The sequence below is a fragment of the Procambarus clarkii genome, chromosome 22 (genome assembly GCF_040958095.1).
Source record: "Procambarus clarkii isolate CNS0578487 chromosome 22, FALCON_Pclarkii_2.0, whole genome shotgun sequence".
In the NCBI taxonomy this organism is placed as follows: Eukaryota; Metazoa; Arthropoda; class Malacostraca; order Decapoda; family Cambaridae; genus Procambarus; species Procambarus clarkii.
The window spans coordinates 18,003,331-18,147,509 of NC_091171.1; the positions used below are offsets into that span (position 1 = coordinate 18,003,331).

Genomic DNA, 144,179 nt, shown 5'->3' on the forward strand with positions numbered 1-144,179 from the left:
CACTTGACCATCACGACCGGACAAAATGAGGTGATAGCCGAGGCTATTTGAACCACCCCACCGCCGGCACTCGGATAGTTATCTTGGGCATAGCATTTTACCAAATCACCTCATTCTTTGGGGCAACACGTGAGGAACACAAATGCGAACAAGCCTGAATGGTCCCCAGGACATATGCAACTGAAAACTCACACCCCAGAAGTGACTCGAACCCATACTCCCAGAAGCAACGCATCTGGTATGTACAAGACGCCTTAATCCACTTGACCATCACGACCGGACAAAATGAGGTGATAGCCGAGGCTATTTGAACCACCCCACCGCCGGCACTCGGATAGTTATCTTGGGCATAGCATTTTACCAAATCACCTCATTCTTTGGGGCAACACGTGAGGAACACAAATGCGAACAAGCCTGAATGGTCCCCAGGACATATGCAACTGAAAACTCACACCCCAGAAGTGACTCGAACCCATACTCCCAGAAGCAACGCATCTGGTATGTACAAGACGCCTTAATCCACTTGACCATCACGACCGGACAAAATGAGGTGATAGCCGAGGCTATTTGAACCACCCCACCGCCGGCACTCGGATAGTTATCTTGGGCATAGCATTTTACCAAATCACCTCATTCTTTGGGGCAACACGTGAGGAACACAAATGCGAACAAGCCTGAATGGTCCCCAGGACATATGCAACTGAAAACTCACACCCCAGAAGTGACTCGAACCCATACTCCCAGAAGCAACGCATCTGGTATGTACAAGACATCTGGTTTGCATCTGGTTTGTCCGGTCGTGATGGTCAAGTGGATTAAGGCGTCTTGTACATACCAGATGCGTTGCTTCTGGGAGTATGGGTTCGAGTCACTTCTGGGGTGTGAGTTTTCAGTTGCATATGTCCTGGGGACCATTCAGGCTTGTTCGCATATATATATATATATATATATATATATATATATATATATATATATATATATATATATATTATTAAATATGACCGAAAAAGTAAGATTAATAATTCTAACACGAATTTTCTCAATCTTTCGTACATTACGCTTCACTGTTGGAGGTAAATCAAAAATCACTTCTCCAAAATTCATTTTTATTTCTAGTCTGACGCGACACGGGCGCGTTTCGTAAAACTTATTACATTTTCAAAGACTTCACAAATACACAACTGATTAGAACGTATCTCTGATTTTATATCTACATTTGAGTGAGGTGGGAAGGGTGATGTGGCATTAACACAAGACAGAACAGGAGGGGATATTAATAGGGTATTAAAAGTATCAACACAAGACAGAACAGAAACAATGGGTATTGAATAGAAGTGTTTGTAGAAAGCCTATTGGTCCATATTTCTTGATGCTTCTATATTGGAGCGGAGTCTTGAGGTGGGTAGAATATAGTTGTGCAATAATTGGCTGTTGATTGCTGGTGTTGACTTCTTGATGTGTAGTGCCTCGCAAACGTCAAGCCGCTTGCTATCGCTGTATCTATCGATGATTTCTGTGTTGTTTACTAGGATTTCTCTGGCGATGGTTTGGTTATGGGAAGAGATTATATGTTCCTTAATGGAGCCCTGTTGCTTATGCATCGTTAAACGCCTCATATATATATATATATATATATATATATATATATATATATATATATATATATATATATATATATATATATATATATATATATATGAGGCGTTTAATATATATATATATATATATATATATATATATATATATATATATATATATATATAATGCAACATTGATGCGCCCGAGAGGAAGGGGTGGTCATGGCCAAGCCTCTGGTTATTAATAATCATTTATCAGCTATTTTGCATCTGATTTGCATATGTTGGTTCTATATTGCAGGATCAATGGGCGAGGAAGGGAAAGTCACTGTCACAGTGACAGTGGCACAGGCTACCTCCTACGATGTAGCAGTGAGAAGTTAGGCAACTGTGTAGCAGTGAGAAGTGAGAGAGAACTATAAAGTAGTGAGAGGTGAGAGAATTGCGTAGTAGTGAGGTGAGAGAGTGCTGCGCAGTAGTGAGACAACTGTGTAGTAGTGAGAGGTGAGAGACAACTGTGTAGTAGTGAGAGGTGAGAGACAACTGTGTAGTAGTGAGAGGTGAGAGACAACTGTGTAGTAGTGAGAGGTGAGAGACAACTGTGTAGTAGTGAGAGGTGAGAGACAACTGTGTAGTAGTGAGAGGTGAGAGAGCTTTGATTATGCTTGAGTGGGTTCCAGCCCCGGGTGTGGGGAACCCGGGGGGACGGGTGTGGGGAACCCTGGGGGACGGGTGTGGGGCACCCGGTGGGGGGACGGGTGTGGGGCACCCGGTGGGGGGGGCGGGTGTGGGGCACCCGGTGGGGGGTGGGCGGGTGTGGGGCACCCGGTGGGGGGTGGGCGGGTGTGGGGCATCCGGGGGGGCGGGTGTGGGGCATCCGGGGGGGCGGGTGTGGGGCACCCGGGGGGGGGGGGCTGGTGTGGGGCACCCGGGGGGGGCGGGTGTGGGGCACCCGGGGGGGGCGGGTGTGGGGCACCCGGGGGGGGGCGGGTGTGGGGCACCCGGGGGGGGGGCGGGTGTGGGGCACCCGGGGGGGGCGGGTGTGGGGCACCCGGGGGGGGGGCGGGTGTGGGGCACCCGGGGGAGGGGGGCGGGTGTGGGGCACCCGGGGGGGGGGCGGGGGGGGGGGGGGCACGCGGGTTGAACAGGTGCCAGCCAGCTGGCCAAGGTGCCGGCGCCTCACACCAGAATAGTGTAGACCATCAGTGTAGGTGGTGTGGCGGCCAGTGGTACACCCTCCACCCCACTACACCCCCAACACCCGTCTTCAGTACGCACTAACACCCCCGCCCCCCTCCCCCTAATAAGCAACACCAACAACACATAACCCTTTCTCACCCCAAAACACAACACCACTTTCTCTCCCCAGTTAAGCATCACCAACAGCACCACTGTGATTAATTCCAGGTACTCAGGTACGGTCAAAATGAGGACCTTAAACATAATACAGGGTACAAAACACAGTCAAGTGTGCCCATAGTAGAAAAACAGCGTGTCAAGGATTTGGGAATAATGATGTCTGACGATCTAACATTTAGGGAGCATACCTGGTTGATTACCTGGTTGATGGGGTTCTGGGAGTTGTTCTACTCCCCAAGCCCGGCCCGAGGCCAGGCTTGACTTGTGAGAGTTTGGTCCACTAGGCTGTTGCTTGGAGCGGCCCGCAGGCCCACATACCCACCACAGCCCGGTTGGTCCGGCACTCCTTGGAGAAATAAATCTAGTTTCCTCTTGAAAATGTCCACGGTTGTTCCGGCAATATTTCTTATGCTCGCTGGGAGGATGTTGAACAACCGGGAACCTCTGATGTTTATACAGTGTTCTCTGATTGTGCCTATGGCACCTCTGCTCTTCACTGGTTCTATTCTACATTTTCTTCCATATCGTTCACTCCAGTACGTTGTTATTTTACTGTGTAGATTTGGTACTTGGCCCTCCAGTATCTTCCAGGTGTATATTATTTGATATCTCTCTTGTCTTCTTTCTAGTGAGTACATTTGGAGGGCTTTGAGACGATCCCAATAATTTAGGTGCTTTATTGCGTCTATGCGTGCCGTATATGTTCTCTGTATTCCCTCTATTTCAGCAATCTCTCCTGCTCTGAAGGGGGAAGTGAGCACTGAGCAGTACTCAAGACGGGACAACACAAGTGACTTGAAGAGTACAACCATTGTGACGGGATCCTTGTATTTGAAAGTTCTCGTAATCCATCCGATCATTTTTCTGGCTGACGCGATATTTGCTTGGGTATGCTCGGAGCTCCTTAACGTTACAAATGAGGTGGTAGAGGTACTGGGAGCAAAAATAGAGAAAATAAATTTAGTGATTATTCTAATATACAAACCGCCAGATGCAACGGCTGAGGAATTCACAGAACTGATAAACAAAATAGAGAAGAGCCTTGATAATTTGAAGAACCCGATAGCTGATATTATCTTCCTACTTGACTTCAACTTGCCTAGTCTCAGGTGGAAAATAGCAAACAATAATATTATACCAGGAAATCTATCAGGACCTTACCAACCACAGATTAGAGAACTACTTAGATTCTGTGACAAATTTTCACTCAATCAGCAGATATCGGAGCCAACGAGAAATGAATTAAAATTATTAAAATTATTAAAATTGAATTTACTGAATAGCCCCTCTTGCTTTATCAACGTTTTAGGTCTATTCTGAGTATTGATGGTCGTTTGCACTTCAATGAGCTTGTGATCTGAGTATGTGGTATCTGATATCGTAATGTCTCTGATAATGTCTTCATTGTTCGTAAAGACCAGATCTAGAAGATTTTCATTTCTCGTTGGCTCCGATATCTGCTGATTGAGTGAAAATTTGTCACAGAATCTAAGTAGTTCTCTAATCTGTGGTTGGTTAGGTCCCGATAGATTTCCTGGTATAATATTATTGTTTGCTATTTTCCACCTGAGACTAGGCAAGTTGAAGTCACCTAGGAAGATAATATCAGCTATCGGGTTCTTCAAATTATCAAGGCTCTTCTCTATTTTGTTTATCAGTTCTGTGAATTCCTCAGCCGTTGCATCTGGCGGTTTGTATATTAGAATAATCACTAAATTTATTTTCTCTATTTTTGCTCCCAGTACCTCTACCACCTCATTTGTAACGTTAAGGAGCTCCGAGCATACCCAAGCAAATATCGCGTCAGCCAAAAACAATGATCGGATGGATTACGAGAACTTTCAAATCCAGGGATCCCATCACAATGGTTGTACTCTTCACGTCACTTGTGTTGTCCCGTCTTGAGTACTGCTCCCTTCAGAGCAGGAGAGATTGTTGAAATAGAAGGAATACAGAGAACATATACTGGCTGCCTGGTGCCTGGAGGCTGTGTGGTGCCTGGAGGCTGCGTGGTGCCTGGAGGCTGCCTGGTGCCTGGAGGCTGCCTGGTGCCTGGAGGCTGCCTGGTGTCTGGAGGCTGCCTGGTGCCTGGAGGCTGCCTGGTGCCTGGAGGCTGCCTGGTGCCTGGAGGCTGCCTGGTGCCTGGAAGCTGCCTGGTGCCTGGAGGCTGCCTGGTGCCTGGAGGCTGCCTGGTGCCTGGAGGCTGCCTGGTGCCTGGAGGCTGCCTGGTGCCTGGAGGCTGCCTGGTGCCTGGAGGCTGCCTGGTGCCTGGAGGCTGCCTAGTGCCTGGAGCCTGGAGGCTGCCTGGTGCCTGGAGGCTGCCTGGTGCCTGGAGGCTGCCTGGTGCCTGGAGGCTGCCTGGTGCTTGAAGGCTGCCTGGTGCCTGGAGGCTGCCTGGTGCTTGGAGGCTGCCTGGTGCTTGGAGGCTGCCTGGTGCCTGGAGGCTGCCTGGTGCCTGGAGGCTGCCTGGTGCCTGGAGGCTGCCTGGTGCCTGGAGGCTGCCTGGTGCCTGGAGGCTGCCTGGTGCCTGGAGGCTGCCTGGTGCCTGCTTGGTGCCTGGAGGCTGCCTGGTGCCTGGAGGCTGCCTGGTGCCTGGAGGCTGCCTGGTGCCTGGAGGCTGCTTGGTGCCTGGAAGCTGCTTGGTGCCTGGAGGCTGCTTGGTGCCTGGAGGCTGCCTGGTGCCTGGAGGCTGCCTGGTACCTTGGAGGCTGCCTGGTGCCTGGAGGCTGCCTGGTGCTTGGTGGCTGCCTGGTACCTTGGAGGCTTCCTGGTGCCTGGAGGCTGCCTGGTGCTTGGTGGCTGCCTGGTACCTTGGAGGCTGCCTGGTGCCTGGAGGCTGCCTGTAGCTTGGAGGCTTCCTGGTGCTTGGAGGCTGCCTGGTGCTTGGAGGTTGCCTGGTGCTTGGAAGTTGCCTGGTGCTTGGAAGTTGCCTGGTGCTTGGAGGTTGCCTGGTGCTTGGTGGCTGCCTGGTACCTTGGAGGCTTCCTGGTGCCTGGAGGCTGCCTGGTGCTTGGAGGTTGCCTGGTGCTTGGAGGCTGCCTGGTGCTTGGTGGCTGCCTGGTACCTTGGAGGCTTCCTGGTGCCTGGAGGCTTCCTGGTGCCTGGAGGCTGCCTGGTGCTTGGTGGCTGCCTGGTGCCTGGAGGCTGCCTGGTGCTTGGTGGCTGCCTGGTGCTTGGTGGCTGCCTGGTACCTTGGAGGCTGCCTGGTGCCTGGAGGCTGCCTGTAGCTTGGAGGCTTCCTGGTGCTTGGAGGCTGCCTGGTGCTTGGAGGTTGCCTGGTGCTTGGAAGTTGCCTGGTGCTTGGAGGCTGCCTGGTGCTTGGAGGTTGCCTGGTGCTTGGTGGCTGCCTGGTACCTTGGAGGCTGCCTGGTGCCTGGAGGCTGCCTGGTGCTTGGTGGCTGCCTGGTACCTTGGAGGCTTCCTGGTGCCTGGAGGCTGCCTGTAGCTTGGAGGCTTCCTGGTGCTTGGAGGCTGCCTGGTGCTTGGAGGTTGCCTGGTGCTTGGAGGTTGCCTGGTGCTTGGAAGTTGCCTGGTGCTTGGAGGCTGCCTGGTGCTTGGAGGCTGCCTGGTGCTTGGAGGCTGCCTGGTGCTTGGAGGCTGCCTGGTGCTTGGAGGTTGCCTGGTGCTTGGTGGCTGCCTGGTACCTTGGAGGCTTCCTGGTGCCTGGAGGCTGCCTGGTGCTTGGAGGCTTCGTGGTGCTTGGAGGCTGCCTGGTGCTTGGAGGTTGCCTAGAGCCTGAAGGCTGCCTGGTGCTTGGTGGCTGCCTGGTACCTTGGAGGCTTCCTGGTGCCTGGAGGCTGCCTGGTGCTTGGAGGCTTCCTGGTGCCTGGAGGCTGCCTGGTGCTTGGAGGCTTCCTGGTGCTTGGAGGCTACCTGGTGCCTGGAGGCAGCCTGGTGCTTGAAAGCCCGGGGGAAGCCATGAAACCTGGTGAGGATCCGGTCGACCACTGGCGGAGTTTTCCGGTGGTGGGGAAAGTGGACACGCCTTGACCACATAATTCACGTCTGGCACGCTTGTTAAACGCTTCTCAGTCTCCTTGTTCTTGTGATCATACCACCCCGGTGTTATGTGCCTCACTCCACATATCATCCCCCCCCCCCACCTCTCTCCTACCTCATACCTTATACACTTCCACATAACTACACCCATCCCAAATACTCACACTAGCTGAGTTTCTGAAATAATACTGTTTCTCAATATCTGTACCCTTGAGTACTGTATAATTTGCTGGGTCGCTTGGGTTATGAATAGTGTGTTATCTCACAGTGCTCTCTCATGATAACATTTCTCATTACAACCTGTAAGTTCGACCTCTTCTGCCACTCTTCATATTCCATGCTCCCATATTTATCTCACACTATCCTCAAGTATTTTAAGTGGAGTAAATCCTTCAGAATTTCTTCCCCTTTTATATTACCTTCAAATAATCATTTCTCCACTATATTGCTCCACAAAATTCATCCACTCTGTGACAGGGAGGTGTAACTGAGGAGAAACTAAACTTGTGGCAACGTCTGCTAAAAAAATAATGTATGAAACTACTGTTTTTCTTAACACAGTAAGGTACCTTGGCATTTATACAGCAACCCCAGACTGTGTGATGGTCAGGCATACAGGGGCATGGGGTCAGTAGCCTACACTGGCAAATTTAGGGTGTACTGTGAGGATATCCTCAAGAACACGACGGTTAACAAAGGATTAGTAAAGCTCCAGGACTATACGGCATCACAACACAAGTCTACGGTATTGGATCGCCATGTTTTAGTGTCTAACACTCGCGAGGAACAGACAAATATCTGTGGCCAAGAGGAAGTTTTCAACTCGACTCTCCATCTGAGAGTCTGCGTAGACATCTTCCATATTAAGTGGTGATGGGTAACTTGAATCGTAACTTATAAATAAATTAGGAAAAAGGCAATTAAATCAGGCCTACTACAGACCCCACAAAGTGCCCACTACAGACCCCACACAGTGCCCACTACAGACCCCACAAAGTGCCCACTACAGACCCCACACAGTGCCCACTACAGACCCCACACAGTGCCCACTACAGACCCCACAAAGTGCCCACTACAGACCCCACAAAGTGCCCACTACAGACCCCACACAGTGCCCACTACAGACCCCACACAGTGCCCACTACAGACCCCACACAGTGCCCACTACAGACCCCACACAGTGCCCACTACAGACCCCACACAGTGCCCACTACAGACCCCACACAGTGCCCACTACAGACCCCACACAGTGCCCACTACAGACCCCACACAGTGCCCACTACAGACCCCACACAGTGCCCACTACAGACCCCACACAGTGCCCACTACAGACCCCACACAGTGCCCACTACAGACCCCACACAGTGCCCACTACAGACCCCACAAAGTGCCCACTACAGACCCCACACAGTGCCCACTACAGACCCCACACAGTGCCCACTACAGACCCCACACAGTGCCCACTACAGACCCCACACAGTGCCCACTACAGACCCCACACAGTGCCCACTACAGACCCCACACAGTGCCCACTACAGACCCCACACAGTGCCCACTACAGACCCCACAAAGTGCCCACTACAGACCCCACAAAGTGCCCACTACAGACCCCACACAGTGCCCACTACAGACCCCACAAAGTGCCCACTACAGACCCCACAAAGTGCCCACTACAGACCCCACACAGTGCCCACTACAGACCCCACAAAGTGCCCACTACAGACCCCACACAGTGCCCACTACAGACCCCACACAGTGCCCACTACAGACCCCACACAGTGCCCACTACAGACCCCACACAGTGCCCACTACAGACCCCACACAGTGCCCACTACAGACCCCACAAAGTGCCCACTACAGACCCCACACAGTGCCCACTACAGACCCCACACAGTGCCCACTACAGACCCCACACAGTGCCCACTACAGACCCCACACAGTGCCCACTACAGACCCCACACAGTGCCCACTACAAAGGGTATCACGTACACTGATGAACAAAAGCTATATGGTTAAGTTGAAATAAACAACCACGGCCACAACCGTGTCTTGTACGAAATACAACAAAAGTGTAGAGAACCCAAATTACAGGTGTTGTCAAGTGTGCTACAGTGGCACACTCCATGTGTCAAGCTTCCAGCTGCTGTAACAAGGAATGCCGAGTGACTTCGATATACCGGATATACGATGAGGATAATTGCTTTCTCCTGAAGACCTGGACTGTACCTGGATGAGGTTCTGAGAGTTCTTCTACTCCCCATGCCCGGCCCGCAGCTTGGGGAGTAGGGGGACACTTGGGGAGTAGACAGCAACATTTCTGAAAAATATTGAGAAATGCAAACGAAAAGTACAGGCAACCTATAGATCAGGCTGCGAGCAGCCGCGTCCAACAGCCTGGTTGACCAGTCCAGCAACGAGGAGGCCTGGTCGAGGACCGGGCCGCGGGGACGCTGAGCCCCGAAACCATCTCAAGGTAACCTCTCAAGGTAAGACAGGTATGTGGAGAGACAGATGGGCTACAAAACGAAAATACAGTGTACTAAAATACAGTATTAGAGGGCACTAAAATACAGTATTAGAGGACATTAAAATACAGTATTAGAGGGCACTAAAATACAGTATTAGAGGGCATTAAAATACAGTATTAGAGGGCATTAAAATACAGTATTAGAGGTCACTAAAATACAGTATTAGAGGGCATTAAAATACAGTATTAGAGGGCATTAAAATACAGTATTAGAGGGCACTAAAATGCAGTATTAGAGAGCACAAAAATACAGTATTAGAGGTCACTAAAATACAGTATTAGAGGGCATTAAAATACAGTATTAGAGGTCACTAAAATACAGTGCTAGAGGGCATTAAAATACAGTATTAGAGGGCACTAAAATACAGTGTTAGAGGGCACTAAAATACAGTGTTAGAGGGCACTAAAATACAGTGTTAGAGGGCACTAAAGTTCAGTGTTAGAGGGCACTACAATACAGTGTTAGAGGGCACTACAATACAGTGTTAGAGGGCACTACAATACAGTGTTAGAGGGCACTACAATACAGTATTAGAGGGCACTACAATACAGTATTAGAGGGCACTACAATACAGTATTAGAGGGCACTACAATACAGTATTAGAGGGCACTACAATACAGTATTAGAGGGCACTACAATACAGTATTAGAGGGCACTACAATACAGTATTAGAGGGCACTACAATACAGTATTAGAGGGCACTACAATACAGTATTAGAGGGCACTACAATACAGTATTAGAGGGCACTACAATACAGTATTAGAGGGCACTACAATACAGTATTAGAGGGCACTACAATACAGTATTAGAGGGCACTACAATACAGTATTAGAGGGCACTACAATACAGTATTAGAGGGCACTACAATACAGTATTAGAGGGCACTAAAGTACAGTGTTAGAGGGCACTACAATACAGTGTTAGAGGGCACTACAATACAGTGTTAGAGGGCACTACAATACAGTATTAGAGGGCACTACAATACAGTGTTAGAGGGCACTACAATACAGTGATAGAGGGCACTACAATACAGTATTAGAGGGCACTACAATACAGTATTAGAGGGCACTAAAATACAGTATTAGAGGGCACTAAAGTACAGTATTAGAGGGCACTACAATACAGTGTTAGAGGGCACTACAATACAGTGATAGAGGGCACTACAATACAGTATTAGAGGGCACTACAATATAGTGTTAGAGGGCACTACAATACAGTGCTAGAGGGCACTACAATACAGTATTAGAGGGCACTACAATATAGTGTTAGAGGGCACTACAATACAGTGCTAGAGGGCACTACAATATAGTGTTAGAGGGCACTACAATACAGTGCTAGAGGGCACTAAAATATAGTGTTAGAGGGCACTACAATACAGTGCTAGAGGGCACTACAATACAGTGCTAGAGGGCACTACAATATAGTGTTAGAGGGCACTACAATACAGTGCTAGAGGGCACTAAAATATAGTGTTAGAGGGCACTACAATACAGTGCTAGAGGGCACTAAAATACAGTATTAGAGGGCACTACAATATAGTGTTAGAGGGCACTACAATACAGTGCTAGAGGGCACTACAATATAGTGTTAGAGGGCACTACAATACAGTGCTAGAGGGCACTAAAATACAGTATTAGAGGGCACTACAATATAGTGTTAGAGGGCACTACAATACAGTGTTAGAGGGCACTACAATACAGTGTTAGAGGGCACTACAATACAGTATTAGAGGGCACTACAATATAGTGTTAGAGGGCACTACAATACAGTGTTAGAGGGCACTACAATACAGTATTAGAGGGCACTACAATATAGTGTTAGAGGGCACTAAAATACAGTATTAGAGGGCACTACAATACAGTGTTAGAGGGCACTACAATACAGTGTTAGAGGGCACTACAATACAGTATTAGAGGGCACTACAATATAGTGTTAGAGGGCACTAAAATACAGTATTAGAGGGCACTACAATACAGTGTTAGAGGGCACTACAATACAGTGATAGAGGGCACTACAATACAGTGTTAGAGGGCACTACAATACAGTGTTAGAGGGCACTAAAATACAGTATTAGAGGGCACTACAATACAGTGCTAGAGGGCACTACAATACAGTGCTAGAGGGCACTACAATACAGTGTTAGAGGGCACTACAATACAGTGCTAGAGGGCACTACAATACAGTGTTAGAGGGCACTACAAAACAGTGCTAGAGGGCACTACAATACAGTGTTAGAGGGCACTACAATACAGTGTTAGAGGGCACTAAAATACAGTGCTAGAGGGCACTACAATACAGTGCTAGAGGGCACTACAATACAGTGCTAGAGGGCACTACAATACAGTGTTAGAGGGCACTACAATACAGTGCTAGAGGGCACTACAATACAGTGTTAGAGGGCACTACAATACAGTGTTAGAGGGCACTACAATACAGTGCTAGAGGGCACTACAATACAGTGCTAGAGGGCACTACAATACAGTGCTAGAGGGCAGTGATATACAGTATTAGAGGGCACTACAATACAGTGTTAGAGGGCACTACAATACAGTGTTAGAGGGCACTACAATACAGTGCTAGAGGGCACTAAGGAACAAAGTACAAGCACAGATCCAGACAGACAAGTAAATCCAAGACACAAGGCAGTGAGGGAGCAACAACAGGAATCTATAACATCTACAACTATCAGTAAAGACGCACCTCACAGTGACCTACAGATAAGCCACGACCATCAGAGCATGAACTTGTAACCAGCTAATACTATGCATGGGGGGGGAGGGTTAATATGGCCTATCATGGAGAAGTATTGAAACATTCAAATATATTCACCCAAGAAAATGCAGAAATATCCTAAATACCGGAACATGTCGCTCTGATAGTTGTAAATCTGTCCGCCCATAACTGTAAAAGTTCAGTAAACAAGAAGGAATGTTTTAACAGAGACTGCCCACCATTTTCATTCCTAGGAAACTTAAGTGAATAAAATTAAAAGAACGACATTAAGAACACTGCAACGCCATACATGCCAGAGAGATTTGGTTTAGCAAGGGATGAAGAGTAACGTCAAAACGTTAAAACGAGTAACGTCAAAACGTTAAAACGAGTAACGTCCAAACTCAACCATCAACTCCGTCAAGTGTTAGACACGACGCAGACACTGTGGCTCCTCCTACCACAACCACAGATATTAACAACAACTAAAATACTCACCACTTCCACAAACATGATAACATCTTTCCTATTTGTCAACATATAAGGTGTCACAACATGGCGACAGCTACTGTACAAAATACGATAGTAGCTGTCACGACTGCCAGAAAAATGACAGGTTGGATAACAAGAACCTTTCAAACAAGAGATGGCATACTAATGATGATACTTTTTCAAGACAATAGTGCACTCTAGGGTAGAATATTGTTGCACACTAACAGCCTCATTCAGAGTCGGAGAAATTGCTGAGCTGGAGAGCATGCACAAATTATTTACTGTTAGAATCAACTAACTCTATGAAACATCTAAATTATTGGGATCGATTAAATGGTCGAAATCTGAACTCCCTTGAGCGCAGGCGGGAGAGATACATAATACTTTACACGTGGACAATATTAGAGGGGCTGGTCCCAAACCTGTACACAGAAATAACACCACATGAGACCAGAAGACATGGCAGGATGTGCAGAATACCCCCGTTGAAAAGCAGAGGTGCAACAGGTACTCTGAGAGAGAACTCTATCAACATCAGAGGCCCGAGACTGTTCAACACGCTTCCACTACACATAAGGGGCATAACTGGCCGACCCCTCACAGTGTTCAAGAGAGAACTGGATAAGCACCTCCAAAGGATACCTGATCAACCAGGCTGTGATTCATACGTCATGCTGCGAGCAGCCGCGTCTAACAGCCTGGTTGACCAGACAACCAACCGGGAGGCCTGGTCGGAGACCGAACAGCAGGGACGATGAGCCCTGAAACCTCCACAAGGTAAGGTGACCCAGCTTACATGTAGACTAATACTGGAAACATAATATGCTTCCAAACCATCACACATTTTAAGATAACTCAGGAGGTGTGAGAGTACTGGTGCCTGGATGTGATCACTACCCTCAGTATGGTCGCTAACTGAGAAGTGACCACCCGATGCATCCCCGTGCGGTGGCCCGGACCACGCCGGGCGCAGTGTCCCCGGACCACGCCGGGCGCAGTGTCCCGGACCACGCCGGGCGCAGTGTCCCGGACCACGCCGGGCGCAGTGTCCCGGACCACGCCGGGCGCAGTGTCCCGGACCACGCCGGGCGCAGTGTCCCGGACCACGCCGGGCGCAGTGTCCCGGACCACGCCGGGCGCAGTGTCCCGGACCACGCCGGGCGCAGTGTCCCGGACCACGCCGGGCGCAGTGTCCCGGACCACGCCGGGCGCAGTGTCCCGGACCACGCCGGGCGCAGTGTCCCGGACCACGCCGGGCACACAGTGTCCTGGACCACGCCGGGCACACAGTGTCCTGGACCACGCCGGGCACACAGTGTCCTGGACCACGCCGGGCACACAGTGTCCTGGACCACGCCGGGCACACAGTGTCCCGGACCACGCCGGGCACACAGTGTCCCGGACCACGCCGGGCACACAGTGTCCCGGACCACGCCGGGCACACAGTGTCCTGGACCACGCCGGGCACACAGTGTCCTGGACCACGCCGGGCACACAGTGTCCTGGACCACGCCGGGCACACAGTGTCCTGGACCACGCCGGGCACACAGTGTCCTGGACCACGCCGGGCACAGTGTCCCGGACCACGCCGGGCACACAGTGTCCTGGACCACGCCGGGCACACAGTGTCCCGGACCACGCCGGGCACAGTGTCCTGGACCACGCCGGGCACACAGTGTCCTGGACCACGCCGGGCACAGTGTCCCGGACCACGCCGGGCACAGTGTCCTGGACCACGCCGGGCACAGTGTCCCGGACCACGCCGGGCACAGTGTCCCGGACCACGCCGGGCACAGTGGCCCGGACCACGCCGGGCACAGTGGCCCGGACCACGCCACTCTGCACAACCTCAATATTACCACAATAATCTCTATCTGTCACTGTCTTGTGCCTTCACTAATTGGCCATAAAAATGGCCGTTAGAATTCAACCCCAACAAATGTAGGATAATTAACATGTCAAATGGCACAAATAGAGCTGAGGAAACCTTTAACATATATGGAATGAAAATACAGGTATTGTGGAAGGTAAATAATTTAGGAGCTAACGAAATACCAGCACTTGCCTAACACTGGAGACACACTCAAACACAATATCATCAGCGGTATATGGGCAGCTGGCAAACATATGACCGGAGTATAACATACAAACAACGACACCATAAAGATGTCTTACAGTCTACCAATCCACTAGTAATAAATACACGCCATTGACTTGATTGACAGTTGAGAGGCGGGACCAAAGAGCCAGAGCTCAACCCTCGCAAGCACAACTAGGAGAATACGGTACCGAATTATAACGACTAACCTGAAAAAACGGGTTAAGCTAACTACATCTGACAATGCTAAAGAGGAGAAGCAGCATAGGAAACATGATCACAACGTACAGAATACCGACGGACAAAAAACTCGGCGGACCAGGAACGCTCCTGTAATTAGAAAGACAGTAAAGCAAAAGGTCGCAGATGGAAGCTGGACACGCCAATGATTTAGAAAGGTAAGGAAATGTGCCGTGTACGGGCGGTCAACAGGTGGAGTGATGTGCCGTGTACGGGCGGTCAACAGGTGGAGTGATGTGCCGTGTACGGGCGGTCAACAGGTGGAGTGATGTGCCGTGTACGGGCGGTCAACAGGTGGAGTGATGTGCCGTGTACGGGCGGTCAACAGGTGGAGTGATGTGCCGTGTACGGGCGGTCAACAGGTGGAGTGATGTGCCGTGTACGGGCGGTCAACAGGTGGAGTGATGTGCCGTGTACGGGCGGTCAACAGGTGGAGTGATCTGACAGAATCAAGTCCTGGAAGCCACCTCCACCTGTACCGTCACCAACACACACGGTACACAACTCTGACCTCAAGACATGTTAAGATAGGTTAAGTAATAATTGTAAATAAGAAGCAATAAGATGCTTATCTTAACATACTAAGAAGGTTAGGTGAGGTCGGTGTTTTCTATGAAGATTTTCAAGGTAAACTAAAATATTCACAATCAATTAGTATGTCACATATGCACTTATTAAATAAGCCAATATTGACTATAAGCAAGTGCGAGAACGGGTTTTAAGGAATCACTCGGTAACAAAAGGTAGGACGGGAACTATTAGAACAAAGCGCCAAGCCATAACGACTATACAGCACTGGGACGGGGTCAGGATGAGGATTTAGGATGGGACGGGGGAGTGAGGGAAGGAATGGTGCCCAACCACTTGTGGACGGTCGGGGATTGAACACCGACCTGCATGAAGCGAGACCGTCGCTCTACCGTCCAATCCAAGTGGTTGGGCAGGCGGGACGTGACACGTTATTGCTGTTGTTGTTGTTTTAGATTTAGCTACTCAGAACTAAATGTTCATGTAGCACGGGCTATGGTGAGCCCGTAAATGAGTTCGGTTATTCGCGATAACCTCGTTACTGTGATATTTGGGTCAAAGTATTAAATAGAGGTGGGGTTTCCTTCTTGAACCTTGTTTCTTTTTCGCTTCTGTTTTTGTGCACTGGTTTTAGTCTTGTTTTAATAACATTATCTTGGTGGCGGATGTGGCACACGTGTCGCGGTAAACCTTGCTCCTTATCCCACCTCACTCACCACCAGTACACCCCACACCTGTACACCCACCTCACACTACCCCCTCCACCACACCTGTACACCCCCCCTCACACTACCCCCTCCACCACACCTGTACACCCACCTCACTCACTACCCCCTCCACCACACCTGTACACCCCCCTCACTCACTACCCCCTCCACCACACCTGTACACCCCCCTCACTCACTACCCCCTCCACCACACCTGTACACCCCCCTCACTCACTACCCCCTCCACCACACCTGTACACCCCCCTCACTCACTACCCCCTCCACCACACCTGTACACCCCCCTCACTCACTACCCCCTCCACCACACCTGTACACCCCCCTCACTCACTACCCCCTCCACCACACCTGTACACCCCCCTCACTCACTACCCCCTCCACCACACCTGTACACCCCCCTCACTCACTACCCCCTCCACCACACCTGTACACCCCCTCACTCACTACCCCCTCCACCACACCTGTACACCCCCCTCACTCACTACCCCCTGCACCACACCTGTACACCCCCTCACTACCCCCTGCACCACACCTGTACACCCCCTCACACTACCCCCTGCACCACACCTGTACACCCCCCACCTCACACACCACACCTGTACACCCTCCCCCACACACACATACTTCCCTCTCCACTACCCCCCACCTCACACACCACACCTGTACACCCCCCCCCCCCCACACACATACTTCCCTCTCCACTACCCCCCACCTCACACACCACACCTGTACACCCCCCCACACACATACTTCCCTCTCCACTACCCCCCACCTCACACCTGTACACCCCCCCCCACACTCACACTTCCCTCTCCACCACCCCCTACCTCACACACCACACCTGTACACCCCCCACCTCACACACCACACCTGTACACCCCCCACCTCACACACCACACCTGTACACCCCCCACCTCACACACCACACCTGTACACCCCCCACCTCACACACCACACCTGTACACCCCCCACCTCACACACCACACCTGTACACCCACCACCTCACACACCACACCTGTACACCCCCCCCCACACACACACTTCCCTCTCCACCACCCCCCACCTCACACACCACACCTGTACACACACCCCCACACACACACTTCCCCCTCCACCACCCCCCACCTCACACACCACACCTGTACACCCCCCCCTCCACACACACTTCCCCCTCCACCACCCCCCACCTCACACACCACACCTGTACACCCTCCGCCCCACACACACACTTCCCTCTCCACCACCCCCCACCTCACACACCACACCTGTACACCCCCCACCTCACACACCACACCTGTACACCCCCCACCTCACACACCACACCTGTACACCCACCACCTCACACACCACACCTGTACACCCCCCCCCCACACACACACACACTTCCCTCTCCACCACCCCCCACCTCACACACCACACCTGTACACCCTCCGCCAGCCTCCCAGTACCAACACCTGTGACCTCACTGCTACGCAAGTGCATCCCAAATATATTGTATACAATATTTACACAAGCCATCCTTCCGTTTAGAGCGTACTTGTTGTAGCTGTGTGTACCACAGTACAACCATTGACGTACTAAGCCACAGTACAACCACTGACGTACTAAGCCACAGTACAACCATTGACGTACTAAGCCACAGTACAACAATTGACGTACTAAGCCACAGTACAACCATTGACGTACTAAGCCACAGTACAACCACTGACGTACTAAGCCACAGTACAACAATTGACGTACTAAGCCACAGTACAACAATTGACGTACTAAGCCACAGTACAACAATTGACGTACTAAGCCACAGTACAACAATTGACGTACTAAGCCACAGTACAACAATTGACGTACTAAGCCACAGTACAACCATTGACGTACTAAGCCACAGTACAACAATTGACGTACTAAGCCACAGTACAACAATTGACGTACTAAGCCACAGTACAACCATTGACGTACTAAGCCACAGTACAACCACTGACGTACTAAGCCACAGTACAACAATTGACGTACTAAGCCACAGTACAACAATTGAAGTACTAAGCCACAGTACAACCATTGACGTACTAAGCCACAGTACAACCACTGACGTACTAAGCCACAGTACAACAATTGACGTACTAAGCCACAGTACAACCACTGACGTACTAAGCCACAGTACAACAATTGACGTACTAAGCCACAGTACAACAATTGACGTACTAAGCCACAGTACAACCATTGACGTACTAAGCCACAGTACAACAATTGACGTACTAAGCCACAGTACAACAATTGACGTACTAAGCCACAGTACAACCATTGACGTACTAAGCCACAGTACAACCACTGACGTACTAAGCCATTAGATAGTAGAACTTTGTACTATTCACTTTATAAGAGTCCGAACAAAATTTGAAGCTAAAAAAACAAACACAAATCTTCCTAGGCTCCTATATATTCCCCTTGGGCTGGACGGTAGAGCGACGGTCTGGCTTTATGCAGGTCGGCGTTCAATCCCCGACCGTCCAAGTGGTTGGACACCATTCCTTTCCCCCCCCCCCCCCGTCCCATCCCAAATCCTTATCCTAACCCCTTCCAAGTGCCATATAGTCGTAATGACTTGGCGCTTTCTCCTGATAGTTCCCTCCCTCCTACATGTTCCATATATAGCACACACACATATGTACTATATTAAACCTCATACAGCGTGTTTTTCAACTATGAAAGTTAGTTTAGTGTAGTATGTCTTTTGCAACATTAGAAAATAGTTTTCCGAAATGGTTTTCCCAATTCAATAGTACAGATTTCTACTTTCTAATTGCGTTGTCGGTCGGTATATGTACTATGGTCCTTATCCTACCTATATGGACTACCAAACCTGGAGGAGGACATTATCAGGAGAAAACGCCAAGCCGTTACGAAGGCTGGGAATAGCACTGGGAAGGGATCAGGATAAGGATTTTGGATGGGGGGGGGGGGAGGAATGGTGCCCAACCACTTGTGGACGGTTGGGGGATTGAACGCCGACCTGCAGGAAGCGAAACCGTCACTCTACCGTCCAGCCCAAGTAGTGGGGCTACCAAAACAGGAGGCTAGGCTGTATTTACAGTAATGCCTGTGAACTCAGACCTACTCTACAGCTATACACCCAACTAAATTTTCTTTGCACACGAGGAAAGAAAAAAATATTTGAGGGTGAAGCGAGGTTATGTACTGGCAACACTACGCTAGTCTCTGGGGCTTCCACAGCCTACATATTTTATGCTCACCAATCCACACACTAGAAAATGAAGGGACGACGATTTTTTATTGTTGCCGCCGAAGGCGGCTAGTTTATTGTGCACCCCATACTCATCCTGTGAGCGGTAGCGCAAAAGCATTACAGAGGGCACAAAAGGTCTTTATCAGACCTCACCTTAGATTATTACATAAACAATTTCTTCAATCCTTCACACCTTATAGATACAATGTCAGCTAGTTACAGAGAAAGTGCTATTTCAAGAGCTACATATTTACAGTAAGTCATCATACATTAATGGTAGGTCTTGTCGTTAATACATAATAGTTTGACCAATGGGGATATTACAGAGTCATAGGGGAGCTTCTGTTTATTATTAGTCCTCACAATACACTACTTGTTTCTGAATCTCATATGTCGTTCATCTACTGGAAGCAAGATGTGGGTACAGTGCAAGGATTTCAGGTAATTTATCCATGGTAATAAGATAGGTTGCCATATCATACAGAGTGAGCTTAGATTTATCTCTAAAAGGCTCAATTTTACAACAATCCAAGATATAGTGTTCGAGTGTGTGTCCCTGCCTATGTCCACACACTTTACACTTTACTTCATCTAGATCCCTATACAAGCCGAACTGCCAGAGATACTTGTAGCCAAGTCTTATACGAGCTGCGACAACATCTGTTAGTCTACTGACTTTGTTACTTGCCCCATACACATGTTTTACTTCACACATTTCATTGTGATGAACAATGGACCTGCTAGTTCCAGTTTGCACTGTTCTACTTTCTTCAAATCCATCCAGGAGTTCTCGTCTAATGACACTTTTAAGGGACCTATTTGATAACTCAAGATTTCGTTCAATACTGTCTTTATTTACTGCAGCCTTAGCAAGGGCGTCAACTTTGCCATGTTCCTGCATGCCAATGTGAGAAGGAATCCACAACATTTTTATATTTACCCTCTTGCTAAGTATTCTTATATATCTACGTCTAGCTTCCAAGACAAGCACGTTATTACTTGATTGCAAACTGTTTATTGCTCGTAGTGAGGATAGGGAGTCAGAAATAATTAAGCTGTCTACTTCAGTGTTGTCAATAATTTCGAGTGCTACCAGTATCGCTACCAACTCGGCTTGCATTGTGGACGCCCAGTTACTAATTCGGATATTTCTTTGAATTGTGCTGCCATCGGGCTGATGAGCAATAACAGCACTTCTTGCCCTCCCTGTAGCTGTATTGAGTGATCCGTCAGTGTATATGGTCTGTTCAATGTTGTTTTCAGTTTGTATATTGTGAATGTGTTCTATGGTGCTTAATTTAGCAGCAAGCTGAGCATGAGGGTTGCTTGTGATTAGTTTCTTGGTGGGGTATGCAGGGGTCAGGATGTTAGAAGGTACTATCTGCCAGGGTGGAAGGAAGTGCTGTACTCTTTCATCTGTATATACATCGTGCAGTCCCGTCATTTTAATATGAGTGGCAGTTCTTTGAATCCATTTAGACTCGCTAGTTCCATTTCGTATGTGTTCTAACAGTGCAACTAACACAATGTTGTTTTTGTTATCACGCAGAAGCTTTAGTCCCATCATAAGATTAATTTCAAATATTCTATCTCTAATGCTAAGTATATTTAATTCTTTCCGCATGTTGAGAACTTTGGTAGTTATAGGACAGCCAAGTTTCGGTCCGTCCTCGACCATTCTCAAGTCGACTGTCACCTCGTCCCTTCATTTTCTAGTGTGTGGTCTGATCAACATACTTCAGCCACGTTATTGTGACTCATCGCCTGTACATATTATACATATATATGAACCTTCCTATTTCTACCTTCCTTCTATCATGACGGCATGATAGAAAATATGAAGGTTCTCTCCCTATTCCTCACTCTAACCTGTAGTAGAGTAAATGGAAACTAAACAAAACGGAATACTAAACGTGACCTTGTTAGTAGCCCTAATGGGCTAGTTCCCCCCCCCCCTCCTACTCCACACTCTTCCCCGCATGGTTACCATGAGGTGATTTCGGGGCTCAGCAACCCCGCGGCCCGGTCGTCGACCAGGCCTCCCCGTTGCTGGACTGGTCAACCAGGCTGTTGGACGCAGCTGCTCGCAGCCTGACGTATGAGACACCGCCTGGTTGATCAGGTGTCTCTTAACTACTCAGTTATCTTTCCATATGTTTATATTATCAGTAGAGCTTCAAGGAGACAATGTGTTTCCACAGTGATGACAATGGTAAACTGGTGTGTAACGAGGGAGAGCCTCAACTGGCCTTATAGTGAGAGCCTATTTGGCACCGCCACGTGTGAGCCTGGTACAGGATATTGTGAAGTGGCAAGTGTTTATTAACTAGGGATTCCTGGTCTGACACTTTGTTTTATTGGTCATTGTATACAATATTGATTCACGACAATTACACTTATGCCTTGATACTAAACAATGGAAACAACGGTACACAAATCAGGGGTCCAGATTCACGAAGCAGTTACGCAAGCACTCACGAACCTGTACATCTTTTCTTAATTTTTGCGGCTTTGTTTACAATTATTAAACAGTTAATGAGCTCCGAAGCACCAGGAGGCTGTTTATAACAATAACAACAGTTGATTGGCAAGTTTTCATACTTGTAAACTGTTTAATAAATGTAACCGAAACCGTCCAAGATTGAGGAAAGATGTACGCGTTCGTAAGTACTTGCGTAACTGCTTCGTGAATCTGGGCCCTGAAATGTTAGTAGCGAGAGCTGGAGTTTGTCTCACACCGAGACTGTCACTGCTGGGTGTGTGTGTGTGTCCCCTGGCACACGTGACCCACTCCTCACCTCCTGGTCCGGGCCAGGTTCGATAACCTTATATACGCGATATAAGCGTTGTGTATAACTTACAGTTATACACAACGCGGTTATGACAAAGATGGGACATGAACAAGGGAACGAACGAGGAATCGAAGAAGGTCTGTGTCTTAGCCAGAATATTAAATAGTAAATAGACACGTTATACAGTTTCATATATAGATTTGACAGAGCCCGAAGGGAGCGTCAACTTGAGCACCAACTGAAAAAAGAGGCGGGACCCAAGAGCTGAGGTTCAACTACCGTAAGGGCAAGTACACAAGTATACATACCATACAGAGCATGGTACCATACATACCATAGTGTACATGATATCATATAGGACATGGTATGACGGGCGCGGGACCGCCTCTCACCCACACACGCACAACCAGCTCAACCACGATGAGTTCAAACTGTCTCAACCATCACGTTATTTTGATTTCATTACGTAGAGTACAAGGCGACACGAAGGTATGGGGGGGGGGGAAGGTAGTGGTAGTGGAGTAGGGAATAGTGGAGTAAGGGGTAGGGTTGTAGAGTGGCATGTTGAGGGAAGCCCACCTTCCCTACACTGACTCTCCGTGACTGGCTTCACATTATCATCCCTCTATCCTCCTCCTCACATGCCCAGGGCGCTTACTATCCACCCTGCGCCCTTTTACCTTCTCCTTCCACCTCTTTCTTAACACTTTCATCAGCCTCTTCGTCTAATTCCATCGTCCTGCTAAACAATCCCCGACCGTCCAAGTGGTTGGGCACCATTCCTTTCCCACCGTCCCATCCCAAATCCTTATCCTGACCCCCTTCCCAGCGCTACAGTCGTACTTCGTCGGTACTACTAGTCGGCGCGTGCTCCTGATAGTACCCTTCCCTCCCTTCCTGCTAAGCCATCGGCGCAGCCACACCCTCCCGTGTACCCCTTCTATGTGCTTCCTCCAACAGAAGCTTCGCAATGTCTCGTCCGACGAGGCTGTCATGACAAGATGACAAGTATCAGGTAGGAAATGAGAGGAAAGGCTGAATGCATCTTCCTGGACTGTCAGAACGCCCTGGACACAGGAGGTTCTATGTATACGTAATATGAGGAAGCGCGTTGAGTAGAGACAATACCCAACCAGTCTGGTAAGAATGAAAGGAAGGACATCGGAATGGAGAGAGAGTAACCACAGTTAGGACATATACTGTCTCTAATTAATGTCAATTCCGGCAAGATCGTGCGTGTCAATGAAAGGTTTGTACACGGCGCCAAGCTGATCAGACGAGCAGGAACAATGGAGGACTACAGAATGCGTCAGGTGGAACGCTCAACACCTCTCCCCCACTTAACATCTCTCCCCCACTTAACATCTCTTCCCCACTTAACATCTCTTCCCCCACTTAACATCTCTCCCCCACTTAACATCTCTCCCCCACTTAACATCTCTCCCCACTTAACATCTCTCCCCCACTTAACATCTCTCCCCCACTTAACACCTCTCCCCCACTTAACATCTCTCCCCACTTAATATATCTCCCCACTTAACATCTCTCCCCACTTAATATATCTCCCCACTTTACACACACACGCCCCATCACCATTCACTCATCGTGGATCATCAGCATAAACATTGTTACCGCTGCCAGCGGGCCAGAGTCCCACACAACCATCTGCGGCTCCATAGTCTTTGCTTCACTGACTCGACTAAGTCCTCATTACTCGATTCCTCTTTAATGCCATCTTTTGCCTAATTTGTTTTCCTTTAGTGCATCAATATTTGATTTAGTTTGATTTCTCTTTCAAGTCTATGTAGAAATATCGTAAATACAGGTACATGTTGCTCTGATTGTTGCAAATTTGTCCACCCCAAAACTATGCACAAAATCAGTAAACACGAAGGAATGTTTTAACAGAGACTTGCCAGCATTTAAGATGAAAGGAATTAAGTGAAACAAATCAAACAAACGCCATTAACAATACAACAACGCCATACATGCCAGGGAGATATTTTAACAACGGGGTAAGAAGAATGGCGAGTAACGTCCAAACTCAACCATCAACTCCGTCAAGTGTTAGACACGACACGTTAGTAAGTCGCCCTTACTTCATTACAAACAGAAATCACAATACTATGTTCTTTTACCATGTCGTGGCCTAGTCATTTAAGGCAGCATCTGGGATCCTGTCAGTCGTAGGTTCGAACCCTCATCACGGCCCTTGTGGATTTGTTCATGTGACTTTCACTGTAGAATTGACTTCTGTTGTTATATTCACAGCTTTTTGGGGTTAGTTGTCTGGGATTGAATTTTGGAAGGCCTTTCTTTGAGGCTTTATATTTCCTCCTCTGCTGGTCTCAGCTCACTTTGTAGGCTGCTGTTTGTTTCACTGGTATATTTTAGTTCCTTTCTAAACGCACATTAATGACACTATGTAAAAACACACCTCGAACACTGTTAATGTAGGACAGTTGTAAATCTGTGCATTTATGTATGTAGGTTAGCTTAGCATTTTAAAAGCACTACAATCACCTTCTGTGATTGATTGTGCAATTAATCACAGAACAATATGTTTAACAGATCTCTAACCCGGTCATGGAGGACAAGAAATTGTATATATGCTGGTTGGCATTGTAAATGTGTGGCCACGTCTGTGGTAGAAAATAATAATAATAAAAACAAAACACAAAAGAGTTCCTACCTGATGCTCCTCCACACACAGGTGTTTATATCATAGGATGACTCAGGCTATCCCAGAGCAACACCTGTGTTCTCTTACACGTGTAAGAGAACACAGTCTTGTCCCACTTACATGTTGGTTCCCGCTACTGCTGCGTGGGGTGTAGTGGGGAAGGTGGGAGGTGTAGTGGGGAAGGTGGGGGTGTAGTGAGGAAGGTGGGTGGTGTAGTGGTGAAGGTGGGGGGTGTAGTGGGGAAGGTGGGGGTGTAGTGGGGAAGGTGGGTGGTGTAGTGGGGAAGGTGGGGGGTGTAGTGGGGAAGGTGGGGGGTGTAGTGGGGAAGGTGGGTGGTTGTAGTGGGGAAGGTGGGGGGTGTGTAGTGGGAAGGTGGTGGTGTAGTGGAGGAAGGTTGGGGTGGTGTAGTGGGGAAGGTGGGTGGTGTAGTGGGGAAGGTGGGGGGTTGTAGTGGGGAAGGTGGGGGGTGTAGTGGGGAAGGTGGGTGGTGGATAAGTGTAGGGAAGGTGGGGGGTGTAGTGGGGAAGGTGGGGGTGTAGTGGGGAAGGTGGGGGTGTGTAGTGGGGAAGGTGGGGGTTGTAGTGGGGAAGGGTGGTGGGTGTAGTGGGGAAGGTGGGGGTGTAGTGGGAAGGTGGGGGTGTAGTGGGGAAGGTGTGGTGGTGTTAGTGGGAAGGTGGGTGGTGTAGTGGGGAAGGGGGGTGGTAGTGGGGAAGGTGGGGGGTGTAGTGGGGAAGGTGGGTGGTGTAGTGGGGTTAGGTGGGGGGTGTAGTGGGGAAGGTGGGTGGTGTAGTGGGGAAGGTGGGTGGTGTAGTGGGGAAGGTGGGGGTGTAGTGGGGAAGGTGGGGGTGTAGTGGGGAAGGTGGGTGGTGTAGTGGTGAAGGTGGTTGGTGTAGTGGTGAAGGTGGGGGGTGTAGTGGGGAAGGTGGGTGGTGTAGTGGGGAAGGTGGGTGGTGTAGTGGGGAAGGTGGGTGGTGTAGTGGGGAAGGTGGGGGTGTAGTGGGGAAGGTGGGGGTGTAGTGGGGAAGGTGGGGGTGTAGTGGGGAAGGTGGGTGGTGTAGTGGGGAAGGTGGGTGGTGTAGTGGGGAAGGTGGGGTGTAGTGGGTGGTGTAGTGGGGAAGGTGGGTGGTGTAGTGGGGAAGGTGGGGTGGTGTAGTGGGGAAGGTGGGGGTGTAGTGGGGAAGGTGGGTGGTGTAGTGGGGAAGGTGGGGGGTGTAGTGGGGAAGGTGGGGGGTGTAGTGGGGAAGGTGGGGGTGTAGTGGGGAAGGTGGGTGGTGTAGTGGTGAAGGTGGGTGTAGTGGTGAAGGTGGGTGGTGTAGTGGGGAAGGTGGGGGTGTAGTGGGGAAGGTGGGTGGTGTAGTGGGGAAGGTGGGTGGTGTAGTGGGGAAGGTGGGGGTGTAGTGGGGAAGGTGGGTGGTGTAGTGGGGAAGGTGGGGGGTGTAGTGGGGAAGGTGGGGGGTGTAGTGGGGAAGGTGGGGGTGTAGTGGGGAAGGTGGGGGGTGTAGTGGGGAAGGTGGGGGTGTAGTGGGGAAGGTGGGGGGTGTAGTGGGGAAGGTGGGGGGTGTAGTGGGGAAGGTGGGGGTGTAGTGGGGGTGGGGGGTGTAGTGGGGAAGGTGGGGGTGTAGTGGGGAAGGTGGGGGGTGTAGTGGGGAAGGTGGGGGTGTAGTGGGGAAGGTGGGGGGTGTAGTGGGGAAGGTGGGGGGTTTAGTGGGGAAGGTGGGGGGTGTAGTGGGGAAGGTGGGGGGGTGTAGTGGGGAAGGTGGGGGGTGTAGTGGGGAAGGTGGGGGGTGTAGTGGGGAAGGTGGGGGGTGTAGTGGGGAAGGTGGGGGGTGTAGTGGGGAAGGTGGGGGGTGTAGTGGGGAAGGTGGGGGGTGTAGTGGGGAAGGTGGGGGTGTAGTGGGGAAGGTGGGTGGTGTAGTGGGGAAGGTGGGTGGTGTAGTGGGGAAGGTGGGGGTGTAGTGGGGAAGGTGGGGGGTGTAGTGGGGAAGGTGGGGGGTGTAGTGGGGAAGGTGGGGGGTGTAGTGGGAAGGTGGGTGGTGTAGTGGGGAAGGTGGGGGTATAGTGGAGAAGGTGGGTGGTGTAGTGGGGAAGGTGGGGGGTGTAGTGGGGAAGGTGGGGGTGTAGTGGGGAAGGTGGGGGTGTAGTGGGGAAGGTGGGGGTGTAGTGGGGAAGGTGGGGGTGTAGTGGGGAAGGTGGTGGTGTAGTGGGGAAGGTGGGTGGTGTAGTGGGGAAGGTGGGGGGTGTAGTGGGGAAGGTGGGGGTGTAGTGGGGAAGGTGGGGGTGTAGTGGGGAAGGTGGGGGTGTAGTGGGGAAGGTGGGGGTGTAGTGGGGAAGGTGGGGGTGTAGTGGGGAAGGTGGGTGGTGTAGTGGAGAAGGTGGGTGGTGTAGTGGGGAAGGTGGGGGGTGTAGTGGGGAAGGTGGGGGGTGTAGTGGGGAAGGTGGGGGTGTAGTGGGGAAGGTGGGGGGTGTAGTGGGGAAGGTGGGGGTGTAGTGGGGAAGGTGGGTGGTGTAGTGGAGAAGGTGGCGGGTGTAGTGGAGAAGGTGGCGGGTGTAGTGGGGAAGGTGGGGGGTGTAGTGGGTAAGGTGGGGGTGTAGTGGGGAAGGTGGGTGATGTAGTGGAGAAGGTGGCGGGTGTAGTGGGGAAGGTGGGGGGTGTAGTTGGGAAGGTGGGGGTGTAGTGGGGAAGGTGGGTGGTGTAGTGGAGAAGGTGGCGGGTGTAGTGGGGAAGGTGGGGGTGTAGTGGGGAAGGTGGGGGTGTAGTGGGGAAGGTGGGGGTGTAGTGGGGAAGGTGGGGGTGTAGTGGGGAAGGTGGGTGATGTAGTGGAGAAGGTGGCGGGTGTAGTGGGGAAGGTGGGGGGTGTAGTGGGGAAGGTGGGGGTGTAGAGGGGAAGGTGGGTGATGTAGTGGAGAAGGTGGGTGATGTAGTGGGGAAGGTGGGGGGTGTAGTGGGGAAGGTGGGGGTGTAGTGGGGAAGGTGGGGGTGTAGTGGAGAAGGTGGGTGATGTAGTGGGGAAGGTGGGGGGTGTAGTGGGGAAGGTGGGGGGTGTAGTGGGGAAGGTGGGGGTGTAGTGGGGAAGGTGGGGGTGTAGTGGGGAAGGTGGGGGGTGTAGTGGGGAAGGTGGGGGGTGTAGTGGGGAAGGTGGGGGGTGTAGTGGGGAAGGTGGGGGTGTAGTGGGGAAGGTGGGGGGTGTAGTGGGGAAGGTGGGGGGTGTAGTGGGGAAGGTGGGGGGTGTAGTGGGGAAGGTGGGGGTGTAGTGGGGAAGGTGGGGGGTGTAGTGGGGAAGGTGGGGGGTGTAGTGGGGAAGGTGGGGGGTGTAGTGGGGAAGGTGGGGGGTGTAGTGGGAAGGTGGGGGTGTAGTGGGGAAGGTGGGGGTGTAGTGGAGAAGGTGGCGGGTGTAGTGGGGAAGGTGGGGGTGTAGTGGGGAAGGTGGGGGTGTAGTGGGGAAGGTGGGTGATGTAGTGGAGAAGGTGGCGGGTGTAGTGGGGAAGGTGGGGGGTGTAGTGGGGAAGGTGGGGGGTGTAGTGGGGAAGGTGGGGGGTGTAGTGGGGAAGGTGGGTGATGTAGTGGGGAAGGTGGCGGGTGTAGTGGGGAAGGTGGGGGGTGTAGTGGGGAAGGTGGGTGATGTAGTGGGGAAGGTGGCGGGTGTAGTGGGGAAGGTGGGGGGTGTAGTGGGGAAGGTGGGTGATGTAGTGGGGAAGGTGGGTGATGTAGTGGGGAAGGTGGGTGATGTAGTGGGGAAGGTGGGTGATGTAGTGGGGAAGGTGGGTGATGTAGTGGGGAAGGTGGGTGATGTAGTGGGGAAGGTGGGTGATGTAGTGGGGAAGGTGGGTGATGTAGTGGGGAAGGTGGGTGATGTAGTGGGGAAGGTGGGTGATGTAGTGGGGAAGATGGGTGATGTAGTGGGGAAGGTGGGTGATGTAGTGGGGAAGGTGGGTGATGTAGTGGGGAAGGTGGGTGATGTAGTGGGGAAGGTGGGTGATGTAGTGGGGAAGATGGGTGATGTAGTGGGGAAGGTGGGTGATGTAGTGGGGAAGGTGGGTGATGTAGTGGGGAAGATGGGTGATGTAGTGGGGAAGGTGGGTGATGTAGTGGGGAAGGTGGGTGGTGTAGTGGGGAAGGTGGGTGATGTAGTGGGGAAGGTGGGTGATGTAGTGGGGAAGATGGGTGATGTAGTGGGGAAGGTGGGTGGTGTAGTGGGGAAGGTGGGTGATGTAGTGGGGAAGATGGGTGATGTAGTGGGGAAGGTGGGTGATGTAGTGGGGAAGATGGGTGATGTAGTGGGGAAGGTGGGTGATGTAGTGGGGAAGGTGGGTGGTGTAGTGGGGAAGGTGGGTGATGTAGTGGGGAAGGTGGGTGATGTAGTGGAGAAGGTGGGTGATGTAGTGGGGAAGGTGGGTGATGTAGTGGAGAAGGTGGCGGGTGTAGTGGGGAAGGTGGCGGGTGTAGTGGGGAAGGTGGCGGGTGTAGTGGGGAAGGTGGCGGGTGTAGTGGGGAAGGTGGGGGTGTAGAGGGGAAGGTGGGTGATGTAGTGGAGAAGGTGGCGGGTGTAGTGGGGAAGGTGGCGGGTGTAGTGGAGAAGGTGGCGGGTGTAGTGGGGAAGGTGGGTGATGTAGTGGGGAAGGTGGCGGGTGTAGTGGAGAAGGTGGCGGGTGTAGTGGGGAAGGTGGCGGGTGTAGTGGAGAAGGTGGCGGGTGTAGTGGGGAAGGTGGGTGATGTAGTGGGGAAGGTGGCGGGTGTAGTGGAGAAGGTGGCGGGTGTAGTGGGGAAGGTGGCGGGTGTAGTGGGGAAGGTGGGTGGTGTAGTGGAGAAGGTGGCGGGTGTAGTGGGGAAGGTGGGGGTGTAGTGGGGAAGGTGGGGGTGTAGTGGGGAAGGTGGGGGTGTAGTGGGGAAGGTGGGGGTGTAGTGGGGAAGGTGGGTGATGTAGTGGAGAAGGTGGCGGGTGTAGTGGGGAAGGTGGGGGGTGTAGTGGGGAAGGTGGGGGTGTAGAGGGGAAGGTGGGTGATGTAGTGGAGAAGGTGGGTGATGTAGTGGGGAAGGTGGGGGGTGTAGTGGGGAAGGTGGGGGTGTAGTGGGGAAGGTGGGGGTGTAGTGGAGGTGGGTGATGTAGTGGGGAAGGTGGGGGGTGTAGTGGGGAAGGTGGGGGGTGTAGTGGGGAAGGTGGGGGTGTAGTGGGGAAGGTGGGGGTGTAGTGGGGAAGGTGGGGGGTGTAGTGGGGAAGGTGGGGGGTGTAGTGGGGAAGGTGGGGGGTGTAGTGGGGAAGGTGGGGGTGTAGTGGGGAAGGTGGGGGGTGTAGTGGGGAAGGTGGGGGGTGTAGTGGGGAAGGTGGGGGGTGTAGTGGGGAAGGTGGGGGTGTAGTGGGGAAGGTGGGGGGTGTAGTGGGGAAGGTGGGGGGTGTAGTGGGGAAGGTGGGGGGTGTAGTGGGGAAGGTGGGGGGTGTAGTGGGAAGGTGGGGGTGTAGTGGGGAAGGTGGGGGTGTAGTGGAGAAGGTGGCGGGTGTAGTGGGGAAGGTGGGGGTGTAGTGGGGAAGGTGGGGGTGTAGTGGGGAAGGTGGGTGATGTAGTGGAGAAGGTGGCGGGTGTAGTGGGGAAGGTGGGGGGTGTAGTGGGGAAGGTGGGGGGTGTAGTGGGGAAGGTGGGGGGTGTAGTGGGGAAGGTGGGTGATGTAGTGGGGAAGGTGGCGGGTGTAGTGGGGAAGGTGGGGGGTGTAGTGGGGAAGGTGGGTGATGTAGTGGGGAAGGTGGCGGGTGTAGTGGGGAAGGTGGGGGGTGTAGTGGGGAAGGTGGGTGATGTAGTGGGGAAGGTGGCGGGTGTAGTGGGGAAGGTGGGGGGTGTAGTGGGGAAGGTGGGTGATGTAGTGGGGAAGGTGGGTGATGTAGTGGGGAAGGTGGGTGATGTAGTGGGGAAGGTGGGTGATGTAGTGGGGAAGGTGGGTGATGTAGTGGGGAAGGTGGGTGATGTAGTGGGGAAGATGGGTGATGTAGTGGGGAAGGTGGGTGATGTAGTGGGGAAGGTGGGTGGTGTAGTGGGGAAGGTGGGTGATGTAGTGGGGAAGGTGGGTGATGTAGTGGGGAAGATGGGTGATGTAGTGGGGAAGGTGGGTGGTGTAGTGGGGAAGGTGGGTGATGTAGTGGGGAAGATGGGTGATGTAGTGGGGAAGGTGGGTGATGTAGTGGGGAAGATGGGTGATGTAGTGGGGAAGGTGGGTGATGTAGTGGGGAAGGTGGGTGATGTAGTGGGGAAGGTGGGTGGTGTAGTGGGGAAGGTGGGTGATGTAGTGGGGAAGGTGGGTGATGTAGTGGAGAAGGTGGGTGATGTAGTGGGGAAGGTGGGTGATGTAGTGGAGAAGGTGGCGGGTGTAGTGGGGAAGGTGGCGGGTGTAGTGGGGAAGGTGGCGGGTGTAGTGGGGAAGGTGGGGGTGTAGAGGGGAAGGTGGGTGATGTAGTGGAGAAGGTGGCGGGTGTAGTGGGGAAGGTGGCGGGTGTAGTGGAGAAGGTGGCGGGTGTAGTGGGGAAGGTGGGTGATGTAGTGGGGAAGGTGGCGGGTGTAGTGGAGAAGGTGGCGGGTGTAGTGGGGAAGGTGGCGGGTGTAGTGGAGAAGGTGGCGGGTGTAGTGGAGAAGGTGGCGGGTGTAGTGGGGAAGGTGGGTGATGTAGTGGGGAAGGTGGCGGGTGTAGTGGAGAAGGTGGCGGGTGTAGTGGAGAAGGTGGCGGGTGTAGTGGAGAAGGTGGCGGGTGTAGTGGGGAAGGTGGCGGGTGTAGTGGAGAAGGTGGCGGGTGTAGTGGAGAAGGTGGCGGGTGTAGTGGGGAAGGTGGGTGATGTAGTGGGGAAGGTGGCGGGTGTAGTGGAGAAGGTGGCGGGTGTAGTGGAGAAGGTGGCGGGTGTAGTGGAGAAGGTGGCGGGTGTAGTGGGGAAGGTGGCGGGTGTAGTGGGAATGCTTAATTTTGGAATAATAAACAATATACTGCATATTATAAAAAAACCTTTCCCATGCACATTCCGTAGTGTAAAATAATGAAATATAGCATTGAATGTTGAAACCCAATACAGGACACATTAAACTATGCAGGCAGGAGCCTTCGGTATAATTTTTTTTTTTTTTTGGGGGGGGGGAGTAAAGAGGAAGGAGAGGCATAGGTGAAGGGAAGTTTAGAAGTGGGGAATACAGTGAGAGGTATGAAAGCAGGCGGGCTGTCCGCCTTGCTGACACGATGTGTGGGTGTTGGCAGCTAAGCTAAGCTGGCTCCCTCTTGTCAGGGAGCTGTGAGTGTGTGAGAGGTTCTTCACATGTGTTTCACCATATATGGATGTCTATAGATGAATACTGTGTAGCATTCATATATACACACTCCGATGCTTCCACACATGTTGTTCTGTTTAAGGCTCTTTATTTTATTATTATTATTTATCGAGTTGTTCATACATACACTTATATACATACATATACATACATATATATACATACATATATACATTGTGACGATAATCTCCTTCAAGAGATTGAGCCTGCTCTTCCCTCCAAAAATACGTCGCTACAAATATATAAAACTACTATGGAAGAAATGTCCAACAACGACAACAACATCTCCAAGGTTTGCCAGAGAGCAAAACGTATGCAGCCAGGAACACCTGCTCCACCTCAAACCGCCAAACTACCTGTCTTGTCGCCGGCTCCTCGCTGATTGGCTGCCGGTCTAGCTGCAACTGCACTCCACCCACCATACTACTTGATGTCTGGGGCCGCCACGACCTCAGTCTTCAGAATATTCAGTGCTTTCATACGGTTAACACGTCTTCTTGGTAGACTAAGCTGTGGCTTACGTGTACTAAGAGAGGTGATAGCTTAAAGCCAATATTCCTGCACCTCTCATTTTATTGTATATTGCTCACTTGTTATTGCTCACTTGTCTTAACGTAACTTTTCATTTTTTCATTTGATTATTCTTATTATTTTGATTGATTGATTTTATTATACGAATTTGTATGTCCATTTTATTCATGTTTTGTTTTCTTTAACGTAATTAAAATTTCATTGTTAAAATTTACTTGTGTTTTGTGTGTCTTCTCCTTACCTTACCACAGACGAAGTTCCAGATTTTCTATTTTTTTTTATTCTATGTGACGAGGCCATACCCCTAGCTTTGAACAGCCGAACACCAACGCATTACCGTCACAACATACATATACACACACATATACATATGCATACACATACATACACATACATACTCAATTTTTCAATTATGGGGGAAGGATATCTGGTCAGTATTTCATCTGGGAATTATGTACTGTGGGGCGGGGTTTTCATCTAGTGAATCGCGGCTCTTGGGCTGTGCTGTGGGAGCGGGGCGTCTCATCTTGGCGCAATCTTTCTAACATTGGGTCCTCTAACATTTCGATGGTGTTCCATCGAAATGTTACTTCCATCAATTATACTCGGTATAATTGTGTCACAATATTCGAACGGAAGGTCAACGGAGGGGGGGGAGGGCCAAGATGGGCCAACAGAAGGCCAACCGGAGGCCAACGGAGGGCGGGAAAACTTCAAGCTCATGCCAGAGTATGGCGGCACGAGAGACTCAGACAAAACTATTTAGCTGGCGGTTTAGACACCTACAAGGACCCTTATTCCACTGAATGGCATGGCGAACTATACCTCATTGTATACCTAAGTACTCACACTTTAATGTTTGTGGTGCCTGGCGTAGGATGCAGTATATATGTGTGTGGATTATATATATGCAACGGCCCATGACAGAGGCGGCCATGTTGCAACATGTCTGCACACTTACAGTAACCATTGGCTATTAATGGCCACATTAATTATGGGTTGTTGACGCAGTATGTTGCATGCTGTCAGTACGGGTATGTTCTAATTGCATATACAAGGACACAACTATTTATGGACCGTTGATTCAGTAAGGTTACGTTGAAGCTCCAGTGACTAATGAGTATTTATTTAGCATTATTCTGCCCAATTCACGAGGCTCGAGACTTGATCCTACAGTAGAGAGACCACATGTTTCTCTGTATGTAGAGATGTCCCACTGCTTATTTTACATATACCAAACTATTGAATATCATTCCATTAATTCTACATATACTTTGCCCAATTCATAAGGCTTGGCAATTATATACATGTATCAATAGTGTGTTTATGTTCAGATACTCGAGGCCTATCGACCTTCCTCAAATTTATTTTATAAGTTAAGGCATTCATCTTGGCCTTGACATATAACTAAATATTTAGAGTAAGCTGGGAGTAAGATGGGCGGTTAATGATGTAAATAAAGGCAGATAAGAAGAACTAACTCTCATTATCCCCAGGGAAAGAGCAGAGACTGTGGGGGCAGACATGTTACAGTTGCATGGATATGTAACACTAATATTTACATTCTCTTGTGTGTAATGGACCATCAACTCACACTGTACTTGTACATATAACATCTGGATAGTGTTACATATAGGTTTTGTTGCGTGCGAGTATCCTCTAAGATATTATAACTTCAGTTTTGCATGTTTACATTTTCAATATTTTAGAGTTTATTATTTTTATTGAGTTATTATTATTAGAGATTTTATATTTTATTTTTAGACTATAATTTTTGTTATTCCTTCTAAAGTGGGATGTGTTATGTGTGTGAACATGTGAGGGTATATATGGGTGTTTACTGTGATACTCTCTCCCCCGGGGGAGAGGGGCCGGGGTGAGAGGGGCCAGGGTGAGAGGGGCCGGGGGGAGAGGGGCCAGGGTGAGAGGGGCCAGGGTGAGAGGGGCCAGGGTGAGAGGGGCCGGGGTGAGAGGGGCCGGGGTGAGAGGGGCCGGGGTGAGAGGGGCCGGGGTGAGAGGGGCCGGGGTGAGAGGGGCCGGGGTGAGAGGGGCCGGGGTGAGAGGGGCCGGGGTGAGAGGGGCCGGGGTGAGAGGGGCCGGGGTAGAGGGGACGGGGGAGAGGGTCCGGGTGAGAGGGGCCGGGGTGAGACGGGCCGGGGTGAAAGGGGCCGGGGTGAGAGGGGCCGGGGTGAGAGGGGCCGGGGTGAGAGGGGCCGGGGGGAGAGGGGCCGGGGGGAGAGGGGCCGGGGGGAGAGGGGCCGGGGGGAGAGGGGCCGGGGGGAGAGGGGCCGGGGTGAGAGGGGCCGGGGTGAGGGGACGGGGGAGAGGGTCCGGGTGAGAGGGGCCGGGGTGAGACGGGCCGGGGTGAAAGGGGCCGGGGTGAGAGGGGCCGGGGTGAGAGGGGCCGGGGTGAGAGGGGCCGGGGTGAGAGGGGCCGGGGGGAGAGGGGCCGGGGGGAGAGGGGCCGGGGGGAGAGGGGCCGGGGGGAGAGGGGCCGGGGGGAGAGGGGCCGGGGGGAGAGGGGCCGGGGGGAGAGGGGCCGGGGGGAGAGGGGCCGGGGGGAGAGGGGCCGGGGTGAGAGGGGCCGGGGGGAGAGGGGCCGGGGGGAGAGGGGCCGGGGGGAGAGGGGCCGGGGTGAGAGGGGCCGGGGTGAGAGGGGCCGGGGTGAGAGGGGCCGGAGTGAGAGGGGCCGGGGTGAGAGGGGCCGGAGTGAGAGGGGCCGGGGTGAGAGGGGCCGGGGTGAGAGGGGGCGGGTGAGAGGGGCCGGGGTGAGAGGGACCGGGGTGAGAGGGACCGGGGTGAGAGGGACCGGGGTGAGAGGGGCCGGGGTGAGAGGGGCAGGGGTGAGAGGGGCCGGGTGAGAGGGTCCAGGTGAGAGGGGGCCGGGGTGAGAGGGGCCGGGGTGAGAGGGGCCGGAATGAGAGGGGCCGGAATGAGAGGGGCCGGGGTGAGAGGGGCCGGGGTGAGAGGGGCCGGGGTGAGAGGGGCCGGGGTGAGAGGGACCGGGGTGAGAGGGACCGGGGTGAGAGGGGCCGGGGTGAGAGGGGGCGGGTGAGAGGGGGCGGGTGAGAGGGGGCGGGTGAGAGGGGCCGGGGTGAGAGGGGGCCGGGGTGAGAGGGGGCCGGGGTGAGAGGGGGCCGGGGTGAGAGGGGGCCGGGGTGAGAGGGGGCCGGGGTGAGAGGGGGCCGGGGTGAGAGGGGCCGGGGTGAGAGGGGCCGGGGTGAGAGGGGCCGGGGTGAGAGGGGCCGGGGTGAGAGGGGCCGGGGTGAGAGGGGCCGGGGTGAGAGGGGCCGGGGTGAGAGGGGCCGGGGTGAGAGGGGGCGGGTGAGAGGGGGCGGGTGAGAGGGGGCGGGTGAGAGGGGCCGGGGTGAGAGGGGGCGGGTGAGAGGGGCCGGGGTGAGAGGGGCCGGGGTGAGAGGGGCCGGGGTGAGAGGGGGCCGGGGTGAGAGGGGGCCGGGGTGAGAGGGGGCCGGGGTGAGAGGGGGCCGGGGTGAGAGGGGCCGGGGTGAGAGGGGATGGGCCAGCACGTGGCCCTTCACCGGGCCTCGTGCTGGCCCATCACCTGGCCTCATGCTGGCCCATCACCTGGCCTCGTGCTGGCCCATCACCTGGCCTCGTGCTGGCCCATCACCTGGCCTCGTGCTGGCCCATCACCTGGCCTCGTGCTGGCCCATCACCTGGCCTCGTGCTGGCCCATCACCTGGCCTCGTGCTGGCCCATCACCTGGCCTCGTGCTGGCCCATCACCTGGCCTCGTGCTGGCCCATCACCTGGCCTCGTGCTGGCCCATCACCTGGCCTCGTGCTGGCCCATCACCTGGCCTCGTGCTGGCCCATCACCTAGCCTCGTGCTGGCCCATCACCTGGCCTCGTGCTGGCCCTTCACCTGGCCACGTGCTGGCCCCTCACCTGGCCACGTGCTGGCCCTTCACCTGGCCTCGTGCTGGCCCCTCACCTGGCCACGTGCTGGCCCATCACCTGGCCACGTGCTGGCCCTTCACCTGGCCTCGTGCTGGCCCCTCACCTGGCCACGTGCTGGCCCTTCACCTGGCCTCGTGCTGGCCCATCACCTGGCCACGTGCTGGCCCTTCACCTGGCCTCGTGCTGGCCCTTCACCTGGCCTCGTGCTGGCCCTTCACCTGGCCTCGTGCTGGCCCTTCACCTGGCCTCGTGCTGGCCCTTCACCTGGCCTCGTGCTGGCCCTTCACCTGGCCTCGTGCTGGCCCTTCACCTGGCCTCGTGCTGGCCCCTCACCTGGCCACGTGCTGGCCCATCACCTGGCCTCGTGCTGGCCCTTCACCTGGCCTCGTGCTGGCCCTTCACCTGGCCTCGTGCTGGCCCTTCACCTGGCCTCGTGCTGGCCCATCACCTGGCCTCGTGCTGGCCCTTCACCTGGCCTCGTGCTGGCCCTTCACCTGGCCTCGTGCTGGCCCTTCACCTGGCCTCGTGCTGGCCCTTCACCTGGCCTCGTGCTGGCCCTTCACCTGGCCTCGTGCTGGCCCATCACCTGGCCTCGTGCTGGCCCATCACCTGGCCTCGTGCTGGCCCTTCACCTGACACGCCACCCTACACTGACAACACTCGCAACCCCACACTGACAACACCCGCCACCCAACACTGGCAACACATGCCACCCTACACTGACAACACCCGCCACCCTACACTGACAACACCCGCCACCCTACACTGACAACACTCGCCGCCCAACACTGGAAACACCCGCCACCCTACACTGACAACACCCGCCACCCTACACTGACAACACCCGCCACCCTACACTGGCAACACCCGCCACCCTACACTGGCAACACCCGCCACCCTACACTGACAACACCCGCCACCCTACACTGACAACACCCGCCACCCTACACTGACAACACCCGCCACCCTACACTGACAACACCCGCCACCCTACACTGACAACACCCGCCGCCCTACACTAGAAACACCCGCCACCCTACACTGACAACACCCGCCGCCCTACACTAGAAACACCCGCCACCCTACACTGACAACACCCGCCACCCTACACTGATAACACCCGCCGCCCTACACTGTAAACACCCGCCATCCAACACTGACAACACCTGCCACCCAACACTGACAACACCCGCCACCCAACACTGACAACACCCGCCACCCAACACTGACAATACCCGCCACCAACACTGACAACACCCGCCACCCAACACTGTCAACACCCGCCACCCTACACTGAAGATAGAGACTACAGGATGACCTGGATAAACTGGAGGAATGGTCTAGAAAATGGCTGCTAAAGTTCAACTCGGGAAAGTGTAAGGTGATGAAATTAGGCGAAGGGAGCAGGAGGCTGAACACAAGGTACCATCTGGGAGAGGAAATCCTGCAAGAGTCAAATAGAGAGAAGGATCTGGGGGTTGATATCACACCGAACCTGTCCCCAGAGGCCCACATCAAAAGAATATCATCAGCAGCATATGCTAGACTGGCCAACATAAGAACTGCCTTCAGAATGTGTAAGGAATCTTTCAGAACCCTGTATACCACTTATGTAAGACCAATCCTGGAGTATGCAGCTCCAGCCTGGAGTCCATACCTAGTTAAACACAAGACAAAGTTAGAGAAGATTCAGCGGTATGCCACCAGGCTCGTCCCGGAACTGAGAGGATTGAGCTACGAGGAAAGGCTAAAGGAGCTGAACCTCACATCCCTGGAAAACAGAAGAGTAAGGGGAGACATGATAACCACCTACAAAATTCTCAGGGGAATTGACAGGGTGGACAAAGACAAACTCTTCAGCACGGGTGGGACGCGAACAAGGGGACACAGGTGGAAACTTAGTACCCAGATGAGCCCCAGAGACGTTAGAAAGAATTTTTTCAGTGTCAGAGTAGTTAATAAATGGAATGCACTAGGAAGTGATGTGGTGGAGGCTGACTCCATACACAGTTTCAAATGTAGATATGATAGAGCCCTGTAGGCTCAGGAATCTGTACACCAGTTGATTGACAGTTGAGAGGCGGGACCAAAGAGACAAAGCTCAACCCCCGCAAGCACAATTAGGCGAGTACAATTAGGTGAGTACTGACAACATCCGCCCCCCTACACTGACAACACCCGCCACCCTACACTGACAACACCCGCCACCCTACACTGACAACACCCGCCACCCTACACTGACAACACCCGCCACCCAACACTGACAACACCCGCCACCCTACACTGACAACACCCGCGACCCTACACTGACAACACCCGCCGCAAAACACTGACAACACCCGCCACCCAACACTGACAACACCCGCCACCCTACACAGACAACACTCGCCACCCTACACAGACAAAACCCGCCACCCAACACTGACAACACCCACCACCCTACACTGACAACACCCGCCACCCTACACTGGCAACACCCTACACTGACAACACCCGCCACCCTACACTGACAACACCCGCCACCCTACACTGGCAACACCCGCCACCCAACACCCGCCACCTTACACTGACAACACCCGCCATCCATCACCCGCCACCTTACACTGACAACACCCGACACTCAACACCGACAACAACCGCCACCCTACACTGACAACACCCGCCACCCTACACTAACAACACCCGCCGCCCTATACTGACAACACCCGCCACCCTACACTGACAACACCTGCCACCCTACACTGACAACACCCGCCGCCCTACACTGACAACACCCACCACCCTACACTTACAACACCCGCCGCCCTACACTGACAACACCCGCCACCCTACACTGACAACACCCGCCGCCCAACACTGACAACACGCGCCGCCCTACACTGACAACACCTGCCGCCCTACACTGACAACACCCGCCGCCCTATACTGACAACACCAGCCGCTCTACACTGACAACACCCACCACCCTACACTGACAACACCCGCCGTCGTACACTGACAACACCCGCCGCCCAACACTGACAACTCCCGCCGCCCTACACTGACAACACCCACCACCCTACACTGACAACACCCGCCACCCTACACTGACAACACCCGCCGCCCTACACTGACAACACCCGCCGAACAACACTGACAACACCCGCCGTCGTACACTGACAACACCCGCCGCCCAACACTGACAACACCCGCCACCCTACACTGACAACACCCGCCGCCCAACACTGACAACACCCACCACCCTACACTGACAGCACCCGCCGCCCAACACTGACAGCACCCGCCGCCATACACTGACAACACCCGCCACCCTACACTGACTACACCCGCCACCCTACACTGACAACACCCGCCGCCCTACACTGACAACACCCGCCGCCCAACACTGACAACACCCGCCGCCCAACACTGACAACACCCGCCACCCAACACTGATAACACCCGCCGCCCTACACTGACAACACCCGCCGCCCTACACTGACAACACCCACCGCCCAACACTGACAACACCCGCCGCCCAACACTGACAACACCCACCGCCCTACACTGACAACACCCGCCGCCCTACACTGACAACACCCGCCACCCTACACTGACAACACCCGCCACCCTACACTGACAACACCCGCCGCCCTACACTGACAACACCCGCCGCCCTACACTGACAACACCCGCCGCCCTACACTGACAACACCCGCCGCCCTACACTGACAACACCCGCCACCCAACACTGACAACACCCGCCACCCAACACTGACAACACCCGCCGCCCTACACTGACAACACCCGCCGCCCTACACTGACAACACCCGCCGCCCAACACTGACAACACCCGCCGCCCTACACTGAAAACACCCGCCGCCCAACACTGACAACACCCTCCGCCCAACACTGACAATACCCGCCGCCCTACACTGACAACACCCGCCGCCCTACACTGACAACACCCGCCACCCAACACTGACAACACCCGCCACCCTACACTGACAACACCCGCCACCCTACACTGACAACACCCGCCGCCCAACACTGACAACACCCGCCGAACAACACTGACAACACCCGCCGCCCAACACTGACAACACCCGCCGAACAACACTGACAACACCCGCCGCCCAACACTGGCAACACCCGCCGCCCAACACTGGCAACACCCGCCGCCCAACACTGACAACACCCGCCGCCCAACACTGGCAACACCCGCCGCCCAACACTGGCAACACCCGCCGCCCAACACTGGCAACACCCGAAGCCCAACACTGACAACACCCGCCGCCCAACACTGGCAACACCCGCCGCCCAACACTGACAACACCCGCCGCCCAACACTGACAACACCCGCCGAACAACACTGACAACACCCGCCGCCCAACACTGACAACACCCGCCGCCCTACACTGACAACACCCGCCACCCAACACTGACAACACCCGCCACCCTACACTGACAACACCCGCCGCCGTACACTGACAACACCCGCCGCCCAACACTGACAACACCCGCCGCCCAACACTGACAACACCCGCCGAACAACACTGACAACACCCGCCGCCGTACACTGACAACACCCGCCGCCCAACACTGACAACACCCGCCGCCCAACACTGACAACACCCGCCGAACAACACTGACAACACCCGCCGCCCAACACTGGCAACACCCGCCGCCCTACACTGGCAACACCCGCCGAACAACACTGACAACACCCGCCGCCCAACACTGACAACACCCGCCGCCCTACACTGACAACACCCGCCGCCCTACACTGACAACACCCGCCACCCAACACTGACAACACCCGCCACCCAACACTGACAACACCCGCCACCCTACACTGACAACACCCGCCGCCCAACACTGACAACACCCGCCGCCCAACACTGACAACACCCGCCGCCCAACACTGACAACACCCGCCGAACAACACTGACAACACCCGCCGCCCTACACTGGCAACACCCGCCGCCCTACACTGACAACACCCGCCGCCCAACACTGACAACACCCTCCGCCCAACACTGACAACACCCTCCACCCAACACTGACAACACCCGCCGCCCAACACTGACAACACCCGCCGCCCAACACTGACAACACCCTCCGCCCAACACTGACAACACCTGCCGCCCAACACTGACAACACCCTCCGCCCAACACTGACAACACCCGCCGCCCAACACTGACAACACCCGCCGCCCAACACTGACAACACCCGCCGCCCAACACTGACAACACCCGCCGCCCTACACTGGCAACACCCGCCGCCCAACACTGACAACACCCGCCGCCCAACACTGACAACACCCGCCGCCCAACACTGACAACACCCTCCGCCCAACACTGACAACACCTGCCGCCCAACACTGACAACACCCTCCGCCCAACACTGACAACACCCGCCGCCCAACACTGACAACACCTGCCGCCCAACACTGACAACACCCTCCGCCCAACACTGACAACACCTGCCACCCAACACTGACAACACCCTCCGCCCAACACTGACAACACCCGCCGCCCAACACTGACAACACCCGCCGCCCAACACTGACAACACCCGCCGCCCAACACTGACAACACCCGCCGCCCAACACTGGCAACACCCGCCGCCCTACACTGGCAACACCCGCCGCCCAACACTGACAACACCCGCCGCCCAACACTGACAACACCCTCCGCCCAACACTGACAACACCTGCCGCCCTACACTGACAACACCCGCCGCCCTACACTGGCAACACCCGCCGCCCAACACTGACAACACCCGCCGCCCAACACTGACAACACCCGCCGCCCAACACTGACAACACCCGCCGAACAACACTGACAACACCCGCCGAACAACACTGACAACACCCGCCGCCCAACACTGGCAACACCCGCCGCCCTACACTGGCAACACCCGCCGCCCTACACTGACAACACCCGCCGAACAACGCTGACAATACCCGCCGCCCAACACTGACAACACCCGCCCCCAACACTGACAACACCCGCCGCCCAACACTGATAACACCCGCCGCCCTACACTGACAACACCCGCCCCCAACACTGACAACACCCGCCGCCCAACACTGACAACACCCGCCGCCCTACACTGACAACACCCGCCGCCCTACACTGACAACACCCGCCGCCCTACACTGACAACACCCGCCGCCCTACACTGACAATACCCGCCGCCCAACACTGACAACACCCGCCACCCAACACTGGCAACACCCGCCACCCTACACTGACAACTCCTGCCACCCAACACTGACAACACCCGCCGCCCAACACTGACAACACCCGCCGCCCAACACTGACAACACCCGCCGCCCAACACTGACAACACCCGAAGCCCAACACTGACAACACCCGCCCCCAACACTGACAACACCCGCCGCCCAACACTGACAACACCCGACGCCCAACACTGACAACACCCGACGCCCAACACTGACAACACCAACCGCCCAACACTGACAACACCCACCGCCCAACACTGACAACACCCGCCGCCCAACACTGGCAACACCCATCGCCCAACACTGACAACACCCGCCGCCGTACATTGACAACACCCACCGCCCTACACTGACAACACCCACCGCCCAACACTGACAACACCCGCCGCCGTACACTGACAACTCCTGCCACCCAACACTGACAACACCCGCCGCCCAACACTGACAACACCCGCCGCCCAACACTGACAACACCCGCCGCCCAACACTGACAACACCCGCCCCCAACACTGACAACACCCGCCACCCAACACTGACAACACCCGACGCCCAACACTGACAACACCCGCCACCCTACACTGGCAACACCCTACACTGACAACACCCGCCACCCTACACTGACAACACCCGCCACCCTACACTGGCAACACCCGCCACCCAACACCCGCCACCTTACACTGACAACACCCGCCATCCATCACCCGCCACCTTACACTGACAACACCCGACACTCAACACCGACAACACCCGCCACCCTACACTGACAACACCCGCCACCCTACACTAACAACACCCGCCGCCCTATACTGACAACACCCGCCACCCTACACTGACAACACCTGCCACCCTACACTGACAACACCCGCCGCCCTACACTGACAACACCCACCACCCTACACTTACAACACCCGCCGCCCTACACTGACAACACCCGCCACCCTACACTGACAACACCCGCCGCCCAACACTGACAACACCCGCCGCCCTACACTGACAACACCTGCCGCCCTACACTGACAACACCCGCCGCCCTATACTGACAACACCAGCCGCTCTACACTGACAACACCCACCACCCTACACTGACAACACCCGCCGTCGTACACTGACAACACCCGCCGCCCAACACTGACAACACCCGCCACCCTACACTGACAACACCCGCCGCCCAACACTGACAACTCCCGCCGCCCTACACTGACAACACCCACCACCCTACAATGACAACACCCGCCACCCTACACTGACAACACCCGCCGCCCTACACTGACAACACCCGCCGAACAACACTGACAACACCCGCCGTCGTACACTGACAACACCCGCCGCCCAACACTGACAACACCCGCCACCCTACACTGACAACACCCGCCGCCCAACACTGACAACACCCACCACCCTACACTGACAGCACCCGCCGCCCAACACTGACAGCACCCGCCGCCATACACTGACAACACCCGCCACCCTATACTGACTACACCCGCCACCCTACACTGACAACACCCGCCGCCCTACACTGACAACACCCGCCGCCCAACACTGACAACACCCGCCGCCCAACACTGACAACACCCGCCACCCAACACTGATAACACCCGCCGCCCTACACTGACAACACCCGCCGCCCTACACTGACAACACCCACCGCCCAACACTGACAACACCCGCCGCCCAACACTGACAACACCCACCGCCCTACACTGACAACACCCGCCGCCCTACACTGACAACACCCGCCACCCTACACTGACAACACCCGCCGCCCTACACTGACAACACCCGCCGCCCTACACTGACAACACCCGCCGCCCTACACTGACAACACCCGCCGCCCTACACTGACAACACCCGCCGCCCAACACTGACAACACCCGCCGCCCTACACTGACAACACCCGCCGCCCTACACTGACAACACCCGCCGCCCAACACTGACAACACCCGCCGCCCTACACTGAAAACACCCGCCGCCCAACACTGACAACACCCGCCGCCCAACACTGACAATACCCGCCGCCCTACACTGACAACACCCGCCGCCCTACACTGACAACACCCGCCACCCAACACTGACAACACCCGCCACCCTACACTGACAACACCTGCCACCCTACACTGACAACACCCGCCACCCTACACTGACAACACCCGCCGCCCAACACCCGCCGAACAACACTGAGAACACCCGCCGCCCAACACTGGCAACACCCGCCGCCCAACACTGACAACACCCGCCGCCCAACACTGACAACACCCGCCGCCCAACACTGGCAACACCCGCCGCCCAACACTGGCAACACCCGCCGCCCAACACTGGCAACACCCGAAGCCCAACACTGACAACACCCGCCGCCCAACACTGGCAACACCCGCCGCCCAACACTGACAACACCCGCCGCCCAACACTGACAACACCCGCCGAACAACACTGACAACACCCGCCGCCCAACACTGACAACACCCGCCGCCCTACACTGACAACACCCGCCACCCAACACTGACAACACCCGCCACCCTACACTGACAACACCCGCCGCCGTACACTGACAACACCCGCCGCCCAACACTGACAACACCCGCCGCCCAACACTGACAACACCCGCCGAACAACACTGACAACACCCGCCGCCGTACACTGACAACACCCGCCGCCCAACACTGACAACACCCGCCGCCCAACACTGACAACACCCGCCGAACAACACTGACAACACCCGCCGCCCAACACTGGCAACACCCGCCGCCCTACACTGGCAACACCCGCCGAACAACACTGACAACACCCGCCGCCCAACACTGACAACACCCGCCGGCCAACACTGACAACACCCGCCGCCCTACACTGACAACACCCGCCACCCAACACTGACAACACCCGCCACCCAACACTGACAACACCCGCCACCCAACACTGACAACACCCGCCACCCTACACTGACAACACCCGCCGCCCAACACTGACAACACCCGCCGCCCAACACTGACAACACCCGCCGAACAACACTGACAACACCCGCCGCCCAACACTGACAACACCCGCCGAACAACACTGACAACACCCGCCGCCCTACACTGGCAACACCCGCCGCCCTACACTGACAACACCCGCCGCCCAACACTGACAACACCCTCCGCCCAACACTGACAACACCTGCCGCCCTACACTGACAACACCCTCCACCCAACACTGACAACACCCGCCGCCCAACACTGACAACACCCTCCGCCCAACACTGACAACACCTGCCGCCCAACACTGACAACACCCTCCGCCCAACACTGACAACACCCGCCGCCCTACACTGACAACACCCGCCGCCCAACACTGACAACACCCGCCGCCCTACACTGGCAACACCCGCCGCCCAACACTGACAACACCCGCCGCCCAACACTGACAACACCCGCCGCCCAACACTGACAACACCCTCCGCCCAACACTGACAACACCTGCCGCCCAACACTGACAACACCCTCCGCCCAACACTGACAACACCCGCCGCCCAACACTGACAACACCTGCCGCCCAACACTGACAACACCCTCCGCCCAACACTGACAACACCTGCCACCCAACACTGACAACACCCTCCGCCCAACACTGACAACACCCGCCGCCCAACACTGACAACACCCGCCGCCCAACACTGACAACACCCGCCGCCCAACACTGACAACACCCGCCGCCCAACACTGACAACACCCGCCGCCCTACACTGGCAACACCCGCCGCCCAACACTGACAACACCCGCCGCCCAACACTGACAACACCCTCCGCCCAACACTGACAACACCTGCCGCCCTACACTGACAACACCCGCCGCCCTACACTGGCAACACCCGCCGCCCAACACTGACAACACCCGCCGCCCAACACTGACAACACCCGCCGCCCAACACTGACAACACCCGCCGAACAACACTGACAACACCCGCCGAACAACACTGACAACACCCGCCGCCCAACACTGGCAACACCCGCCGCCCTACACTGGCAACACCCGCCGCCCTACACTGACAACACCCGCCGAACAACGCTGACAATACCCGCCGCCCAACACTGACAACACCCGCCCCCAACACTGACAACACCCGCCGCCCAACACTGATAACACCCGCCGCCCTACACTGACAACACCCGCCCCCAACACTGACAACACCCGCCGCCCAACACTGACAACACCCGCCGCCCTACACTGACAACACCCGCCGCCCTACACTGACAACACCCGCCGCCCTACACTGACAACACCCGCCGCCCTACACTGACAATACCCGCCGCCCAACACTGACAACACCCGCCCCCAACACTGGCAACACCCGCCACCCAACACTGGCAACACCCGCCACCCTACACTGACAACTCCTGCCACCCAACACTGACAACACCCGCCGCCCAACACTGACAACACCCGCCGCCCAACACTGACAACACCCGCCGCCCAACACTGACAACACCCGAAGCCCAACACTGACAACACCCGCCCCCAACACTGACAACACCCGCCGCCCAACACTGACAACACCCGACGCCCAACACTGACAACACCCGACGCCCAACACTGACAACACCAACCGCCCAACACTGACAACACCCACCGCCCAACACTGACAACACCCGCCGCCCAACACTGGCAACACCCATCGCCCAACACTGACAACACCCGCCGCCGTACATTGACAACACCCACCGCCCTACACTGACAACACCCACCGCCCAACACTGACAACACCCGCCGCCGTACACTGACAACTCCTGCCACCCAACACTGACAACACCCGCCGCCCAACACTGACAACACCCGCCGCCCAACACTGACAACACCCGCCGCCCAACACTGACAACACCCGAAGCCCAACACTGACAACACCCGCCCCCAACACTGACAACACCCGCCGCCCAACACTGACAACACCCGACGCCCAACACTGACAACACCCGACGCCCAACACTGACAACACCAACCGCCCAACACTGACAACACCCACCGCCCAACACTGACAACACCCGCCGCCCAACACTGACAACACCCATCGCCCAACACTGACAACACCCACCGCCCTACACTGACAACACCCACCGCCCTACACTGACAACACCCACCGCCCAACACTGACAACACCCGCCGCCGTACACTGGCAACACCCACCACCCTACACTGACACCAGCAACACGGGCATTAAGAACACGGGACAAGGAACATGGTGGGGTACGGGGCATCAGGTGACGGGGCAAGAGGGGGGGGGGCGGGGAGCGCGGGCCCCCTGGCTGTTGGCACGGGTCTGGCCCTCCAGGAGAGTGTTGACGGGCCCGCCGCCCGCCTCACCCTCTTGTGTACCCTCAACAAACAAGTACACTAGAGGCGGTGGAGAGGGAGTACGAGAGAGGGCAGGGCAGCAAGAGAGGACAGAAGAGGAAAGAGCGTCGGACGTGAGAGTGGGAGAGGCGGAGAAGGGACAGAAAGGGACGATGAACGTATGAGACAGGAACGTAGAGGCTGGGAAAGGGACACGAGAGATGGGATAGAGAGGGCAGGAGCACCTGAGAGTATGAGAAGGGTAAAATGATAGATGGGAAGAGAAGGGTTAAGGGTGGAAGGGTCCCTTACATTACTTATACCATATGAGCGAGAGTTCGAGCAGATGGCAGGGCCACTACCAGGGTACTCTTGACCTCACCCCAAACAGTACTAACCACTCCTGCTGCCTATACTGCTCCAGTTCACCCCTACATCTTTCTCTACCAAGTTTCACTCCCATGAGAAACAGTGAACAGCATAAAACACGTACATCATATTTGTTTGCACAAACGTTTCCGAGATTATACTCCATCACAATTGCTACGAAATTTAACGATAAATAAAAAATCTATGTTGATTAACCACGCAGAACAATCGCGGAATTGTTCCCTCCTCAACTGAACAATTGAGGATTGGAACAATCCTCAACTGAACAATTGAGGATTGGAACAATCCTCAACTGAACAATTGAGGATTGGAACATTCCTCAATGGTGGCCAAGTACCTTTGTGTTCCTTATCTATCCAACACCACCGTCTGAACGATCGACTTGAGAATGGTCCAGGACGGACCGAAACGTCGTCGTCCCTTCACCTTCTAGTGTGTGGTCTGGTCAACATACTTTAGCCATGTTATTGTGACTCATCGCCTGCACTGACAAACATTAACCACACAACATCTCAGATCAAACAATCTTTAAATAAGTTCCAATTTGTATAAGGATCGGAAAAAATAAATTACAAATTAATATGTGATAGTTTATATGTTTGTAGCTTTTCTACATATGGAAATGTTTAAAACATTAACCTCTTTTGGGATTGTATAAATTTTATCATAGTGAAAATTTGGCATTTCCAAATTTCCTAAGATCAACAAAACATTTAGCATGGATAAGCACTTGATTAAAACATAATTTTTTAAGTAAAGAAAGAAGTTTAAAGTTAAAACACCTTAAAACAAGAGTATTGTTTTAAGGTATTTTAAACCTTAAAAATACTTCCACCTCAACCCGCCGGAAACCAAAAGTTTAAAAGTCAACATTGTCTATCAACATCGTAAAACATTACCATACTTCATTATTCATACTTCATTATCATCTACTCATCATACTTTGTCCTTAGCGCAGTAAATCATTTTAGATGACCTCACACTGCCGTGATGGTGCGAGTGTCCAGATAAGTACACCCTCTCCCTCAGTACACAGAGGAGGGGGGGGAGGGTGAGAGGAGGGGGGTGGGGGTGAGAGATTGGGAGAGAGAGAGGGGGGGGGATATAAGGGGAAGAGTGGGGTGCAGGTCCGTAGGAGGGTTCTAGAAGGTAGTGATGGGGAACAGGGGGATGGAGAGAGGGGGGGGGGGTTCTAGAAGGGGGTGATGGGGAACAGGGGGGATGGAGAGAGGGGGGGAGGGGTCGAGTATACAATAAAATTAGAAACTTGAACAACAATTCTCAATCAAAAAATATTTGAAGCATCTAAGGTATTCTGTACACAATGTTGGCAGTGGAAGTCAGGACAGTTGAGCACGCACTCACGCGTGCGCACGCACACACAACACAACGCACCACACACACACACACACACACACACACACACACACACACACACACACACACACACACACAGTACTCACCTAGTTGTGCTTGCGGGGGTTGAGCTCTGGCTCTTTGGTCCCGCCTCTCAACCGTCAATCAACAGGTGTACAGGTTCCTGAGCCTATTAGGCTCTATCATATCTACACTTGAAACTGTGTATGGAGTCAGCCACCACCACATCACTGCCTAATGCATTCCATTTGTCAACCACTCTGACACTAAAAAAGTTCTTTCTAATATCTCTGTGGCTCATTTGGGCACTCAGTTTCCACCTGTGTCCCCTAGTGCGTGTGCCCCTTGTGTTAAATAGCCTGTCTTTATCAACCCTGTCGATTCCCTTGAGAATCTTGAATGTGGTGATCATGTCCCCCCTAACTCTTCTGTCTTCCAACGAAGTGAGGTTCAATTCCCGTAGTCTCTCCTCGTAGCTCATACCTCTCAGCTCGGGTACTAGTCTCGTGGCAAACCTTTGAACCTTTTCCAGTTTAGTCTTATGCTTGACTAGATATGGACTCCATGCTGGAGCCGCATACTCCAGGATTGGTCTGACATATGTGGTATATAATGTTCTGAAAGATTCCTTACACAAGTTTCTAAAGGCCGTTCTTATGTTAGCCAACCTGGCATATGCTGCTGATGTTATCCTCTTGATATGAGCTTCAGGGGACAGGTCTGGCGTGATATCAACCCCCAGGTCTTTCTCTCTCTCTGACTCTTGAAGTATTTCATCTCCCAAGTGATACCTTGTATCTGGTCTCCTGCTTCCTACCCCTATCTTCATTACATTACATTTGCTTGGGTTAAACTCTAACATCCATTTGTTCGACCATTCCTGCAGCTTGTCCAGGTCTTCTTGAAGCCTCAAGCTGTCCTCCTCTGTCTTAATCCTTCTCATAATTTTGGCGTCGTCAGCAAACATTGAGAGGAATGAGTCTATACCCTCTGGGAGATCATTTACATATATCAGAAACAGGATAGGTCCAAGCACAGAGTCCTGTGGGACTCCACTGGTGACTTCACGCCATTCTGAGGTCTCACCCCTCACTATAACTCTCTGCTTCCTATTGCTTAGGTACTCCCTTATCCACTGGAGCGCCCTACCAGTTACTCCTGCCTGTTTCTCCAGCTTATGCATCAACCTTTTATGGGGTACTGTGTCAAAGGCTTTCCGACAGTCCAAAAAATGCAGTCCGCCCATCCTTCTCTTTCTTGCTTAATCTTTGTCACCTGATCATAGAATTCTATCAAGCCATAGAATTCTATCAAGCCAAACACACACACACACACAGTGTGTGTGTGTGTGTTTACCTGTTGAGTGACGGTTGAGAGGCGGGACCAAAGAGCCAGAGCTCAACCCCCGCAAGCACAACTAGGTGAGCACAACTAGGTGAGTACACACACACACACACACACACACACACACACACACACACACACACACACACACGCGCGCGCGCACACGCACGCACGCGGCCCCAGCATGGAGCTCGTATCTTGTCAAGCACAGGACGAAGCTGGAAAAAGTTCAGAGGTGTGCCACAAGGCTAGTCCCAGAACTAAGAGGCATGAGTTACGAGGAAAGGCTGAATGAAATGCACCTAACGTCGCTGGAAGATAGGAGAGCTCGGGAAGACATGATCACCACGTACAAAATCCTAAGAGGAATCGACAGGGTAGATTAAGATAAATTTTATAACACGGGTAGTATGCGAACAAGGGGACACAGGGGACCAACAATTTGACTGAGTACCCAAATGAGCCTTAGGGACATTAGAAGGAACTTTTTCAGTGTCAGAGTAGTTAACGGGCGGAATGCATTAGACAGTGATGTGGTGGAGGCTGACTCCATACACAGTTTCAAGTATAGATATGATAGAGGCTCAGAGCTAGGCTCAGGAATCTGTATAATAGTTGACTGACAGTTGAGAGGCGGAACCAATGACCCAGAGCTCAACCCCCGCAAGCACAACTAGGTGAGTACAACTGAGTACAACTAGGCGAGTAAACAACACACACACTCTAGACGGCTGGGCATGATCACACCAGCCCATTCCAACCTTTGTGCTGTCAGAATGATCTAGTTGGTATCGTACTTGATACACAGGTTCATGGTGCCCTGGCTTTCTGGGTTCGAATCCTTCAGAGGTGTGGAATTTTCGATTGCATATTGCCTTGGGGACCATTCAAGCTTCTTCGCATTTTATATATATATATATATATATATATATATATATATATATATATATATATATATATATATATATATATATATATATATATATGCGAACAAGCCTGAATGGTCCCCAGGACAATATGCAACTGAAAACTCACACCCCAGAAGTGACTCGAACCCATACTCCCAGAAGCAACGCAACTGGTATGTACAAGACGCCTTAATCCACTTGACCATCACGACCGGACATAATGAGGTGATAGCCGAGGCTATTTGAACCACCCCACCGCCGGCACTCGGATAGTAATCTTGGGCATAGCATTTTACCAAATCACCTCATTCTTTGGGACACACGTGAGGAACACAAATGCGAACAAGCCTGAATGGTCCCCAGGACAATATGCAACTGAAAACTCACACCCCAGAAGTGACTCGAACCCATACTCCCAGAAGCAACGCAACTGGTATGTACAAGACGCCTTAATCCACTTGACCATCACGACCGGACATAATGAGGTGATAGCCGAGGCTATTTGAACCACCCCACCGCCGGCACTCGGATAGTAATCTTGGGCATAGCATTTTACCAAATCACCTCATTCTTTGGGGCACACGTGAGGAACACAAATGCGAACAAGCCTGAATGGTCCCCAGGACAATATGCAACTGAAAACTCACACCCCAGAAGTGACTCGAACCCATACTCCCAGAAGCAACGCAACTGGTATGTACAAGACGCCTTAATCCACTTGACCATCACGACCGGACATAATGAGGTGATAGCCGAGGCTATTTGAACCACCCCACCGCCGGCACTCGGATAGCTCAAATACCAGTTGCGTTGCTTCTGGGAGTATGGGTTCGAGTCACTTCTGGGGTGTGAGTTTTCAGTTGCATATTGTCCTGGGGACCATTCAGGCTTGTTCGCATTTGTGTTCCTCACGTGTGCCCCAAAGAATGAGGTGATTTGGTAAAATGCTATGCCCAAGATTACTATCCGAGTGCCGGCGGTGGGGTGGTTCAAATAGCCTCGGCTATCACCTCATTATGTCCGGTCGTGATGGTCAAGTGGATTAAGGCGTCTTGTACATACCAGTTGCGTTGCTTCTGGGAGTATGGGTTCGAGTCACTTCTGGGGTGTGAGTTTTCAGTTATATATATATATATATATATATATATATATATATATATATATATATATATATATATATATATATATATATATATATATATATATATATATGTGTCTGTGTGTGTGTGTGTGTGTAAATCACGAAAGTTAACACGTGATGAAAAATATGACAGTATCAGACCACGGAGGATGAATTGAAACAGGAATTTCCTTAAGTACTTACGTATTTAATAATACATCTTCAGAAGGGTGAGTTACAAGTAAAACGATACGGACATATATAGGCAGGAGAGAGGTGAAGTGAAGTAAGGTATACTGATAAAATTTTGTGTATGACTGGGATTAGGTGGTTATGAATAGGAGCAGCACCCTATGGACCAATAGGCCTTCTGCAGTTACCTTTCTTCTTATGGCCCAAACATGGATAATAATAGCATAAATTGAGAATATAAATAATGAATTAGTGAGACAAATGTGTATCAATGATTCTACTCAAATCGCCCTTTAACTGATTTATCAAAAAATGGTTCTAAATTATATAAACCACTCCTAATGTTTAAATTACATGTTTTTGTAATCTGTATTAAAGCAGATTCAATTATGTTCCTTTGGAAAGTGATTTTACAATTCGTTATTGAAGAAGCCATCTCCCAATCAATTTGGTAGGAATTTTCTGACAAATGAACAAACACAGCATTAGACAATTAGCCGTGTCTTACAGAGTATTTATGTTGCGAAATTCTACATTTCAAATCTTTAGATTTGAAATGTTTGCCCAATCGTTCTATGTTGGGCAAACATCTAAAGATTTGAAATATAAAATTTCGCAACATAAATACTCTGTAAGACACGGCTAATTGTCTAATGCTGTGTTTGTTCATTTGTCAGAAAATTCCTACCAAATTGATTGGGAGATGGCTTCTTCAATAACGAATTGTAAAATCACTTTCCAAAGGAACATAATTGAATCTGCTTTAATACAGATTACAAAAACATGTAATTTAAACATTAGGAGTGGTTTATATAATTTAGAACCATTTTTTGATAAATCAGTTAAAGGGCGATTTGAGTAGAATCATTGATACACATTTGTCTCACTAATTCATTATTTATATTCTCAATTTATGCTATTATTATCCATGTTTGGGCCATAAGAAGAAAGGTAACTGCAGAAGGCCTATTGGTCCATAGGGTGCTGCTCCTATTCATAACCACCTAATCCCAGTCATACACAAAATTTTATCAGTATACCTTACTTCACTTCACCTCTCTCCTGCCTATATATGTCCGTATCGTTTTACTTGTAACTCACCCTTCTGAAGATGTATTATTAAATACGTAAGTACTTAAGGAAATTCCTGTTTCAATTCTTCCTCCGTGGTCTGATACTGTCATATTATATATATATATATATATATATATATATATATATATATATATATATATATATATATATATATATATATATATATATATATATATATTAGTATATTTTGGTAGCAGTCTTTCCTGTAGACATATATTATTAAATATGACCGAAAAAGTAAGATTAATAATTCTAACACGAATTTTCTCAATCTTTCGTACATTTCTTTTCACTGCTGGTGGTAATTCAAAAATCAATTCTCCAAAATTCATTTTTATTTTCATTTAAAATAAAAATGAATTTTGGAGTATTGATTTTTTAATTACCACCAGCAGTGAAAAGAAATGTACGAAAGATTGAGAAAATTCGTGTTAGAATTATTAATCTTACTTTTTCGGTCATATTTAATAATATATATATATATATATATATATATATATATATATATATATATATATATATATATATATATATATATATATATATGTCGTACCTAGTAGCCAGAATGCACTTCTCAGCCTACTATGCAAGGCCCGATTTGCCTAATAAGCCAAGTTTTCCTGAATTAATATATTTTCTCAAATTTCTTTCTTATGAAATGATAAAGCTACCCATTTCACTATGTATGAGGTCAATTTTTTTTTATTAGAGTTAAAATTAACGTAGATATATGACCGAACCTAACCAACCCTACCTAACCTAACCTAACCTACCTTTATTGGTTAGGTTAGGTGAGGTAGCCGAAAAAGCTAGGTTAGGTTAGGTTAGGTAGACGAAAAATCATTAATTCATGAAAACTTGGCTTATTAGGCAAATTGGGCCTTGCATAGTAGGCTGAGAAGTGAGTTCTGGCTACTAGGTACGACATTATATATATATATATATATGCGAACAAGCCTGAATGGCTTGTATATATATATATATATATATATATATATATATATGCGGAAAAACCACAAAGATATGGGGAAGAGAGATGAACGTTTTGGCCTGTTAAAGCCGTTGTTAACACCAGACTGACTCAGATCATTGAGTCAGTCTCAATATTAGTCAGTGTGTTGACAACGGCTTTAACAGGCCGAAACGTTCATCTCTCCTCCCCATTTCTTTGTGGTTTTTCCGCATACAAATGATCAGTGTTTAGTGATCGTCAATTGTGTGTGTGTGTGTATATATATATATATATATATATATATATATATATATATATATATATATATATATATATATATATATATATATATATATATATATATATATATATATATATATATGCGAACAAGCCTGAATGGTCCCCAGGACATATGCAACTGAAAACTCACACCCCAGAAGTGACTCGAACCCATACTCCCAGAAGCAACGCAACTGGTATGTACAAGACGCCTTAATCCACTTGACCATCACGACCGGACATGTCCGGTCGTGATGGTCAAGTGGATTAAGGCGTCTTGTACATACCAGTTGCGTTGCTTCAGGGAGTATGGGTTCGAGTCACTTCTGGGGTGTGAGTTTTCAGTTATATATATATATATATATATATATATATATATATATATATATATATATATATATATATATATATATATATATGTATATATTGGAGGGGATCTAAACATTCCCTCTAATGCGTTATGCGTGGTTTCCTCCGAGGCTATGGGTCCCCCTTCTTCCAGCTAGAGGTGGTACTCCCTTCCTATATAAAAAAAAAAATATATATATATATATATATATATATATATATATATATATATATATATATATATATATATATATATATATATTTATTTATTTCACGGTAAAATCTCTAGGAAGAGATTCGGCCTGCTCTATCACCACCTATTTTATTATATTACGTCTATATCTTTAAGAACTGCAGCCACAAGAGCAACAACAACTACTTTCCAGACGTCTAGACAGTACCACCAGTCTCCCCCCTACACCAGGGCCCGCCACCCCACCTCACCTGGTCGCCGGGAGTTCACGCCATTGGCCGAAACAAGCAGTTAACGTGAGCCAGTTCCTAGTTATCCACGACTACCATGCAGCGCCTCCTGCACGGCCGTCGTCGTGTATATACAGGGCTACCTAGCCCACCACGATTTAGATTACTCCTGAGTGCTCTACTGAGTAGACCTGTTGACATACCCCGGTGTGGTAACCGAGTTAGATTACTCCTGAGTGCTCTACTGAGTAGACCTGTTGACATACCCCAGTGTGGTAACAGAGTTAGATTACTCCTGAGTGCTCTACTGAGTAGACCTGTTGACATACCCCGGTGTGGTAACAGAGTTAGATTACTCCTGAGTGCTCTACTGAGTAGACCTGTTGACATACCCCGGTGTGGTAACCGAGTTAGATTACTCCTGAGTGCTCTACTGAGTAGACCTGTTGACATACCCCGGTGTGGTAACAGAGTTAGATTACTCCTGAGTGCTCTACTGAGTAGACCTGTTGACATACCCCGGTGTGGTAACAGAGTTAGATTACTCCTGAGTGCTCTACTGAGTAGACCTGTTGACATACCCCGGTGTGGTAACAGAGTTAGATTACTCCTGAGTGCTCTACTGAGTAGACCTGTTGACATACCCCGGTGTGGTAACAGAGTTAGATTACTCCTGAGTGCTCTACTGAGTAGACCTGTTGACATACCCCAGTGTGGTAACAGAGTTAGATTACTCCTGAGTGCTCTACTGAGTAGACCTGTTGACATACCCCGGTGTGGTAACAGAGTTAGATTACTCCTGAGTGCTCTACTGAGTAGACCTGTTGACATACCCCGGTGTGGTAACAGAGTTAGATTACTCCTGAGTGCTCTACTGAGTAGACCTGTTGACATACCCCGGTGTGGTAACAGAGTTAGATTACTCCTGAGTGCTCTACTGAGTAGACCTGTTGACATACCCCGGTGTGGTAACAGAGTTAGATTACTCCTGAGTGCTCTACTGAGTAGACCTGTTGACATACCCCAGTGTGGTAACAGAGTTATTCAGTCTGACTCACAGTATTCTAGCACAATATTTTATTTGCACATTAACGTAATGTAAATTTGATTGTTCATCTTGTTTGTTGTCACACTTTGTACTAGAGCCAAGTCGGATATTATTTTATGTTTTGTAATTTAACTTCATTTTTTTAAAGTAAAGTATTATTAAATGTTTTTTTGCTCTGTCTTATCCTACAGTTACCTCATCGTGAAGACAATTTGCAGTCTAACTTTATTTTTCCTTTTGTTTTTGTTTTATGTGACTGGCATTCCGTCTGCCTAGAGAGCCTGCATTAACACCTATTTTCTCGTCATTATATATATATATATATATATATATATATATATATATATATATGCAGAATAACCACATATGAAAAATAGGAAATGCTTAACGCGTTTTTGGCTAATTCGCCTTCATCAGAGCAAAGTAGAATGAAGATAAGAATCTTATCTTCATTCTACTTTGCTCTGATGAAGGCGAATTAGCCGAAAACGCGTTAAGCATTTTCTATTTTTCATATGTGGTTATTCTGCATACTTGGATCAGTGTTTTTGTGATCATTGTTGCATATATATATATATATATATATATATATATATATATATATATATATATATATATATATATATATATATATATATATATATATTAATTTAAAAAAAATAAAAATAAAAAAAAATTCTAATATATATATCAGAAAAACTCATCCCCGTGAAGGGTTCGAACCCGGATAGCCAGGCTCTTCATACACTTTCGCATCTCCAGTACCATACCCACTCGACCACAACTGACTGTTAAAACAACTGGAAGGCTGTTAGATTTTTAACCCACTTGCCAACTGCACTCGGTGGGCCAACCGGCACAGATAATTTTCTTCAAATTAATTCACTATGCGAGGAAACGCGAGTATCATTTTTGCGATATGACTTGAATAGTCCCCCGAGTCATATGCCCATTCACATGCCACTGGTTCGAACCCAAGACGACAGCGCCTGACTGTCCGGGTTCGAACCCTTCACAGGGATGAGTTTTTCTGATGCATATTTATTTGGGTTATATAAAATGGCGTTCTCATGTTTGGCGGCGTTTCATACGCTGCTGATGTTACCTTGTGTGTGTGTCGATGTTGCCATTATATTCACGCCATTTTTATTTAAGAATTCCTGTGGTTGTCCCCCCCCCCCCACTTGTAGTGTAGGTACCTCTCTTTCCCCTACTGTGTTGTCTTGCACTTGTTGGGTGGTATTGGTGGAGTGTGTTGTGCTGGGGGAAGGAGGGGTGTTGTAGGTGGAGGTGATGGTGGTGGAATTGCTGTTGGAGGATGAAGGGAGGGAAGGGTGGGTGGTTGTTGGAGGATGAAGGGGAGGAACGGGGGGGGGGGGGGTGTTGGAGGAGGAAGAGAAGAGGGGGGACTCCACCACTCACAGGACAAGTACCCGGCGCGTAATAAATGAACTAAACTAAGAGACGGGAGCCGTCAGCAAGCATCAACCCGAGGTGCTCCCCACCACCGTCCTCCTAAGCTACCCCGACCTCAAGCAACTATCGTACCAAAGTGCTCTTATACTAACCTACCAAGGAGACTCATAAACAGAAAACGGGACAGTACGTCGACATCGCCAGCCGCTTTCATTTTCTAGCACGACCGATTTTTGGCCTCGGGTCGAGCATACGTCAAAATGCGACGTCGTTCTGCTAGGTGTCCCGCTTTCTTAGCATCACAGTGTCCCCGCTGCTATGGCCAGCGGGGACACAGGGGGAACTGTGTTGTGGGAGGCCTCTTGATCACCGTGGTGAGGGCCACCACAGGGACACCACCAGTGTGGGGGCCCACCACAGGGACACCACCAGTGTGGGGGCCCACCACAGGGCCACCACCAGTGTGGGGGCCCACCACAGGGCCACCACCAGTGTGGGGGCCCACCACAGGGCCACCACCAGTGTGGGGGCCCACCACAGGGCCACCACCAGTGTGGGGGCCCACCACAGGGCCACCACCAGTGTGGGGGCCCACCACAGGGCCACCACCAGTGTGGGGGCCCACCACAGGGCCACCACCTGTGTGGGGGCCCACCACAGGGACACCACCAGTGTGGGGGCCCACCACAGGGACACCACCAGTGTGGGGGGCCCACCGCAGGGACACCACCAGGGTGGGGGCCCACCACAGGGACACCACCAGTGTGGGGGCCCACTACAGGGACACCACCAGTGTGGGGGTCCACCACAGGGACACCACCAGTGTGGGGGCCCACCACAGGGACACCACCAGTGTGGGGGCCCACCACAGGGACACCACCAGTGTGGGGGGCCCACCACAGGGACACCACCAGTGTGGGGGCCCACCACAGGGACACCACCAGTGTGGGGGCCCACCACAGGGACACCACCAGTGTGGGGGCCACCACAGGGCCACCACCAGGGTGGGGGCCCACCACAGTACAACACCGTCTATGGGGAACAAACAGTGGGGGCCCACGCGGAAGTGGACTATATATACCCAGCGTCGCTATTTATAGCACGGGTGGTTAAGGGACACAATGGGTGGAGTACTCCGCCTGGTGCTGCTCCCAGTGACAGGTGGGGGGGGGGGGGCGCTTGCCTGTACTTACCTTCCTGTGCTTGTGGGAGGCGGGGAAGGGGGGGAGGCTTGAGGGGGGGGGGGGTTAAGCTTCAGCTCAAGCACCTCCTCTTTAGTGGACTCGTGAATATTCCAGAACCCTTTGCGATCTTCCAAAGATTTGTGTCCATGTCCGATAGTCTGGCTACGTCTGTCCTCTTCATTCCGCTGAGTATTTTGTATGTCTCGACTCTTTCTCCTCACTTCAAGCAGTGTGAGGTTTACTTTAGGCTTTAACTCATGCCTCTTGGCTTGAGAGGAAGTTTCCGGCAGCTTAGGAGAAGCGTTTAGTATACCTGTGGACTGGTTTACAGGTGGTGGCATCTCTAGGCGGTGTTCTCTCTTCAGGACGGTTTCCTTTTCCATTTGGTACCTCGTGTCCAGTCACCTGTGCTGGACACCCCTTCTCTCAACTAGTGCCTCACCATCTTACATATCATAAAATACTGTTGAAAGTAACGGCTCGCAAATATCCACATTTTATATACATCGGTTAGGTTAGGTTAGGTTAGGTTAGATGGGTTGCTTAGGTTCGTACTTTGTATTGTCTACCTTGTAACATATCAAGTGAATGGGATGCTCTGGCGCCTCGCTCAAGTAATTTGCACTTAATCGAGTTGCACTCTAGCAGCCACTCGTTAGACCATTCTTTCAGTTTGACAACGTCTTCCTGTAGTTTCTTGTAGTCTTCCTGAGTGTTTATGTATCATCCTCAAGACGTTTTGCTCCGGGAACAAACAACGAATATAACAAATCTCCCCCACTTGGTCTACCTGGAGATCTTTTACATAAATCGGTAATAGAACAGGTTCTAATATTAGCCTCCTGCGGGACCCCGATGGTCACGTTCCCGAGAGTAATAACTCTTCAAGCACACGACTCTTGGTTTTCTATTGGCAACATACCCCATTATCAACTAGAGCACCACGCGCCCTGCACGCTCCTGCAAATACACTCTCTAGGTGTACAATGTCTCCAAGGAGTTATGACCAGGCACACACACACACACACACACACACACACACACACACACACACACACACACACACAATACGAAAATACGAAACAATACGAAATACGAAAATAATACGACAATACGAAAATGACATCGCAAGCAAGGCAAAGACTCAGCCTAAATTGCTGCATAGCCACATCAGGAGAAAAACAACAGTAAAGGAACAGGTTATGAAATTAAGGTTAGGGGGCAGAAGGATTCACTACAAACGACAAGGAAGTGTGTGAGGAACTGAATAAGAAATTCCAGGAGGTCTTCACCTTGGAGCAAGGAGAAATCCCAGAGATTAGAGAGGGAATAGCTAACCAGGAACCACTGGAAGAGTTTGAGATTACCAGCGGGGAAGTAAGGAAGTGTTTACTAGAATTGGATGTGACAAAGGCTATAGGTCCAGATGGAATCTCCCCTTGGATACTAAAGGAAGGAGCAGAAGAACTGTGCCTCCCGCTCTCCATGGTGTATAACAAATCACTGGCAACAGGGGAACTGCCAGAAATTTGGAAAGCAGCTAACGTAGTCCCGATATACAAGAAAGGGGATAGACAGGAGGCACTGAATTACAGACCAGTGTCCCTAACCTGCATACCATGCAAGTTGATGGAGAAGATTGTGCGAAGAAAGCTAGTGGAACATCTGGAGCGAAAGAACTTTGTAACACAGCATCAACATGGATTCAGGGATGGCAGGTCCTGCCTCACAGGGTTACTTGAATTCTACGACCAGGCAACAAAAATAAGGCAAGAAAGAGAAGGGTGGGCAGACTGCATATTTTTGGATTGTCAGAAAGCCTTTGACACAGTGCCACACAAGAGGCTAGTGAAAAAACTGGAGATGCAGGCTGGAGTGAAAGGGAAGGTACTCCGTTGGATACAGGAATACCTAAGTAACAGGAGACAACGAGTCAGTGTGAGGGGTGAGGTCTCAGATTGGCGAGACGTTACGAGTGGAGTACCGCAGGGGTCAGTCCTTGGACCTATACTGTTTCTGATATATGTAAATGATCTTCCAGAGGGTATAGAATCGTTTCTCTCAATGTTTGCCGATGATGCAAAAATTATGAGGAGGATTGAAACTGAGGACGATAGTAGGAGGCTACAAGATGACCTAGACAGACTGAGTGAATGGTCCAACAAATGGCTGTTGAAGTTCAACCCGAGTAAATGCAAAGTAATGAAACTAGGTGGTGGAAATAGGAGGCCAAACACAGGATACAGAATAGGAGATGAAGTACTTAATGAAACGAACAGAGAGAAAGATCTAGGAGTTGATATCACACCAAACCTGTCTCCTGAAGCCCACATAAAAAGAATAACGTCTGCGGCATATGCGAGGCTGGCTAACATCAGAACAGCGTTCAGGAACCTGTGTAAGGAATCATTCAGAATCTTGTACACCACATATGTAAGACCAATCCTGGAGTATGCGGCCCCAGCATGGAGCCCGTACCTTGTCAAGCACAAGACGAAGCTGGAAAAAGTCCAAAGGTATGCCACTAGACTAGTCCCAGAACTAAGAGGCATGAGTTACGAGGAAAGGCTGCGGGAAATGCACCTTACGACACTGGAAGACAGAAGAGTAAGGGGAGACATGATCACAACCTACAAAATCCTCAGAGGAATCGACCGGGTAAACAAGGATAAACTATTCAACACTGGTGGGACGCGAACAAGGGGACACAGGTGGAAACTGAGTACTCACATGAGCCACAGAGACGTTAGAAGGAACTTTTTCAGTGTCAGAGTAGTTAACGAATGGAATGCATTAGGCAGTGATGTGGTGGAGGCTGACTCCATACACAGTTTTAAATGTAGATATGATAGAGCCCAGTAGGCTCAGGAATCTGTACACCAGTTGATTGACAGTTGAGAGGCGGGACCAAAGAGCCAAAGCTCAACCCCCGCAAGCACAAATAGGTGAGTACAAATAGGTGAGTACACACACACACACACACAGTGTCAGCGTAGTTAACGGATGGAATGCATATGGCAGTGATGTGGTTGAGGCTGACTTCATACACAGTTTCAAATGCAGATATGATAGAGCCCAGTAGGCTCACGAATCTGTACACCAGTTGATTGACAGTTGAGAGGCTGGACCAAAGAGCCAAAGCTCAACCCCCGCAAGCACAAATAGGTGAGTACACACACACACACACACTATGCAGGCTATCCCCTCTGTCTCAGTGCTGGTTAGTGTGTGTGGCTGTGTCAGAGTTGATGCAAGTCTATGAAGCAGGTCTATGAGGCAGGTCTATGAGGCAGGTCTATGAGGCAGGTCTATGAGGCAGGTCTATGAGGCAGGTCTATGAGGCAGTACTGAGGCAGGTCTATGAGGCAGGTCTGTGAGGCAGGTCTGTGAGGCAGGTCTGTGAGGCAGGTCTGTGAGGCAGGTCTATGAGGCAGGTCTATGAGGCAGGTCTATGAGGCAGGTCTATGAGGCAGGTCTATGAGGCAGGTCTATGAGGCAGGTCTGTGAGGCAGGTCTGTGAGGCAGGTCTATGAGGCAGGTCTATGAGGCAGGTCTATGAGGCAGTACTGGGCTGGTACTTGGTAGTGGTGGTGCTAGGTTATAGAGGACTGTCCACTCCTCTGGTGATGTTACCCGTCACTGTGTGTGTTATCACTATATGGGACACACCACACTAGTGCACTGCCGTCTCTCTCTTTAGGACGCTTGCACAGTTGCACTCTACAAGTCTCAAAACAAAACTTAATGGCGAAATCTTTTCCGAATCGTTGCATTTTAACTGTTCATTAACGCAATGTCTTCAATCATATTTGTTGGGTTTTTGGGTTTGGAGTTGTTAAACATGTATAAACTACCATATAGAGTTAATCCTAATAAACACTCAATGTTGGAATTCGCCAACATGTTTAAGACTACTGGGAATGTTCTCTTAACCCTCCTGAGCCCAGTAGGCTCAGGAGCCTGTACACCAGTTGATTGACAGTTAAGAGGCGGGACCAAAGAGCCAGAGCTCAACCTGCACAAGTAGGGGAGTATAACTAGGTGAGTACATATACACAACAACAACAACAGGAGCCCCGGGACACGCTGGAGCGCTCACCAATGGTTTTCACTTAAGGGTTCATACCGTTAATGCTGACTTGTTTCCTTATAAATAACTAAACCCTAACCTAACCCTCCAATACCAACTCCTCCACCGTACCAATTAAGTTTTCGTGAAGTAGAATGGATATCAGTGTTAAAGTTAAGATAAGATAGAAAGGTGTTCTCTAGTAAAAACAGAGAGGAGATACTTGTATAGTATACCTGACATATTTCACCATATCACCTACTTCATCTGGTGTATTTTTTAATGTAACATTCCTCTCTCTAATCTGTCTTTATCTGCACAAACACGTAAACTAGAATTGATCTTTTCGTCCCCAGCTATCTGCACCTCAGAGGTTGTGTGTGTGTGTGTGTGTGTGTGTGTGTGTGTGTGTGTGTGTGTGTGTGTGTGTGTGTGTGTGTGTGTGTGTGTGTACTCACCTATTTGCACTCACCTATTTGTGCTTGCGGGGGTTGAGCTTTGGCTCTTTGGTCCCGCCTCTCAACTGTCAATCAACTGGTGTACAGATTCCTGAGCCTACTGGGCTCTATCATATCTACATTTAAAACTGTGTATGGAGTCAGCCTCAACCACATCACTGCCTAGTGCATTCCATCCGTTAACTACTCTGACACTGAAAAAGTTCCTTCTAACGTCTCTGTGGCTCATGTGGGTACTCAGTTTCCACCTGTGTCCCCTTGTTCGCGTCCCACCAGTGTTGAATAGTTTATCCTTGTTTACCCGGTCGATTCCTCTGAGGATTTTGTAGGTTGTGATCATGTCTCCCCTTACTCTTCTGTCTTCCAGTGTCGTAAGGTGCATTTCCCGCAGCCTTTCCTCGTAACTCATGCCTCTTAGTTCTGGGACTAGTCTAGTGGCATACCTTTGGACTTTTTCCAGCTTCGTCTTGTGCTTGACAAGGTACGGGCTCCATGCTGGGGCCGCATAATCCAGGATTGGTCTTACATATGTGGTGTACAAGATTCTGAATGATTCCTTACACAGGTTCCTGAACGCTGTTCTGATGTTAGCCAGCCTCGCATATGCCGCAGACGTTATTCTTTTTATGTGGGCTTCAGGAGACAGGTTTGGTGTGATATCAACTCCTAGATCTTTCTCTCTGTTCGTTTCATTAAGTACTTCATCTCCCATTCTGTATCCTGTGTTTGGCCTCCTATTTCCACCACCTAGTTTCATTACTTTGCATTTACTCGGGTTGAACTTCAACAGCCATTTGTTGGACCATTCACTCAGTCTGTCTAGGTCATCTTGTAGCCTCCTACTATCGTCCTCAGTTTCAATCCTCCTCATAATTTTTGCATCATCGGCAAACATTGAGAGAAACGATTCTATACCCTCTGGAAGATCATTTACATATATCAGAAACAGTATAGGTCCAAGGACTGACCTCTGCGGTACTCCACTCGTAACGTCTCGCCAATCTGAGACCTCACCCCTCACACTGACTCGTTGTCTCCTGTTACTTAGGTACTCCTGTATCCAACGGAGTACCTTCCCTTTCACTCCAGCCTGCATCTCCAGTTTTTTCACTAGCCTCTTGTGTGGTACTGTGTCAAAGGCTTTCTGACAATCCAAAAATATGCAGTCTGCCCACCCTTCTCTTTCTTGCCTTATTTTTGTTGCCTGGTCGTAGAATTCAAGTAACCCTGTGAGGCAGGACCTGCCATCCCTGAATCCATGTTGATGCTGTGTTGCAAAGTTCTTTCGCTCCAGGTGCTCCACTAGCTTTCTTCGCACAATCTTCTCCATCATCTTGCATGGTATGCAGGTTAGGGACACTGGTCTGTAATTCAGTGCCTCCTGTCTATCCCCTTGTATATCGGGACTACGTTAGCTGCTTTCCAAATTTCTGGCAGTTCCCCTGTTGCCAGTGATTTGTTATACACCATGGAGAGCGGGAGGCACAGTTCTTCTGCTCCTTCCTTTAGTATCCAAGGGGAGATTCCATCTGGGCCTATAGCCTTTGTCACATCCAATTCTAGTAAACACTTCCTTACTTCCCCGCTGGTAATCTCAAACTCTTCCAGTGGTTCCTGGTTAGCTATTCCCTCTCTTATCTCTGGGATTTCTCCTTGCTCTAAGGTGAAGACCTCTTGGAATTTCTTATTCAGTTCCTCACACACTTCCTTGTCGTTTGTAGTGAATCCTTCTGCCCCTATCCTAAATTTCATAACCTGTTCCTTTGCTGTTGTTTTTCTCCTGATGTGGCTATGCAGCAATTTAGGCTGAGTCTTTGCCTTGCTTGCGATGTCATTTTCGTATTGTCTTTCTGCCTCTCTTCTCATCCTAACATATTCATTCCTGGCATTCTGGTATCTTTCTCTGCTCTCCAGTGTCCTGTTATTCCTATAGTTTCTCCATGCCCTTTTACTTTGCTGCTTAGCTAGCCTACATATCTGATTAAACCATGGGTTTCTCATCTTCATTTCACTGTTTTCCTTTTGGACTGGGACAAACTTGTTTGCTGCGTCCTTGCATTTTTGCGTGATGTATTCCATCATATCTTGGGCCGTCTTTTCCCTGAGCTCTGTTTCCCATGCTATATCTGCTAGACATTTTCTTATCTCCTCATAGTTTCCCTTTCGGTATGCTAACCTTTTGGTTTCGGTATCCCTCCTCGAGTTCAATAACCCTTCTTCAATCAGGTACTCAAACACCAATACACTGTGTGTGTATTGTACACACACACACACAATGTGTGTGTGCGCTCACCTGGTTGTGTTCACCTAGTTGTGCTTGCGGTGGTTGACCTCTGCTCTTTAGACCCGCCTCTCAACTGTCAATCAATCCACCGTTACTAACTACTAACTTTTTTTCCACACACACACACACACACACACACACACACACACACACACACACACACACACACACACACACACACACACACACACACACACACCTAAGAAGCAGCCCGTAGCAGCTGTCTAACTCCCAGTAACCTATTTACTGCTAGGTAACAGGGGCATCAGGGTGAAAGAAACTCTGCCCATCTGTTTTCGCAGATTTTGTTGTTTTCCATCAGTTGTTTACACTTATGTTGTCGTATATTGAATTTGTACCAGTTAATTATTATCGTATTCAATTACACAAGTTATACATAATACAAAGTATACCCCTCACCAGGTGTGGTCGCCCTGTACACCACACCCAGCACTGTACACCACACCCAGCACTGTACACCACACCCAACACTGTACACCACACCCAGCACTGTACACCACACCCAGCACTGTACACCACACCCAGCACTGTACACCACACCCAGCACTGTACACCACACCCAGCACTGTACACCACACCCAGCACTGTACACCACACCCAGCACTGTACACCACACCCAGCACTGTACACCACACCCAGCACTGTACACCACACCCAGCACTGTACACCACACCCACCACTGTACACCACACCCACCACTGTACACCACACCCAGCACTGTACACCACACCCAGCACTGTACACCACACCCAGCACTGTACACCACACCCAGCACTGTACACCACACCCACCACTGTACACCACACCCAGCACTGTACACCACACCCAGCACTGTACACCACACCCACCACTGTACACCACACCCAGCACTGTACACCACACCCAACACTGTACACCACACCCAGCACTGTACACCACACCCAGCACTGTACACCACACCCAGCACTGTACACCACACCCACCACTGTACACCACACCCACCACTGTACACCACACCCAGCACTGTACACCACACCCAGCACTGTACACCACACCCAGCACTGTACACCACACCCAGCACTGTACACCACACCCAGCACTGTACACCACACCCACCACTGTACACCACACCCACCACTGTACACCACACCCACCACTGTACACCACACCCAGCACTGTACACCACACCTACCACTGTACACCACACCCACCACTGTACACCACACCCACCACTGTACACCACACCCAACACTGTACACCACACCCAGCACTGTACACCACACCCACCACTGTACACCACACCCAGCACTGTACACCACACCCAGCACTGTACACCACACCCACCACTGTACACCACACCCACCACTGTACACCACACCCAGCACTGTACACCACACCCAGCACTGTACACCACACCCACCACTGTACACCACACCCAGCACTGTACACCACACCCAGCACTGTACACCACACCCAGCACTGTACACCACACCCACCACTGTACACCACACCCACCACTGTACACCACACCCAGCACTGTACACCACACCCAGCACTGTACACCACACCCAGCACTGTACACCACACCCAGCACTGTACACCACACCCACCACTGTACACCACACCCACCACTGTACACCACACCCACCACTGTACACCACACCCAGCACTGTACACCACACCCAGCACTGTACACCACACCCAACACTGTACACCACACCCAACACTGTACACCACACCCACCACTGTACACCACACCCAGCACTGTACACCACACCCAACACTGTACACCACACCCACCACTGTACACCACACCCAGCACTGTACACCACACCCACCACTGTACACCACACCCACCACTGTACACCACACCCACCACTGTACACCACACCCACCACTGTACACCACACCCAGCACTGTACACCACACCCAACACTGTACACCACACCCAGCACTGTACACCACACCCAGCACTGTACACCACACCCACCACTGTACACCACACCCACCACTGTACACCACACCCAACCGAGTACTTAGGTATTGCGGACACGAGGAACTTAAACGAAGCACAGGGTACAGGACACAATCAGACCTACTCATAGAAGGGAAGCAACATGTAAAAGATCTGTGAATTATGATGTCTGGCGACCTGACATTTAGTGAACATAACCGAGCAAATATGGCGGCGGACAGGAAAATGATAGGATGGATCATGAGAACGTTCAAATCCAGAGATTCCACAGCAATGCTAATACTATTTAAATCACTGGTGCTGTCCCGTCTTAAGTATTGCTCGGTACTCACTTCCCCGACGGGTTGCAAGGGTGGGAGAGATTGCTGAAATAGAGGGAATACGACACGTATAGAAACCTTAAAGTATCTAAATTATTGAGATCGTCTCAAAGTTCTCAAAATGAACTATCTGAAAAGGAGACAAGAGAGGTATCACATCATAGATACATGGAAGATACTGTTAAGCCAGGTTCCATATTTGCACAGTAGAATAACAACATACTGGAGTTTTTTTCATTATTATTTTCAACCACGGACGTGAAAGGTTCGGAAGGAAATGCAGAATAGAACCAGTGAGGAGTAGAGGGGCGAGAGGCACAATCAGAGAACACTAAACATCAGAGGTCACCGGTTGTTCAACACCCTCCCAGAAAACATTAGACATATTGCTGGACAACGGTGGATGTCTTCAAGAAACAATTAGATGAATTCTTGCCTAAGTCCAGCACATCACACTAATCCCAGCACATCACACTAAGCCCAGCACATCACACTAAGCCCAGCACATCACATTAAGCCCAGCACATCACACTAAGTCCAGCACATCACACTAAGCCCAGCACATCACACTAAGCCCAGCACATCACATTAAGCCCAGCACATCACACTAAGCCCAGCACATCACATTAAGCCCAGCACATCACACTAAGTCCAGCACATCACACTAAGCCCAGCACATCACACTAAGCTCAGCACATCACACTAAGCCCAGCACATCACATTAAGCCAGCACATCACACTAAGCCTAGCACATCACACTAATCCCAGCACATCACACTAAGCCCATCACATCACACTAAGCCCAGCACATCACACTAAGCCCAGCACATCACACTAAGTCCAGCACATCACACTAATCCCAGCACATCACACTAAGCCCAGCACATCACACTAAGCCCAGCACATCACATTAAGCCCAGCACATCACACTAAGTCCAGCACATCACACTAAGCCCAGCACATCACATTAAGCCCAGCACATCACACTAAGCCCAGCACATCACATTAAGCCCAGCACATCACACTAAGTCCAGCACATCACACTAAGCCCAGCACATCACACTAAGCTCAGCACATCACACTAAGCCCAGCACATCACATTAAGCCAGCACATCACACTAAGCCTAGCACATCACACTAATCCCAGCACATCACACTAAGCCCATCACATCACACTAAGCCCAGCACATCACACTAAGCCCAGCACATCACACTAAGCCCAGCACATCACACTAAGCCCAGCACATCACACTAAGCCCAGCACATCACACTAAGTCCAGCACATCACACTAAGCCCAGCACATCACACTAAGCCCAGCACATCACACTAAGCCCAGCACATCACATTAAGCCCAGCACATCACATTAAGCCAGCACATCACATTAAGCCAGCACATCACACTAAGCCCAGCACATCACACTAAGCCCACCACATCACACTAAGCCCACCACATCAACACTAAGCCCAGCACATCACACTAGGCCCAGCACATCACACTAAGCCCAGCACATCACACTAAGCCCAGCACTTCACACTAAGCCCAGCACTTCACACTAAGCCCAGCACATCACACTAAGCCCAGCACATCACACTAAGCCCAGCACATCACACTAAGCCCAGCACATCACATTAAGCCCAGCACATTACATTAAGTCCAGCACATCACACTAAACCCAGCACATCACACTAAGCCCAGCACATCACATTAAGCCCAGCACATCACACTAAGTCCAACACATCACACTAAGCACAGCACATCACACTAAGCACAGCACATCACACTAAGCCCAGCACATCACACTAAGCCCAGCACATCACATAAAGCCCAGCACATCACATTAAGCTCAGCACATCACACTAAGCCCATCACATCACATTAAGCCCAGCACATTACATTAAGTCCAGCACATCACACTAAGCCCATCACATCACACTAAGCCCAGCACATCACACTAAGCCCAGCACATCACACTAAGCCCAGCGCATCACACTAAGCCAAGCACATCACACTAAGCCCAGCACATCACACTAAGCCCAGCGCATCACACTAAGCCAAGCACATCACACTAAGCCCAGCACATCACACTAAGCCCAGCGCATCACACTAAGCCCAGCACATCACACTAAGCCCAGCACATTACACTAAGCCCAGCACATCACATTAAGCCCAGCACATCACACTAAGCCCAGCACATCACACTAAGCCCAGCACATCACACTAAGCCCAGCACATCACCAGTTCAAGCATAACATTCCCCCACGTGTGGACTAAGTATAACACATTGTTATCCACAGTTGTATCACGATGTATATTTTTATCAGAATCTAATCAGCCTCCGCATTTAAATCAAGGTTAAAGATGAAACCTTCTCATGAATTTACGAGATTTGTCTCGTTTTGTACACAATGAGGCTTCAATAACAGTATTAAGCTTAGCAAGTGACGATGAGGCTTCAGAGTAAGCTTAGCAAGTGACGATGAGGCTTCAGAGTAAGCTTAGCAAGTGACGATGAGGCTTCAGAGTAAGCTTAGCAAGTGACGATGAGGCTTCAGAGTAAGCTTAGCAAGTCATGATGAGGCTTCAGAGTAAGCTTAGCAAGTGACGATGAGGCTTCAGAGTAAGCTTAGCAAGTCATGATGAGGCTTCAGAGTAAGCTTAGCAAGTGACGATGAGGCTTCAGAGTAAGCTTAGCAAGTGACGATGAGGCTTCAGAGTAAGCTTAGCAAGTGACGATGAGGCTTCAGAGTAAGCTTAGCAAGTGACGATGAGGCTTCAGAGTAAGCTTAGCAAGTGACGATGAGGCTTCAGAGTAAGCTTAGGAAGTGACGATGAGGCTTCAGAGTAAGCTTAGCAAGTGACGATGAGGCTTCAGAGTAAGCTTAGCAAGTGACGATGAGGCTTCAGAGTAAGCTTAGCAAGTGACGATGAGGCTTCAGAGTAAGCTTAGCAAGTGACGATGAGGCTTCAGAGTAAGCTTAGCAAGTGACGATGAGGCTTCAGAGTAAGCTCAGCAAGTGACGATGAGGCTTCAGAGTAAGCTTAGCAAGTGACGATGAGGCTTCAGAGTAAGCTTAGCAAGTGACGATGAGGCTTCAGAGTAAGCTTAGCAAGTGACGATGAGGCTTCAGAGTAAGCTTAGCAAGTGACGATGAGGCTTCAGAGTAAGCTTAGCAAGTGACGATGAGGCTTTAGAGTAAGCTTAGCAAGTGACGATGAGGCTTTAGAGTAAGCTTAGCAAGTGACGATGAGGCTTCAGAGTAAGCTTAGCAAGTGACGATGAGGCTTCAGAGTAAGCTTAGCAAGTAACGATGAGGCTTCAGAGTAAGCTTAGCAAGTGACGATGAGGCTTCAGAGTAAGCTTAGCAAGTGACGATGAGGCTTCAGAGTAAGCTTAGCAAGTGACGATGAGGCTTCAGAGTAAGCTTAGCAAGTGACGATGAAGCTTCAGAGTAAGCTTAGCAAGTGACGATGAGGCTTCAGAGTAAGCTCAGCAAGTGACGATGAGACTTCAGAGTAAGCTTAGCAAGTGACGATGAGACTTCAGAGTAAGCTTAGCAAGTGACGATGAGACTTCAGAGTAAGCTTAGCAAGAGACGATGAGGCTTCAATAAAAGTATTAAGCTTAGCAAGTGACGATGAGGCTTCAATAAAAGTATTTAGCTTAGCAAGTGACGATGAGGCTTCAGAATAAGCTTAGCAAGTGACGATGAGGCTTCAGATTAAGCTTAGCAAGTGACGATGAGACTTCAGAGTAAGCTTAGCAAGAGACGATGAGGCTTCAATAAAAGTATTAAGCTTAGCAAGTGACGATGAGGCTTCAATAAAAGTATTTAGCTTAGCAAGTGACGATGAGGCTTCAGAGTAAGCTCAGCAAGTGACGATGAGGCTTCAGAGTAAGCTTAGCAAGTGACGATGAGGCTTCAGAGTAAGCTTAGCAAGTCATGATGAGGCTTCAGAGTAAGCTTAGCAAGTAACGATGAGGCTTCAGAGTAAGCTCAGCAAGTTATGATGAGGCTTCAGAGTAAGCTTAGCAAGTCATGATGAGGCTTCAGAGTAGGCTTAGCAAGTAACGATGAGGCTTCAGAGTAAGCTTAGCAAGTCATGATGAGGCTTCAGAGTAAGCTTAGCAAGTGACGATGAGGCTTCAGAGTAAGCTCAGCAAGTCCCCAGCGGCACGTGGCGCCAGGGGTGTAAATGCGAGGGCTCGCTAATCATATGCAGTATTTAAGCCCTGCATATACGCAGCCTTGTTTGTTCACTAAACACGAGCTTCAAGTGGGGGCCCAATTACCCAGTCAACTCCCGCTGCTCCCCGCCCTCGCTCAGGCATCATCTACCCTACCACTCTCTTAATGCGTTAAGTATGTTAGTCTTTATACTCCTATGTTATATATCTACATTCAGAATGACCTCAAGAATATGCCCAAACAATCCTGTACTGCAAAGTAGCACGTGTGTAACATCTTCATTGAAAACACTTAACGTACATATTTGCCTAATCTAACTCAGTGAGATTGTAGTGGTATGCAGTGTAGTGTAGTAATATGCACTGCTCCTCTCAACTGAGGGTCTCACATAAACACTAATCTAAATTCTATATTTTAAGAATCGTGTGGCTTTCAGGAGGCTTTTAGGATGTATTTCTGTATATCAGATTCAGTGAAACCGTTACATAGTTGATAGTACGGTAGGCCGGGTCTAAATTATTTGAGTTTCACATTCAATAATACAGTGTTAATGTGAATGTTGTACTTGAGGGTGAATATTCCCCCTCAGTAACTAGAGAGGTGCGCCTAATGGCCAAGATGAACTACCTGGAACTACCACACTAACTAGGCTACGTCACATTAACAGGTTCCAGTACTGTGCTGGCCATACGTGATATTATAAGAATTTACATATTTTTTAATGTTACAGCTTTCAGGTCTTTGAGAATTTGTTCTTCTAAATCCGAAATAATAATTTAAATTTTGTATGTTTTCAATAAATGACTTCGAGCAAAATCAATGTATGTAGTTTGTCTTGCAAGAATAATTAGGTAATTGCCCTACAAGTCACTTTCCAGCACCCATGGAATCCAATTACACGTCCCTGTAAGGCTAACCATCCTGTATGATGGGAATTTTTTAGCAACCCGTAGGTAGTTCTTGACACATTATGTACCCCTTCATATAGTCTTGGCCAAGGTCAACTGCATACATGCACATGTACCTAAATGTGTTAATATAAAAGGATGGAATCCGCACAAATGAAATACAAAAGTTCGTATCATGGGTAACAATGACATTTAGTTTAATATTGTGAACAACTACAGATAACGATTTGTATAAGTTATTTAAAAGTTGAAGTGCGCATTTAGTCACAAAATATCCCTCCGACAGCATTTAGTTTAGGTAGCCTAGTCTGTGACTAGATAAATTACCAGTAACTCTGTCTTGAGTTAGTCCAGTAGTTCAGTCTTTGCATAATTCTAGAGATGTTTAGTTCATTTTCTTTATATAAATATTGCATATGCACGTCGCACAGAACATGGCGATGTGCATATGCAATATGGCATGGCATTTAGTTCGTTCGAGATATGATTGCCAATATCTTCTGGCGTTATGCATCTCCTAGTTTCTGTTTTATAGATTGCTTTAAACTGATGAGTGTGTAATGTATAGAGATGCACATCCGTCCAAGGGGAATGTAATTAACAATGTTATCAGGAAAAAGATACATATATTTCACAACATTACAGGCAATGGGCACTTCAACTAAGTCATATGCTGCAGGAAATTGGATTGTGGAGGATTGAAAGAACAGAGAGTTGTGAAAACTCATCTCAGTTGAATTTCACCAGTGCTAGGAAGGACAATCATTTTTAAAAAGGTTAACATAAAACGTAGTTAAAGTCGGAATAGGCTATTCTCTCAGATAAAGAGGGTTGCCTTAGTTATTATGTCATTTTAACAATTATGACAGCTTACCGTTGCACTGGATGATATGCTTGGCCTTATTTTGTACTACATCTCCATCTTGTAATTCTTCAGGCATGATAATCAACTCAAGAGCGTATGAAAGCAATGTAAAAGCTGAGAACAATTTATAAAATTACAAATCCATTACAAACAAGGGTTTTGGGGAGTTTAAGTCGCTCATAAAGTTTCTTGGGAAGATTGTTGATATTTTAATCAACAAATACCTCGGTTCTCAAAAATAATACCTCGGTTCTCAAAAATAATACCTCGGTTCTCAAAAATATTCACACGGGTCCTCTATTAATGTTACTGTTATCAGAGTGGAGAAACAGTGAGCAAGAAACCCTCATTTTATCAAATGAGACAGTGAGACCGCATTTCACTACTTCCATAGTAAACGCATGTAGCAAATGTCATCAGTGTAACATACCAGTTTCCATAGATTACACAGGCGTAGATTAAAAGTTGACGCATGAATAAGTTTATATAATAAGTTTAACGTACTTATTCTTATTCATGCTTTATGAAGCATGAATAAGAATAAGTACGTTAAACAGCATAGAACTTAATACACCGCCTAGAGTTGTGCCTAGTGCAAATGCATCCCAAAATAAGATGTTCGTATGCCTGCATGATAATAACTTTTATATTTAACTCGGACAGCTAGTTATCTTAGACAGCAAGTTGTATGAACGACATTTCAATGCAGGCAACGTCGAAAACTGATTACAGGTCAACAAAAGTTTACTCGATTCCTCCGCTGCGTGCTCGCTAAATATTCAGCAGGACACGGCTGTGAACTACATGTATTTATAAATCCACATGGATTAGGAGTCAATTTATCTTCGAAATGAAACATGAGTCAGTTTAGGACGGGTATTATGAGACTTTTTTGTTTATTTTTTAGGCAAAATACCTAAAGGTTTATTTTATAAAAGTCCAGCAGTGGGTTGAATATTCAGGAATATTAGTGTATTGAAAATTATACCTTCCTCACCAGGAACAGCTTGCTCGTTTCCCCTAAGTAGTTGTCAATTCAACATGCGTTATACTTAACTGATGCCTAAGATCTCCGAGTAAAATCCTATTTCGATATTACAGTTTCTATTAATTCGGGAATTATTTGTTGCCGACTGACCGGGCATGAGAAAGATATCGGCACGAATTTTAACAATTAGCCTATTCAGCGAAGACACGATGAACATGATCGGAAACTTGTCCTCTTACAAATTATGTCTGAATTTGGCCGTTTGCCCGTATGGCCGAAAATGGATGCAATTTGAAGTGAAAAATAATTGAAAATAAATTTTGCATTGTTTTTTTTTCCACAACAGCTCAACGAAGTGGCAGATGAACTGGCCAAACGCGTAACAAAAGTGAACAGGACCAGAGTGAGTAACGAGAGAGAACAGGACCAGAGTGAGTAACGAGAGAGAACAGGACCAGAGTGAGTAACGAGAGTGAACAGGACCAGAGTGAGTAACGAGAGAAAACAGGACCAGAGTGAGTAACGAGAGAGAACAGGACCAGAGTGAGTAACGAGAGTGAACAGGACCAGAGTGAACAACAAGAGAGAGAACAAGGTAGCCAAGAACTGTCCTCTGAGGGCACGTGCTGGTGACGTCATACCTGGCCATCTCCCAACTCCACCGTGTATTACTGGGGACGGTAATAGACAGGTGTGTGTCACTGTGTATTACTGGGGACGGTAATAAGACAGGTGTGTGTCACCGTGTATTACTGGGGACGGTAATAGACAGGTGTGTGTCACCGTGTATTACTGGGGACGGTAATAAGACAGGTGTGTGTCACCGTGTATTACTGGGGACGGTAATAAGACAGGTGTGTGTCACCGTGTATTACTGGGGACGGTAATAGACAGGTGTGTGTCACCGTGTATTACTGGGGACGGTAATAGACAGGTGTGTGTCACCGTGTATTACTGGGGACGGTAATAAGACAGGTGTGTGTCACCGTGTATTACTGGGGACGGTAATAAGACAGGTGTGTGTCACCGTGTATTACTGGGGACGGTAATAGACAGGTGTGTGTCACCGTGTATTACTGGGGACGGTAATAAGACAGGTGTGTGTCACCGTGTATTACTGGGGACGGTAATAAGACAGGTGTGTGTCACCGTGTATTACTGGGGACGGTAATAAGACAGGTGTGTGTCACCGTGTATTACTGGGGACGGTAATAAGACAGGTGTGTGTCACCGTGTATTACTGGGGACGGTAATAAGACAGGTGTGTGTCACCGTGTATTACTGGGGACGGTAATAAGACAGGTGTGTGTCACCGTGTATTACTGGGGACGGTAATAAGACAGGTGTGTGTCACCGTGTATTACTGGGGACGGTAATAAGACAGGTGTGTGTCACCGTGTATTACTGGGGACGGTAATAAGACAGGTGTGTGTCACCGTGTATTACTGGGGACGGTAATAAGACAGGTGTGTGTCACCGTGTATTACTGGGGACGGTAATAAGACAGGTGTGTGACTGTGTATTACTGGGGACGGTAATAAGACAGGTGTGTGTCACCGTGTATTACTGGGGACGGTAATAAGACAGGTGTGTGTCACCGTGTATTACTGGGGACGGTAATAAGACAGGTGTGTGACTGTGTATTACTGGGGACGGTAATAAGACAGGTGTGTGTCACCGTGTATTACTGGGGACGGTAATAAGACAGGTGTGTGTCACCGTGTATTACTGGGGACGGTAATAAGACAGGTGTGTGCCACTGTGTATTACTCTCAATCGCCTGCATCAAACTCCTTTAACACCAAAGTTCGTTCGTCTGTCTGTCTGTCCATTTGTCTCCGGCTATGTCCGTCCTTTACTGTACTGTATTTGGGATGTTCTTGCTCCAACTTCTATGATCATCACCTTGCATTTGTTAGTGTTAACATCTAGTAGCCATGTCTCAGACCATCTCTGGAGAGTGTCTAGTTCATTTTGTAATTGATTGCAGTCATCTCTACTGTGATTCGCCCCAATTTGCCTCTGCATCGTCGGTAAATATGGATAAGCATGAGTTTACTTCTTCTGTTAGATGGTTTACATATACTATATTAGGAAGAGGATGGGGGTGGGGGCCTGACCCTAGAGGCGCTCCACTAGTTACCTGGCTCCGTTCTGATAGCTCTCCTTGTACTATGACTCTTTGGCTTCTTCCTGTATGGTACTCTCACCCACTGTAGTACTTTCCCCGATACACCCGCAGCCTGTTTTACGAGTTTGCGTTGGTGTTGCTTGTGAGGAACAGTATTATACCTGGAGCATACCTGGGGAGAGTTTCGGGAGTTCTACTCCCCGAACACGGCCTGGCAGAACTTCACATAACTTACTTGGTTCAACAGGCAGTTGCTGGGGGCGGTGCGCAGGCCTGCGTATCCATTAGAACCGGGTTCGTCCGGCATTTCTTGCAAGAATCTATCTAATTGCTTTTTGAAGTCACCTGTATTCCGGAAATATTTCAAATACTTGCGGGGAAGTACTGAACAACCGTCGACTTACTACTCTCACGCTAAAAGAAAACTTCCTAACATCTCTGTGACACATCTGAGTCTCATGCTTCCATCCTTGTCCCCTTGTTATATTGTTATTCATTGTAAACATTTCTTCATTGTAAACATTTCTTCATTGTAAACATTTCTTCATTGTAAACATTTATTCATTGTAAACATTTCTTCATTGTAAACATTTCTTCATTGTAAACATTTCCTCTGTTTCCACCTTGCCAATCCCTCTGAGTATTTTATATGTCTGTATCATGTTCCCCCTCTCCCTCCTTTCTAACGTGGTCAGGTTTAGTTCCTTCAGTCTGTCTTCGCACCTCATCCCTCGTAGCTCTGGGACGAGACTCGGTGCAAACGTCTGCACCTTTTCGAGCTTCCTTATGTTTTTTTTTTTTTTAAGATGGGGGCTCCAGGATGGGTCGGCATACTCTAAGACTGGCCTCACATAGACGGTATACAGTGATCTAAAAGCCTCCTTATTTAAGTTTCTGAAGGATGTTTTGACTTTTGCCAGAGTAGAGTATGCGGCTGACGTTATTCTATTTATATGAGCCTCTGGAGTTAGCTTTGGTGTTATGTCCACTCCGTATTTGGAGTTATGTTTGGAATGTTATGGTGTGTGTGTGTGTGTGTGTGTGTGTGTGTGTGTGTGTGTGTGTGTGTGTGTGTGTGTGTGTGTGTGTGTGTGTCTGTACACTCGCCTTCTTATACTCGCCTAATAGTGCTTGCTGTAATTAAGGTTCGGCTCTTTGGTCCCGCCTCTCAAGTATCAATTAACTGGTGTACAGGTTCCTGAGTCTACTGGGCCCTATACTATCTACATATGAAACACGTATGGTGTCTGCCTCCACCACACCTCTCCCTACTCCATTCTATTTAGTAACTACCGACACTGAAACAAATCCTGTCTAATATGCAGGCGATGAGTCACAATAACGTGGCTGAAGTATGTTGACCAGACCACACACTAGAAATTGAAGGGACGACGACGTTTCGGTCCGTCCTGGACCATTCTCAAGTCGATGGGACGAAACGTCGTCGTCCCTTCAATTTCTAGTGTGTGGTCTGGTCAACATACTCCTGTCTAATATCTCAGTGGCTCATATGGTTATTCAACTTCCACCTGTATGGGACGTCTGCTCGCACTATAACCCCCCCATACACCCGACAATACACTTGCCATACATCCTTAGTACTTCAGTTTTAGAGAGCAGGCCCGACAGTGTGAAATATTTCCAGGGAAAACTTCCTGACTGTAATTGGTCGGTGACGCAACACCACCAATGACGCAGGAGGCTTCGTGGCCCTCCCATCACACCACTCAAGTATCCACCAATGGATAAAATACCATCACGTACGTCCTACGTCAGATCCAACACCATCCAGTCTTGGCTGCCTCAAGCCGACAGCGCTGGTAGGGTTGAACCCGAGCAACCTGAGCTAGTAGCAGCGATGGCCAGGTTGCAGGGTGGCAAACGCTAGAACCAACACATGGTATATGGCAGGTTAAACCTTGCTATAGCTATGATAAAAGGTGGGCCAAGGGCCAAACGCTGGGAATAAGATGAGCACAGACAACACGTGGTATAAGTCTCTCCCTCACTATGTTGTTAAACATCCGGACTACAGAACGGACTATAACCGAATATATCCGAATATAATATTCGGATAACTACGGAACACACATTATACACAAGTTACAATTTATGATGAGCTTACAATTTACAATGTACATGTATTTATAAATTGTAAGATGAGGTTACTATTCATAAATAAGTCTAACACTCAGGGTAGCGATAAGAGTGAGTACATTGGCGCCACATAAAACAATACGAGAGTTTATGATTTACTTAACATTCAAGATATCAATCACCAAATGCATACTACAATTGCAGGGTTCATAACACCACAAGCAACAATGCAGAGTTATCAATAATCTTTGAGCCCAGCAGCGTGGCTATTGAAGAGAAGGGATCACACTAGAGATAACAACACCCTTGCTACACCCCGACCCCCTTATCTACACTGGAAGGAATACTCTTAGTCTGTCGCCTATTCTTTGGCCAGAGGCAAGACTTGACTCGGCTGCCCTCCACGGCGACCAAACACTCCAACGACCACTAATGACCCGACTACCTTGACAACCCTGGCGCCGTGGCACTTGCCAGGCTGACACACCTGGCGCCGTGGCACTTGCCAGGCTGACACACCTGGCGCCGTGGCACTTGCCAGGCTGACACACCTGGCGCCGTGGCACTTGCCAGGCTGACACACCTGGCGCCGTGGCACTTGCCAGGCTGACACACCTGGCGCCGTGGCACTTGCCAGGCTGACACACCTGGCGCCGTGGCACTTGCCAGGCTGACACACCTGGCGCCGTGGCACTTGCCAGGCTGACACACCTGGCGCCGTGGCACTTGCCAGGCTGACACACCTGGCGCCGTGGCACTTGCCAGGCTGACACACCTGGCGCCGTGGCACTTGCCAGGCTGACACACCTGGCGCCGTGGCACTTGCCAGGCTGACAAACCTGGCGCCGTGGCACTTGCCAGGCTGACAAACCTGGCGCCGTGGCACTTGCCAGGCTGACAAACCTGGCGCCGTGGCACTTGCCAGGCTGACAAACCTGGCGCCGTGGCACTTGCCAGGCTGACACACCTGGCGCCGTGGCACTTGCCAGGCTGACACACCTGGCGCCGTGGCACTTGCCAGGCTGACACACCTGGCGCCGTGGAACTTGCCAGGCTGACACACCTGGCGCCGTGGAACTTGCCAGGCTGACACATCTACAAAGATGTGACGCTACGATGTGTCTACGGGCAGACACGCGACGCTACGATGTGTCTACGGGCAGACACGCGACGCTACGATGTGTCTACGGGCAGACACGTGACGCTACGATGTGTCTACGGGCAGACACGTGACGCTACGATGTGTCTACGGGCAGACACGCGACGCTACGATGTGTCTACGGGCAGACACGTGACGCTACGATGTGTCTACGGGCAGACACGTGACGCTACGATGTGTCTACGGGCAGACACGCGACGCTACGATGTGTCTACGGGCAGACACGTGACGCTACGATGTGTCTACGGGCAGACACGTGACGCTACGATGTGTCTACGGGCAGACACACGTGACGCTACGATGTGTCTACGGGCAGACACGTGACGCTACGATGTGTCTACGGGCAGACACGTGACGCTACGATGTGTCTACGGGCAGACACGTGACGCTACGATGTGTCTACAGGCAGACACGTGACGCTACGATGTGTCTACAGGCAGACACGTGATGCTACGATGTGTCTACGGGCAGACACGTGACGCTACGATGTGTCTACAGGCAGACACGTGACGCTACGATGTGTCTACAGGCAGACACGTGACGCTACGATGTGTCTACGGGCAGACACGTGACGCTACGATGTGTCTACGGGCAGACACGTGACGCTACGATGTGTCTACGGGCAGACACGTGACGCTACGATGTGTCTACGGGCAGACACGTGACGCTACGATGTGTCTACGGGCACACACGTGACGCTACGATGTGTCTACGGGCAGACACGTGACGCTACGATGTGTCTACAGGCAGACACGTGACGCTACGATGTGTCTACAGGCAGACACGTGACGCTACGATTTGTCTACAGGCACACGTGACGCTACGATGTGTCTACAGGCAGACACGTGACGCTACGATGTGTCTACAGGCAGACACGTGACGCTACGATGTGTCTACAGGCAGACACGTGACGCTACGATGTGTCTACAGGCAGACACGTGACGCTACGATGTGTCTACAGGCAGACACGTGACGCTACGAGGCACTTCCTGTGTTGAATGTCACATCATGTTGCACAAGCAAAATGTCAAAACTCACTTTCCATGCTTAGAATTGACATCAAAACTCACTTTCTACGCTAACAATTGACATCAAAACTCACTTTCTACGCTAACAATTGACATCAAAACTCACTTTCTACGCTAACAATTGACATCAAAAACTCACTTTCTACGCTAACAATTGACATCAAAACTCACTTTCTACGCTAACAATTGACATCAAAAACTCACTTTCTACGCTAACAATTGACATCAAAACTCACTTTCTACGCTAACAATTGACATCAAAACTCACTTTCTACGCTAACAATTGACATCAAAAACTCACTTTCTACGCTAACAATTGAGATAAAAACTCACACTACGCTAACAATTGACATCAAAACTCACTTTCTACGCTAACAATTGACATCAAAACTCACTTTCTACGCTAACAATTGACATCAAAACTCACTTTCTACGCTAACAATTGACATCAAAACTCACTTTCTACGCTAACAATTGACATCAAAACTCACTTTCTACGCTAACAATTGACATAAAAAACTCACTTTCTACGCTAACAATTGACATAAAAAACTCACTTTCTACGCTAACAATTGACATAAAAAACTCACTTTCTACGCTAACAATTGACACTACAGTGCACTCTTCAGCTTTGGAGAAGACTGACTTGTCATCTACATGCTGGTTTCTCTAGAAATCACATGCAAAATGAACATAACATGACACTGACTAGGAACATGCTAGTAAATAATACAAAAGTCTTGAAATCTACCACGGCCCAAAGAAGGTAAATCCTGGAAGCTATATATTTATACAAGAAAATAGACCCACTTTACATACTATCGATTTGGCGAAGAAAAACGACTTCGTTTCCTTGCCGACACTCAGACCCAGACCTCGCCAAACATCACCTTGCCGACACTCAGACCCAGACCTCACCAAACATCACCTTGCCGACACTCAGACCCAGACCTCGCCAAACATCACCTTGCCGACACTCAGACCCAGACCTCGCCAAACATCACCTTGCCGACACTCAGACCCAGACCTCGCCAAACATCACCTTGCCGACACTCAGACCCAGACCTCACCAAACATCACCTTGCCGACACTCAGACCCAGACCTCGCCAAACATCACCTTGCCGACACTCAGACCCAGACCTCACCAAACATCACCTTGCCGACACTCAGACCCAGACCTCACTAAACATCATCTTGCCGACACTCAGACCCAGACCTCACCAAACATCACCTTGCCGACACTCAGACCCAGACCTCGCCAAACATCACCTTGCCGACACTCAGACCCAGACCTCGCCAAACATCACCTTGCCGACACTCAGACCCAGACCTCACCAAACATCACCTTGCCGACACTCAGACCCAGACCTCGCCAAACATCACCTTGCCGACACTCAGACCCAGACCTCACCAAACATCACCTTGCCGACACTCAGACCCAGACCTCACTAAACATCATCTTGCCGACACTCAGACCCAGACCTCACCAAACATCACCTTGCCGACACTCAGACCCAGACCTCGCCAAACATCACCTTGCCGACACTCAGACCCAGACCTCACCAAACATCACCTTGCCGACACTCAGACCCAGACCTCACTAAACATCATCTTGCCGACACTCAGACCCAGACCTCACCAAACATCACCTTGCCGACACTCAGACCCAGACCTCACCAAACATCACCTTGCCGACACTCAGACCCAGACCTCGCCAAACATCACCTTGCCGACACTCAGACCCAGACCTCACCAAACATCACCTTGCCGACACTCAGACCCAGACCTCACTAAACATCATCTTGCCGACACTCAGACCCAGACCTCACCAAACATCACCTTGCCGACACTCAGACCCAGACCTCACCAAACATCACCTTGCCGACACTCAGATCCAGACCTCATCAAACATCACCTTGCCGACACTCAGACCCAGACCTCACCAAACATCACCTTGCCGACACTCAGACCCAGACCTCACTAAACATCATCTTGCCGACACTCAGACCCAGACCTCACCAAACATCATCTTGCCGACACTCAGACCCAGACCTCATCAAACATCACTGGATAATGGCGTCTAGACCGATGTGGGAACCGACCTGTGAGATTTATATTTATTTAATTTATATGAATTTATATTTACGTTAATTTATATACTTCGATAGCAATTTGTATAATGATAAGTGGACTGTATTTCTGCAATAATCTCTTAATCTCACAAATCGATCCTCTACACATTTGGGGGGGTTTAATAGTTTATATATATATGCAGCCAATCAAACTACAGAAATAACTACATACATTAAAGAGGTTCCTTATCTTATAGTACAGCAGGTTAGTCCACCAGGTATAACTAGGGTGTAGACACCAAATTATCCTCTTTGAGGTAGCTTCCATATCACCCAGTAACTGGTGCACCAATCTTGCATCCTCGTCTTGACCTGTCAAAAGTGCGCTAGCTGTGAAGCCAGAATCCTATATATGACAAGCTATATCAGAGAAAACACTATACAGTACATGGAACATTCAAGACCTGGCTTAATTACCTTTAGTATGAGGCGATTTCGCGTTCTAACCGGCTAACCCTATATCCTGACATTAATGGCCATAAATGAATGATAAACGGGTTTCGGATAGACTTAACTTGTATTTGTAGACAGCGTGTTGACAATGGTACACCTTTGGGTTCCATAACACTACGTCCAAGTAAATTTAACAGGAGCCGAATTTGCTCCCGTGTGAGCCTCTGGTCTCAATAACAACAATGGCTGCCCTCCTTCCCCACTCTGACGCCTGGCCTACTTTGTCCAGATTTCAGAAAGTGATAGAAGGGTCACATTTACTCTACTTTAATATTGATAATTAAGTTAATTTATATAAGATGTTTTTATGATGGTAAAGTCCAAAGACTAATGTATTTAAGAATAATTCCCACCATAATAGGTGGTGAATTATAATAGTATGTGGTGATGATATCCCGTTTTCTTTAGATGGTAATTCCACTACAAGTTACGTTTTCTATGGGTAACTTGTTGGTAATACAGTTATTATCTGTATGATTATTAAATGGTGTCGGATTTTCCGACATAATTCCCCAGGGGGCTGCTCACGGGTCGAAGTCCTAATTAGAACAGACGAACACCGATACTCCTCCTTCGAATTATTACATTAATTTGATGTTAGTAGTTAGTAATCACACATTTGTGCGTCTGTTCGTACAGGACGGATGTCCCGTACTAGAGTTGCAGGGGTTAGAAGTCTAATGCGATTTCATTTCCCTGTCAACTCTTGAAAGGCTAATATTCAAGCCTTATTACATATTATTTAACCCAGAAGACTGGATGTGATCAAGTACTACAGTCAAGTATGATTCAGGGACTGCAGTGAGATCAGTGACATTAGATATAACTTGAAGTTTGTTCAGGTAACTGGTCACTGATATATAAACACTGAGGCCCATGGAATACATCTTGATTAAATAATAAATGTATCAAATCAGTCATCAGATTTATTGGGGTTTAATTTAGTTAATTGATTCAGAAGATTGAATAGCTCATCATTAAAGTAAAGTATGGTTCTGAGACTGCAGTGGGTTCAGTGACATTGGTCGCAGTGACTTGTAGCTGTTTAGGCTACTGTTCACTGATTTGCCACTGAAGCCTCATGAACTCATCTTCAGCTTCAAATGATGATACTAACATCAACCTCTGTTGGTATAGTCAGCTGTAATCTCCTTAGTATAATGCTACTGGAGAAATATAATCAGCTGACAAATTTAGATTCTATTGGTATTGTTTATCTGCAGGCATAGGTCTCCTCAGGCTTGATACTGGGCCTGAGAGTAATTTACCTCCTGCAGAGTTTAACATGGTTATACCCTGATATTTAGTAGGGCTACCGATGAATCGATGGCAATAGTCTGTCCCTACAAGGAGACCGAAGTCAGTGAGGTGATCAGACTTAATATTATCTGCCAATTTTATTCCTCTATTTCTCAGGAATTTGGCTGTTGCTTTCAGACCTTGAACTTGTAGGTCTACTGGTATTTTGTCCACCACAATGGCTTGTACTCGACAGACGTACCTGCCTAAGCGTACTGATGGTTGTACCACCTGGTAGACTTGAGGTCCTGCATCTGTTACAAACCCTGAGATGTTGAATGACATCTGGGCTACAGGCCTTAATTGTAATTCATCTGCCAACTTTTTAGTGATATATGTTCTTTGGGATCCTTGGTCAAACAACCCACGAGTATGGACCTTGGCCCTCTTATTCAGGATGGTAATTTGGGCAGTAGGCAAAGTCGTATTACCTTTAGACTTTGCCAAATGGACACTCTTTGTTTGTTGCACCTTGCAGTACTGTACTGTGGTGGGAATGCTATCTTCCACCTTGGGTCTTGAATACGTTAATTTCGTATATTTACACAGTGCTGCATGGTGCCTACCTCTTCTACACCTGTTGCAGGTGTTGAATTGGGTATCACAATAGTCTATGTTGTGTGACTTGAGACACCTTGCACATCTCCCTAATTCCTGGAGTCGCTCCATACGAATGTCTCTGGTTGGATAATTAGCACAACGGTATGTTGAATGTTTCTTTTTGCAGAACATACAAGTCCCCCAGCCTACTGCACGTTTGGAAGTTACCGGTTTGGGTGAACTAGTAACAGTAGGCTTGGAGGTTGCTGCTGCATTGTCAGATTTTCTGCAACTTGATGTTTGAGTAATTGGTTGATGTTTATTTGGGGTGGTTGTTTTACCCTTTAATTGACTATTATTTTCTATTTCTGAAGGCTTGCAAGAGGCTTTAACTTCCTCATTTGCTCGTCGTTTGTTTATGATGGAATGTAAACCTTCAGTGATGTCCTGTACTGTCAGGATGGTGTTATGTTGATGTGCATATAATTCATCTAGTATATCGCTGGACAATTTTCGTTGAAGGACTACTTTGGTCATCCATTCACTAGTAGTTATATCAACCTTAAGTCTGAATGTTCTTAGTAGTGACTCAAACTCCGTGCTGAAGGATTGTAATGAGTCAGCAGTCTGATCAGGTTGAGGTAAATCCAGCAATTGTAGTACTAGATGTATGACAGTTTTCTCATTGCCAGCATTATTCCTAGGAGGCTGGACTGGGAAATTAGTGCTGTCGCTATTTTCATTTACATTTTCTACTACTGGTTCAGCTTCACCTCTAGTTTGGAGGCATGTTAACTTAGTAGCTTCAGGTATTGGGTTTTCAGAAACCACAGAGACTGTGGATAAATTGTCTGAAAACTGCTTAATTTCTGGTGGTATATTATTGGGTGAAGCTGTAGTGGGTGAAGCTTTACTGGGTGAAGCTTTATCCTTGTTGATTAAAGGATCTAATCTGGCTTTACATTTATTCTCAAAAAGATCCAGATCATCCATAACATTATCTACTTTATTTGATGTACTTGCTATTTGTTCTGATTCAATTATCCTGTGTAAATGTTCCAACCTGCCTTGAGTTTCTTCTTCATATTGTGCTAGGTCAGACAGGAATGGTTCCACATCTTCAACTACTACATCATCGTGGACTTGATTTTGGTAAGATTTCCTATTTGCTTTCAATATATGCAATTGGGTTTGAATCTGTAACAGTGGTATTTTCAACCGATGATAATTAATTACAGGCTCATATAACAACTGTTCATATTGGTTGAGATCTCTTGTTAGTTGGCGTTTGCTTGATATTAAAGCACGCTTTGCTTTCTGTGGATTAGTCATGGTGACTTGTTAATTGAGCACCACTGGCTCATAAATTGTGAGCAAGTACTAATGGTAGCCTAGGGTAAATTCTGCACTCACTAGGCAATAATCCTACCTCTACTAGAGGTTAGCACTTAAAATTAATACACATTATATATATATACAATCATACACACTAATGATTTGAGTGATAAACCAGTGTCACTGGAAGTACCTTTAGGTTAGCTCTTCTATATCACCCTAGGATGGAAGAGACACTAATTAATCACTCAAAGGTGTAATGATCATAAGTAATTTATTATATATACAACTCAACTCGAGTTGATAAAAATTACACCCAAAATAGGGTCTGGACCATTCATTAATGGTGTTAGGTTGTTCAATATAGTACAACTGACTATTGTAATAATGGGACTAGGATGAACAATAATAGTTCAACTAGTCATATCCTACCCTGTTGTGGGTTGGCAATTAGTAAATATTATATTGAGAACACTAGTGCAATTTATATTAAATGATTCTCTATTTTGGAGAAATAATATACACAATTATTGATAATAGCCTCTTAATTAGCCTCTATGAAACTTCTAATATTATCTAGAAGTATTAAATATTATTAGTGACCTCGCGAAATAAAGTCCACAAATTCGTAGATAATCTCTCGCGAAATGTAACACCACGAAATCCGTGAACAATCTCGCGAAGACACAGTCACTAATTTGGCTGGATTCTATATTAGCGCTGTCATTTCACGAAATAACACGCCACCAAATATTCGTGGGTGTGCATGAAACCGCTGACTAAACTGATCTGGGCTGAGGGAGGCTCCTGAGCTCCCTCGAGGCTACGCTGCCGTCTTGACTGCTGGCTTTGTTTAAATAACACTGCACTAGTATATTTAATGAATCCACTGGTTTGGTTCACTGGTTCATCCGGTACTAAGATGACCAAATGTGGGTTCAAAGGATCAAATAATCCGTCATCCGGTTCGAAGATGACCAAATAATGTGGGAACCGACCTGTGAGATTTATATTTATTTAATTTATATGAATTTATATTTACGTTAATTTATATACTTCGATAGCAATTTGTATAATGATAAGTGGACTGTATTTCTGCAATAATCTCTTAATCTCACAAATCGATCCTCTACACATTTGGGGGGGTTTAATAGTTTATATATATATGCAGCCAATCAAACTACAGAAATAACTACATACATTAAAGAGGTTCCTTATCTTATAGTACAGCAGGTTAGTCCACCAGGTATAACTAGGGTGTAGACACCAAATTATCCTCTTTGAGGTAGCTTCCATATCACCCAGTAACTGGTGCACCAATCTTGCATCCTCGTCTTGACCTGTCAAAAGTGCGCTAGCTGTGAAGCCAGAATCCTATATATGACAAGCTATATCAGAGAAAACACTATACAGTACATGGAACATTCAAGACCTGGCTTAATTACCTTTAGTATGAGGCGATTTCGCGTTCTAACCGGCTAACCCTATATCCTGACATTAATGGCCATAAATGAATGATAAACGGGTTTCGGATAGACTTAACTTGTATTTGTAGACAGCGTGTTGACAATGGTACACCTTTGGGTTCCATAACACTACGTCCAAGTAAATTTAACAGGAGCCGAATTTGCTCCCGTGTGAGCCTCTGGTCTCAATAACAACAATGGCTGCCCTCCTTCCCCACTCTGACGCCTGGCCTACTTTGTCCAGATTTCAGAAAGTGATAGAAGGGTCACATTTACTCTACTTTAATATTGATAATTAAGTTAATTTATATAAGATGTTTTTATGATGGTAAAGTCCAAAGACTAATGTATTTAAGAATAATTCCCACCATAATAGGTGGTGAATTATAATAGTATGTGGTGATGATATCCCGTTTTCTTTAGATGGTAATTCCACTACAAGTTACGTTTTCTATGGGTAACTTGTTGGTAATACAGTTATTATCTGTATGATTATTAAATGGTGTCGGATTTTCCGACAACCGAGGTCTCCACACCCACCACAGTTTTACCAGTGCCTTACCTAATGCTTGATTGGACCTACCCCTTCCCTTCCCCTATTTTTAATTAATTGGCCCTATCCCCTTACCATGTTTGATTGCCCCTTCACCAGATCCCACAACTCCTTCGACTCTCACGTGTGTATTTAATCAAAGTGTACATCAAGTGTTCATTCTTTACCTGAAGATGTTCCAGAGTGAAAAGAAACGTTGTAGAAAATATATCCTTCAATAATTATTAGTTTCTTTAACATGAATTTTGTTAACTTGATTGCTTAACTTACTGATAATAATAACATAGAAGCATAGAAAGCACTATGCTTTATGATCAACAACGCCAGCAATGCTGTCATATTTAATTACATGTTTAAAGGAACGCCTGCTTTAAATAAACATATTATATATATATATATATATATATATATATATATATATATATATATATATATATATATATATATATATATATATATATATATATATATGGCGCTTAATAATCGTTATGTACACGTGGATCAACTTTCATCTTTCCATTGGTCACAAAAATGAATAAATGTTTATGTAAAAATATATTAGTCCATAAGTGGTGATTCATAGGTCAGGCTGAGAGCAGCCGCGTCCAACAGCCTGGTTGACCAGTCCAGCAACGAGGAGGCCTGGTCGAGGACCGGGCCGCCGGGACACTAAGCCCCGAAATCATTACAAGGTAACCACAAGGTAGGTAGGTGGCAATTCGTATTTAACCTATATCCAACCGTTTCCCAATCACTCGTATTTAACCTATCTCCAACCGTCCCCCAAGTCATGCATTTTCTATGGCTCTAACTTGTCTGAAACTCTCCCGGGAGTGTACTGCTTATGGACCTTTGTTAATTGGTTCTAGAGATTTGCAACCATATTTCCAAATTAGTCTGATTAGTTCCTTTTTAAATTTAAAATTATCCATTCGAAACCATTGTTTTGTGTTCAAATTTTGGATTATTATTTTTTTAGAACATTCATATCCCTCTCCTGTTAAAGCACTTCGATCACTTGAACATTTCAATCATGTCCCGTGTTACGACCCTGGGTTCTCCAGTGGAAACCAGAGGTCAAAATTGAGCTATTAAACTTCCTAAGTAGTACAGTTGGCGCATTTCGAATGGAAATTGTTTGTATCTTCCCTGCCAGACGTAAGACTATTATTGTTTCTCAAAGCATTTAAAGACTGAGCTGGGGGTTGATTATTAAATAATAACATAGGCACCAACTTTGCTTACTAATACTTTCTAATCATTCATAAAGTAACAATACGTTGCATAGGGGAAGATCTTTAATGTGCTTAGCTGCACGATCAATTAGGCTCCTTCCGGCACCACGACATGAGGGAGGCCAGGTGGTCGCGAGGAGCTCGGTCTTCTCTTGGCTGGTGGCGTGAGGTTAAGACCTACTCTGTGGCTGTATCCCTACTCTCCTTCCTTCTCCTCTTACTTATTTCCCTTACCTGAAGTTCCTGTACCCTTAAGTTAAGTATTATATGGTGTAAGTGTGCCTACTCTGGTAGTAACGATTGGGGAGACCTGGGGATAGTATTTTGCCAGTGTTTGGGTACCCCTAAGTGTTGTGTTTTGTATTAGGGTCCCACGTGGTTTCACTACCCTAAGCTGCATCCAGCTTCAGTGCTTATCCAGTAGTACTTTACCCTAGCTTGTTATTAGTGTAAACCTTGTATCCTGCCTACGTGGACCAAGGCTTTTAACGTAAGATAGTGTGGTAAAGTTATTATTATTGTTATTGGTGTGAGTGTATATGGGGGGTTGTTAACGGGTTAATAAATAAGTACATGAATTACAGAGTATCTCTTCTTCCAAGGTGGGAGCGCAGTGATCAACCCTTAGACTAACATATTTGGTCTTGTAGCAAGTTATTACTACTGTGGATAGTTTATTTTGGGGGCCGGGCCTTTTAGCTCTCCCATATTTGATACTCCTGTCTTCTAACTACCTATACCCCTTAATAGTACCAGTACCCCATAGAAGCCCCACTCTTATCATTTGTAACAAGTGGTTGGCCAGTCCGGGAGGAACATTATAAGTGAAAAAAATTAGATTCTTGAGTGCCAAAATTAAAATTTTTTATTTCCGCAGAACGGTTGTGTGCTAGCCTAGGGTCCAGCTCATCTAGCAAAGGACATTCTTGCACTGACTGGACACCCAGCTGGATCCCTTCACGATTAAGGTTAGTGTGGCCTTGTGTTAGGGGCCGTGCAAATTTTTGTTTTTTTTCCAATTTTTATTTTTTAATTTTTTCTTTGGCTGGGAGCTAAAATTATTAGTGATGTCTTCTGAAATGCAGAACCTGGCAAGGGAGCCTTCAGTGGTAGAGATAAAGAAACTTAAAAAGTCTAATTTAGTATTGTTAGGCCAGGAATTTGGCCTAGAATTAAATGTCGCAGATAAAAAGTGGACTTTGGTGAATGAAATATTACAACATTGTATTGATGAACAACTATTGGCAAGTGATACACCTTTATGCCAGCCTAGCCAAGCAGAAAGTGCAACTCATAGGGAAAGTGAATTAGCTTTAGAGTTAGCAAAAATAAAATTAGAGGAGCAAAAACTCAAAACCGAGGAGGCTAGAATTAGAGCGAATGCCACTGGAACTCCACCTGCCGGGGATTCAAACCCCAGGCATTATGAGAAAAAGCATAATTTGCCTGAATTTTCAGAGTCTGACCCTGAAAGGTTTTTCAACCATTTTCAGAGAGTGGCCACGTCCATGAACTGGCCAAAGGAAGAGTGGGTGAAAATCCTACAGGGAAGACTTAGGGGTAAAGCACAAGATATTTTTATAAACATGCCTGACGACGAGTGTTTCGAATATGATAAAGTCAGGGAATGTATTTTGCGGGCATATGAAATTACTCCTGAAGCTCACCGCCAAGTTTATCGTAACCTTAGGCCTACTTACAACCAACCGCTCACTGAATTTGTGAATGATCAAATTCGATTATTTGATAGATGGATTCGCTCGGCGAAAGCCGAAACATACGAGGCTCTCAGGAACTTAATTTTAATGGAGCATTTTATAGAAGTTATGCCAGAGAACGTATCACAATACATTAAAGGAAGGATAGAGTTAAATTCTAAAATAGGGGATTTGGCCAAGTTGGCAGAAAACTACCAATTGGCGGGCAAAAGGCCCAATAAAAATTATACCCCACAGAGTAGCAAACCTTATACCCACAGCCAGTCCAGACCAGCTCATTCTAACCCTTTATCTAATGCACCTTCTGTTTCAGACATAACTAACCCTGTTAAAGTGTCTAGCCCAACGGCACCTAAAGGTGAACCGAAGGGTAATTCTGTTAGTAATGTCTCTTCTCCCCGACGTTTTTGTGGTCACTGTAATCGTCCAAACCACACTATTAGCCGTTGTTGGCAACTGCACCCTGAAAAGAGACCCAATGCTCTAGTTGTGACACAGGGCTTGAGGCTTTCAGAAGGGTTAGGGAGTAAGACCTCCAACCCACAGTGGTTGGACTTGCTTACCCCATTCTTATCGAAAGGGAGACTACTTTTGTCTGAGGGTTCTTCCTGGAAGGACGTGGTGATCTTCCGAGACACCGGTGCCATCCAGACTTTAATTTTAGAGAGTGCATTGCAAGGTGCCAACACTCTCGACACTGGAGAGGTGGTACTGGTCGAGGGTGTCACTAGTGATACTCGGGCAGTACCCCTCCATAAGGTTACCCTGGAATCTGATTTCCACAAGGGTGTTTGTACAGTCGGAGTCACTTCATACCTACCTTTCCCTAATGTTGATGTAATAGTTGGTAATGATTTAGCAGGGGATAAGGTAGGGGACTCCAGACTGCCTATTATGTTGCCTACCCCTAAGGTTTGCCAGGATCCACCCGCTGCAGAGGATAATGTTGTGTACCCTGCGTGCGCGGTGACCAGGTCTATGGGACTTAAATGTAAGGGCAGCCCTGTGCTTGCCAAGGTGGTAAATCCCGAGGTCACGAGGAGCTTTCCGAGTGGTGAAAACCAAGTGGACCTCGCGGACACATTCATGGCCCGACTCGATGACGTGGCCGAGGACATTGTGGAGAGCCTGCCACCGCCACCTACAGAGAGTAGTGGGGAGGTGGAGGAGAACACTGTTGAGCCTCGGCCAATGGCATCTGACCAAGGCCTAGATGCCTCCTTGAGTGAGTTACAGAAAGCTGACCCCACTCTTGCAGATTGTCATGAAACAGCCGTCTCTATGGAGGAAATTGTAGACGCAGCAACTGGGTACTACTACAATGATCGGATTTTGATGAGAAAATGGAGACCACAGAGTGCTCCCTTGTCAAATGAGTGGGAGGTAGTCCACCAGGTTATGTTGCCGACCTGCTATAGAGAAAGAGTTTTGGCAGCTGCTCATGATGATCCTATGGGGGGACATCAAGGTATTAATATTACGTATCACAAAATTTTAAAGTATTTTTTCTGGCCCAAGCTGAAAAGCGATGTGGCAAAATTTTGTAATGCGTGTATTGTTTGTCAACTGGTTGGGAAACCAAACCAGACTCCACCTAAAGCTCCTCTAAGGCCTATTGTCGTGCCAGAGGAACCATTTTCTCATGTGGTAATGGACTGTGTTGGACCATTACCTAGAACTAAGTCTGGTAATATTTACCTAATCACGATGATGTGTATCACTACTCGTTACCCAGAGGCTTTTGCTGTAAGGAACATCCGAGCAAAAACTGTTGTTGCTCGTATGTTGCAATTTTTTTCCACTTTTGGACTGCCTCGGGTCGTGCAAACTGACAATGGTACTAATTTTAAGTCTGATGTTTTCGAGCAATTTTGTAAGGAACATGGAATAACTCATAAGGTTTCCAGCCCATACCATCCACAGAGTCAGGGGGTAATTGAACGTTTCCATCTAACTCTGAAGCAGATGTTGAAGACATCGTGCGAGAGTTCCCACACCTTCTGGGATGAGAATTTACCGTATGTTTTGTTTGCGGCTAGAGAGGGATTACAAAGTTCACTGGGCTGTTCTCCTTTTGAGTTAGTCTTTGGCCATAAAGTTCGTGGACCCTTGCAAATGTTACAGGAGAATCTGTTAGGGAACGTAACGTTATCCGAAGGTTCGGCTTTCTTTGCGCAACACCACCAGAGACTCAAGGACTGCAAGGCGGCTGCATTTAAGTATCTTGGCAAGGCCCAAGAAAAGATGAAAGAACGTAACGATGCTAAATCTAAGTTACGGGTATTTCAGCCTGGCGACCCTGTCCTGGTATTAAAGCCTCGACTAGGGAACACTATGTCCCACAAGTACGAAGGCCCCTACATTGTGACAGAAAAGACGGGGGACCTCACGTACAAAGTGAGGCACTCTGACAAACGTAACCAGGTAATGCTCATACATGTAAATCGACTGAAGAAGTTCCAGGGCCCCAGGCCCATTGCACTAACCAATGTTTCCATTTCCAGTGAGAGAGGGGATGATTGTTCTGGGGACCCAACTAATCTCATTTTCAATAATTCTAGTTCTGTGAATGCTGTGGAGGAACTGTCCCATTTGCAGATGGCCCAACGTGAAGAGGTGCAGTCGTTGGTTGATGAATTCTCCAGTCTGTTCGGGGAGGTCCCGACCCAGACTGATGCCATTTGCCATGATGTCGAGTTGACGGACTACACTCCCATTCGCCTTCAACCCTATCGGATGAGTCCAGAAAAGAAGGCCATCGTACGGAAGGAGGTCGACTTCTTGCTCCAGCACGGCCTCATCCGGCCGAGCCAGGGCTCTTGGTGCTCGCCCTGCCTTTTGGTCCCCAAACCAGACGGCTCCTGGCGATTATGCACCGACTATCGGCAGCTCAACAAGGTGACCATTGTGGATGCCTATCCGCTGCCCCTCCTCGAGGACTGCATTGACGAGTTGGGAAATGCCAAGTACGTTTCGAAATTCGACCTCTCGAGGGGGTATTATCAAATCCCACTCACTGAACGTGCTAAACAGCTCACCGCGTTTGTGACACCCGAGGGTGTTTTTGAGTATCAGGTGTTACCGTTCGGCTTGCGTAATGCCCCTGCCACGTTCCAGAGACTCATGAACTCTCTACTCGCTAAGGTGCCAAATTGTCGGGCGTATTTAGATGATATCGTGCTGTTTGACAGTAATTGGGCTGACCACATAGCTAGGTTACGCCAGTTGTTTGCCATCTTGAAAAGGGCAAATCTTACCTTAAATGCTAAAAAGTGTCATTTTGGCCAAGGCACAGTGACGTACCTCGGTTATGAAGTGGGCCAAGGAAAAGTGTTACCTCGGCAAGATAAAATCAATGCCATTCTGGAGTATCCAGTACTAAAGTCTAAAAAGGACGTTCAAAGATTTATCGGTATGTGTGCGTACTATCGACGTTTTTGTCAGAACTTTTCCAGTGTTGCCACTCCTCTCACAGACTTGTTGCGGAAAGCCGTTAAATTTAAGTGGTCATCAGACTGTGCAGAGGCATTTAAAAATTTGAAATTGATCTTAGCTTCCGCCCCAGTGCTTGCTAGTCCAAGGTTCGACCGACCGTTTAAAATTCATGTTGACGCGTCTGACTCGGGTGCTGGTGCAGTGTTGTTGCAAACTGGGGATGATCAGGTGGAACACCCAGTATATTATTACTCTGTGAAATTCGACAAGGCGCAACGCAATTATTCAGTGGTAGAAAAAGAGGCGTTGGCGCTAGTGTTAACATGTAAAAAGTTTGAAGTTTACCTCACAGGTAATATAGTGGAAGTGTACACGGACCATAACCCACTAGTTTTCCTGACTCAGATGAAGGGTAAGAATAAACGCATCCTCAGGTGGGCGTTGTACCTACAGGACTTCAATCTTTCCATTACCCACCTACCGGGCAGACTCAACGTAATAGCCGACGCTCTGTCCCGGTTGCCTGAATAACATTCATCTGAGCCACAGAAAGCCATTTACCAACCGTCATGCTTTAGTTAATTTTTTTTAGGTTCTCCTGTGACATTAAATATTCCGTGTCCAATTTATTTACTTCCCTGTTCTTTTATTTTTGTTGTGTATTTTTTTTTTTCTTTCAGAGAACTCCTTTGTATTTTTTTTTTTTGCAGAGAAATTGCTTTTGATTGATTTTTTGTTTTTGTCATGTTTTTCTTTTTGTTCTCTGTATACTCTTACAAAAAAAAAATATGACTACTATTCTAGTGGTCACATTTTTTTTTTTCTCTGAAGGGGGGAGGAGTGTTACGACCCTGGGTTCTCCAGTGGAAACCAGAGGTCAAAATTGAGCTATTAAACTTCCTAAGTAGTACAGTTGGCGCATTTCGAATGGAAATTGTTTGTATCTTCCCTGCCAGACGTAAGACTATTATTGTTTCTCAAAGCATTTAAAGACTGAGCTGGGGGTTGATTATTAAATAATAACATAGGCACCAACTTTGCTTACTAATACTTTCTAATCATTCATAAAGTAACAATACGTTGCATAGGGGAAGATCTTTAATGTGCTTAGCTGCACGATCAATTAGGCTCCTTCCGGCACCACGACATGAGGGAGGCCAGGTGGTCGCGAGGAGCTCGGTCTTCTCTTGGCTGGTGGCGTGAGGTTAAGACCTACTCTGTGGCTGTATCCCTACTCTCCTTCCTTCTCCTCTTACTTATTTCCCTTACCTGAAGTTCCTGTACCCTTAAGTTAAGTATTATATGGTGTAAGTGTGCCTACTCTGGTAGTAACGATTGGGGAGACCTGGGGATAGTATTTTGCCAGTGTTTGGGTACCCCTAAGTGTTGTGTTTTGTATTAGGGTCCCACGTGGTTTCACTACCCTAAGCTGCATCCAGCTTCAGTGCTTATCCAGTAGTACTTTACCCTATCTTGTTATTAGTGTAAACCTTGTATCCTGCCTACGTGGACCAAGGCTTTTAACGTAAGATAGTGTGGTAAAGTTATTATTATTGTTATTGGTGTGAGTGTATATGGGGGGTTGTTAACGGGTTAATAAATAAGTACATGAATTACAGAGTATCTCTTCTTCCAAGGTGGGAGCGCAGTGATCAACCCTTAGACTAACATATTTGGTCTTGTAGCAAGTTATTACTACTGTGGATAGTTTATTTTGGGGGCCGGGCCTTTTAGCTCTCCCATATTTGATACTCCTGTCTTCTAACTACCTATACCCCTTAATAGTACCAGTACCCCATAGAAGCCCCACTCTTATCATTTGTAACATCATTCTATTATAAGCTATTCCGGAGAGTTTAAATTTGGTTTTCTTAGGCATCGTGAAGGTGGTTCCTAGTGCCCGTGAATATCCTACTTGTCATTTAATATATATATTTTCAAGATAATTTCAATATATCATAAATTATGGTGCCTCAAAAATGTACAGCATAGACCTTGGTCAAATCTAAGTGGAGTCTCCCAATGGCAAGAAAAAGTTGAATAATAAAGGTTTTATTGAAAACGCTTCTAGTTATGAATCAGAGTTACCTTAACGGCCATTAACGGAAATTAATTCGCATCAACGGAAAGCCATTATTGCTAATCAATTATTAAGCTTTATTTTCGAGCTGAGTACTAATGGTAATCAAAAGTACGTAAGAAAATAATAGTGGAAAGTGCATTAGGCTACTTAGGTCAGGGAAGACAGCTCCCGGTCATATCCAGTATATACCCACTTCATATAGTGTGGCATTACCCCTTCAGGTCATTTTCCTACAGTTGACGTTCAACTAACAGGACGACTGTCACAGCTTAGCACTCTGACCCGTTTGGTCACCACCACCACATTTTCGCTCCCACGTTTATTAAGACTTAAAATACCTTGTTATTTATAAAAAAAATCCCTCGACTAAATAGGCTCTTCGTTTCATATTTGGCCAAGTTTCGTGTTTCATATGTTTATACACAAGGAATACCACGTAGAAATATGTTCCTAAAACATTTGGATAAAAATTCGTTTTTTCGGCCTGGTAAAAGAAAAAGTCAGATACAACTACGGCAGGGACTTATAACACGCCTAGTCCCTCTTTTAAGTTTTACAAATTTTTGCCGCGAGGGGCGAGTTTATTGGGCAGCGAGGTTCATCCTGTGAGTGGACACACAGGCATAGCAGCATGTACAACACTCCCCAATGGGAAGAAAACCCCTCATATCAGACCTTATAATACGACCATATATTGTTTGATATTGTTTAAATCAATGAGACTGCGTCATCTGTCATCCAATCGGCTAGCTCTGCGATCTACTACAACTTTATGGTTGTCGTGTTTTGTTTTTATATAAATTAAGGTATATTTATTAAACCGGGTGGTTCCACATTTACCATATACGAAATCTGGAGGTTGGTAACACTGCACTTGGCGTCGCTGTTTTCGCCCCAGGGTGCTGGGGATGTTAGGCTATGCTGCTTTATTGTGTGGCCAAATGGCACAGGACAGGTAATCCACGCTCTCACTGGACAAAACAACCATACAACATTTCAAGAAGATCTACGATAACGTCCGTTAGGATTAAAAGTTGAAGGAAGCGCCATTTCTATTCTTTTTATTTATTATGGATATTATTTATAATATTCATAATAAGATATTATTTATAATATAATAATAATAAATAAATAATATTTATTTATAACATGGATACATGGGCATTTGTGCAGCTTGCCCTCGCCTGCTGCTGAATTTGTCAGGAGCTGCCTATGTGATCCCAAGATGCCAATCTCGCAGGATGATTTGTCATGAAACTTGTTACCCTGAACAACCTGTTGACCTGAACAACCTGAACAACCCTGCATGTAACTGGTTACCCTGAACTAGCATCATTTGGATGCACTGTGAGGATATTATCAAGGAGCTGTGCTGAGCCGCACTGCAGGGGGAAGAGCCCGTAAACAGTGACCTCAATACAATAATATTGTGACAAATTTAAATAATTAATTTGTTTACTTGGAAAACTCTGACAACCGTGTGCGCGCGCATGCACACACCGAAGAATACTTAACTACAGTATTGTGGCGACAAGGATACTATCATAGTAGATGTGGCACTGCCTCGTTGAAATGCGTGTCCTTGTAGCAGTGAGATTGTCCTTATTGACAGCGAGTGGGTCCTTATGATGGGAGACATACAAAATAATTTACACTTACAAAATATTAGAGGGACCGGTTTCAAAACTACACCCGGGAATCTCTCTTCACGAGACCAGGAGGCATGGCAGGATGTGCAAAACAGTCCCGTTGAAAAGCTCAGGTGCAACAGGTACCCTGAGAGAGAACTATGAACATCGCGCACCCAAGACTTTTCAACTCTCTCTACACAAAGGTCATTACTACTCGATCTCTCAGTCTTCCAAGAAATAACTTGATAAACACCTACAAAAGATTCCTGATCGACCTGGCTGTGAATCATACAAGGTGTTACCAGCCAGGAGGCCTGGTAACAGACCAGCCCCTGGACACCTTCATCCTCGGAACCAACGATAGCTAACCGAAAGGTAAGGCAATGAAACATGGTCCCTGTGGCAATGGTTGTCCTTGTTACAATGATGTATTCCTGTGGCAATGATGTATTCTTGTGGCAATGATGTATTCTTGTGGCAATGATGTATTCTTGTGGCAATGATGTATTCCTGTGGCAATGATGTATTCTTGTGGCAATGATGTATTCCTGTGGCACTGAGTGTCCCTGTGGCACTGTGTCCTTGTGGCACTGAGTGTCCTTGTGGCACTGAGTGCCCTTGTGGCACTGAGTGCCCTTGTGGCACTGTGTCCTTGTGGCACTGAGTGTCCCTGTGGCACTGAGTGTCCCTGTGGCACTGAGTGTCCTTGTGACACGGTGTCCTCGTGGCACTGAGTGTCCTCGTGGCACTGAGTGTCCTCGTGGCACTGAGTGTCCTCGTGGCACTGAGTGTCCTTGTGGCACTGAGTGTCCTTGTGGCACTGAGTGTCCCTGTGGCACTGAGTGTCCCTGTGGCACTGTGTCCTTGTGGCACTGTGTCCTTGTGGCACTGAGTGCCCTTGTGGCACTGAGTGCCCTTGTGGCACTGAGTGCCCTTGTGGCACTGAGTGCCCATGTGGCACTGAGTGGCACTGTGTCCTTGTGGCACTGAGTGTCCTTGTTGCCACAAGGACACTCCTTGCCACGAGTGTCTTTGTGGCAACGAGTGTCCTTGTGGCAACGAGTGTCCTTGTGGCAACGAGTGTCCTTGTGGCAACGAGTGTCCTTGAGGTAACGAGTGTCCTTGAGGTAACGAGTGTCCTTGTGGCAAAGTGTGTCCTTGTGGCAACGATTGTCCTTATGGCAACGAGTGTCCTTGTGGCAACGAGTGTCCTTGTGGCAACGAGTTTCCTTGTGGCAACGAGTGTTCTTGTGGCAACGAGTGTCCTTGTGGCAACGAGTGTCCTTGAGGCAACGAGTGTTCTTGTGGCAACGAGTGTCCTTGTGGCAACGAGTGTCCTTGAGGCAACGAGTGTCCTTGAGACAACGAGTGTCCTTGAGGCAACGAGTGTCCTTGAGGCAACGAGTGTTCTTGAGGCAACGAGTGTTCTTGTGGCAACGAGTGTTCTTGTGGCAACGAGTGTTCTTGTGGCAACGAGTGTTCTTGTGGCAACGAGTGTTCTTGTGGCAACGAGTGTCCTTGTGGCAACGAGTGTCCTTGAGGCAACGAGTGTCCTTGAGGCAACGAGTGTCCTTGAGGCAACGAGTGTTCTTGTGGCAACGAGTGCTCTTGTGGCAACGAGTGTTCTTGTGGCAACGAGTGTCCTTGTTGCAGAGTGTCCTTGTGGCAACGAGTGTTCTTGTGGCAACGAGTGTTCTTGTGGCAACGAGTGTCCTTGTTGCAGAGTGTCCTTGAGGCAACGAGTGTCCTTGTGGCAACGAGTGTCCTTGTTGCAGAGTGTCCTTGTGGCAACGAGTGTCCTTGAGGCAACGAGTGTCATTGTGGCATCGAGTGTCCTTGTGGCAACGAGTGTCCTTGAGGCAACGAGTGTCCTTGAGGCAACGAGTGTCCTTGTTGCAGTGTCCTTGAGGTAACGAGTGTTCTTGAGGCAACGAGTGTCCTTGAGGCAACGAGTGTCCTTGTGGCAACGAGTGTCCTTGTGGCAACGAGTGTCCTTGAGGCAACGAGTGTCCTTGTGGCAACGAGTGTTCTTGTGGCAACGAGTGTCCTTGTGGCAACGAGTGTCCTTGTTGCAAAGAGTGCCCTTGTGGCAACGAGTGTCCTTGTGGCAACGAGTGTCCTTGAGGTAACGAGTGTCCTTGAGGTAACGAGTGTCCTTGAGGCAACGAGTGTCCTTGAGGCAACGAGTGTTCTTGTGGCAACGAGTGTCCTTGTGGCAACGAGTGTCCTTGTGGCAACGAGTGTCCTTGTGGCAACGAGTGTCCTTGTTGCAACGAGTGTCCTTGTGGCAACGAGTGCCCTTGTGGCAACGAGTACCCTTGTGGCAACGAGTGTCCTTGTGGCAACGAGTGTCCTTGTGGCAACGAGTGTCCTTGTGGCAACGAGTGTCCTTGAGGTAACGAGTTTCCTTGATGTAACGAGTGTCCTTGAGGTAACGAGTGTCCTTGAGGCAACGAGTGTCCTTGAGGCAACGAGTGTTCTTGTGGCAACGAGTGTCCTTGTGGCAAAGAGTGTCCTTGTGGCAACGAGTGTCCTTGTGGCAACGAGTGTCCTTGTTGCAAAGAGTGTCCTTGTGGCAACGAGTGTTCTTGTGGCAACGAGTGTCCTTGTGGCAACGAGTGTCCTTGTGGCAACGAGTGTCCTTGTGGCAAAGTGTGTCCTTGTGGCAACGAGTGTCCTTGAGGCAACGAGTGTCCTTGAGGCAACGAGTGCCCTTGTGGCAACGAGTGCCCTTGTGGCAACGAGTGGCCTTGTGGCAACGAATGGCCTTGTGGCAACGAGAGGCCTTGTGGCAACGAATGGCCTTGTGGCAACGAGTGGCCTTGTGGCAACGAGTGTTCTTGAGGCAACGAGTGTCCTTGTGGCAACGAGTGGCCTTGTGGCAACGAGTGCCATTTTGGCAATGAATGTCCGTGAGGCAATGTGATGGTCTTTAGAGCAATGATAGTGATACAACCAATGCATCAAGGGGATTGAAAACATCGTTACAGCACTGAGAGTTAAATTGCAGCAGTGTGATTGTCATTGCAGTAATGACACGATGGTGTATTGCATTATAACAGTGTCGAACACAGTCACAGCCTTAATACAGGCGTAACTATGCCAATGTCACAGTTCGACTACACTCGCCTGCTGCTACGCAATGACAGCAATAAAAATGGTGGCAACGGCAATGCCATATGGCAAAACAATGCAACAATAACGTAGCAACAGCAGTGACACTGTGGCATTAACCCACTGACACTGACAGTCACAGTGGTAACAGCAGTCTTACTAGTGCTCACGCCCCCTGAGGCAACAGCCATTCCATACAAAAAAATAGTAAATAAATCCCCAACAACATTACCATATTGATATTGCTATGTGTTACTGGGATGACAATTTGAGGAAGTTTTTTTAGTTATATGTTTCCCTTCAAGTTATATGCCAAATTGTATATAATGAGTCCTGGAACTATTGAGAAGTTATGTGTCGCGGAGAATGTTTACCTTGAGTTTTTGGGGACCTCCGGAAAGGTTGTCTGGCTGAGGGCCACCAGCTCCTGGGCTGTCTTGAAGGCTTGGGGCTCAGCGGAGATGCCCTGAGCTCTGGTCTTCCGAGCCCGGACTTTGTTGACTCTCGCCGCTGCTCCTGTCGCATACGGAATAACACTTTGGAATTTATCTAGTTGGGACTTGAGTTCAATAATTTCATCATCCCGAACTTTTACAACGGCTTCTAAATGCTTAATACGGTCATCTTTCTCTATTAGTAGCTCCTGTAACTCTAACAATGAACCCATGTTCCACAAAAAGTTGGGTAGTCGTCTACAAGTGAAGCATACCACAACACACACAGATCACACGGGAGTCAAACACCAACTACAAAAAAAAAACACACGAGGGATCACGTTGTTCCAAGATTGTTATCCCAGCCGTCTGCCGCGTTCGGGTGCGCTACGTCTCTATCATCATTTATCAAAACATTTTCATAGCGCCAAAATTCACACAATATTTTGATATTTGCGCTTTATTTATTGTCATTTAATTAATTGTACCCATCATGTTTTCTGTATTACACTTAAGTTGTGCCTCTATGAGCAAAAGTTTTGGTAGTTTTAGAAGAGTTGAGCATGGGAGGGATGGCAGGTGTCCAAGAATTCGTCTGCTAGCGGGTTGTCCCCTGGTGGCGGGCTGGGGAAGCAACAGGTGGGGGGCGGGGCTTGCCATTCACATCTCGCACGCTCCATTTAAATCCCCTGTAAGTCCAAGTAGCCACCTTATGGACAATAACCATTCACCATTATACCTTTATTATTATTTTAATATAATTTTGCGTATTATTAAGAGCAAGAGTTGCGGTAACACATATCTATAGATATATATTATAATAAATAAAAATTATATTCATATATTATTGTTACATGGGAAATGTTTATATCGTATTACAAATCAAATCAAATCAAATGTTTATTCATGTAAAGTACATACATACAAGGTGAGATACAAACATTGATGGATTTATAGATAGAGCTAGTACATACAATGCCTAAAGTCACTATTACGTTAATAACATACGACAACATTACCTTTGTGTTCAGCGGTTCATGCACATGACTGTAAAGCTGCCGCCCAGTTGGGTGGGTGTGGAGCAAGACTAGTAACTGTGTGACTCACCGTAGGTGTAAAGTGCCTTGTATAGTGACTTGTGAGCCTCTTGTTGAATCACGTGTGATATAAAAAGATTATCGATGTGTATGTGCATTTGAATAAATGTTGCATATATATGTGCATGTATATATAACATTAATAATTGTGTAACTAGCTTCAAAAGATTGTCACTTGCTTAGCTAAATGAATTATAGGATTAAGTTCCTGAACCAATTATGTGCCTATGTAACCTTTTCCACTACCGCCCACGGGATGAGTATGGGTTCTTTATTAAATAATAAAGAAATTGAATTCACCGGTTGGTGAAACTGGTTTTAGGCCCGTCGTGGACGCCACATGTGAAAGAAACCCACTTACACGCTTTAAGAATATAGTTATTATAGTGAGGTCATCTGTCGTATATTTAGATACAAGAGTAACTTGTGTAAGGCCAAACACGCAATAAAATGATGGTGATCGTACAGGAGGAAGGTTGATTATCGTGCAGCGTCTCATCCTGCCTGTGATAACGCCTTTATCTGATAAGTTAAATGGCTGGTAAAATATGGTAAAATATTTCTAACGTGTATTAGAAATACTCAGGACGTCCTTCTTAGCAGTGGCGTATGAATACATTAATACACACAACGGCTGAGGTTGGTTCACCCATGCTAACATTTTGCTCAAATGTTTCTATTTAGGTTTTTGAGAAGGGTATTATACAGGCCGTCACAACATTCATAATAATCACCTTGTTGCCATATTTACAGCATGACAGCAGCCAATGAAACGTATTTTCATGACCTAATGGCAACAGCAACTGATGGCAACATATTGATTGCCCCTCTCATGATTTAATATGAAACTGTTCATATTTAAAAAAGAATGGGTAACATGAGTTTCACGATGTATATAAACTCTTGTCAACCATCTTGCTTATATTCTGAACAACTAATGACATGACCAGTTGGTGCTGCCACAAGGATATGTTTCCCACAATCATTGTCACACGAACCAGGACCTGTGTAACAGACAATCCCTCACAGTCATCACCTCTCAGGCATGATGACTGATGGGGATTACTTGATGTAAGACACCCCCCCCCCTCCTCCCTCACTCTTCCTGGGCGACGGGTTGCTAGGCTGCTATAGTCCCGAGTATACTGACTGCATCAGCGAAAAGACTCGCTCTACATTTACATTGTGGGACGCTGCAGAAAAGAAAAACAGTACAGTTCTTAGCAGTTTTTAGTGGCATTCAATATTCTTTTGATTTTTCAAAGTATCTGGGCCATTTTTTATGTACTGGTAATTTACTGAATTCATCACTTTTGTAATTTTCTAAAAAAAAAAAAACGGCTTCAAGTTACTAACGTGATCAAAACGTTTCACATCATCAATCTCTATCCTCCTTATCTATGAAATAGTTGACGCAAGGCTCCACATCATTCCAATTTGATATTTCGCTCAAGGTCATCCACTTCAATTGAGAAAACTCTTTAACTGACTTCATCCATTTACCCAAATATTCTAAGAAACTGTTGTAGAGATTAACCACTTCAGCACAAAATTTGTTATATTCTTCTTCGTATCCTTCTGTGCATTTCTGAACAATCAGTCCTTTAATTTTCAACGAGTAAGATTCAGATTTTTTCTACAAGCACTTTATAAACAGACTCCATACTTGTGACTATACGTGTGACTCCATACTTGTGACCCCATACTTGTCAGCATTTCTTCAACATAATTGCTTTCCCTTTCAATTGTCTGAATAAGTGTATAATTATATAGATAATTTTCTAAGTGATGGAAGCTGAAATTCCGGACTTATGGAGAATTTGTTTAATTCTTCCCGGATGCAAATTCTGACACCTGAATCCCGGACATGTCCTGGGAAATACGGACGTGTGGCAACCCTAAGTCGAGTGCGGATTTTGAAGCCTCATATCATCCTAATAGGTTTTAGTTAGTTTAGTTCATTTATTATGCACCCCATACCCATCTTGTGGGCGGTAGTGGAAAGGGTTACAGAGGCACATAATGGGCTCAGAAACTGAGACCCAAAATTCATTTAGTTAAGCAAGTTACAGTCTTAATAAGCTAGTTACAAAATTTAATGATAATAATAATGTTTATTTAGGGAAGGTACATACATACAAAATGGGTTACAAACTGAATGTTGAATATCTCGGTAGAGCTTGTATATACTGTCTAAAGTCACTAGTACGCACAGCGTTTCGGGCAAAATTTGTAAAAATAAACTTTAAAACTAAGACTTAAGACTAATTGAGATCAAAAGAAAAAATGAACTGAAGTAGAAAAAAAAAATAATGACAATAATTACATGTTGTGTGGTACTGCAGAAGTTTCAACAGAACAACAAATAGGAATGTTTATTAAATAAACAGAAGGAATACAATTTTGTTTCAGTTTTTTTACACGGCAGATATCAGCAGTTTTACAAGTTCAGTCATTAATGTTCAATAACAGCAATAACAAATAATAGTTGACATTTATTAGGTAAAGTGGTTAATAGAGTTGATTAGGTAGTACTTAGCTTCTCTCTTAAACTGGTTGAGAGAGGGGCAGTCTTTGACGTGATTGGGGAGGTCATTCAAGTAATGTTGTTGTTTATTGAGGGGCGACGACGATCATGGGATCGGATGTGGCCATACAATTAATGTATATTGTTACAATGTTTATTAGGTCGTCAATGGGTCCGCGACTGTTGACAAGTAGTCACCGACTTGTGTTCACCTAGTTGTGCTTGCGGGGGTTGAGCTCTGCTCTTTCGGCCCGACTCTCATACATTTCATACACGTAAGGTTTAGATCGAGGTCCTCTCACTCACTGTCAATCAACTGTTACTACTATTTTCCCTCGCCACCCCCCTCCCCCACACACACAGGAAGCACCCCGTGACAGCTGACTAACTCACAGGGTACCTATTTACTGCTAGGTAACAGACGCATCAGGGTGAAAGAAACTCTGTCCATCGTTTCTCGCCGGCGCCGGGAATCGAACCCGGACCACAGGATCACGTGTCCAGCGTGCTATCCATACAGCAACCGGCGCCCCGACCTAAGTAATCACATACTTAAGCAACTTACGTATGTGGAGAGCTAGTGTCACAATTGATATGTTTATCCTTCACACCGCCCCCCATCCAGTGGGCAGCGGTGGATAGGTTACAGTCACCCACATTTACTACCTACAATTAGCAAACTGCGCATATTTGGCTAAAATTTCTGGTCATGTTGAATGGAATATTTACACATTTCTTGAATATTTGTTATCGAGTCGTCTCTAAATTCACGTATCTTTTCACACTCCATCACATAGTGACGGAGATGTGCGAAGAATTTCATTGAAACAATATACATTTGGTCAGGTCTACATCAGCAGGTAATGAAAATTTCCAGAGATATTTATAGCTGAGGATAAAAACGGGACAGTACGTCACTTTTGTGAGTCGATTTCATTTCAAATTACGTCCAAATTTGGCCATAGCGCGCATACGAGCGAAAATTGACGGGTTGTGGCCACAGCAAGGGTGTGGAGCCTGGACACAGCGAGGCTGTGGAGCCTGGACACAGCGAGGTTGTGAAGCCTGGACACATCGAGGCTGTAGAGCCTGGACACAGCGAGGCTGTGGAGCCTGGACACAGCGAGGCTGTGGAGCCTGGACACAGCGAGGCTGTGGAGCCTGGACACAGCGAGGTCTCCGAGGTGCAGCAGGTGCCGGGGCTCCAGTAGCTGTGCATCATGACTGTGGCCTCACAGGACGCTGGAGGTAGCCAGCCTCTCCTCAGCCCCACGACAGTCCCACACCACACACGTGTCATCACAACCCACCACAACACAAGATGTACTTTTCCCATAACGCACAACTATGAACAAATGTTATAACACCAGAACTAGTTTTAACTTCTGACAATCATACAAATTCTATTCAAAGAAAACGAAACGCTTTTTTTTTAGCTGAAAGGACAGACTGAAACAATATTCGGACGAAAATAAAATATAATTTTTATAATATAATATTTATAAAAACTATATTACATTTAATTAATTATAATAATAATTCATTGAGTCGCAGCCAGTCTTTTGATACACGTAAGGTTTAGATCTAGGTCCTCTCCCTCAATGGCCGAATTGCACATGTGCCTCTATATTTATTTATTTATGTATTTATTTATTTATTTATTTATATATACAAGAAGGTACATTGGGTTTATGTGTATACCTGTTGATGTTTTTACATTCTTGTGAAGCCACTAACACGTAAGCATTTTGGGCAGGTCCTTAATCTAACAGATAATTTTATGTAGGTAATTTGTAGCAACATTTGAATATGTTAATAGGTACATTGTAAGAAAATTTTAAGAAAATCAATAGGTACTTTATAGTAAAATTTGAGGATTATCAACAGGCACAGTGTAGCATATTTTGAGGATTATTAATAGGTATATTATAATAAAATTTGCGTTCAACATAATCAAGATACAAGTTGATAGCAGTGATTACAATGGATAAGTTGTATGGCTTAGGCTCATACATGGAGGAGTGGGTAGCACAAGATACAGTGTGAGATTGAAGCACTAGGTAGGAAACTATGAGGATAAAATTAGGTACTTTTTGGTTTTACTTTTGAATGAGGCGTAGGTTCGACATCTTTTTAATTCGTTGGGGATTGAGTTCCATAGACTAGGTCCCTTTGTTTGCCTGGAGTGTTTACACAGATTTAGTTTGACTCTGGGGATATCAGATATATAAAATGCCTCGTCTCGTACATCTGACGAATTGACTTCCAACATCGACTTTATGATAAGAGCTACAGCTTGTGCCACAGATCTTCATTAAGAAGAGAAAGTTATCTAGAGATTTACAGACTGACAATTTGTAAGAAAGATCCCTTACAGCTATAATACCTTTGTCAAGAACATTATGGCTTGCAAGGAGCAGGCGTGAAGCAATTTTTAGATCAATGGGATTATTTAACAACTCATTACCAAATAACTTCTTCCTCTTGTGACAAATATGTTGCAAGGCAGCAGTTTTCAATGTACTCTGACGCTGCCAGTAACTTTTACTTCACATTCTTCATACTATTCCTAAATGATTTTGAAAGGATTAATTTATCAAAAAGATGAAGCAAATCACTGTAGCCTTCACACTGATTTAGAAAACTTTACTTTGGAATGCTGGGAAGAAGTGAGCGTTTTGATCATGCAAAGCTTCATGTTAATTTGGACTTCAGTCACATTTATCTGCCGCCGGGAGAAAGTGAACTTTAGCTGCATTTTTTCTACACTTCTATTCATTAACAAAAGATAATTCTCTAACCCCCGGAAAAACTTCAAAATGTTCAACAAAAATGCCATAAACGTTTGGTGAGCTTGCAAAGGGCTTCTTTCTTGCACTCTTAGTAATGTTGAACCTGTGAGAAAATTGTGACCTAGTGATGTGATGTGAAAATGAAAAAAAATCTGTCACCTAGCATATATGTCTTATCCACAACTACTATTTTCAGAACTTCCAATAGTTATAACTGACATGTCTAAGCTTAGTAAAATTGAAATCCAGAGACACCTACTTTTAACCATTGAACAAGCCAACATCTGTGAGGGACAAATTGCAAAATTTGGATCATTTTGTACCAATATAGTATTATAACTCTCAAGAATGTTGCTGAGGAGCCCATGCTGATTGATCTCGCCGAGTTTGCATTGAAAATGCAATCAGTAATACCCTGATTGAACGAGTATCTTCGAGAGTAACCTCTGTGAAAACTAAACTTAAAAATCAAATGGGACTAGAGCTTCTGACATCAATCTTAAGAATCAAAACATATATCTTGAAGAAAATGGGACTCGTTGCTCGTCATTTAAACTATTATGTTTATGGTAAAATATGATTCTTGAATATAAAAAGACGAGGTTGTGGATGCAGGCGGCCTTCTTTATGATCTTCACCTGAAGACGTGGAGGGACAACACACCCATAATTACGCTCCATGCAGCAGGATAATATTAACAAAACCATTAAAATCGTGTTGTGAATTACAAGTATTAAAATGTACTTCTATGAAAAGCTTATCACTACAAAAATATTGGACTACTTTTATTACAAATCCGGTACTTTTAGTCCCTCAGATCACTACTTACAGCAATTCACATCTGGCAACCATGCATTAGGAAAGCAACACACTCAGTAATCCCGTTGTTCCACTAAGTTACCATGAGATAGCGGGTGTGCATTATACGCCACCTATCCAAAGCTATTTCCCATCCCATCGTCTATTACGGTGATAGGAGGAAGTCCAAGGGGGAAAAGGTCTCTTAAGAGCACACAGTTGTAGCCAATACCACCAAGCCGACTACCCTGCCAACGGTCGCAGATTGCAGCATGAATGACCCGGTAGAACTCAGAGTAAGGAATACATTTCTTGGAAATGTTTCAGGCATGAATGGCCTTACTGGCTCCGTCCACAAGTTCATTAGAGGTGACTCCAATATGGCTGAGAACCTATCAAAATTCGAGCGTCTTATATGATCTGGCAGAGATGAGCAACTCCCAGTGTTGGATCTGGACCACCACAGGATGTTGTCCCTGGGTAGTAAGTGTTATTTTATAACTGCTTATGTCTGAAATGAATAGAAAATAGTTATTATTCCCTTCAAACTTTGATTTTTACACCAGGAGTGATATTTTAAAATTTACCTATTTCTAAAGAGAAAAAAGTGGGCGAGTTTGCGTCTTTCACAATCGTCTGCGTCTTCACCAAGTTAGAAAAACACATGAATCAAAATTACATGTATTTATAATAAAGTTATGCAAAAATGACCACAAATTGAGTAGTTTTCGAGATTTAAGATGATGCTGTTAAACACTATGACGACTCAAATGTTGTCTTCCATCATTTTCTGGTTATACTGTCCTTGGAAGCAGAGTTCAAAAGTTCAGTATATCGTTCTGAAGTGCTCGTCTTACTCCTCTAAGTACGCTCCCGTGTCCTTCATTAATTAATCAAGATGAGCATCAAAGATATGAACTTTGAGAGACATTCCGCAGCCCACTGTGCTATAGTTCTTAAACGGAGTCTCAATCCGCTCTACATAGTTTTCATGTGATTGCCAAGGAAGACCTAACCACTGCGACAAGGCAGTTCCAAGCTGCTGTCTCCTTCCCAGTGAACTAGGAAGCTTCTTCAGCTTCTTGGGGAATCCCTTGCACTTTAATTTCTACTTTATCTATGGTGCAGTGACGACACTGGCTTTGACCTTTGTCTCAGACAGCTAAGAGAAGAAGTCATGAAGGTATTGGACGACTGTAAACCCCTTATCTAGAGCTGTGATAAACTATACCTCATTTTCAATTTGGTGTGTAATAGGGGCATCAGCACCTTCCTGGAGTCCACCAGAGGCTCCCACTTGACGGTGTTCCTCCCCACAGAAAACTCGACCTGCTGTGGCTAGCGGATCGAGGCACCAAAGGCAAATATAGCAGGGAAACGTCGGTAAACACCGCTTTTGAGACCCATCTGGGATACCACCATTTTGAAGTCAACGATGACCTCCAAGCCGTACTCATCATACTTCAAGACCTGGTCCTGGTCACAAAAGTAGTTTATAGGGAACAATAGACATTTTCTATGCCTATATAAGAAGTACAACCAAAATAAAATTCTCAGTAGGATCCCTAAAAGATGACACCAAGTTATAATTAACGATAAAATGGCAGCCTTTTTTTTATCTCTGAATGAATCCTTTACATCAGTATTCATACGTGAACATTTTCAATATGCACACAAATGTGTAAAGCAGGTGATGAGAATGAATTAAGGGATATCCCCCCCCCCCATCTCGTGGTGATATTCTGAGGTTTAGCGGTATTGATATTGTGGTAATTGAATAAACTAATTTAATGAAGTTAAATTTTAAGTGAACAATGCATTACTTGCTTACTATATTTTCATATCCCTTCTATCACTAATAATGACTACTGACAAGAAGTGTCGACAATATCTGGAGGAGTATTTGTCTTATGGCTGTGTTGAAAGCTCATTGGATCAAACACAGCCTTTGTGTCTTAAATGTAACAGCTCATTTTCAATGGAGCTATGAAACCATCATAGCAGGACTTGAGGTATTTAAAGAGAGAGCATCATGATCAAATTAGCCAGCGTTATCATCTACTAACAAAGTACATGTTAAATTCTTTGGTGTTCTGATTGATAAGCTGAATTTCCAGGACCACATTAAAAATATAGCCAGAACAATTTATAAAATAGTTGACATTCTTTCTAAAATCAGAAATTATTTTTACCTCGCCCTGCCTTGGTAACGCTCTATTACTCTCGCATTTATCCTTATCTCAACTATGGTATATGTGCTTGGGGTTCTACTATCCAAAATTACCTACGTCCTCTAATTACTCAAAACAAATCAGCTAATAGAACTATAACAAACTCTGGTCCCAGTCACCACTCGGCCCCCTTACTTAATCTTTGAATATATTAGATTTTAAGTAACTGCATATCTAGCTCAAGTGTACCTATATATAACACTTTCAACTGTAATGCTAATCCTTAAACGCTTCCTAGAGAGTTCTAATAGAACCCATGGTCACCACACTAGAAACAAATATTTATTTGATATTGATATGTTCCAAGAGGTCGACTTAACCAAACTAGAAATGCTCTGCAAATCAAGAGACCCAAAATGTGGAATGAACTCCCCAACACGTCACAGATTGCCCATCTCTCAACCAGTTTAGGAGAAAACTAAGTACTACCTAATCAACTCCATGTACCTAACCTTACCTCCTAAATGTCAACCTATGTCTTGTTATTATCAAACATGATTGATTAATGACTAACTGTAAAACTGCTAATATCTGCCATGTATAAACTTAAAAAAATTGAAGTCCGTCTGTTTATTTATTCAAAATTACATTCTGCTCCTCTGTTGCAATTGCTGATGTTAATTCAACATGTAATTATTGTCATTCTTCTACATCAGTTTAATTTATGCTTTTGATTTCAATACTCAAAACTCAAGCCATATTAAAAAGAAATCCCACATCCTGTACGAAACGCTTATTATTATTATTAACATCTTTATTGACAAAATTAATTACAATTTTGCCTAATCTGAGGATTTTGATAGTCTTATTAAAGTAAGGATAATGCTGGTATTCACTGTCACGCAGGACAGAGGGTCATAAAACAATAGGTCTAAACTGTAGGCTGAAGCACATATATATCTTGTACGAAATGCTGTACGTATTATTGGCTTCAGGCCTAGCATATACTAGCTCTATCTAGAAATCTAATATTCTGTATGCAACTCAGTATGTATGTATGTACTTTTACCAAAATAAAACTTTATTTATTTATTTATTTATTTAAATGGACAAACCCATTGAGCAGTTAAAAATTTGAAAACGCATTTTGAACAACTGTTCCTTCTTTAGCTTAGCCCGAAACGCTTTGCGTAATAGTGGCTTTAGGCATTGTATGTACTAGCTCTATCTATAAGTCCACCAATCTTTGTAAAAATTTCTTATATGTATGTACCTTACCTAAATAAACATTTATTATTTATTTATTTTTTATTAGAAAAAGTACATAAACAAATACAAATGGGATGATTGAATTTTATGATATTGCACAAATCACTGCCAAGACTGGAAGTGCGCACACAGTTACTGCAAATATTGTTCGGCCTGCCTTTGAATTCCTCATGAAAACTTTGTTGCATCAAGATTCATCAAGTGTTTTAAAAAATTACCATTAAGCAATGACTCCATTCAAAGAAGAATTGATGAAATGTCTGCTGGTGCAGAAACTCAGTTGAAAAAAAAATAAGTAAAATTTTCAATTCAAATTGAGTCAACGGTTAGTACGAGTAGAGCTATTATTATGGCTTATTTTAGTTATTATAATAACTTAGTTATTATATGTCCATTTTATAGACCAAGACTAATATGTGCGACGGAATGTTGTTCATAAACCCTTTGAAAACCGACTCAACTTGATCATCCAATTTTGAGGCTTCGAGATCTTGGTTTGAAGAAAAACAAGTGGCCCTTGAAACCTTAGTACCAGCGCACTGTTGTCGCTCCAGCAATGGTGGGAAAACATAAGGGAATTTATTGCTTACTTAAAAAATGTCTTTGAATTCTTACAGTGTATTGTCATACACTGCCATCATTGTGTCATGCACCGCCATCATTGTCATATACTGCCATCATTGTGTCATACACCGCCATCATTGTGTCATACACCGCCATCAGTGTCATACACCGCCATCATTGTCATGCACTGACATCATTGTGTCATGCACTGACATCATTGTGTCATGCACTGACATCATTGTGTCATGCACTGGCATCATTGTGTCATGCACTGACATCATTGTGTCATGCACCGCCATCATTGTGTCATGCACCGCCATCATTGTCATATACTGCCATCATTGTGTCATACACCGCCATCATTGTGTCATACACCGCCATCATTGTGTCATACACCGCCATCATTGTGTCATACACAACCATCATTGTGTCATACACCGCCATCGTTGTTTACCCGAGAGCCACTAACACTAGTGGCCTCGATGAGGACAGGAAGCCGGCGGTTTGTCGAAGGTCCTCCCATTTGTCTTGATCTTTTTCAACTGTACTTTAAAACCCAACAGTTTTTTGACATTAACGGCATCGGCAGGTAGGCGGTTCCATGGGTTTATAACCCTGTGGGTGAAAAGCATCTCCTGTTCTCAGTCCTACATTGTGGCTTGTGAGCTTGAAACCGTTGGTTTTTGTTTGTGTTACATCTGACCTTTTGAAGAAATAGTCCGGATCAACATCCACCAAATTGTTCAGTATTTTAAAAGTTTCAGTGAGATCCGTCTTCTCAAGTATTATTAGCGGCCCTCAACCGTTCCTAATACCTGGGTTGACTTAGCTCTGGAATGATTTTTGTTGCTCAGTATTGCACGTTCTCCAGAGCAGTGTGTCATGCACCGTCATCATTGACAGTCCATGACATAATGGAGCAAATCATTGGTTCATTATACAATGGTGGTGTATGATACTGTTACCAATCGTACGTCACGGCTCGAAACCCTGACAACAGCAAGACCTTAAATGTCTAGGGCAAACTACAAACTGCTGTTCTCTAGAGCGGGTCACCAGTGTAACCACATTATTGGCACAGGTAAAGAATTAATTTCTCCTTTAGGACTGAAGAAATATACATAGTTTTATAATATATATTAACAATATATATTCTCAATATTATATAAATTACAGATGGACAAGATCAATTATAAAGCAAAATCAAAAGTACTGTCTCTCCTATAATATAATATATTATGGCAAAACACAAATGTTAACAGACTTATCTCCCAAAGATGTTATCTCTCCTGGTCCGTGATAGCTACTGACCACTTAAGCGACGAGAGTCAAAATCATTGCTTCCGCCCCACGAAAAATTGCCAAACTTAAAGAGTATTAATTTAACTTACATGGAGCAATATATTGTGACAAGAGTAATCTTAAACTAACTTAGTTAATGCTCAGATACACATGCATAACAGAGGTAATGTAATTATTAATACATGCAGTAATTAAAATAAAACAACAGAGGGAAATGTTGGCACGCCCACCAGCACTAAAACTCTCTCGCGGACACTTGCCGCCTAATGTTCAAACAATTACAGAATTCACATACTGTTACCCACTTATGATCATTACAAACCACTTTTCCCACGGGATCAGCCGTGAGCAAACAAGAAAAAACCAATTGTTCCCACTGCTGGTAAGTTGGGCCTATTCCAATATGCGATGAAATATATAACACATAACTTGCATACAAGTAAGGAATATTTATATGTACATACATGTAATCATATTATACGCAAGGCATATATAAGTACAAATTAATTTATTTAATTACGTATCTTATAGAGGTACGTAACAGATACCATTATTATGTCTTCCACCACCATCATTTAGTTGCCAAAAATATTAGTCTAATTCTTCATGAATCATTGCCAATAGTTATTAAAATAGTTAATAAAATTAAATCATACAGCAAGTATGACAGACGTTTTCGGAAGTTTTGTAGTAATAATAAAGAGCAGCACATTAGGCATAGTTTTGCACACGTTTCAAAAAATAATTTTCTAACCAGATATATAAGCCTATTTTATACAATCGTTAGTTCTTGGAAAGTGAAGACAGTCTGATTTGGCAGAGGGAGAGGGAATCAAGAATGACATAACACCTGAAGAACTTTAACACCTGCTTTGTGGCGCGGATTTTTTTTTTTCGAAAACTCAATGAAGTTTCACCTCGGCTTGAAGGCAAGTTATGTACGTTGCTAGACTGTAAACGTGTTCTGAAAGCTTTCACTGAAAAATAGGTACTTTTCGAACCAGTTTACAAAAGAAGCATTCCAACAACTTGCGCGAGTCAACGTAAATTATTGGACATTTCTCAGATCAAGATCTTAAAAATTATGCAAATTATTTATTCTCAATGAAAGAGATATTGAATAGCCGATTGAATAGCCTCATTGAATAGCCGATTTTAAGATTGATTTTCTTTTGAAGGCAGGCCATGGATGCTGGATCATTTTGGCTGTGCTAAATAATCTGTCAATGAAAACATCCAACAGGAACCTATTGAACTAAAATGCCACGAGGAATGCAAATATAAATTTGAAAAAGCTGGAATGACTGAATTGCAGCTGTCAAATGCAACTAAGCAGCTCAGGCCAAACATTTGGTCCGAAATGGCTAAAGTACTTCCCAACATCCCATTTAGTTGAATGTTGCATTAGTATAGCCAGTAAAATATTGTCAGAGGAAAGAAGTAGAACTGATATATGCATGCGGGGAAACGTAAGATTTCACAAATATCAAGCCAAATATTGAAACTAGCAGCAAAGCATCAAGCACAAGAGTAACATTGAATAAATATTAAAGTAAAATGTCTTTTTAGTTTCATTAAAAAATGGGAGGCGATTGCTTTAAATAAAGTTTACAAAATATCTAAAAGACGGCGATCGATACGGAAGATAAGGTTGCGAAACACTGATCTAAAGTATGAAATAAAGTGTCTCTGACACTGCATTTCTAGGAGCGGACTCTGGGTATACCCGACGTGGCCGCGTACTTTCCAATGCGGATAGATAGTTTAACTCCATAATCCAAAACGACTACTGGGAATACAATTGCAAGGAAGCAGGATTGATCCTTCGCATGGTCGTCCCTCAAGAACACATCGACCATCTCTGCGACTACGACACTTTGAAGAAGGAAATTCGACCAGACTTCCAACTTCGGGAAACTGGGATAAGGAAACCAATCTTCTTGTTATACCTGGACATCTCCCCCCTAGACCGGCCGACTGTGGCCAGCCCCACCAACATCTCTGCTGACTCTTGCGGCACTCAGCTGTGAGACGTGTGTACCCCATCAATTCACTGGTCTGACCAGCCTTATGGTCTTGGATAGAATTGGCGCGTCCACGGACCCCATCCCCAGATCCCCAGTATCACCTATTGATACAGATAATGGCTCCAAAACAGCCTCCACTGGACCGCTCTTGTGCCAGGTAAGTCCACTACAGGCTCACCATAGCCCGTGCTACTTGGAACTTGTTCCGAGTAGCTGAATCCATAACAACAACAACAGCCTCCACTTACGGGCTCACCATAGCCCGTGCTACGTAGAAATTTTGTTCCAGTAGCTGAATCTAAAACAACAACAACGAATCAACACCTCTGACCCTGTGGGAGTATTTGATCTACACTGTGTAATCTTTCATATAGAATAGGGTACTAGCACCACATTGCTGTGTATACCTAAGGTTGTTAATCAAAAATAAAAAATATATCAACATACAGCCCCCGCTGTATGTGTGAAGGGGCTGTATTTATTTATTTAAATAAGTAAATTTAAATAAATTTACTTATTTCCTTTATTCATAAAATTAATAAAATTTATTATATTTATTAATGAAAGGTACCTAGTCTATGGAACTCACTCTCTAACGAATTGAAAAGCTGTCCAATCTACGCCTTATTCAAAAATAAAACAAAAAAGTACCTAATTTCATCCTCATAGTTTCCTACCTGGTGCCTTAAACTCGCACTGTATCTTGTGCCAACCATTCCCCCAGTACATGTGCCTAAGCCATACAACTTCACCATTGTAATCACTGTTATCATCTTATATCATGGTCGTTATACTGAGCACATATTTTACTACATTATATCCTAAAATAGTTCTCAAATTATCCTATAATGTAACTGTTGATAATCCTTAGTTTTTCCTATAATGTATCTACTAATTTTTGTCAAATTTTCTTACAATGAACCTGTTAACATTTCTCAATTTTGCAAGAAATTACCTACAATACTTAAAATTATCGGTTAAATTCAGGACCTGCCCGAAACGCTATGCGTGTTAGTTGCTTTACAAGAATGTAAAAACATCAATGCTATGTATTTTCATAAACCAAACGTACCTTCTTGTATATATATAAAATAAATAAATACAGCCCCGCTGTATGTGTGAAGGGGCGATATAGTGCAATGTAAGTCCACTACGGGCTCCCCATAGTCCATGTTACTTGGAACCTTTTGTTCCCAGTAGCTGAATCTAAAACAACAACAACAATCATGAGCCTAACTCTAAGAGTGGTTCAGAACAGACGCTTGAGAGATACCACACATCTTCAACACTAGGGATATTCAACGTTCAACAACAACAATATAACATTTGATGTGTCCAGTTCATATCCCCACAAGACGCTTCAGCATCGACAGAGCAGAACACCAGAGTCCGGTGGCATCGAGCTTCCACGCTCTCGTCCCACACCAAGCGATCTTCGACTCCGCCCGCATTTAGAGCGCCACGCTCTATACTCACTCCCTCCCCCGGCCGCATCCGAGCTCTCCACCCTTGGTCTCACTAAGCTCTACTATGCTCCAGTTTTATGCTGGTCGGCGTTCAATCCCCGACCTTCAAAGTGGTTGGGCCCCATTCCTTTCCCCCCGTCCCATCCCAAATCCTTATCCTGACGATTGATTAATTGATGCAGATTAAGCCACCCAAAAGGTGGCACGGGCATGAATAGCCCGTAAGTGGTGGCCCTTTTGAGCCATCACCAGTATCAATAGATGATACTGGAGATCTGTGGAGGTGCGGCTGCACCCTGCGTGACGGGAGATGTCTCCCGTGTTATCCTGACCCTCTTCCAAATGCTATATAGTCGTAATGGCTTGGCGCTTTCCCCTGATAATTCCCTCCAGACCTCGTCTCAACTACTACAACACTGCACTATATTGCCAACAAACCGACTGCTGTAACCAAGACTATAATAAATCAATATAAAAACCCCCACTAAACTCTTTGTGTCTAATCAACCAAATAAGTTCACGTAAACTTTACGTTACAAACGCAAGGGTACAACAAGGCTAGTAGACGGGGCATAAAGAGCTAGACCTTACTTCCCTATAGTCACTGATAGATAATTACTGTTAGGTAAGTAGAGGTTTGTTAGCCAGTCAGAATGAGCCCGAGACCTCAAACTGCAACCAGTAAGCAGAAACAGTTCCGAATTCAAAAGCGGCAGAGTCCATTATAGAAAAGATGTCCAAACTCCGCAGGAGTTTGCAAATTTGCACAAACCACAGAAGGTGCAGAGTGGGAGGACGAAAATCGCTGGAAAAAAAATCCGTCGAGTGACCTAACAGGCAACCCGTCCTCGACTCATTCATTACATCCAGCGGTCGACCCCACAGGCGAATTCATAAATTTTGACATGCTGTTCATTCAAAACAGGAATTTTCTCAAACATAAATTAATATTAAAATATATTAGCATATTGAGCATATTTTGACATATTGTGCATATATAGGAATAGGTTAGATGTATAGGTTCTGTTGGCGATTATGTGTATTTGTAGTACGTGGGTGAAAGATTTACAGCGTTGTGGTTCGAACAAAATTCGAGTAAAACGCTTATTCCGGAAATGTTCGAACGTCAACAGTAGAGTCGTGTGTAAACCGTTTTTCATTCATAAACATGGGGTGGGGGGTTGCATGGAATCACTTTTGGGTCTTTGTTTGGAGGACGGGCTGTAACAGGCCCTTTAAACGAATCCGAAGGGGAAGCAACCGAGTGATCCAATTCATAAGAAAAATTATTCCCTGCAATATAGACTCTCCGTGGAGGTAACCAAGAAAGGTTGAAAGACACCTAAAGTCACTCCTCGGGATTCCCTTCAACCCTAGAAGCCTACCACGGAGGTTCCAGGGCAGAGCCAAACTCCTTTCCCAACATCCGAGACAATAAGGTGTCCTTCAAGGAAGAAGGCTTGGGGCGAGCGCCCTGAAACCCGAGCGGGACTGGAAGGTTCAACTACTTCTGCCGTCGATGTGTTAAGGTCTAGAAAAGGCTGAGTGAAACCCCGACCTGCTTACGAAAACCTCAGGAACTTTGGAGCCAGAAGCACAAAGGAGAAGGGGGAGGGATGGATCAGACCAGAAGTGGGGCAAACCACACCTGCAGGTGAAGGAAGAGGATGTGCGGACCGAGTATGGATGAAGATCATCAATACTTTAAATTCCAGGTCCCCTAAACACCACGGGCCAAGTCCGAGGCTTCTAGCCGATCAATATGCCACGAAAGTATCACACGGGCAAACCGAGCCCATAAAGTGGCAGCTGCCTAGAAAACTTCCAACTGGGAGGCAAAATCCATCAAAGCAGAGACCCAGTGAGAACATACCTCACAGGACTTCAGGTCATGAACATCACCGACTCAACAGGCAGCATGTTTGGACCAGAAAGAATGATCGCCCTCGGGTAGCAGATGTACTCTCAAACTCTCAAACAGCAAGCTAGGCTAGGCTCAACGGACCGCTCCACAAGGACTACAACAGAGACCTGTAGGGGATTTCTAGGGCCCGAAAGAAAACCAAGGTACCTCAGGCACTGGGGCTGCTCACTAGAGGAACAAACACCAACTGTAGCCTAACCAACAGGCTACGGGAAGCGACTACAGCATGCTGTGTAAGCAAGTGTGCGAACCCGAAGTGCGTCCCAACACAACCCAATACCACCCTCAACTAAGGGCTCAACAGACAACCCATCCTCGACTCAAGTCCATTACATCCAGCGGTCGACCCCACAGATGCATTCATAAATTTTAACATGCTGTTCATTCAAAACGGGAATTTTCTCAAGTATAAATTAATATTATAATATATTAGCATATTGTGCATATATAGGCATAGGTTAGGTTAGGTTAGGTGTTTAGGTTCTGTTGGCGATTATTTGTATTTGTAGTACGTGGGTGAAGCATTTATAGCGTTGTGATTCGAACAAAATTCGTCAGTGAAACACTTGTTCCTGATATGTTCGAACGTCAGCAGTTGTGAGTCGTGTGTAAACCGCTTTTCATTCATAAACAGGGGGTTTGGCGGGTGCATGGAATCACTTTTGGATCTTTGTTTGGAGGACGGGCTGCAACAGAGGAGAGCACCTCAGTGGGACCTCTCACAGGGGTGAATACGCCGGTATCAAAACACGCACGTGAAGCTACACTAAATTATGAAACAGTACAATAAAGCAAATGACCCACGGGACAAGCAAATCGAAGGATGGCTGGCACGTAGCTTGAAGCTTTGAGGCTTGCGCACGCGCTGGCGTGACCGGGAGCACTACTAGTGTGGGGACACCAACGTTAGGAACAGAACTGACTTGGGGACCCGGTTTGGAGCTAGGGCTAGACTGTCTGGTGGTGGTAATTGGTACTAACGAGTTTCGAGTTGATTTTAGTGAATCCCATCCCGTCCTCGACTCAAGTCCATTCCATCCAGCGTTCAACCCCACAGACGCATTCATAAATTTTTACAGGCCGCTCATTCAAAACGGGAATGTTCTCAAATATAAATTAAAAATACAAATTTGTATTTGTAGTACGTGGGTGAAGTATTTACAGCGTTGTAGTTCGAATAAAAGTCGTCAGTGAAGCACTTGTTCCGCATCTGTTAGAACGTCATCAGTTGTGAGTAGTGCGTAAACCAGCCCGTCCTCCAAACAAAGATCCAAAAGTGATTCCATGCACCCGCCATACCCCTTGTTTATGAATGAAAAGCGGTTTACACACGACTCACAACTGCTGACGTTCGAACATATCCGGAACAAGTGCTTCACTGACGAATTTTGCTCGAATCACAACGCTATAAATGCTTCACCCACGTACTACAAATGCAAATAATCGCCAACAGAACCTAAACACCTGACCTAACCTATCCTATGCCTATATATACACAATATGCTAATATATTATAATATTAATTTATACTTGAGAAAATTCCCGTTTTGAATGAACAGCATGTTAAAATTTATGAATGCGTCTGTGGGGTCGACCGCTGAATGTAATGGACTTGAGTCGAGGACGGATTGCGTAAACTGTTTTTCATTCATAAACAGGGGCATTGGCCAGTGCATGGAATCACTTTTGAGTCTTTTTTTGGAGGACAGGCTGTTCTGTATGATTCGTTTGCTGTCGTTGTTCAGCCCGTCCTCGCATACAAAGATCCAAGCTCATTATTCCAGCCGCTAAATCTCCGGTTAATGCAACCCGTTCTTAACTTAAGTCTATTACATCCAGTGGTCGACTCCACAGACGCATTCATGAGTTTTAACATGCACCCGTCCTCCAAACAAAGACCCAAAAGTGATTCCATGCACCTGCCAAACCCCGTTTATGCAACCCGTCCTCGACTCAAGTCCATTACATCCAGCAGTTGACCCACAGACGCATTCATAAATTTTTCCATGCTGTTAATTCAAAACTGGAATTTTCTCAAATATGAATTAATATTATAATATATTAGCATATTGTGCATTTATTGGTTAGGTTAAGTTAGGTGTTTAGGTTCTGTTGGTGATTATTTGTATTTGTAGTACGTGGGTGAAGCATTTACAATGTTGTGGTTCAAACAAAATTCGTCAGTGAAGCACTTGTTCTGGAAGTGTTCAAACGTCAACAGTTGTGAGTCGTGTGTAAACCGTTTTTTATTCATAAACGGGGTTTGGCGGGTGCATGGAATCACTTTTGGGTCTTTGTTTGGAGGACGGGTTGGTTTATGAATGAAAAAAGTTTACATATGACTCACAACTGATTTCGTTCGAACACTTCCAGAACCAGTGCCTCGTGACGACTTTTGTTCGAACCACAATGCTGTAAATGCAGCCCGTCCTCCAAACAAAGATCCAAAAGTGATTCCATCCACCCGCCAAACCCCCTGTTTATGAATGAAAAGCGGTTTACACACGACTCACAACTGCTGACGTTCGAACATATCCGGAACAAGTGCTTCACTGACGAATTTTGTTCGAACCACAACGCTGTAAATGCTTCACCCACGTACTACAAATACAAATAATCACCAACAGAACCTAAACACCTAACCTAACCTAACCTATGCCTATTTATACACCATATGCTAATATATTATAATATTAATTTATACTTGCGAAAATTCCCGTTTTGAATGAACAGCTTGGTAAAATTTATGAATGCGTCTGTGGGGTCGACCGCTGGATGTAATGGACTTGAGTCGGTGACGGGTTGTTACATGCTGTTCACTCAAAACATGAATTTTCTCAAATATAAATCAATATTATATTAGCATATTGTGCATATATAGGCATATATTAGGTTAGGTTAGGTGATTTTAGGCTCTGTTGGCAAATATTTGTATTTGTAGTACAGGACTGAAGCATTTATAGCATTGAGGTTCGAACAAAATTCGTCAGTGAAGCACTTGTTCAGGAAGTGTTCGAACGTCATCAGTTGCGAGTCGTGTGTAAACCATTTTTGTGTAAATGGTGCATGGCGGGTACATGGAATCACTTTTGGGTCTTTGGAGGATGGGCTGGTTTATGGATGAAAAGCGTTTTACACACGACTCACAATTGATGATGTCCAAACACTTCTGGAACAAGTACTTCGCTCACGCCCTCTGTTCAAACCACAATTCTATAAATGCTTCACCCATGTATTTGAAACACAAATAATCGCCAACAGAACCTATATACCTAACCTAACCTATGCCTAACTCAACCCGTTCTCGCACTTTTGTATAGTCAATATTGACTTATTAAATACGTGCATATGTGACATACTAATTTATTGTGAATATTTTAAATTACCTTGAAAAGCTTCATAGAAAACACCGACCTAACCTAACCTTCTTAGTATGTTAAGATAAGCATCTTATTGCTTCATAATTACAATTATTACTTAACCTATTATAGGTATAGGTTAAGTAATAATTGTAATTACGAAGCAATAAGATGCTTATCTTAACATACTAAGAAGGTTAGGTAAGATCGGTGTTTTCTATGAAGCTTTTCAAGGTAATCTAAAATATTTACAAAATATTAGTATGTCATATATGCACTTATTTAATAAGTCAATATTGTCTGTAAGAAAGTGCGAGAACGGGTTGGCCTAACTATATATAGAATTTTAATGTATAATATTAATTTATATATGAGAACAATCCAATTTTTAATGCACAGTATGTTAAAATTGATGAATGCATCTGGGGAGGACAGCCGCTGTTTTAAACAGCCTAGTGTGAGGGACGGGTTGAGCTGTCTGCTCTGTGTTGAAGCTGAAGTGTCTTGGGGCCGGTTGGAACTGGACACGTCGAGTGCTACATTCTTGAAGTTGAAGGAAATTGAAATTGAAATTGAAATAAGTTTATTGAGGTAAAATATACACGAAGGGATGAGGTAGCTCAAGCTATTCTCACCCCGTTCAGTACATCGTGTTAATACATACATAGACACACATCACAAACAATAAACATGTTACCAAACATTCTGAGAGATAAACATATACATTTCCTCCTTCACAAGTAGTATGGTATCAGACGTACACACAAATACTTTTATGACCTAGGTATACTGTATAGACAATTTGCAAGAGACATGCAGATAATTCAACAAAATATTACAGTCTTGGTGCAAAATTTTTATATCTCTCAAGAATATCATCAACCTTTCCGTTGTGACACATCCAGGCTATTTGTTCAGGAACAGTCCTTATCTCAGTGTTTCTATATACATTAATCAACGGACAATCAAGAACATAATGGGCAAGGGTGCGAGACCTTAACATACCACATAGTTTACACTTCGTGTCATTATCATGAACACCTATCCCATATTCCCAGTAATATTTGTACCCAAGCCTGAGCCGCATGTACACAGAGTCACTCCAAGCATTTCTCCTTTTACCATAAGTGAAATGGGTGTTTTGACTCACATACATGTAGTGTTGCATGGTTTGACTTCTCTCATACATTATATCTCTCCTCTCCACTCCTGCCTGTGCCTGAATATTTCTGATTTTGCTTCTTATTTGTCTCATTGTGAATTCACATTCAATGTCAACTTGTGGTTTTGATGTGGCACGTTTGGCCAAGTCATCCGCCACCTCGTTGAGCACTATTCCAACATGAGATGGAATCCACATGAATTTCACACTATGATCTTTCAGCTGTATCTCAGTTATTCTTCTCTTACAATCCTCAACTATGGAGATGAAGACTGGGTTTCGACTGTTTAAGGACTCCAGTGCTCCTCGGCTATCGACAAATACAAAAACATTTTTGTCGTCATGACGTACTTCCTCCAAACACGCCAGAATGGCCTGCAGTTCAGCTTGTGTGGATGATATATAATTACTAAGCCGGAGTTCATTTATCCTGTCCACAGTCCCAAACTCCGTATAATCCCTTATTAGGACACCACACCCGGCCCTACCATCCTCCGCCACCGACCCGTTGCAATATACATGTAAACTGTTGCCTCTTGGTAACCGAGATATCATGCTTCCATACAAATACCGTAATTGTCCCGGTTCATGATGAATCTTTTTTCCCTTGAGGGGTACAATTTCGACGTCTATTTTCCGTACTTTCCAGGGAGCAGACATATTACACTGTCGAGAGGGTTTACAGCAGTCAAGTACATCGTATTCCCTGAGGTCATGAGCTAATCCCCTCGTGTAGCGTGTCTCCCTCAGTTTCCTGGAAGTGTGTACGTCACTCAAGCAGGTTTGAACGCTCTCAAACAGCTTATCCCCTCCTTATCTCCGCATGAAACGAATAGATACTCTAGTGTTAATGTCACGGACTCTATCACACACACTCTGTAAATTTAATTCCATTCTCATTATTTCAATCATTGCATTTCTTTGACATCCAAGAATAATCCTCATAGCCTCGTTCTGTAACAGCTCTATTTTTTTAATTCTGCCTTGGCCTGTGTAAGACAAAACGGGTGCTGCGTAGTCTATCAGGGACCGAACAGTGCTTATGTATAACATCCGCAAGATAGGTACCCCAACACCTTTACCAGAAAAAGCCAGTGCTTTTAGAGGATGCAGACGGGCTTTACATAAGGTGCTGATATGATTTATTTCAGCATTTTTACTCTCACATGTGTATCCAACATACATGCAGGTTGAAGGTGTGTGGTAACTCTCAAGCGTCTGCATTGAACCACTGTTGAAATTATACTGATGATTACTCGTTGTTTTAGATTCAGCTACTTGGAACCAAAAGTTCCAAGTAGCACAGGTTATGGTGAGCCCATAAGATGATTACTTGTCGTTGTTGTTTTAGATTTAGCTTCTCAGAATGAAGTAAGTAATTATCGAAAGAAGGCACCAAACCGGAAGGTTATGTAGCACCATCAAATGTGCGGAATAATCAGAGGGCGCTAAATATCACCAAGGATGCCAATACGAGAACAGAAACGCATAAGGCGAATGATATCAAAAGTATCTGATTCACCAAGAATTCTATCGAGGGACAAGCAACCGCGAGGGATGGTCGGAAAGCAAGACACAACACTCTTGTCCTGGATGTCAGGACATTTAGCAAGGATATGCACGACCGTAAGAGGGACAATGTAATTTGGACAATAAGGAGCAGGACGGCGCTCCATTAAGTAACTGTGAGTTAAGCGTGAATGACCAATACGCAACCTCGCCAGAGCCGTTTCCCATCGCCGGTTACGGTGGTAGGATGAAGGCCATGAGGACACACTACTCTTAAGAGTACGCAGTTTGTTACCAGTAACAGAAGACCAACAATCCTGCCAACGGGTAAGCATGGAGGAATGAATAACTGGGCAAAAGTCGGAATAAGGAATACCTTTATGGGACGTGGGACATGAGTGGACAGCTTCCCTGGCGGCAGCGTCTGCACACTCATTTAAAGAGACACCAATATGGCTGGGAACCCAGCAAAACTCAACTGACTTAAATTTACTGGAAATAAGAAACAGCCAATGTTGAATCTCAACGACCACTAGATAGACCCGAGAGCTATGAGGGCACTACGAAAGTCAACGACAACCACAAAGGAAGATTGACAACGAGAAAGCAGGAGACGAAGAGCATAGAGAATAGCATAAAGTACTGCTGTGAAGATGCTAGTCTCCGGAGGTAGGCGCCCCACATATAAATGCGGTCAGGAAAAACAACAGAGTAGCCCACACCGTCCGCAGACTTAGACCCATCGGTAAAGATGGAAATTGAGTGGGAGTGCGAAGAAAATTGCTCAAGGAAACGGCGTTTCAGAACCGTAGGAGGGGTAAAAGCTTTAGTGATGCAGGTCAAGTATGTACAAAACTTCGGAAGGGAGACTCTCCATGGGGGCAAGGAAGGAACAAGACGTTGAGCACCCACTGTTCAAGCTCCAGTAAGCTTCATGGTTGTTGGTGTAAACTGCTGCCCTGGCAGAATCTCTCTCTTGATCAAATGATTTCTTGATTGATGAAGATTAAGCCACCCATGCTGTGAGAGCCAGGCTCAGAGTGAGTCAGGCACAGGATGAGTCAGGCACAGGGTGAGCCAGGTACTAGGGGCATGAATAGCCCATAAAAATGATTTCTCTGTTGTTCAAGATTCAGCTTCTCGGAACTGATTCCAATTAAAAAATTCCAAGTAGCACGGGCTATGGTGAACCTGTAAGTGGAGGCTCTTTGGAGCCATTATCTGTATCAATAGCTGATACTGGAGATCTGGGGATGGGGTCTGTGGAATGTTATTTTGCTTCTCGATTGCTTATATAATTGGACCAAACCTCACCTAACAGGCTGGAAGGAATGTTAGCTGTAATTAATGAAGAGGTATGAGTTTTATCATTAGTGAATTAAGTAGACTTAACAAACCCATCTCATTAAGCTAATGAGAGTTTGAAGTGAGTATATTATTGATATAATATAATATACTCACTACAGAACATTCTCAAGATCAAGCAGACGAATTCCAACAAGTTGAATGTTCTGTTGTAGCTAAATTCTTTAATAAATCCTACCCCTAACCATGTAGTATGTGTGGAAATATAAATTATGTTGGTTGTGGTACAAAAAATTGCAATTATATTAATTTTTCAAATTTGCCAGTAAGAATTCCTGCTTATCCAGTGAAGGGTCCTTCCTATATCATCCGGATAAACGAGAGTAGACAGAGTACAAATTCATTATGTGGCAGCCAATGGGGCAGCCAATCTTTCTGGGTGCTTTCCCCGGTCAGTAGCAGATATGACATACTGTACTCTAAATGTAGAGTGCTCATGTGGCCATTGCTCCCAGCGCCTGAGTGGACCAGGTTCTGGCTCTGGTCTCCGGTAGGCATAAAAGAACTCCCGTAACTGATGACCCCAGACTAATATTGCACATGTCAGTTTGGATAGCTTCAGGAAGCCGACGGGGCTCCCCACAAAAATTGTCATTTTATTTCTATTTCTCTTCTCCAATCCATAAATGTTTCTAATCTCATTAGTTTTACGAGTTACCCCATTGAGCTTCTGTATTGTTCACCAATTTCTTTTGTACATTATGATCTAAACACTTTGTACATTAGTGGCTTTAGACATTATACTTCTCTTGCCTAGGAATCCTCTACAGGAACAATAGAGGATTCCTAGGCAAGAGAAGTACAATGTCTAAAGCCACTAATACACAAAGTGTTTAGATCATAATGTAGGGAAGAAATTGGTGAACAATACAAAAGCTCAATGGGGTAACTCATTGTATCCTATGTATGTACTTTTGTCTAACTAAATTGTTATTATTGAGAAAATCCGTAGGGGCCGTGATGAGGGTTTGAACCTGTGCGCTGCGTGTTCCCCGGCACACGCTATAGACAACCATGTCACAGCATGGTTAAAAGGATCGCAACCTGGGGTACTACTGCACCCTTTAGGATTCCCAAGGCTTCCACTGAAGCCGAACCAGAGTTTCACACAAACTTCCCTTCCCCATGCTGTCTGGCTCTGTCATCTAGAAATATTCTACCACTGATGTTCCTCTTTCAATACACAGGAAAATTTCCGTAGGAAGAATTTCCAGAGGAAAATTTTCCCAGGCAATGCCTGGGAAAACCCAGTGCATAGGTTCAAGCACTCATCACGGCTCCTGCAGATTTTCTCATTGATGCATCATGATAGTGTGATTACTCTAAGCACAAGATTCCTAGTAAGCAGGCAATTGGAATGACTGGGAGAAAAAACAATGCAAAAGGTTTAGGAGAAATCACATTGGAAGACCTTACGTTTAAAGAACACAACAGAGTAGCTGTCACAACTACGAGAAACATGACAGATTAGATAACAAGAACCTTTCAAACAAGAGATGCCACACCAATGATACATTTTAAGACACTAGTGCTCTCTTAGAGTGGAATATTGTTGCACACTTACAGCCCCATTCAAAGCTGGAGAAACTGCTGACCTGGAGAGCATGCAAAGATCTTTTACTGCTAGAATTCACTCAATAAAACATAAAAAATCATGGGACCCCTTAAAAATTTTAGAACTGTATTTCCTAGAGTGTAGGCAGGAGAGATATATAACAATTTACACTTGAAAAATACTGGAAAGATTGATTCCACATCTGCACAGAAAAATAACACCACATAAGACCAGAAGGCATGGCAGGATGTGCAAAATAGTCCCATTCAAAAGTTGAGGTGCAATAGGCATGCGGAAAGAGAAGTTGATCAATATCAAAACCCCAAAGACTTTTTCAACACTCTCCCTCTACACATACGGGACAAAACTGGCTGACCTCTCGCAGAGTTCAAAGGAGAACTTGACAAACACCTTCAAAGGATAACTGATCAATAGGGCTTTAACTCACATGTAAGGTTGTGAATAGCTGCACTGAACAGCCTGATTGATCAGATCACCAAGCAGGCCTCGTCAGATTCTAGGCCACAGGGGACATTGATCATTAGAATCATCAACAGGTAAATGACAGGAAGACAGATAGACCAGACCCTAGAATCATCAAAACCGAAGACAACTCAACAGAACCTGAGTAAGTCTAATTTAGATCCTAGCCACTAGCTTTAGACCAAATGGTAAAGCCTGACAGTCATAGCAAAGGAACCATACTCTGAACACCAAAACCAGCGTTGAATGTAACGAAACGCCAGTTTCTGGGTGAGACCCGGAGGCTCCTAGGAACTAACCAGGCTGATTTGAATGTGTTAGACCCTGGCATCAATGCGCATGGAGTACTAGGCCTACCAGGGACCACGAGCCAGAACCTAGTTCCCTCAGAGAGGCATGAGGAGCAATGGCCTATAAAACCCCCATGTGGTTGGAAGCATTCTATGTCTGCCATCAACCAGGTCAGGCACCCAGAAAGGTAAGCACCCCAAAACAAACCCCTAATCTGGTTAAAATATTGCTACTGAAAGCCGAACTAGTGGATAGAACTTCCCAAATGAAAACGAGCAAATGAGCATGATGTTACCATGCCGCTGTTTGCACAGCTCCCCCCTTCCTGAGAGGAGGAAGAGGGATCCCCAGACCCCTTGTGCCGGCTAACCACGACCCCAGTTCTGAGGTTGGATATAAAAAACATGCGAAAAACTGTCGACTGGAGGGAGGGAGGGAGGGAGGATTGCCGGAGAGCCTCTAGGTCTCACCCAGAAAATGGGGTTTCATTACATTCAATGCTAGTTTTCTCGGGGGAGCCCCATCGGCTCCCCGGAGCTACTTACCAAAAGACGAAAACAATAGGGACTTACCCGGGAGGCGGTCGTTGCTCACTCGTGAACGCGAAGCTGAGACAACTGGCTACAACCACCCACCCAAAGCGACACTGGCTCGACACGATCCAGGAACATTAACTAGGTAACACACAGCCTATCACCCTGTTCGACCGCCAAAAACCCCGTGCCCGAATGTCAACTTAAGACATGTTGCCAAAGACGGCAGCAAGAGCAACAAACTTACGAACATCGTGGGCATGGGGATAGACTGCAGGCTAGCTGGACCAAATAAACCCTGAGGACGATCTGAGAGACCCGCACCCTGGAACAAGGAAGAAGGGAAACCGGATCAATCCAAAGCTCGTCCCTGGACACAGAAGCCGTGGCGCGCATATAATGACGGAGAGCCGCAACCGGATACAACACATGATGCACCCCAGGCCTGACCAATCAAGCATCAACAACCCAAGGACCAAGGAAGGAAAGCAGCCGTTTCATTCTTCGCCAGAAAAGACGGAGATGGCTGCAAGCGAACAAACCTATCACGAGGACTAAAGGAGCAGAAACTCCTGTGCTGGAAGAGAGCACGAAGCTCCCAAACCCAACCCCCAGAGACCAATGCCAACAGGAAAAAAAAGAGCCTTAGGACAACAATCCTGAACCAAAGGGGCCACAACAAACTAATGAGAAGAGAGAAAAGAAGCATTCCGATGGGTCCCAATCCAAGGACCAGGACGGCTCAAGCAGCGCATGAGCAGGCCGGAGGTGAAACAACGCACGAGAAGACAGCTTGTGAAACGACGCTGAAGTAACATCAATACCGAAAGCAAGTTGGAGTGGCTCCACCAGCGCTGCCCAATACGCGGCAACAGTATTCGGCATGACGGTCCTGAAACAACCACGAGAGAAAGGACAAGACAACCCAAACTGAGAGCAAAGATTACCAACGAAGTGAGAGAGAAAGGAAAGGACTGCCAAGAAACTTCATACTGCCGCCGAGATTAAGCCTGCAGGTGGGACACCATCAAGAACGCCACCTGATCACCATACAGATGGTGATAGACCCGAGTCAAAAAGACCAAACACGAAGACTCAAGGAGAAAATCAATCCAGCCACGTGACTGACCAAACCGATCTGCTGAAAGAGGCGGAGCCGGGAAAACCTCCGGGTTCGGACACTGATCAAGCAGCGCCTGAAACCAAGGCTGGGCCGGTCACCAAAGGGCCAAGAGGACTACTTTTCCCTGGAGCAACAGCTGAACTGGGGGAAAGAGGTACGGGTACCCCTACCTCGAACAGTCCTGCTGAAAGGCATCAACCCCCGACAGCCTTGCAGTTGGGGAAGGGCGCTACATATACCGAAGATACCTCGACCACGCTGACGTGAAGAGGTCCACATCCAGGCGCCTGAAAGTCTGGCAGAGCCAACTGATCGAGTCGGTGTCGACCGACCATTCAGGGGAACGAACCGAGACAGGCCGTCCGCCAGAACGTTGAACACCTCCCTGAACGTGAACTGACAGGAGAGCCAAATCACGAGAACTCAGCAGACGAGTCACCCGAAACGACCAGCCCCAAAGAGCCAAGGACTGCATCGAACCTTGTGGTTTAGACAATGAACCACAGGGGAGCAGTCCGAATGGAGCTGGATCGTCGATCCGCAGGTGACCCGAACCCTCCGAAGGAAATACCACACCGCCGCGAACTTCGGCAATGTGCTGTGGGCTCAACAGAAGGACGGACCCCACCGCCCCTGACCGGCCTGGTGAGCACTGGTCACAAAGCCCCAGCCCAGAAACGACGCGTCCGTGAACACATCGAGCGAGGGCTTAGGTAGGTGCCAAGGCACTGAAGCCCAAAAAACCCGAAGAGGAAGCCAGTGATGCAGCAACTGACGCAAGGCCCCCAGCAGAGAAACCCAGCGATCGCGAGAGAGGTGGAATGGATGGCGCCGAAGAAACCAGAACAGCCGATGAAGCCAAACCCGACCCAGCGGTTAGACCATCACGGCAGAGTTCAGGCTCCCGCACAAACCCTCGAGCAACTGCCGTGTGATCTGGGAGCCCCCCAGAAACAGGCAAAGGTGGGACCGCAGCCGAAGGAGAGACTCCGGAGGGAGAGACAAGGAAGCAGTCCGAGAGTCCCATACAAGATCCAGCCAAGTGTGAACCTGGGAGGGAACCAAAAGGGACTTCCTCCAGTTCACCAAGAACCTGAACCTGGCGAGCTGGGAAAGAACCAAATTCCAGACACATGGACTGGCTGGGAGCCCAGACCAGCCAGTCGTCGAGGTAGGCCAACACCCGAACACCTAAGAGATGCAGACAGGCCACCACGACCCGAGTAAGGCGTGTGAAAAGGCGAGGTGCCAGATTCAACCTGAATGGGAGACAACGAAAGCGGAAACTCTGACGCCCCACTACAAAACTGAGCCAGTCCCTGAATCCCAGATGAATCGGAACGTGCCAATACACATCCCAGAGGTCCAGGGACACCATCCAAGCGCCCAACTCCAACAGAAGCCGGACCTGGGACAGAATAGTCATCAGAAAAGAGGAGCAATGAACCCAGAGGTTCAAATGGGACAAGTCCAGACTGAACCGCAGGTCCGCACAGTCCCGTGTCGGGACTGGGAACAAACAGGAAACCCATCTGAGAGATGTCGTCGTTTCGACCACACCCAAGAGAACCCACTCCAAGATGACTCGACAGCGTATGAGAAGAGGCGTGTCCTGTGAGCCCCAAATAACCCGAAGGAGGTGGGACTACCCAACACCACTACAGGCCGACGGTGGAAACAACCCGAAAAGCCCAAAAATCGTGGGACCAGACATGAGTGAACAGAGCCATTGCTTCCCCCATTGCTCCGTCAATGGGACAAACTGCAAAAGGGCCGACGCCCCCTAACAAGAACCTGAGTTCCGCACAGAGCGAGCACCGCGCCGACCAGATGAAGACAGGTCTGAAGACGGCGCTGGCTCCAAAACTAGCACCAGTAGCCTATCCCGACGAGCGGAACCATGAGCCCTAGCACGACCCCTCCGGGAAGCCCCCCCCTGGAACCCTGGAAACCAGCAAGTTCGGACATCGGATGACAGCTAGCCAAAGTCGCCTGCAGATACTGCGCCACTGCAGAATCAGCAAACAGCAAGGGACAAAAAGGCAAAGGCATTCTAAGACCCAGGGCCCAAGCAGATTTCAAGGAGGAAGCAAGCACCGCCTGCCGACACACGAGCCAGGAGTAGCACAGTTGTGTCCGCAGGATTGGTGCAAGCAGCTTGAACAAGGCAGACAACGAATGTGCCACCGAGCACAAGGCGCTAGAGCTAGGAACGGCCCCAAGCGCCTCCACATCACCCTCAAGCCAGTTAGCAGACAGCTCCAGTTGGGAAAAGAAATGCAAAGTCGAAGCCAGCAGGCCACGAGCGCATAAGTCCTTAGCAACCAGCGCAGCCGAAATGGAGGGAACCTGCACGTGAAGCTGCACGATGCCCACATCCGGAGGGAAGGCAGGAGCGAACAAGCACTCATTGAGGTGCTCAAACTCGCCCCCCAAGGAAAACCTGGACCACTGTCAACAACACACGCCACTCAAGCGTGCGGAAATGACAGAACGTATGCCAAGCTTCCAAAGCAAAAACAGGACAGTCGCCAGCCAGGACGACTCTGGAACCTCGTAACGAATCTAGTAGGAAAACGAAGACCCAAACCTGAACGTAGACAGATCCATAATAGAGGCGTAATCCAGGTCGCCAAGGAGGTAAGCTGCAAAGGCCTCCTGCACCACAGTAGGTGGGATGCGGGAAGCCGAAAACCTCCGGAATGATGGGACCGAAGCACCCGAAGGGACACGGAACCGAACCCGGGGAGGGGCAGACACAAAATCCAATTCGTACGCAGAGGGGGGGGGGGGGGGGGGGGAAGAGGAGAATACCCTACTTTTTGTAACAGTAACGGCCTCAAAACAAAAAGCCGGCGCATCTGTAGAAGCCAGAAGAAAGGGGGGCCCCACTGATCAGATCCAGATGCTTCGGCAGGGATGAATGACTCGAATACCTCCGTCGCCAGCCCGGAAGGGGCATCCCCTGAAACCGCCCGAGTCTCAACACCATCTAAACCCTGCCCTGACCCCAAAACCCTCAGACATTTCGGAGCTGGAAGCAGGGAAGGAGGGGGGGGGGGACCAGACCGAACCACAGCAGGGAAAGGATGAGGGGTGTGGACTGAACCAAGTTCAAAATGACCAACACCCCCAAGTCCGGGTCCCTATAACCAAAACGAGGCAGCCTCAGGGCTTCTGGGTCGGCAACCAACCTAGTGTGTTGCAACAACTTAAACCTAACGTGTAACGCTTGCGCCGCTTGTACCCGAATATCATCATCAGTAGACTGGGTAAACTGAGTCACCAGCAACAAAACTCGCAGGGCTCTGGGTCGAAAGTGTCATGACCCAGCAGGCAGCATGACGGAGGCAAAAACAATGAGTCACCCTGAGACAAGGGGACAGAGCAACCCTGAAACTCGCACAAAGTGAGGTGGGGGGGGGGGACTCATGGGTCACATCCATCGGACCTTTTGGTGTACATAAAGCACACCAAAGGTGGAGCACACCTTTGGTGTGCCCCCATGGGGATTCCCAGGATCCTGAGACGAAACTCACGCTCAAGTAAGCCCAGGCTGGGTACTGCTAACAGGCGCCCACGTCTAGTAACAACTTTCTAACTAACTGAACCCCCGGGACGTGTGCACTTATGGGGGACCTAGTAAGGCCTACCACCAGAACAGAGAAGCGTATGCTACACACACACAACAACCAAGGCAGACCCCCCTACCAGGCAGGAAAACAAAAAGAAAAAGAAAACCCCACAAGTGGGCAGCATACCCAGGCGGAACAGAGCTGGCCGCTATGAGAGGTGAAAACTAGCTGCGCAGCACCCTGCACCCCTACCAGTGCAAACTGCCTCTTACCCCTAAGGTGACTAAGGATGCCAGAATACCGCAGCACACAGAGGGCGGCCGAAAGCCGAGCAGCAAACGACCATGCAGAGGCAGAACCCAAGGAACTTTTGGAAGGAAGCTCCAGGGACAGTACTTACTGGGCACCTAAGGAAGGGAACCCTAGGCGCATGCAGCCTAAGTATTGAAGAATTACTCCTGGCTCACACACCCACAATAAGACAGCCACCACACCACACAGGCACAGAGCTGAGAACCATTGTTAAGAGCCAGAGCATACGACTTCCGCCTAGCTCATCAGCCTTAGAACTGAGGTCATGGGGTAGCCGGCACGAGGGGTCTGGGACTCCCCCTTCCCCCTCCCGGGGAGGTGAGCGCTGCGCAGATGGCAGTGTGGCGACATGAAGTCATACTTGTTTGCTCGTTTTTGTTTGGGGAGTTCTGTCCACTAGTTCGGCTCTCAGTAGCAATTTCTTAACCAGAATAGGGGGTTTGTTTTGGGATGCTTATCTTTCTGGGTGCCTGACCCTGGTCGATGGCAAACGTAGAATGCTTCCAACCACACGGGGGTTTCTATAGGCCATTGCTCCTCGTGCCTCTCTGAGGGGGCCAGGTTCTGGCTCTTGGTCCCCAGCAGGCCTAAGAGCTCCATTCACACTGACTGATGTCAAAGTCTAATATTAGCAATATCAGCCTGGATAGCTCCAGGGAACTGATGGGGCTCCCCACAGAAAGCCCTACATATCACTCAATAATGTATGAGAACAAAAGTACATAAGGCGAGTGATATCAAAGTTATCTGATTTACCAAGCATTCCATTGAGAGACAAATGACCTCTAGGAACAATAGGAAATGATGAGATATATGATCATCCTAAAAATCTGGACATTCTACAAAGAGTTGCATGACTAAGTGGGACAATGCAGTTCAGACAGATAAAAAGCACTAAATGTAATAAAATGGAAATTCCTGGATGAGCCCCGGTGGCTCCCTGAAGCTATTTCGCTTAAATGGCATCTAACTTTTAGATTGCAATGGCTGTGGAGTTTAGTTTGGTCTACGGGAACCAGAGCCAGAAACTGGTCCCCTCACTGAGGTGCAGGAAGAAGATGGCACTCTGCCACGTCACTGCAGAAGGCACCCTGAAAGTTAACGAACCAATACAGACCCAATAATACTAAGTTCAAATGAGTCCGAAGCCTCACAACCTGCCAAATGACCTCCCCAACAATGTAAACAAATGATAGAATCTCTCAAAATAAAGAGTGTGCTTATTTGTCCCACCCCCTCCCACTCGAGGGGGATGGGCTGGGGCTCACACTGTGTACTGGCTCAAGCCCTCAGTTTCTCCACTGATGCAGCTTATGTCAGATGTGTGAGGTAGGGTTCCAGGGTTGTCAGTAAGCTGTGGCTGGCTCCAGTGCTTTTCAACTAAGAGTTTCTTTGGATTTACCTCCTGTGTGATTTTGTTTGGTACACCATGGTATAGCATGGGCCTGGCCTTTTAGAGTGCTTAGAGCTGCATGTGCTCAGCATTACCTTCTATCTTTAATATTCTCATGTTCCTCAAGTTCCCTGTCCCTGGTCTCAGCATGAGGTGGAAGAAGAACTGTGCCAATGCTGGTATTCAATAGGACTTTTTGGAGACCCGAACTAGGGCCTCACCAATAGAAGATAGGACAGCTAGGCAGGTAGCTGCCTCAACAACAAAGGTTCTAGTCCGAGTAGGATTAAATCTAACACATGCATCCACAGAGTCTACAAGGTGTTTGTGTATATGCAAATCTTTAGGGCGGGTATGGTCATTATGGCAGACATAAAAATATTTAGACCATATAGCAGGGCCAAACACATCATGATACTTAGCAGCTGTTGTAGGAAATGTGCATGCTCTTGATGGCAAGAACATTACTGTGGATATCTCTGAAGGAGGGGGGCAAAAGATTGAGTCACACCAGATGATGAGGTAGTCACCATTGAGGACTTGGAGGTCGACCTTGCTAAGGAAGAGGCTGGGAAAAGGAGATGGATTAAAATAGGTAGCCAAAGAAAAAGCCTGGTCAGGGCCCACTATAGCAAGAGAGGTGCATGGGAAATAGGCTTACAGGTTCCAGAAGATGAGAGGAAATGTCAGCACTGTGTAAAAATGCTCGACAGACCACTGGAACATTATCCAACACAGTGTACAGTTACAAACCCAATAAGATTTCGACTTCGATTCAACAGAGCATTAGTTGTTGTTAAACACATGGGGCATAATCTTACTGAAGCAAACATAGGAGTTGTAAATACTCGTACTCCTGCTTGATGGAGTTCTGGGAGTTCTTCTACTCCCCAAGCCCAGCCCGAGGCCAGGCTCGACTTGTGAGAGTTTGGTCCACCAGGCTGTTGCTTGGAGTGGCCCGCAGGGCCACTTACCCACCACAGCCCGGCTGATCTGGAACTTCTCTTAGAAAACAGTCCAGTTTCCTCTTGAAGATGTCCACGGTTGTTCCGGCAATGTTTCTTATAGTTCCTGGGAGGACGTTGAACAACCGCGGACCTCTGATGTTTATTTATTTACTCCACCTAAGTAAAACAGAAACAAGTAACACTTATTGGGCCAGATGGAGCCTTAGAGCCCATGCAAGAATAAAAAAAAAAAAGTATATATATAGCTAGAGCTATGGAGCTCGAGCTTCCATCACAATCTGACTCGGTACAATGTAAAAAAATGCTGAATTGGACTTTGCTGCCATGCACCCCCACCCACCACAGAGCCCAAAGGGGAGGGGAGGCAAAAGCACATGATCAATGTCAAGGGCAACAGGGACAGTATTCATGGATCACCATTTAAGGGTTTGAATAGTAGTCCAGGAACCAATATGGATACCAACCCTGCAATGCCCACTTCACTCAGTGTCAAAATAGGAGAGCTAATTAGATGAGCTTATCTGATCACGTGGGCCACTCTGAACCTCCCATTTTTCCTGCCCCAACTAAAGGAACATGTTAGCCCTCAGGGGCCATAACCACTGGGTAGGCCCAACAACCAGATGAAGGAACAATGGGGAATGCCCAGGTTCCATTCACAGTGAGCACATGGGGGTGTATTTCACTTGCGCACCATCACAGCAGGCAAAAGGAACCAGGAGCCATCCCCACCTACCCGAGGGCAGTGCACACAATCTCCTAACTATGTCAAAGAACCACTCGCTAGGCAACCCTTTTAACATAGCCCATGTCACCTTAATTAAGTCCATGATGTGAATACTTTGTCCAGTTTCTGATGTTTTCAGGGGGATAAATTCATTACATATTGTGAACTTATGTCCCTTTCATCATATTTATATAATTTAACCTGACATGATGAATATATACTAGAAATGTGAAATATATAAGCTAGAAGGAATACTAACTTTAAAAGTTTAATTATCACTAGATTTTCAGCATTTTTCTGAATTGTAAATTGACCGTTTTCTTCACAACTCTCCTAAATTATTGAATTTGTCACATTAATACATTATGCATTTGAGTAAAATGTCAGGAATATGTAAAAGAAACATATAATTTACAATAAAATCTTTATATTTCAGAACAGTCAACAGGGTATTTGTATAGAGCAGAAAGCAATAACATCCACAAAACATACTCATGTTGCTTGTCAAGGGACGCTGCTACAATGTTGCGTGTCAAGGGACACTGCTACAATGTTGCATGTCAAGGGACACTGCTACAATGTTGCGTATCAAGGGACACTGCTACAATGTTGCGTGTCAAGGGACACTGCTACAATGTTGCGTGTCAAGGGACGCTGCTACAATGTTGCGTGTCAAGGGACACTGCTACAATGTTGCGTGTCAAGGGACACTGCTACAATGTTGCGTGTCAAGGGACACTGCTACAATGTTGCATGTCAAGGGACACTGCTACAAAGTTGCATGTCAAGAGACAGTGCTACAATGAAATGGAGATATGACAACACAGAAGGGCTGGACAACACAAAGAAAATTAAATAAATCAGGTAGCCATCGTATGTGTACACTGTATCCCTGACACTACCTGTGTTGGGAAGCCTTTGCATAATCTTGGACAACTGTGTTGGCTCCCACGGATCGCCTGATACACTTGGCAACATCCGTGCTGGAAGCCATGGTTCATCTATACCTTCTTTGCAATTTGTTATGACTGCATATCATACTTTTATTCATTATACCTTTGTGCATTTCTTCCTTACTAAAACTTGCAGTAAATTCTTAGTTTTCCTGGTAACCAACTTTCTGGTGCTACTACAAATACAACGACAATTTATAACTATTCAAATTAATATGCAGCACTGCATTGCTATCTTTATATTATCATAACAATCATCTGTACAGTGTTTGATATGTATAAAAAAAATTGAGAAAGGAGAAAACTATATTAGAATTCGACAATACTGTATATATAATTGGGGAATTACAGTGTGTCAATAAAATCACAGAGTTGATTTTAGACTACATCAATGTAGTACCTGCTGATCAGTAAATAATTAAAGCAATTTCACTTTCATCTTTTACTTTAATATGTAAAATGTAGTTTAGTCGCATAGGACCTTTACTGAACCTCTTGCTCAATGTGATGCATTCATCTATGTTAATAAAATGAAATTGTATCCACAGGTAAATAGCTAAAGTGTACTATTTTCTCTTACTTTGCAAACTTCCACCATTTTGATTGACTATGAAATACTGTACATAAAAAATGTTGTGATAAGTGAGTGATAGCATGATGTTACTTTGTATGGTTAGGACAAGCCATCAACTTTATTAGCTTGCCATAGATCAGTTTTCTAAAAGTTCACAAGTATACACTGGAGCATACAGTCTTGACAAAGCTTACCACATTGCAAAAAAAAAAGTGTTAATTGTCAATGAGAGTCAATATACTCCAGTCACAAATTAAATGGCAGAAAAATAAATATTTGTAAATTACATTTATAAATGTGATTAAAGAGAAATGCCACAAATGAATTGGTGATGTTTTCAACTTCAAAACTACTGCATAACAAAAAAAATACCATATTAGCAGTTATTTTTGCCATCAAATATAAAAGCACTGCCTGGTACAGAAGTTTTAACTTTAATGACTTCTTTACACATTTTGAGCTTGGTAACACCTTAAAATGCACTATGTATGAACAAAGATTAAGTATGAATTCTTTAACTATGACATTCAGTACAGTACTGTATATTGAAATATAAAAACCTGTAAATATTTCAATAACATATTGGGATTCAAAATATATTTTGGAAAATAGAGCAGTTTGATATAATTCCAGACTAAGCATCAAATATCTGCAGCAGCAGCATTATTTGTGTCACTAAAGATGCTACAACTTGCCATCATATAACTGCTGGCTAGTCATTGTTCATATACTGGGAAACAGGGCTATTATTTTACACAACACTCATAACACTACATCTTTATAAGTTCATGTCCTGGATTTTTATTTTCTTTGACATTAGGTATTACATACAGTTACTTCCATACATCGAAGTACAACTAGTCCAACTGATCACAACTGGTGACCCAGGACAATTAACTGTCCATGTATGAGATCTAATGCACAAGTTCCCATTTTCCCCCCTAGCAAAACACTGAACCACACTATGAGATGAGAAACGTGGTAAGGTAAGACAAACATGGGAATAGCCTACATGTAGGCATGCCAAGAAGAGTAATATTGTAATAAATAAGAATATGAAGGTTTTTCATCTAAATGAGTGACATGTCTTTGAACATTAAAGATGAACACCAAAGTTGTAATTCCTGTAATGCGTAGACTTGCAGTCATTAGAGAGCACGACACATGTAAGCACAGTAGCATAATAGTACAGAAGATGCAATATTTGGCACACATATAACAACCAGTAGACGTTTTGTGCACACATGTATATTTGAAGCTATTCAACATATAATGCAGTATGATGAAATTACTTTAAAGATACTGTACTTACCTTCAGAAAATGCAATGAAATATGAACTCTGTCAATAAAGTGCATATTTACTTGAAACGAAATAGATTCTTGTTCTTCTGGCAATATATAGAACAATAATTTGGAGAGCTAATGACAGTATGAATACCGTGTAAATACTTAAAAGGTCTTCAATTTATATTTATAAAGATAACAATGTTTTATTTAATGATTTTTTGTTTGAAGCTGATACTGCACATTTCTTGTTTACTTCTTATACAAACAGATGCACTTTTAATGTGATTGCTTTATCATTTGTGAAGTCAAAGAATTACCAATTTATGTTTACTGTAATATAAATGCAAAAATCAGGACTAGATATGAAAAAAGTCTGAAAATCCTCAGCAAAATGAACTGCACTTTACATGAGGTATTTTTAGAAGGCTTATCCAAAATATAATTTAACACAAATTACATTAATGTAGACATTGCCATGCCATGGTATCTTTGCCAAGCCAGATACAGAATGATTTTAGGGACAAATGTAGTAGTAACTTTGAGCTTATATATGCTACAATGATATTTGCACCTCTGCATACATGAAAATACAGCAATTAAATTATAACAAATATTTCAAAAACATGGAAGCCTTTACAGTTTACCCCACAACTTTAAAATTTTATTACAGTACTGTATTACTAGGGCAATCATGATTTCCTGTGGGCTTGCAAGACAAGTGTCAGTTACACCATAGTGTCTTAATACTTGTCTGATAATTTGACAATTTAACCCATGGCTAACAAAGCTTTTGAAGAATAAATATCACAATTTCCATTGAATAACACAAAATACATTTTCTTTTATTT

The 144,179-nt window shown here is 47.1% G+C and overlaps 2 protein-coding genes and 1 long non-coding RNA gene across 13 annotated transcripts in view; 1 reads left to right on the top strand and 2 right to left on the bottom strand.

The window, feature by feature from the left end:
• Positions 1–13,523: 13,523 nt before the first annotated feature.
• On the bottom strand, positions 13,524–60,707 carry LOC138367428 (uncharacterized). The gene is made up of 2 exons (XM_069329080.1): positions 60,408–60,707; positions 13,524–14,507 (listed from the first exon to the last, which is right to left on the bottom strand). The coding sequence occupies exons 1-2, from the start codon at positions 60,705–60,707 to the stop codon at positions 13,524–13,526; spliced, it is 1,284 nt and encodes a 427-aa protein (XP_069185181.1).
• A 77,749-nt stretch (positions 60,708–138,456) lies between these two features.
• Positions 138,457–141,067, top strand: LOC138367656 (uncharacterized). Its single transcript, XR_011229390.1, has 2 exons — positions 138,457–138,757; positions 140,953–141,067. It is a non-coding gene; the product is annotated as an uncharacterized lncRNA (long non-coding RNA).
• The window catches only part of LOC123757839 (tyrosine-protein phosphatase non-receptor type 11), a 301,801-nt gene continuing 298,548 nt past the window's right edge, over positions 140,927–144,179 (bottom strand). For all 11 annotated transcript variants that reach the window (XM_045741772.2, XM_045741746.2, XM_045741711.2 and 8 more), the window contains one exon: positions 140,927–144,179. This exon is cut by the window's right edge and continues 1,411 nt beyond it. The gene's annotated coding sequence lies outside the window, so the exon portion shown is untranslated.

What these genes read in the sequence shown, in the direction of transcription:
- LOC138367428 (XM_069329080.1), bottom strand. Translation starts at nt 60,707, where the DNA reads ATGGAAAAGGAAACCGTCCTGAAGAGAGAACACCGCCTAGAGATGCCA. An exon ending in ACGAGTCCACTAAAGAGGAG is followed by an intron (nt 14,508 to 60,407) that starts GTGCTTGAGCTG and finishes GAGGTTGTGCAG; the next exon opens with AGTGGCGTGGTCCGGGCCAC.